This window comes from Coregonus clupeaformis, unplaced genomic scaffold (genome assembly GCF_020615455.1).
Source record: "Coregonus clupeaformis isolate EN_2021a unplaced genomic scaffold, ASM2061545v1 scaf1247, whole genome shotgun sequence".
NCBI classification, from domain to species: Eukaryota; Metazoa; Chordata; class Actinopteri; order Salmoniformes; family Salmonidae; genus Coregonus; species Coregonus clupeaformis.
The window spans coordinates 40,466-163,647 of record NW_025534701.1 but is presented as its reverse complement, the minus strand read 5'-3'; the positions used below and the strand labels follow the sequence as shown (position 1 = coordinate 163,647).

Genomic DNA, 123,182 nt, shown 5'->3' with positions numbered 1-123,182 from the left:
GGAAAAAAAGTATTTAGTCAGCCACCAATTGTGCAAGTTCTCCCACTTAAAAAGATGAGAGGGGCCTGTAATTTTCATCATAGGTACACGTCAACTATGACAGACAAAATGAGAAAAGAAAATCCAGAAAATCACATTGTAGGATTTTTAATGAATTTATTTGCAAATTATGGTGGAAAATAAGTATTTGGTCAATAACAAAAGTTTCTCAATACTTTGTTATATACCCTTTGTTGGCAATGACACAGGTCAAACGTTTTCTGTAAGTCTTCACAAGGTTTTCACACACTGTTGCTGGTATTTTGGCCCATTCCTCCATGTGTTATGATTTAACTGGATAGAACCCAAATGCAGACAAGTACACCAAGCCAGAGAAGTTTTAACAGGTTTATTATAATGTTCAATAGTCCAGGTTTCCAATAAATGGGGAAGAGCAAGTCCAGGTTACAGGGAGGGTACAGATCCAGGTCAGGGCAGGTGTGGTACCGTAATGTCCTAGTGTCCGTGGTGAGTCCAAAGGAGAGGCCCGATAGTGGAGAGCAGGATGGTGGTGGCAGGAGTGAAGCGGAGGCAGGAGTCAGGTTCCAAATATCTGTGGCACAGGAGAAAAGTAAATAAACAGTCCAAAAACACAAGAGCGAAAACAGACAGGTTGAGTCGGCAGCGAGACTAACATGGTTGTCTTGACTATGATCTGACGACGAGTGGAAAGTTTGACCGGGTCTTAAAGGCTGAGGTGATTATGGTGAATGAGCTGCAGCTGGAACCCTGACTCCCGCACACCAGACTTCACTCCTGCAATCAAGGACAGACAGAGGGAGGGGGAGAGCAGAGAGAGAGCTACCTAGCAGCAGTAGGCCTAACAGTACCCCCCCTCTACGGACGCCACCTGGCGGCCGACAGGGTTTATCAGGATGTAACCTGAAACTCACGAACCAGAGCAGGATCCACAATGAAGCTCCTGGGCACCCAGAACGTTCCTCAGGACCATAACCCTCCCAATCCACCAGGTACTGGAAACCACGACCCGCGGCGAACATCCAGAAGTCGCCGGACAGTGTAGACCGGACCCCCACCCACGATCTTGGGCGGAGGAGGGACGAGAGGGCGGGCACAAAGGGCTAACCGACACAGGCTTAATCTGGGAAACATGAAAGGTGGAATGAACCCGTAGGGAGGCAGGAAGCTGTAGCTTAACCGCGCAGGGGTTAACAATAGACAGTATCTTGAACGGTCCCTATAAAACGAGGCGCCATCTTCTTCGACTCCACCTTCAATGGAAGGTCCCGTGACTTCAGCCATACCTCTCTGACCAGGAGAGTAACCGGGAGCCTGGGACCGGTGACGGTTGGCTTGCCTCTGCATGTACGCCGAAGCTCGGGACAGAGCTACCCTGGCCTTCCTCCAGACCTTGCAGCAGCGGCGCATGTGGGACTGCACCGAGGGTACCGCAAGTTCCCTCTCTTGGGAAGGGAACAGAGGAGGTTGATAACCCAGAGCACACAGAAAAGGAGACAAACCAGAGGAAGCGTTAGTCAAGGTGTTATGAGCATATTCCACCCAGGGGAGCATGGAGCTCCATGACCCAGGGTTAGACCCAGTGACACAGCGAAGTGCGGTCTCCATCTCCTGGTTCGCTCTCTCGGCTTGCCCGTTGGTCTGGGGGTGATATCCAGAGGACAGGCTGGATGTAATGCCCAAAGCTTTACAGAAAGCTTTCCACACCTGGGAGACAAACTGGGGACCCTGTCAGAGACAATATCCGTGGGTAGACCATGAGAGCGGAACACATGTTCAACCAAAATATCAGCCGTCTCTCTGGCAGTGGGCAGTTTAGGTAGGGCCAAAAATGAGCGAACTTAGAAAAACGATCAATCACCGTAAGAATGACAGTCTTACCAGATGAGGGGGGAAGTCCAGTGACAAAATCCATAGCGATATGCGACCAGGGCCGGCTGGGTATAGGTAGAGGTCGTAGATGACCAGCGCTGGCCTGGGTGGAGTTTTTACTTCGTGCACATACCGTACAAGCAGCAATGAAGGCTCGAGTGTCCGCCTCCATCGTGGCCCACCAGAACTTCCGTCGCACAAAGTCAAGGGTCCGCGAAACTCCAGGGTGACAGGTAAGGGGAGACGAGTGAGCCCACTGAAGTACCTGGGAGCGAGCAGACTCAGGGACAAACATCCGGTTAGGAGGACCCCTCCCAGGGTCAGCTTGATGATGTTGAGCCTGTCTAACAATCCCCTCGATGTCACATGTGATGACTGCAATACTGCAGGTAGGAGGCAAAATGGGTTCAGGGTTACTACCAGTATCAACAGCCGAATGAACACGAGACAGGGCGTCAGGCTTGACGTTGCGTGACCCAGGACGGTAAGACAGAGAAAAATTGAATCTCCCAAAAATAGTGCCCACCTGGCTTGACGGGGGGTTGAGCTGCTTCGCTGACTGGAGGTAAGCCAGATTCTTATGATCCGTCCAAACGATGAAGGGTTGTTCCGCCCCCTCCAACCAATGTCGCCACTCCTCGAGAGCCAGCTTAACGGCGAGCAGTTCACGATTTCCAACATCATAATTCCTCTCTGCCTGAGAAAGTTTCCTTGAGAGAAAAGCACAGGGATGCAGTTTGTTATCTTCAGGAGAACGTTGTGACAACACTGCACCTACCCCCAGTGTCGGATGCATCCACCTCCACGACAAACTGGCGGTCGGGGTCCGGCTGCATCAGAATGGGAGCCGAGGCGAGCGATGTTTCAGTTCTTCGAACGCTGATTCGGCCCCTTCATTCCAAGCGAACGGTCGTGAGATGGAGGTGAGAGCGGTGAGTGGCGCCGCAATGTGGCTGTAGTCCTTGATGAACCTCCTATAGAAGTTCGCAAACCCCAGGAATCGTTGAAGTTGTTTGCGGGTAGAGGGAGCTGGCCAGTCCGTGACAGCAGAGATCTTAGCTGGGTCCATCCTGCAGCTCCCCTGAGCTATGATGTAACCCAAAAAGAGGTCTCAGACACATGAAATTCACATTTCTCCATCTTCACAAACAGTTTGTTCTCCAACAACCTTTGCAACACCTGGCGCACATGCAGTTCATGTTCCTGGGAGGACTCTGAGAAAATCAAGATATCATCCAGATAGACAAAAACAAACCGATTCAACATGTCCCGAAGGACATCATTGACTAGTGCCTGAAAAACAGCAGGGGCATTAGACAACCCAAAAGGCATAACCCGATACTCAAAATGTCCCAAGGGTGTGTTGAAGGCAGTCTTCCATTCATCACCCTTACGAATGCGCACCAGGTGATACGCATTTCGTAGATCCAGTTTCGTAAAGATGGTAGCACCATGAAGGAGGGGAAAAAGCAGAATTAATCAAAGGCAGAGAATACTTGTTCTTAATGGTGATGTTGTTAAGTCCACGGTAATCAATACAGGGTCTGAGGGTCTTATCCTTCTTAGCAACAAAAAAGAATCCCGCTCCTACAGGTGACGAGGAAGGACGATAATACCTGCCGCCAAGGAGTCCCGAATGTAGTTCTCCATAGCCTCCGTCTCCGGCCGGGAGAGATTGTACAGGCGACTGCTGGGGGAGCGGGGCTCCTGGCTGGAGGTCAATGGCGCAGTCGTAAGGCCGGTGAGGAGGAAGAGAAGTAGCTCTGTGTTTGCAGAAAACGGATGCCAGGTCATGATACACGTCAGGAACAGCAGAAAGATCCATGGACTCCAGTGGAGGTTGAGGCACAGTACTGGCAGGAGTCTGAGCAGAACACAAACAATTCACATGACAAAATGTGCTCCATGAAACAATGCTACCTGTCACCCAATCAATGTGTGGATTGTGTTTTATGAGCCAGGGGATACCAAGGACCAGGGGAGTCTGTGGGCAGTCGATAATATGGAATTGAATGTTCTCCTGATGATTTCCCGACACTCTAAGACAAACAGGAACAGTCTGATGGGTAATGCGGGTCAACAATTGTCCATTTAGACCCTTAGCCTGCAGCGGACAGTCCATAGGAACAGTCTCCAAATCCATTTGTTGAGCCCACTCTCTATCCAAAAAGCTTTGCCGGCACCAGAGTCAATCAGCGCACTAACAGAGAAATTCTGGGACTGCCACTGGAGGGATGCCTGGAGCAGAATGCGGGGAGAAGAGGAAGAATCAGCTGCTCGGCTCACCAAAACTTCTCCCATAAATGATGAGCCGGCCCTTTTCCCGGACGAACTGGGCGGAAGGAACGAAATGACCAGCCTCTCCACAATACAGGCAGACCCGAGCCTGAATACGACGTGCACGCTCCTCTGAGGACAACCGTGCACGACCCACCTCCATGGCTTCGGGTTCAGTGCTCCTCGTGCGACTCGGGAAGACACGGCTCTCTCCGTAGGGACGATGCAGGGAGGAGTTTGTTGATGACAGACAGGTTGCTTGGAACTAACACTCCTCTCCCGGCGGCGCTCCCGAATCCGATTATCCAACCTGATAGTGAGTGAAATAAGATTATCCAGCGTAAGGCGATTCATCATATGACACCAATTCATCTTTTAAAGTCTCAGACAAAGCATTGATGAACACTCCTTGTAATGCCTCGTCATTCCAACCACTCACTGCTGCTAAAGTCCGAAACTCCACTGCCATCTCCGCCCACCACTACGAGCCCCCCTGCCGAAGAGAAAACAACCGTTTCGCAGCCTCCTTGCCTCGTACGGGTGGTCAAAAACCCTTCCTATCTCCGTGGTGAAGGCCACGTAAGCGTTGCAAATGTCCGACTGACTCTCCCAGACCGCGGATCCCCAGGCACGAGCGGAACCGCTAGTAGAGTTGATAAGGTAGGCAATACGGGCTCTTTCTGAGGCGTAGGTGAGGGGGCTGTTGTTCAAACACTAACGAGCATTGAGTCAAAAAATCGCCACAGGTTCCCATGTTCCCGTCATAGCGCTCTGGAGCAGGAACAAAAGGCTCTCTGATCTGGGCTGAAGGGGTAGTAAGAGCAGACACTTGATTGGTGAGTAATTGAACCTGATTAAGCAGCACCTGACTGTCCTCAGCAATCGTCTTAAACAGGGTATCATGTTGGCCAAGTAAAATGCCCTGATTGGCTATGGCAGTCCAAATTTGAGTGCACTCTGGGGTGGTATCCGAGCTACTGTCTGCTGGGTTCATGTTGGTCAGATCATACTGTTATGATTTAACTGGATAGAACCCAAATGCAGACAAGTACACCAAGCCAGAGAAGTTTTAACAGGTTTATTATAATGTTCAATAGTCCAGGTTTCCAATAAATGGGGAAGAGCAAGTCCAGGTTACAGGGAGGGTACAGATCCAGGTCAGGGCAGGTGTGGTACCGTAATGTCCTAGTGTCCGTGGTGAGTCCAAAGGAGAGGCCCGATAGTGGAGAGCAGGATGGTGGTGGCAGGAGGAAGCGGAGGCAGGAGTCAGGTTCCAAATATCTGTGGCACAGGAGAAAAAGTAAATAAACAGTCCAAAAAAACACAAGAGCGAAAACAGACAGGTTGAGTCGGCAGCGAGACTAACATGGTTGTCTTGACTATGATCTGACGATGAGTGGAAAGTTTGACCGGGTCTTAAAGGCTGAGGTGATTATGGTGAATGAGCTGCAGCTGGAACCCTGACTCCCGCACACCAGACTTCACTCCTGCAATCAAGGACAGACAGAGGGAGGGGGAGAGCAGAGAGAGAGCTACCTAGCAGCAGTAGGCCTAACATCATGCAGATCTCCTCTAGAGCAGTGATGTTTTTGGGGCTGTAGCTGGGCAACACGGACTTTCAACTCCCTCCAAAGATTTTCTATGGGGTTGAGATCTGGAGACTGGCTAGGCCACTCCAGGACCTTGAAATGCTTCTTACGAAGCCACTCCTTCGTTGCCCGGGGCAGTGTGTTTGGGATCATTGTCATGCTGAAAGACCCAGCCACGTTTCATCTTCAATGCCCTTGCTGATGGAAGGAGGTTTTCACTCAAAATCTCACGATACATGGCCCCATTCATTCTTTCCTTTACACGGATCAGTCGTCCTGGTCCCTTTGCGAGAAAAACAGCCCCAAAGCATGATGTTTCCACCCCATGCTTCACAGTAGGTATGGTGTTCTTTGGATGCAACTCAGCATTCTTTGTCCTCCAAACACGACGAGTTGAGTTTTTACCAAAAAGTTCTATTTTGGTTTCATCTGACCATATGACATTCTCCCAATCCTCTTCTGGATCATCCAAATGCACTCTAGCAAACTTCAGATGGGCCTGGACATGTACTGGCTTAAGCAGGGGGACAAGTCTTGCACTGCAGAATTTGAGTCCCTGGCGGCGTAGTGTGTTACTGATGGTAGGCTTTGTTACTTTGGTCCCAGCTCTCTGCAGGTCATTCACTAGTGTGGTTCTGGGATTTTTGCTCACCGTTCTTGTGATCATTTTGACCACACGGGGTGAGATCTTGCGTGGAGCCCCAGATCGAGGGAGATTATCAGTGGTCTTGTATGTCTTCCATTTCCTAATAATTGCTCCCACAGTTGATTTCTTCAAACCAAGCTGCTTACCTATTGCAGATTCAGTCTTCCCAGCCTGGTGCAGGTCTACAATTTTGTTTCTGGTGTCCTTTGACAGCTCTTTGGTCTTGGCCATAGTGGAGTTTGGAGTGTGACTGTTTGAGGTTGTGGACAGGTGTCTTTTATACTGATAACAAGTTCAAACAGGTGCCATTAATACAGGTAACGAGTGGAGGACAGAGGAGCCTCTTAAAGAAGAAGTTACAGGTCTGTGAGAGCCAGAAATCTTGCTTGTTTGTAGGTGACCAAATACTTATTTTCCACCATAATTTGCAAATAAATTCATAAAAATCCTACAATGTGATTTTCTGGATTTTTTTTCTCAATTTGTCTGTCATAGTTGACGTGTACGTATGATGAAAATTACAGGCCTCTCTCATCTTTTTAAGTGGGAGAACTTGCACAATTGGTGTCTGACTAAATACTTTTTTTCCCCACTGTATCTATGATGACAACACTGAGATGAGTAATGTCAGTGTATTGTTACATGAAAGAAGCAATTACAACAACAAAACAGTATAACATAACTATGTCAAACAAAATTGTAGACCTGCACCAGGCTGGGAAGACTGAATCTGCAATCGGTATGCAGCTTGGTTTGAAGAAATCAACTGTGGGAGCAATTATTAGGAAATGGAAGACATACAAGACCACTGATAATCTCCCTCGATCTGGGTCTCCACGCAAGATCTCACCCCGTGGGGTCAAAATGATCACAAGAACAATGAGCAAAAATCCCAGAACCACACGGGGGGACCTAGTGAATGACCTGCAGAGAGCTGGGACCAAAGTAACAAAGCCTACCATCAGTAACACACTACGCGCCAGGACTCAAATCCTGCAGTGCCAGACGTGTCCCCTGCTTTAAGCCAGTACATGTCCAGGCCCGTCTGAAGTTTGCAGAGTGCATTTGGATGATCCAGAAGAGGATTGGGAGAATGTCATATGGTCAGATGAAACCAAAATAGAACTTTATGGTAAAAACTCAACTCGTCGTGTTTGGAGGACAAAAGAATGCTGAGTTGCATCCAAAGAACACCATACCTACTGTGAAGCATGGGGGTGGAAACATCATGCTTTGGGGGCTGTTTTTCTGCAAAGGGACCAGGACGACTGATCCGTGTAAAGGAAAGAATGAATGGGGCCATGTATCGTGAGATTTTAAGTGAAAACCTCCTTCCATCAGCAAGGGCATTGAAGATGAAACGTGGCTGGGTCTTTCAGCATGACAATGATCCCAAACACACCGCCCGGCAACGAAGGAGTGGCTTCGTAAGAAGCATTTCAAGGTCCTGGAGTGGCCTAGCCAGTCTCCAGATCTCAACCCCATAGAAAATCTTTGGAGGGAGTTGAAAGTCCGTGTTGCTCAGCGACAGCCCCAAAACATCACTGCTCTAGAGGAGATCTGCATGGAGGAATGGGCCAAAATACCAGCAACAGTGTGTGAAAACCTTGTGAAGACTTACAGAAAACGTTTGACCTGTGTCATTGCCAACAAAGGGTATATAACAAAGTATTGAGAAACTTTTGTTATTGACCAAATACTTATTTTCCACCATAATTTGCAAATAAATTCATTAAAATACTACAATGTGATTTTCTGGAAAAAAAAATCTCATTTTGTCTGTCATAGTTGACGTGTACCATGATGAAAATTACAGGCCTCTCTCATCTTTTTAAGTGGGAGAACTTGCACAATTGGTGGCTGACTAAATACTTTTTCCCCCACTGTACATGTGGTGTTGATGCAGAATGATTTGGATGGATTGGAATGGAATGACTTGGAGAAGGCATAAGAAGGCATAAGCTTGTTTTATAAAAGACATTGTAGTCATTTAGGTTGTATATTCCAAATACCAAAGTCTGTGGTTGTTTCATATTATTTAATGATAAAAAGTACGTATTCTAAAAGTACATTTTGAGGACGTCATGGATCATTCTATATGTTGTTTAACATCACCTTCTAGTGGCTCAATTGGGACACAACGTCTTCAACAAGTGCAGTAAAGTTGAAATGCACAATAATGCGTGATATCAGATAACTTCCAGGTCTAACTCAATGGTGTATTGTAGTAGTTCATGGTGAAATGTAAGAATATGCAATTATGGATAAAACTTTAATGTTCAGTAATAAACCATTTGTAAGGCATTTACAGTTTGCTCACCATTTATTAATCATTACTGACAGATTTGTTAAATGTTAGTCAGCTGGGTATTTTCACATTTATAAATAACTACTAAATGCTTTAATGATTCATAGTGTCAGATTGCTGCCAGGTCAGGGGTCATGCCAGAGCAGCTTTCAGATGCTGTTGAGTCTGAATGAATATAGAAATTGGGTACCACTTTATAATAACACCTTGTAATAAAGAATATTTAATGGATTGAGAAATAGTTTATTAATTTATTCATAATTACTCCCACATTTGTGTTACTAAGCTAGTTGTTCACACATTTATAAATAACTTTTATAGTATGTAATAATATCACTCGTAAGATGTTTAATAAATGTCCTTGTAAACCATTTACCAATCATTGGTAAAGTTGCGTTGAAGTCCCTAAAGCGAGGTCTATTCATCCTTAATAAACGTTGAGTGACCAGTGTAATTTCTCACAAAAAGATGGACATGCCATTGGTAGACATTCCAGCATTACCTGATGCTCCTTAAGGTCTCAAAATGACCTAGAACATATCAATGGTTAAACAATAAGCACACAACACAGAGGATGTTAAAGGAAATATATGAACATTTTATTCCAAAACAGTCACACTGTTGAAGTAGTGTGCTGAAAGAAGTAACATGTTCTGTCTGAAAATGCTAACATTTGTGTTTGTTGGCAGTGACTACTTAAACCAAAGGGTGGATTGTAGTCACTCATTAGAGCAGTTCATAGACTGCTTGCAGGGTAAGGGAACCAATATCTAAATACATCATTTAACTGAACATTATGTTTAAAGGGTTACTCCCTTTAATACACTACAAGTGAAGTTGTCCAAATTCTTATGACTTCTTCAAATGGGGGGACTAGATACATAAGGTGTTCTAATTTATGTATGAAAATAACCTCAAATAAAAGGTGGCATTCTATAATGTCGCCTCATATTAAACTTTTGATGTCAAATCCAAAAATGATTTATACATGGTACAGGCTCTAAAGAAGTTAACTCAGCCATCTACACAGCCGTCGGCAACGCAGCCAAGGAGTACAAAACTAAACTTAATAATGGGAAACATAGTAATAGCTATACATAGAACAGATCTACCACTTCTTAGACCTGCTTTCAATGAGAATGACAGCTCTATAACTCATATTTCTATGTGAATTTGGACAGGTCACCCAAAAGTTACATATTGAAGCTTTAAATAGTAAATATTTTCTTCATAATGTATCATTAAACACACATTTATATATAGTAAGCTTGTTATTCACACATTTATAAACAACTTTTGTAGTGTTCATACCCAGTATGTTGAGGTTGAAGTGTTCTGCGGCGTCTCTTGCGCTGTTGTGTTTAATAATTAATGTATATAGTAATTATTTATAAATGTGAAAATACCTAGCTTACTAACATTTAACAAATGTGGGAGTAATGATTAATACATGGTGAGCAAACTGTAAATGCCTTACAAATGGTTTATTACTGAACACTATAAAGTGTTACCCATGATTGCATATTCTTGCATTTTACCCTCAACTACTTACACAATACACCATTGACATAGACTTGGACGTTATCTTGTATCATGCATTATTGTACATTTCAACTCTACCACACTTGATGAAGGCGTTGTGTCCCAATTGAGCCACTAGAGGGAGATGTTAAACAACATATAGAATGAATCTTGACGTCCTCGGAATGTACTATTAGAATACTTACTTTCTATCATTAAATAACATGGAACAACCACAGACTTTGGTATTTGGAATATACAACCCTAAATGACTACAATGTCTTTTATAAAACAAGTTTATGCCTTCATATGCCCTTCTCCAAGTCATCCCATTCCAATCCATCCAAATCATTCTGCAACAACACCACATGTATCTATGATGACAACACTGAGATGAATAATGTCAGTGTATTGTTACATGAACAAACAATTACAACAAATGTATTACAAAACATATCAAACCTATGTGTGTCATATTTAGGAATAAAAACATAGGAACTATGAACATCGTAACTTCAGAGTTAAAATATGTTTAGCTGTCACTTTGAACCATGGATAAAATAAAGCATAAATTATTGGATTAATTAAGGAATTAAAAAGTGGCAGAAAGCTGATGATAAATGATGATAAATGGTCAATGAAAATAAAAAATATATACAAATAAAATGGAATCCAACAACTTAGAAAGCTGAAAACAACAATAGCTAGAGTTTTTGCTGCTTTTCTCTCTGACTTATTTGCCTGTACAGTTTTAACACCAGACACACTGGCAGCCTCTTTTGAAAATACCTTTTTGGCCTGTGATCTGGCCACCACAAATATTTTACAATAAAGTGTTATAATAATAGAGCACGGGACAACCATTGTAATTACAAAGTCAAGGATAAAACTCCCACATAAATACTTCAACAAATAAACATTCATTCAAACACCTACTGGGTACCTGTACATTTACAAATATTTTGACAATAGCAGCATCGTATATGATGCAACAACACCAGTTAATAGATATACAATACATAATTCTTGTTATTGTTATTTTAGAGTGGTACATTAAGGGATCACACACAGCAACATAACGGTCAATATATATCAAGACCAAATTGCCCAGAGATAAAGAAGCACATAAACAACTGATATAGAAATAAAACCCACAGAAATATTCCCCAAAATCCCAGCATGGTTCCATTAATGCTACAGTCGTTACTGGTATCACAATCAGTCCCACCAGGAGATCTGCCACAGCCAGAGAGAGGATGAGCAGGTTGGTTGGAGTGTGGAGCTGCTTGAAGTGAGAGATGGAGATGATCACCAGTATGTTCAAAAATACTGTAACTGCTGAAAACAATGAGGAAGAAGATGTACAGTGTTATGTAGATAGATGTCGATAGCAAAGCCTTTCTGCAAGAAGAGTTTCTGTCTTGAAAACAGTATTGAACATCTTCCTGTGTCTCCATTTGTAATAAAGGATCAAAATGCTGAGGTCCTGCTCCTGCTTGGTCCTGTGTGTGACCCTGTCAGGTCAGCCTTCTGACAAACTCTGAGCTCTGCCTCTCTATTTATCCCTGAATGACTGACAGACACTCCCCTCCCCTTAGACTCTCTGCACACACACACACACACACACACACACACACACACACACACACACACACACACACACACACACACACACACACACACACACACACACACACACACACACACACACACACACACACACACACACACAAGCCCACAAATGAACAAAAGGTTGGATAAACAAATTATTTGTCAAAACATTATGTAATGTATTACAAGTTTGTATGTTGCTATGGCCACCTAGCCTGTCCTTCACTCTTACTGATAGTTAGAGATGAGAGAAAAAGGTATGTTTTATCAACTGAGGATTTAAATGGGGAAAATATAGTATGGGTGATGATTTGGTCACCCAAAGGCTATTTTACATGGGAAACAGGAGAACTGTTCAAGACTAACTGTTTTGATTGATGTCAGTGCTCAGATTGGACCATAATCCACAACCTCAGGAGACATAGCCTCGGAAGCCGAGACTCCAAACAGAGGTTGCGTTTCTGATAAATGTTCTGACTTGCAACAAGCTAGCTATCATAAGACACAAAACTAACGGTGAGTGTAAGCAGCCAGCCAGCCCTCCCCTCCAAACCCCATCCTTAAACTCCTCCATCCTTCCAGTCGAGAGAACGAAACAAGATTTGGAAGGAAGGCCTTGAGAAACTACAGGACAGATCACAGCATATGTCATTTGGACAGTGCATAAGACAATTGATAGTCAGGCAGTTAATGAGATGGCATATCTTTAAGGTGGATGCACTAATGGCATTCCATAGGAACATTACATAGACTTGTAAAAATGTCCATCTAAACTGAATTATGAAGTAATTATTCAGGTTGATGGAGACAGTCACATTGTGGGGACACATAATATTTGGCAGACATCACCCTACAGTATTCTGACCCAGTCATCCCCTTGATGTTTTTCAGCCAGCCTGCTACCTTGAGAGTAATGCCCCATGTAACCTCTCACCATTACCAATAATAGGGGAGGTTAGCAGTTTTGGGGAGGTATGATCTTTGACCCTCTGTAACTTTCTCACTCATCACCCTGAGGACCAACCTGTATAGTCTACCACACCCTCTCTCATTAGCACCACCAGCTGAAGAGAGTTTTCTCTCTAATTGTGTTCCCGTGCACCCCTGTGTGAACTTGTCCATTACCTTTGTGTGATTATTCTGATGAAGGCCATTGAAGGCTGAAACGTTTACCTCTTAACCTTGCTTAAATAAAACAAATCATTTTTAATGGCGAGGAAGTGTTGTGCCTTTTCCTTTGCAATGATGATTACATTTTTTGCACCTCGACTCACGTTGGTTGAGCACCCTCCTCTTCTTCGATACAGTCATTATTTCTCAGCTTCATCAAGGTTGTCAATCATTTGATTAGATTTTTATTTTAATAAATCTAGTTAGACACTGTTCTGTCAGATTCCAGAGGGTCCTGTTTGCGCTACGATACCATATACTTTATTGTCCATTTACAAGGAAACTCATTTGGAGACATCAGCATAGAAATACACAAACACAACCCAATATATTACACGACGTACGGAAAACTGGAACGTTTGTACACAAGTCACACATTAACATATTCACATATTGGAAACATGCAGGGCTCTGTCATAATGACACTTATATCACTCTACCAATGAAAGGTGTCAACCACACACTCAAATACATCTACTACATTTATATATATATATATATATATATATATTTTTTGTACTTTATTTCTACAGGGTGGGTCACCATTGAGACCAGGGTCTCATTTGCAAGGAAGCCCTGTGAACATGAACATACAATAAATACAACAATATTAATCAAAACAAACACAATTCTCAAAAACTGGCAGCAGGTAGCCTAGCGGTTAAAATGTTGGGCCAATAATCGAAAGGTTGCTGGTTCGAGTCCACGAGCCAACTATGTGAAAAATCTGTTAACGTGCCCTGGAGCAAGGCACTTAACCCTAATTGTTCTTGTAAGTCGCTCTGGATAAGAGCGTCTGTTAAATGACAGACCAAAAATATGATTTCACCTCTGCATGATTGCTAAAGAGCATATTACATCAGCAAAACTCAACCTGTTACTGGGACTATATTGTCTCTACTGTGTAAGTGAACAACTCTTCAATGATATTAGTTCGACTTGTTTAAGTTTCTCACATCGAGGGTCCTGTTATTAGTTGTAGTAATCAAGGTCAATTTACCAACAGGGGTACCCCATTGATTTTGTTAGGCACTCTAACTCAGATATCATATTCAAAACTGCAAACATTTCTCTTCACCCTAAGACAAAACTAGTAGAATTGCAGGAAATTAGCTGTAAAACTGCAAAGAAATATTCTCAGCCCCATGGCAAAATGAGTAGAATTGCAGGAAACTTGCTTTAAAAACTGCAACATTTTCTTTACTTCCCATGGCAAAATGTGTAGAATTGCAAGAATTTACAGTGCATTCGGAAAGTATTCAGACCCCCTTGACTTTTTTCACATTTAGTTACGTTACAGCCTTATTTTAAAATTGATTAAATTGTTTTCCCCCCCTCATCAATCTACACACAATACCCCATAATGACAAAGCAAAAACAGGATTTTATAAAAAAAATTTAAATTTATGAAAATATAGAAATAGAAATATCACATTTCCATCAGTATTCAGACTCTTTACTCAGTACTTTGTTGAAGCTCCTTTGGCAGCGATTACAGCCTCGAGTCTTCTTGGGTATGACGCTACAAGCTTGGCACACCTGTATTTGGGGAGTTTCTCCCATTCTTCTCTGCAGATCCTCTCAAGCTCTGTCAGGTTGGATAGGGAGAATCGCTGCACAGCTATTTTCAAGTCTCTCCAGAGATGTTAGATCGGGTTCAAGTCTGGGGTCTGGCTGGGCCACTCAAGGACATTCAGAGACTTGTCCCAAAGCCACTCCTGCGTTGTCTTGGCTGTGTGCTTAGGTTCGTTATCCTGTTGGTAGGTGAATATTCGCCCCAGTCTGAGGTCCTGAGCGCTCTGGAGCAGGTTTTCATCAAGGATCGCTCTGTACTTTGCTCCGTTCATCTTTCCCTTGATCCTGACAGCTGAGTTCCAGAAATAAGACAGGGCAGCTATTCTGAAGTTGCCCATACCTGCATTTCCAGCTGTCTCTTCAGATGTAGAAGAGATACTGTAGTATGTGATCAGCTGAAGTGTGTATATGCACACTAAAAACAAATGGTTCTACATGGTGCCAGATAAGGGTTCTTTCTCTTGTAACCATAGCGGATCCCTTTATGGTGCAATATGGAAGCATTTTTGAAGGTTCTACCCTTTTTCTTTTTCTTTTCTTTTATTTCACCTTTATTTAATCAGGTAAGCCAGTTGAGAACAAGTTCTCATTTACAACTGCGACCTGGCCAAGATAAAGCAAAGCAGTGCGATAAAAACAACAACAACACAGAGTTACATATGGAATAAACAAAACGTACAGTCAATAACACAATAGAAAATCTATATACAGTGTGTGCAAATGTAGTAAGTTATGGAGGTAAGGCAATAAATAGGCCATAGTGCAAAATAATTACAATTTAGTATTAAAACTGGAGTGATAGATGTGCATAAGATGATGTGTAAATAGAGATACTGGGGTGCAAATGAGCAAAAAGAAATAACAATGTAAATAACAATATGGGGATGAGGTAGTTGGGCGGGCTAATTACAGATGGTCTGTGTACAGGTGCAGTGATTGGTAAGCTGCTCTGACAACTGATGCTTAAAGTTAGTGAGGGAGATAAGAGTCTCCAGCTTCAGAGATTATTGCAGTTCGTTCCAGTCATTGGCAGCAGAGAACTGGAAGGAATGGCGGCCAAAGGAGGTGTTGGCTTTGGGGATGACCAGTGAGATATACCTGCTGGAACGCATACTACGGGTGGGTGTTGCTATGGTGACCAATGATCTAAGATAAGGCGGGGATTTGCCTAGAAGTGATTTATAGATGACCTGGAGCCAGTGGGTTTGGTGACGAATATGTAGTGAACCCTGTTCTCAACCAGCTGGTAGGGCATGTTTTGACAATAGATTTAGAAGTGGATATGAAAAAAGCCATCACTTGAACCTGATTGGTCAACTCCCCCAGCCCTCCTGCATCAATTAACATAATATGTATGATTTTGGGTTGCTGCAGATCAGTGTTGTGGCACTCTAACTTTGCCCATTCAGAGGGCTGTAAGAAAACTCAAAATCAGTCACCAAAGTTGTTGTACAAAAGTCCGGAATTCAATTAGTGAGGGATTAATATAGCACCATTCCTGTCAGTAGAGACCTTGAATAGTAGGAATATGTAAATACAAAAGTTTCAATGTAAAAAGGTTCAAAAGCAAGAATTTCGTAAAAATGTGCTTAACCAGGCGGTTGATACAGTGCATTGGGAAATTATTCAGACCCGTTGACTTTTTCCACATTTTCTTAGGTTACAGCCTTATTCTCAAATGGATTAAATAAATGTTTTTCCTGATCAGTCTACAAACAATACCCCATAATGACAAAGCGAAAACAGTTTTTTGCAAATTTTGGCAGATAAAAAAAACAAGAACCTTATTTAGATAAGTATTCAGACACTTTGCTATGAGACTCGAAATTGAGCTCAGGTGCATCCTGTCTCCATTGATCATCCTTGAGATGTTTCTACAACTTGATTGGAGTCCACCTGTGGTAAATTCAATTGATTGGACATGATTTGGAAAGGTCCCCAAGAACACAGTGGAACCACCAAGACTCTTCCACGAGCTGGCCGCCCGGCCAAACTCAGCAATCGGGGAGAAGGGACCTTGGTCAGGAAGGTGATGGTCACTCTGACAGAGCACCAGAATTCCTCTGTGGAGATGGAAGAACCTTCCAGAAGGACAACCATCTCTTCAGCACTCCACCAATCAGGCCTTTATGGTAGAGTGGCCAGACGGAAGCCACTCCTCAGTAAAAGGCACATGACAGCCCGCTTGGAGTTTGCCAAAAGGCACCTAAAGGACTCTCAGACCATGAGAAACAAGATTCTCTGGTCTGATGAAACCAAGATTGAACTCTTTGGCCTGAATGCGAAGCGTCACGTCTGGAGGAAACCTGGCACCATCCCTACGGTGAAACATGGTGGTGGCAGCATCATGCTGTGGGGATGTTTTTCAGTGGCAGGCACTAGGAGACTATTCAGGATTGAGGGAAAGATGAACAGAGCAAAGTACAGAGAGATCCTTGATGAAAATCTGCTCCAGAGCTCTCAGGACCTCAGACTGGGGTGAAGGTTCACCATCCAACAGGACAACGACTCTAAGCACACAGCCAAGACAACGCAGGAGTGGCTTCGGGACAAGTCTCTGAGTAGCCCAGGCAGAGCCCGGACTTGAACCTGATCGAACATCTCTTGAGAGACCTGATCCAACCTGACAGCGCTTGAGAGGATCTGCATAGAAGAATAGGAGAAACTTCCCAAATACAGGTGTGCCAAGCTTGTAGCGTCACACCCAAGAAGACTTGAGGCTGTAATCGCTGCCAAATGTGCTTTAACAAAGTACTGAGTAAAGAGTCTGAATATTTTTACATTTACATTTACATCATTTAGCAGACGCTCTTATCCAGAGCGACTTACAGTTAGTGAGTGCATACATTTTTCATACTGGCCCCCTGTGGGAGTCGAACCCACAACCCTGGCGTTGCAAGCGCCATGCTCTACCAACTGAGCTACAGGAGGCCTATGTAAATATATTTTTTCCTGGTTTAAAAAAAAATACATTTGCTAACATTTCTAAAAACCTGTTTTTGCTTTGTCATTATGGGGCATTGTGTGTAGATTGATGAGGATATTGTTTTATTTAAACCAAAAGGCTGTAACGTAACAAAATGTGAAAAAGTCAATGGGTCTGAATATTTTCAGAATGCACTCAGTAAAAAGTATGGTGGATTAAGAATAGGGTACATCTATTTTTTATAAAATAATACTTCTTTTGGTGAAAACTATGATTTCATTGTTGACAAGACACTACATTAGGCAACATACATTGGTTTAACAACATTTCATGACCCATGTGATTAATTAATCAATATTCAGACTTAAGGTCGCCTATAAAATAATGCCTATAATAGTAATAAAAACTGCACTTTGTCATATATTATCTCAAAATGTAGTTTGAACATGTATGAAACATTGTGGAAGGACCTGGACTAATTGAAATTTAAGAAAACCAACACCACCTGAATACGCATTCATTTAATACATACATATGCAATTAACGTCATTTATTAAAATGTGACATCAGTCCTCATTTAACAATGCTTACCTGCATACAGTATAAAAGCCATTGAAGCAGACCTAAAGTAATTTTTGTAATATTGTTGAGATGAGTAGAAATGCTATGCATATTGCCATTCTAATATGGTATCGCTGGTATGACCCTCTTGACTTCTCAACTGCCAGGTAGAGTAAACAGCAAGTTAAAGAAAAACACTATTGGACATTCATGTTTGAGTTGTTAGTAACAGGAATTAAGATGAAATAATTGTTTCTACATGTTTTTCTAGAAGAGACAGTTAAAGAGATAAAGAACCATGATCGTAAGGTTCTAATTGAAACCTTTATGGTGCTTTAAAGATCCCTTTCCTAAGTTTCTATAAAGGTTCTGGGAACTAGTGACAGGTTGCCACTTATCAAACCCATCAAATATTTTGCATAGACGGAGCTCCAAACAGAGGTTGTGTTTCTGAAAAGTTTTCAGCAATAAGCTAGCTATCATTAGATACAAAACTAACGGTGAGTGTTAGATGCCAGCCCTGCGATTCAAATGCTAAATATCATACTGAAGTTCTTTAGACTTCCAATACTCAAGACAATGAATTTAGATTTGGAAGGAAGGTCTTGAGAAACTACAGGACAGATCACAGTATATGTCATTTGGCCAGTGCATAAGAAAATTGACAGTCAGGCAGTTGATAAGATGGCAAATCTTTATGGTGGATGCACTAATGGCATTCCATAGGAACATTACATAGACTTGTAAAAATGTCCATCTGAACTGAATTATGAAACAATTATTCAAGTTGAGGGAGACAGTTACATCATTGGGAAACATATTTGCCAGACATGACCCTGCAGTATTCTGACCCAATCATATTTTTTGTCTGGTTTGTTGTGCTCTCAGATTCCAGAGGGACCTGTTAGCACTAACATGCAAGGCTCTGTAATAACGACACATACATCACTCTACCAATTAAAGGTGTCAAACAACACACACACACACACACACACACACACACACACACACACACACACAGTCAGTCAGTCACACACAAACACACACACACACACACACACACACACACACACACACACACACACACACACACACACACACACACACACACACACACACACACACACACACACACACACACACACACACACACACACACACAAACACACACACACACACACACACACACACACACACACACACACACACACACACACACAGTCAGTCAGTCACACAAACACACACACACACACACACACACACACAGTCAGTCACACAAACACACACACACACACACACACACACACGATTCTCAAAAAGCATATTGCATCAGCAAAACTCAACCTGTGCTTTGTGACTGATGTCACTGGGACTATATTGTCTCTACTGGGTAAGTGAACAACTCTTTAATGATGTTAGTTTGACTTGTTTAAAGTTTCTCACATCAGAGGGTCCTGTTATCACCTGTATGCAAGGCTCTGGAATAATGAAATGGCATTAATCAAGACACTCATGAAGAGGTAGGTTTTCAGACTACACCTCCCCCTAACCTCACTCAAGTCTCAATGCTACACCCCTCTCTTTAGTGTTTTTGACAAATAACAAACAATTCTACAAATACCATTTTTTATATGGACTCTCTGAGTGGAACATCCTGATTTCATGGTGCATGATCCAGGATTAATACATCTAAACAACAATCCAGGATCAACACTGTTATATGACAATCCAGGATCAACACATACATAATATGATCTAGGATCAACACAGATATAATATGATCCAGTGTTAACACAACTAAATAATGAACAAGGATCAGCACAGATATAATATGATCCAGGATCAATATAGACACATCTTACATGCTAAATGCTTCTTTCACAAATGAAGCACTGATTTCACGACTTGAATCTGGCATCTGATAAGGCCTTCCCAAGCTGTGAACTCAAAGTAGCCATTAATTAGCTTTTTGAGATGTTACAACCTTCATAGTGTAACCCTAACTGGTAGCACTTGATAATAACACATTGTAATAAAGCATTTATAATTGGTTAGTAAATCATTTATGTATCACTTATTAATCATTGCTCCCACATTTGTGACTTGTTTCAGGAAACTAGGCGTATGTCGCAAGTCACTACTTCACAGGAGATTTTTTATCGAAATGCGTTTTTTGGCAGAAACGCCTTTGGGAACATGTGAACTTTCATGTGCCATAATAACAAATGTGTATGCCATCTGTAAATACGAATTAAATTGTTAAATTACGAGCCTAGTTTGTTTAGCCACGGAAAAAGACAGGAACTTCCCGCTAGCCATGATTGGCAGAGATAATGGATGGGCTGGACATGCTGAGAGATTGGTCTGCCATGTAGCATGCTTCTGTCTATAACATGAGCTGCTCAGTATGAGTAGGTAATCCTTTCGACAGCGGCTTTTTTAACAGATATCATGAAGAACTGCAAAAGTGTTGCTAATGCTCTCCACTTTCTGGAGGACGATCATGACATGCTGACTCTCTCTGACTCTGAAAATGAATCAGACGTTGAGGAAATCCCTGATTTAGGTCAAAACATTTTCATTGAACCAGACATTGTAGAGTCTTCTGAAACGACGATCAAGATTGTTGTTGTCAAGTAAGAAGTTGACCAAGTTTAGAAATCAGTGGAATTCCTGGTGGAAGCAGAGTTTGATATCTAAGGAGATGGAGAAAATTCTGGCGTTTGATTGCATAAATGCAGAGGGAGTCGAAAAGAGAACACTCAGAAGGCTGTTGTATAAAACACCTGTCTCTGGATTACATCTTCAAACTAAGGGCAACCATGGCATCCGTGACAGAGAGGGAGAAGGGTTCATCCATGTATGCGGGTAAGAGAGTCTAGCTAGTTACATTTTCAGTTATTATACATTTCTAATTTTGTCAGAAAGTCATTTCCATTGCAAGTTAAAGCATACTGTTAGCTAGCTAGCTAATGTTAGCTGGCTGGCTCACTAGCTAACGTTACATGTATGATCTGTGTAGTAATATTGTTTGTATCTCAGAAAGCCAATTGCATTGCTAGTTGGTTAGCTTTAGCTTCCTGCAGAGTCATGCATGGTGGCTAGCTATGACAATCAGTTTGTATTGCTAGTAGTATGGGTTGGGATTATTGCCGCATTCAAAACAACTGGGAACTCGGAACTATGAAATTGCCGACTTCAGTGTGTTCAAGAAAACTGGGAACTCATAAAACAACGAGTTCCAACAGGGAAAAATCGATTTGAACGGTCATCCAACTTGTAATTTCAACTCGGGAACTCGGGCCTATTTCTAGAGCCCCAACTTTCCGACCTGAAGATCACTGACGTCATGATTTGACCTCAGTATTTTCCAAGTTCTCAGTTGTCTTGAAAGCACCATTAGGTTCATTGTTTAGCTAGCTAACTAGCTACATGTCTAAACAAAAGATTCCACTTCGCCAGATGATTACATGACCCTTTAAGGTAGCCAGGTGTGTCTGGGGGTGATTATGGTCATCTATTGTATTTCATGAACATGACCCATCCACTTACAGTGGCTTGCGAAAGTATTCACCCCCCTTGGCATTTTTCCCATTTTGTTGCCTTACAACATGGAATTTAAATGGATTTTTTGGGGGTTTGTATCATTTGATTTACACAACATGCCTACCACTTTGAAGATGCAAAATATTTTGTCTTGTGAAACAAACAAGAAATAAGACAAAAAAACAGAAAACTTGAGGTAGCATAACTATTCACCCCCCCAAAGTCAATACTTTGTAGAGCCATGTTTTGCAGCAATTACAGCTGCAAGGGATGTAGAGCATGGCGTTTGCAACGCCAGGGTTGTGGGTTCGATTCCCACGGGGGGGTATGAAAAATAAAAAAATTATGTATGCACTCACTAACTGTAAGTCGCTCTGGATAAGAGCGTCTGCTAAATGACTAAAATGTAAATGTAAAATGTAAGTCTCTTGGGGTATGTCTCTATAAGATTGGCACGTCTAGCCACTGGGATTTTTGCCCATTCTTCAAGGCAAAACTGCTCCAGCTCCTTCAAGTTGGTTGGGTTCCGCTGGTGCACAGCAATCTTAAAGTCATACCACACATTCTCAATTGGATTGAGGTCTGGGCTTTGACTAGGCCATTCCAAGACATTTAAATGTTTCCCCTTAAACCACTCACCTAGCAGTATGCTTAGGGTCATTGTCAAATCAAATCAAATGTTATCTGTCACATACATGTGTTTAGCAGATGTTATAGCGGGTGTAGCGAAATGCTTGTGCTTCTAGCTCCGACAGTGCATTAATATCTAACATTTTCACAACATATACCCAATACACACAAAACTAGTAAGGAATGGAATTTAAGAATATATACATATATGGACAACCAATGACAGAGCGGCATGGACTAAGATACAGTATAATATTATAGAATAGAATGCAGTATATACATATGAGATGAGTAGTGCAAGATATGTAAACATTATTAAAGTGACTAGTGTTCCATTTCTTAAAGTGGCCAGTGATTTCAATAGGCAGCAGCCGCCTCTAATGTGCTAGTGATGGCTATGAGAGTCTGATGGCCTTGAGATAGAAGCTGTTTTTCATTCTCTCGGTCCCAGCTTTGATGCACCTGTACTGACCTCGCCTTCTGGATGATAGCGGGGTGAACAGGCAGTGGATAGGGTGGTTGAGGTCCTTGATGATCTTTTTGGCCTTCCTGTGACATCGTGTGTTGTATGTGTCTTGGAGGGCGGGTAGTTTACCCCAGCTAATGCGTTCGGCAGACCGCACCACCCTCTGGAGAGCCCTGCGGTTGTGGGCGGTGCAGTTGCCGTACCAGGCGGTGATACAGCCCGACAGGATGCTCTCAATTGTGCATCTGTAAAAGTTTGTGAGGGTTTTAGGTGTTAAGCCGAATTTCTTCAGCCTCCTGAGGTTGAAGAGGCTCTGTTGCGCCTTCTTCACCACACTGTCTGCGTGGGTGCACCATTTCAGTTTGTCTGTGATGTGTACGCCAAGGAACTTGAAGCTTTTCACCTTCTCCACTGCAGTCCCTTTAATGTGGATAGGGTGGGTGCACCCTCTGCTGTTTCCTGAAGTCCACGATCATCTCCTTTGTTTTGTTGACGTTGAGTGAGAGGTTATTTTCCTGGAACTACAATCCCAGAGCCCTCACCTCCTCCCTGTAGGCGGTCTCATCATTGTTGGTAATCAAGCCTACTACTGTTGTGTCGTCAGCAAACTTGATGATTGAGTTGGAGGCGTGCTTGGCCACGCAGTCATGGGTGAACAGGGAGTACAGGAGGGGGCTGAGCACGCACCCTTGTGGGGCCCCAGTGTTGAGGATCAGCGAAGTGGAGATGTTGTTTCCTACCTTCACCACCTGGGGGCGGCCCGTCAGGAAGTCCAGGAATCAGTTGCACAGGGCGGGGTTCAGACCCAGGGCCTCGAGCTTAATGATGAGCTTGGGGGGGTACTATGTTGTTGCATGCTGAGCTATAATCAATGAACAGCATTCTTACATAGGTATTCCTCTTGTCCAGATGGGATAGGGCAGTGTGCAGTGTGATGGCGATTGCATCGTCTGTGGATCTATTTGGGCGGTAAGCAAATTGAAGTGGGTCTAGGGTGACAGGTAAGGTAGAGGTGATATGATACTTGACTAGTCTCTCAAAGCACTTCATGATGACAGAGGTGAGTGCTACAGGGCGAGTCATTTAGTTCAGTTACCTTTGCTTTCTTGGGTACAGGAACAATGGTGGCCACCTTGAAGAATGTGGGAACAGCACACTGGGAAAGGGAGAGATTGAATATGCATGCTCTGAGGACACGGCTAGGGATGCCGTCTGGGCCGGCAGCCTTGCGGGGGGTTAACATGCTTAAATGTCTTAATCACGTCGGTCATGGAGAAGGAGAGGCCACAGTCCTTGGTAGTGGGCCTCGTCAGTGGCACTGTGTTATCCTCAAAGCGGCGAAGAAGGTGTTTCGCTTGTCTGGAAGCGAGACGTCGGTGTCGGCTGGTTTTCCTTTTGTAGTCCGTGATTGTCTGTAGACCCTGCCACATATGTCTCGTGTCTGAGCCGTTGAATTGCGACTCCACTTTGTCTCTATACTGATGTTTTGCCAGTTTAATTGCCTTGCAGAGTGAGTAGCTACACTGTTTGTATTCTGCCATATTCCCAGTCATCTTGCCATGGTTGAATGCGGTGGTTCGCGCTTTTAGATTTGTGCGAATGCTGCCGTCTATCCACGGTTTCTGGTTACGGTAGGTTTTAATAGTCACAGTGGGCACAACATCACCTATTCACTTCCTGATAAACTCAGTCACTGTTTCAGTGTATTCGTCTCAATTATTTTCGGAAGCTACCCGGAACATATCCCAGTCCGCGTGATCAAAACAATCCAGCTCGAAGGTGAACCTCCGTCCCAGTCTCAAATCTCTGGAAGGCTGAAATAGGTTTCCCTCAAGAATTTCCCTGTATTTAGCACCATCCATCATTCCTTCAATTCTGACCAGTTTCCCCGTCCCTGCCGATGAAAAACATCCCCACAGCATGATGCGGCCACCACCATGCTTCACTGTGGGGATGGTGTTCTCAGGGTGATGAGAGGTGTTGGGTTTGCACCAGACATAGCGTTTTCCTTGATGGCCAAAAAGCCCAATTTTAGTCTCATCTGACCAGAGTACCATCTTCCATATGTTTGGGGAGTCTCCCACATGCCCTTTGGCAAACACCAAACGTGTTAGCTTTTTTTTTATTAAAGCAATGGCTTTTTTTATGGCCATTCTTCCGTAAAGCCCAGCTCTGTGGAGTGTACAGCTTAAAGTGGTCTTATGGACAGATACTCCCATCTCCGCTGCGGAGCTTTGCAGCTCCTTCAGGGTTATCTTTGGTCCTTTGTTGCCTCTCTGATTAATGCCCTCCTTGCCTGGTCCGTGAGTTTTGGTGGGGCCCTCTCTTGGCAGGTTTGTTGTGCTGCCATATTCTTTCAATTTTTAAATAATGCTCCGTGGGATGTTTAAAGTTTCGGATATTTTTTTATAACCCAACCCTGATCTGTACTTCTCAACAACTTTGTCCCTGACCTGTTTGGAGAGCTCCTTGGTCTTCATGGTGCCGCTTGCTTGGTGGTGCCCCTTGCTTAGTGGTGTTGCAGACTCTGGGGCCTTTCAGAACAGGTGTATATATACTGAGATCATGTGACAGATCATGTGACACTTAGATTGCACACAGGTGGACTTTATTTAACTAATTATTTGACTTCTGAAGGTAATTGGTTGCACCAGAACTTATTTAGGGGCTTCATAGAAAAGGGGGTGAATACATATGCACACACCACTTTTTCTTTATTGATTTTCTTGCAAAAAATTTAAGAAGTTATTTTTTTCATTTGACTTCACCAATTTGGACTGTTTTGTGTATGTCCATTACATGAAATCCAAATAAAAATCAATTTAAATTACAGATTGTAATTCAACAAAATAGGAAAAACACAAAGGGGGATGAATACTTTTGCAAGGCACTTTACATTTTCAAGTACATAACTATAGAGAACATACAAAAATGATATGGTAATTAAAAATGTAAGTTTACACACTCCCAAGAATGTCATACATGATGGATCATTAGCTTATACACTAACTTTCACACATCTAGATGGCCGGGTGGGGTGGGTGTGGAGCCAGAGACAGCAGGGGTTCAAACTGATTTTATCAAACAAAAATATACTACATTTTATCTCTGGGACCCTTAGGATTACAAATCAGAGCAAGATTACTGAATGTATGTACATTATTTACCTTCAGAGGTGAATGTATCAAAGCAGTTGCCATGATAAGTTTTTGTTGTTGTTGTGCACTCTCCTCAAACAATAGCATGGTACTCTTTCACTGTAATAGCTACTGTAAATTGGAGAGTTTTGTTAGATTAACAAGACTTTAAGCTTTCTGCACATATAAAACATGTCTATGTCCTGGAAAGTTTGCTGTTACTTACAACAGTCATACTAATCACATTAGCGCACGTTAGCTCAACCGTCCCGTATACGGGACATCGATCCTGTAGAGGTTAACATCTTCTCTTTTGGCTAATGCTGTTGGTTTATTGTGCTTGGCATCACTGATTGTGCAACGAGTGGCATGTGAGACATTTCCAGACCATGCCTTAGTATAGAGCTTCACAAAGCCCTTGGCATTCTTTATCAACTCATCATCATCAGCCATTATTGCCAGACATTCCAACATTTCTGCCTCGTCTTTTAGGGAACTGCCTAACTTCACAACAAGTGTAGGAAATCCATAGGTATTTCCACTTTCGTTGAACTTGCCAGTTTCTTTGACAGCTTCAATAACTTCATAAAAATTGTCTGGCTTGATGGATTCTGCTACAGTGATGAGTGACATTGACTTTCTCAAGGTGACCAACAACCACCCCAAGTTCCCAGATTTCTTGTGAAATATATTGGTGCTGTGTCTTATCGTATCCAAGCCTCTTGAATGAGAACTTTGCATACTCCAAGATCTCATTGTGATGAACATCTTGACAAGTCCTTCAGGTGTATCTTTTGGGAGATGAGCCACATCAGCCAAAGCTCATTGCCTCCAAAATGGCTCCTGACCTGATGGACCATCTGATTTAGTGATACATCTTTTCATATGCCTCCATAGCTCCAAGCAGACAACCATGCTTTTGCAATGAGGGAAATATTAATATTTTCCTGTTTCCCCTTTCTTTGATAGTCTTTTCACCTTTAGGGCCCATGTTCCACCGTTGAGAACTTTATTGTTGTGAAGAAAGTTTCCTCTATTCCGAAGTTGTTCAGCTTTCTTGTCTTCGACCCTGGAGGGGTCTATTTCTATTTCTGAGTTGTCTTTTTCATGCTTTTTGAAATGCCTTGTGATTTTTTGCTGTGGCTTGTCGCAAACAAAACAGAAGTTGTGCTTGTTTTCTTTCGACAGTGAAGATTCTGTATTTAGGTAGGCTGGGATTGCGACGGTTCACAGTCTACTTGAATTGTAGACTATTTTGTTTGTATTGTGTCTTCTTGACCTTTATCTGATTCCTGAACTTCATCAGAAATTCAAAATTCAGATCTTTAAAAAATCACATTTTCTGAGTCTTCAATATCATTAGTGTAGTCTAGCACGTACTCCTCATCAGATGTACAGGTTTCTTCTCCACTGGATTCCTGGTATTAATGGCAAGACAATTGAAGCCATATATTAGCAGAAACATAGAACTAATGGAATTGTATAGCCACAATGTTGCTTTTGTTGGTATTTTACAAGTGGCCCAACATTTCTAGATGGAAACTTACACTTGAATCCACCCTCTGTATATCCATTGTTTTGGAGAAACAAGACTTATGCCAAACAGTGGAACAATCCGTAAGAAAACACAAAATGATTAGTGCTGTATGATCCTTTCAAAACTCAAGACTTCGAAGCATTAGAAGGCTCTTAGTAATCCTTCTTCCCCCACCCCCCATAAAAAAAAATAAAAAATAAGAAAATAAGGTCATCGTCCCACTGGCTATCATAAGTTGAATGCACCAATTTGTAAGTCGCTCTGGATAAGAGCATCTGCTAAATGATGTAAATGTAAATGTAAATGTTGGAAATCTAATATCCCCCTAGCTGATCATTGTCTGCAGCCGGCTCTGATCGTATTGTAGGTCTAATGAAACATGCAGGGAGATTGAGCTCATCCGTGGTGGTCGGCGAGCCCTCAACCTTCTGGCCCGTAGTCCTGAGTGGGATCGACTGTGCCACAAAAGCATGCCGAAGTGGCAAAGTCGATACCCACGTTTTTAAACACAGTTACTATTTATGGTCATAAGCATTATTTAGAGTTAATTCTATGAGGGGAAGGGTGTTACTTTCTTTTTACAGTACAAGGGGAGGGTCATGTGAAAATATTCCCAGAATATTTTGAATTGTCCCTAATTACTTAGAGTGCTTTTGAGATCATTGATCGATACAACTCAACTGAACTGGAAATCACATTTCGTAGTCACCTTTTTTTTTTATCAGAGAAAACAAGAGAACACCAGAAATTGAATAAATACATCAGGGGTGATTGGGTCAGAATACAGTGTGGTTGTTCTGATGTCTGACAAATAGTATTTGTCCCCATGATGTAACTGAGACAAAGTCTCCCTCAATTTGAAGAAGTATGGTTCATAATTCAGTTCAGATGGACATTTTTACAAGTCTACGGGATGTTCCTATGGAATGCCAGGCTAGGTGGCCATAGCAACATACAATCCTGTCATACATTACATCATGCTTTCACAAATGATTTGTTTATCACACCGTTTGTTCATTTCTGTGCTCACTTGTGTGTGTGTGTGTGTGTGTGTGTGTGTGTGTGTGTGTGTGTGTGCAGAGAGACGCTGGGGAGGGGAGTGTCTGTCAGTCATTCAGGGATAAATAGAGAGGCAGAGCTCAGAGTTTGTCTGAAGGCTGACCTGACAGGGTCACACACAGGACCAAGCAGGAGCAGGACCTCAGCATTTTGACCTTTTATTACAAAAGGAGGAACAGGAAGATGTTCAATACTGTTTTCAAGACAGAAACTCTTCTTGCAGAAAGGCTTTGCTATCTACAACTATCTACATAACACTGTACATCTTCTTCTCATTGATTTCAGCAGTTACAGTATTTTTGAACATACTGGTGATCATCTCCATCTCTCACTTCAAGCAGCTCCACACTCCAACCAACCTGCTCATCCTCTCTCTGGCTGTGGCAGATCTCCTGGTGGGACTGATTGTGATACCAGTAACGACTGTAGCAATAATTGAACCATGCTGGGATTTTGGGGAATATTTCTGTGTGTTTCAATTCTACATTGCTTATTTATGTACTTCTTTATCTATGGGCAATTTGGTCTTGATATCTGTTGACCGTTATGTTGCTGTGTGTGATCCCTTATTGTACCACTCTAAAATAACAATAACAAGAATAATGTGTTGTATATCCATTACCTGGTATTGTTGTATCATATACGATGCTGCTATTGTAAAAGACTTTGTAAATGTACAGGTACCCAGTAGGTGTTTGAAAGAATGTTTTACTGTAGAAGGGTCAGTCTTGGGTAATATAATTGACCTTGTATTTACAATGGTTGTCCCATGCTCTATTATTATAACACTTTATTTGAAAATATTTGTGGTGGCCAGATCACAGGCCAGAAAGGTATTTTCAAAAGAGGCTGCCAGTGTGTCTGGTGTTAAAACTGTACAGGCAAATAAGTCAGAGAAAAAAGCAGCAAAAACTCTAGCTATTGTTGTTTTCAACTATCTCATTTGTTGGATTCCATTTTTGTTGATAAATCTTTTTTTTTGTATGTGTGACAATTTATCATTGATCATCGGCTTTCTGCCACTTGCTAATTCCTTAATTAATCCAATAATTTATGCTTTCTTTTTTCCATGGTTCAAAGTAACAGCTAAACATATTTTTACTCTGAAGTTAAGACGTTCATAGTTCCTACGTTTTTATTCCTAAATATGACACACATAGGTTTGATGTGTTTTGTAATACAATTGTTGTACTTGCTTCTTTCATGTAACAATACACTGACATTATTCATCTCAGTGTTGTCATCATAGATACATGTGGTGTTGATACAGAATGATTTGGATGGATTGGAATGGAATGACTTGGAGAAGGCATAAGAAGGCATAAGCTTGTTTTATAAAATACATTGTAGTCATTTTGGTTTGTATATTCCAAATACCAACGTCTGTGGTTGTTCCATGTTATTTAATGATAAATAGTATGTCAGTATTCATTTTTAGGATGTAATAAATGATTATGCAGGAACAAGTTCTTAATATTGAATTGCACCCCCTTTCGCTCTCAGAACAGCCTCAATTCGTCAGGGCATGAACACTACAAGGTGTCGAAAGCGTTCCACAGGGATGCTGGCCCATGTTGACTCCAATTCTTCCCACAGTCGTGTCAAGTTGGCTGGATGTCCTGTGGGTTGTGGACCATTCTTGATACACACGGGAAACTGTTGAGCGTGAAAAACCCAGCACCACTCAAACCAATTCCCCTGGCACCAACTACCATACCCCTTTCAAAGGCATCTTGTCTTGCCCATTCACCCTTTGAATGGCACACATACACAATCCATGTCTCAATTGTCTCAAGGCTTAAAAATCCTTCTTTAACCTGTCTCCTCACCTTCATCTACACTGATTGAAATTGATTTAACAGGTGACATCAATAAGGGATTATAAATTTCACCTTGATTCACCTTGTCAGTCTAAGTAATGTTGTGTACACTCAGTGTATATGTTGTTTAACATCCCCCTCTAGTGGCTCAAATAAGACACAACGCCTTAAACAAGTGCAGTAAATATGAAATATACAATACTGCAGATATCAGATAACGTCCAAGTCTAACTCAATGGTGTATTGTAGTAAGTAGTTGATGGTCAAATGTATGAATATGCAATTATGTGTAACACTTTATAATAATGTTAAGTAATAAACCATTTGTAAGGCATTTACAGTTTGCTCACCATTTACTAATTATTACGCCCACATTTGTTAAATGTTAATAAGCTGTAGGTATTCTCACATTTTTAAATAACTACTACAGCATATGCATTAATTATTCAACACAACAGCGAAGGAGACTGCAGCAGACACTTTAACCTCAATATATTGGTTACTTTTGAGAACTTTTTCTTAACTCTATTTTCTGAAAACTGCATTGTTGGTTAAGGGCTTGTAAGTAAGCAGTTCATGGTAAGGATGGGGTAACCCCTGTTGTATTCGGCGATGTGACAAATCAAAATTTATTTTATTTGATATGAACACTACCAGTACTCTCCCTACCACTACTCTCACAACATCACTGCTGCCAGGTCAGGGGTCACGCCAGAGCAGCTCCCTCTGACGCTGTAGAGTCTGAATGAATATAGAGATCGGGTAACACTTTATAATAACACCTAGTAGTAAAGTATTTATAATGGATTAGTAAATAGTTCATTCATCATTCATTTATCATTACTCCCACATTTGTTTTATCAAGCTAGTTATTCAAACATTTAGAAACAACTTTTTATAGTATGTAATAATGATTTATAAGATCATTCATAAGATGTTTAATAAATGTCCTTATAAACCATTTACAAATCATTAGTAAAGTATTTTTGCAGTTCCTAATCTAAAGTGAAGACTATTCATACTTTCTTAATACTTTATAAATGTTTTGAGTGACCAGTGTAATTTCTCACAAAAAGATGGACATGCCATTGGTAGACATTCCAGCAGTACCTGATGCTCCTTAAGGTCTCAAAATGATCTAGAACATATCAATGGTTAAACAATAAGCACACAACACAGAGGATGTTAAAGGAAATATATGAACATTTTATTCCAAAACAGTCACACTGTTGTAGTAGTGTGCTGAAAGAAGTAACATGTTTTTTCTGAAAATGCTAACATTTGTGTTTGTTGGCAGTGACTACCAAAACCAAAGGGTGGAATGTAGTCACTCATTAGAGCAGTTCATAGACTCTTACAGGGTAAGGGAACCAATATCTAAATATATAATTTAACTGAACATTATGTTTAAAAGGTTACTAGTTTTAATACACTACAAGTGAAGTTGTCCACATACTTATGACTTCTTCAAATGGGGGGACTAGATACATAAGGTGTTTTCGTTTTTAAATGGTAAAACAGATATGTATGAATATACCCTCAAAATAAAGGTGACATTCTATATTGTCGCCTCATGTGAAACATTTGATCTCAAATCCAAAATACTGGAGTAAAGTGACAAATTTAAAAACCGTTTTACTGCAGAGCTTTACACCCACTGGGCACACCCTGGTTGAATGAACTTTTTTCAATGAAATTACGTTGAACCAACGTGGAGTAGACATTGAATTGACGTCTGTGCCCAGTGGGCAGAGATTGCTTTCAGTATGTGCAGTGGCCATAGGAAGGCAGTATAATTCACAATCTGAAACAGAGGGATAACTTGACTCATTCTACATGAAATAGAATTATGTCTGTTCAATAAAGTCAAATTCTATCTTCACTTTCTGTGTTCGGTGAAAAGTGTGCCGGTATCAAACTGAGAAGAGACCATCTGTCTGAATAATACCAAAGCCTTTTCATCATAGGAAACTCCCAGAATTCATGGTTTTTATTATCAATGATCAAACTTTACTTAAATGTACTCCACCAACCAGCCACTTTCTTCAAGTTAATGTTAATCCCCTTTTCACACCTCCCAAAGTATTTCATTTGCAGCCACATTCATCCAGCACCATGTCCTGGTAGTGACGTAGGACTATGTTGTTGTTGTTGTCGTAGTAGAGCATGGAGACAGGTGACAGGTGGATGGAAACGCAGCAGGGCTGGGGCATGCTGCGGGGGTCCAGGGAGCACACCAGTGTCAGCAGGATGGCGTGGTTGGTGCCGTTCAGGCTCTCGCTCAGTGGGAACGGGCACTCTCCGTGGCAGTAGTTGGCCAGGTAGCCCTGCGGAGCGATGATCCAGTCCTGCCAGCCCACATCCTTGAAGTCGATGTAGAGACGGCGGGGCTTACACACGTTTCTGTGCGTCACCGGGAGGTAGACAGCGCTCCTTTTGCGCCGAGAGTGGCACTGCAGAGGGTTCAGGGATACAGCCACCAGTGAGGCCTGGAACTCTGGGAGGGTTACAGTCGGCCTGAAGGGGACAGCCTTCCCCCGGATGGTGGGACATGAAGGTGTCCGTGGTCAGGGTGTGGACTGGATGTGGCTGCAGCTCCAGCACCAGTCCGTAGTTATGACCCGGTTTACGCCAGTTCTCTGCCAGTACTGTGAGGTCCAGGGTGAGGTATCCGGGCTCTGGTTCCAGCTGCACCAACTCGGACAGCACCAGCCTGCATTTGGCCTCGTGGCTTTCTGCCCTCAGTGTGTCCCTTGTACAGGGACACGCTGCGGGCCTGTGGGACCAGGGGGAACCTTGGCGTGCGGAACACGTCCCACTAGAACTTTATTTCCAGCTGCGCCAGAGAGCACTCACCACAGGCTACAATACAGATGTTTCTCCACACAGCCCTAGAAGATGCTGCCCCAGTCTGACACCAGCAAACCTGCAGGGGACAGACAAAACAAGACATATTAGGTTTACACTCCTGAAGTAGGACCTAGATTTCAATTGAGAGTATTTGGATTGTCACAGTCAATATAGGCCTTTATCTACAATAAACAAACCAAATGCTCTCTGACTTTGTCCCCCTCGTTTCTTTTTCATTTATTTAAATTCTGGCCCAAAAACAACAGGAGTGAATGAACTCCAGATGCAATTATTTTCAAAAACCAAATGGAATCTCTTAAATGTCATACATGTTCAAAAATGGATTGTGTATGTCTATGTAGCTCAATAATGACTTGATCTCAAATTGTAATTCGGAAAACATAAAAATAAAATAAAAAAAGATATTCCTCTGTCATCCACTGATCTTAAAGGGGCAATCTGCAGTTCAAACGTCAACAAAGCGGCCATCCCGACAACTTTTTAGGTAAACAGCTTAGGGACGGGACTGGGGAAATGTAACCACTCTCAAATTCATAGAAGGGTCTATAGATGCAAGGACTGACCTTCCATGAAATCAAAAGGATAGTTTTAAGGGACCAACTCAAGATGTTATTTTAAAAAATGCAACTCCCTCCCCAGCGTATTTAATTTTTTTACATGACCCTCGACTAGTACTTGAAAACAGTTACAATACCCTCCCCCTTCATTGAATTAACTTAAAATCATGATTATGACCACAGTAGACAAAGTAGGGCAACTCATTACTACGATCAGGGGGTGAAATAAAATCACCTTTAAAATATCATCATCATCGTATTTGCAGGTCCTGGAAAAAACTTGTTTTATAAACTGATTTCATGCAATTTTTGTAATTTTACATGACTGAAGACACAATATATATATTTTTTTATACCAACGTTTTTCTGAGCTAATAGTCGGTGGGCCAGAACATTACAGTTGAAGTCGGAAGTTTACATACACCTTAAACTCAGTTTTTCACAATTCCTGATATTTAATCCTACTACAAATTCCCTGTCTTAGGTCAGTTAGGATCACCACTTTATTTTAAGTGAAATGTCAGAATAATAATAGAGAGAATGATTTATTTCAGCTTTTATTTCTTTCATCACATTCCCAGTGGGTCAGAAGTTTACATACACTCAATTAGTATTTGGTAGCATTGCCTTTAAATTGTTTAACTTGGGTCAAACATTTATGGTAGCCTTCCACAAGCTTCCCAAAATAAGTTGGGTGAATTTTGGCCCATTCCTCCTGACAGAGCTGGTGTAACTGAGTCAGGTTTGTAGGCCTCCTTGCTCGCACACACTTTTTCAGTTCTGCCCCACAAATGTTCTACAGGATTGAGGTCAGGCCATTTTGCCACAACTTTGGAAGTATGCTTGGGGTCATTGTCCATTTGGAAGACCCATTTGCTATTGACCTTTAACTTCCTGACTGATGTCTTGAGATGTTGCTTTAATATATCCACATAATTTTCCTTTCTCATGATGCAATCTATTTTGTGAAGTGTACCAGTCCCTCCTGCAGCAAAGCACCCCCACAGCATGATGCTGCCACCCACGTGCTTCACGGTTGAGATGGTGTTCTCGGCTTGCAATCGTTCCCCTTTTTCCTCCAAACATAACGATGGTCATTATGGCCAAACAGTTCTATTTTTGTTTCATCAGACCAGAGGATATTTCTCCAAAAAGTACGATCTTTGTCCCCATGTGCAGTTGCAAACCGTAGTCTGGCTTTTTTATGGCGGTTTTGGAGCAGTGGCTTCTTCCTTGCTGAGCGGCCTTTCAGGTTATGTCAATATAGGACTTGTTTTACTGTGGATATAGATACTTTTGTACCTGTTTCCTCCAGCATCTTCACAAGGTCAGAAGTTCTGGGATTGATTTGCACTTTTCGCACCAAAGTACGTTCATCTCTAGGAGACAGAACGCGTCTCCTTCCCGAGCGGTATGACGGCTGCGTGGTCCCATGGTGTTTATACTTGCGTACTATTGTTTGTACAGATGAATGTGGTACCTTCAGGCATTTGGAAATTGCTCCCAAGGATGAATCAGACTTGTGGAGGTCTACAATATTTTTTTCTGAGGTCTTGACTGATTTCTTTTGATTTTAACATGATGTCAAGCAAAGAGGCACTGAGTTTGAAGGTAGGCCTTGAAATACATCCACAGGTACACCTCCAATTACATTTTAACATTTTAGTCATTTAGCAGATGCGCTTATCCAGAGCGACTTACAGTTAGTGAATGCATATGTTTTTTTTGGGTTTTTTTCATACTGGCCCCCCGTGGGAAACGAACCCACATCCCTGCCGGCCAAACCCTCCCCTACCTTGGACGACGCTGGACCAATTGTGCGCCGCCCATGGGTCTCCCGGTCGTGGCCGGCTGCGACAGAGCCTGGACTCGAACCAGGATCTCTAGTGGCACAGCTAGCACTGCGATGCAGTGCCTGAGACCACTGCACCACTCGGGAGTCAATTGACTCAAATTATGTCAATTAGCCTATCAGAAGCTTCTAAAGCCATGACATTATTTTCTGGATTTCCCCAAGCTGTTTAAAGGCACAGTCAACTTAGTGTATGTAAACTTCTGACCCACTGGAATTGTGATACAGTGAATTATAAGTGAAATAATCTGTCTGTAAACAATTGTTGGAACATTGTGTCATGCACAAAGTAGATGTCCTAACCAACTTGCCAAAACTATAGTTTGTTAACAAGAAATTTGTGGAGTGGTTGAAAAACGATGTTTAATGACTCTAACATAAGTGTATGTAAACTTCCAACTTCAACTGTATATAATAGCAGCCCAATTCATAAACCTATACTATTTTAAAGACCATTTGTAACACATCTGGTTAGTACATAATCAATTCAATGACAATAACAAAATAATTTAGATAAAATCATGTCTCTAGTAAATGAGCTTTGTAGCCTATGTCGTCTGTGCGTTGATTAGGTAAAAACAGGTAGCCTACTTTTTATTAGATCAAAACAATCAGCTTTCTTGCAAGATAAAATGTTGCTCTCAAAAAGTCCCAAAAGAATGGAAGATTTAGAAAATAGAAGTTTCAAGGAAGAATGGACAGAGACATGCGTTCATTTACCAGACGCTCTTATCCAGAGCGACTTACAGTTAGTGAATACATATCTTTTTTTTTATACTTGCCCCCCGTGGGAATCAAACCCACAACCCTGGCGTTGCAAACGCCATGCTCTATCAACTGAGCTACATCCCTGCCGGCCATTCCCTCCCCTACCTTGGACGACGCTGGGCCAATTGTGCGCCGCCCATGAGTCTCCCGGACGCGGCCAGCTGCGACAGAGCCTGGATTCGAACCAGGAACTCTAGTGGCACAGTTAGCACTGCGATGCAGTGCCTTAGACCACTGCGCCACTCAGGAGCTCATTCACCTTACCACATTACCTTTCCACCACAGACCGAGGCCCTAAACATAACTATTTAAGCTTTAACTGCTGGCTACTCTTCTGTGGCTTAAACCAACAAGAGAAGGTAACAAGTGTGTCCCTAAAAGCTGCCTGGGTTTAAACATCTTCTCTTTTACAGAAAGTGAATAGCTCAATTGATAGTGACAGAGTTACAGATTGTAGACCTATTAGATTACTTGCCAAGCAAAGTAATATGATCAGCCTCTGAATGTCATAGAGACGAACCAAAGATATCTCCATATGCATCGGAGTCACGTCTTTCTTGTGCATTTTGCAGCTAATTTCTAGCATAAAGCATTGCGGAGGCAAGCGTTGTTATAGATTTATATCATCAGAATCCGTTTTAGTTTCTTCAAAATCTTAAGCTAACAAGAGGTATGCTTTTTGACATTTTCTTTATCAAAACGTAGGCTATGGCATACCCTCACATAGACCTACCCCCCTCATTAGAACCCTGGTTTTAACTTAACACACCAAGCCCTTCATGGACACAGAGGTATTTAAGGAGTGGAGACACTATTAGAGGAATTTACCGACAAATCTATTGATAGCAGTGGCAATTTTAGCATGTCAATCTTGGTGGAGTAAAAAAAACAAAAATGTGGGGGATGCATGCCAGCAAAGCAACAACACAACACTAAACAATACATTAATTGCACTATAACGGTGACAAACGGTGCCCACAAACTGTTAGGGCCTACATAAAGCTGTCCCAACAGCTTACCACTGTTACACCTGGCTATCAGCTGAGCCTTGTCTGGCAGCGAAACAGTTCATTCAGCCTCATTTACTGCCTTTAAAAAAAACATAGCTGATATGGCTGACTTGCTTAAACAAATGTGGTTTCTACTGACAATTGAGATGTACAAACCATGGCATAAGGGAACGACAAGAGAATAAGAGGCAATCTGTAATTTCGAATAAGACATTAATGAGCGAGCTAGGACGGAAGGAGTCAATTTAACTATTTGTTCAGCACTTTTGAAATGTACAGCGACTTAATTCAGAACATGGGCCGTTCTTACAGTGTTCTCCCTGTACACCAAGTCAGAACCGTAGGATAAATAAAGGGGGCATATAAGCAGACAATGAAAGCTCTTACAATATTCGATTATTACATTTCTCTAAAACAGGTTATAGGCTACATGTGCACCACCAATTCAGAACAGTAGGCGAAATTATGAAGGGAAAATAAACACAATTATTAGGGTGAGGCACATGGGCTACTAACAGCTTACTACACAACATACACTTAGTATTACTTTCTTAGGTACAGTATACATATCTCCCTGGCATATTACATAATTTATGCAGCAGCATACAATTCATTTTTGGACTCACCTTGTTGTGCTGTGCTCACTTGAACAGGAAGGTGGCGCGGCGGTCTTTCGTGGGCAAATTTTGTCATCAAACTTTGTCATTAAAGTCTGGCATTCTTTGGATTTATGGTGCTTTCAAGACAACTGGGAACTTGGAAGAAAACAAGGTCGAATCATGATGACGTCAGTGATCTTCAGGTCGTAGCTCTAGAAAGAGGCCCGAGTTCCCAACTTACAATTCCGAGTTGGATGACCGTTCAAAACGTATTTTCCCAGTAAGAGCTAATTTTTTCCCCGAGTTCCCAGTTGTCTTGAACTTACTGAAGTAAGATTTCCCAGTTCCGAGTTAACAGTTGTTTTGAGCGCGGAGGAAATCATGCTGGATTGACAGCATGGCTAATGTTGAATGTTAATCATTTTAAGCATGGAAAGGAGACCCTTAAACCCAGACTTGGGACCACACACCCACTCCAATGAATATCAGGCTAGTGATTGCTTTGTAATGCTTGCAGTGAGCCACTGATTCCTTCCAAACCACTCATTGTTGATTTTGCGATTTCCAACTTGTTGTGTAATGTTTATTTGGACAATGGCCGATGACCACCGATACGTTTTATCTATAATTTCTCTTCATATGACAAGGATTAAAAAGGATTTGCCAGTAGATTGTCGACTTGATTCATGATGATGACTGCTAGCTATAACGTGATTTGACGTCATTCTATCTGTGGCCAATGACCTTGAGCCTTCTTGAATGGGCACTTCTAATGTAACTCTATGTCGGCCGCCAAGGGGCTTCAATTTTTTTTGCTCTACCCTTAGATTTGGCGGTGACGTAGTGTCCCCATGAGTGACGGAACACTGAGCCAATCACGGCACAACTAGAGAACATTACCAACCCCTACGCTCCGTATTTTCCGCTCTGCTGCCCCACAACCACAGAAAGCACTGAGCTAGGCTGAAACACTTGCATTTTGGAGCTGCCTTACTCAAGAAAGCAAAAAAGAGACCATGTTTGTATGCAGCTTTTTTAACTCAAAATATGTTTTATTTATTTGAAAATTGTTTGCAAGGTGATATGTGACACGTATTAATGCCAAAATAACAGGCAAAACAGGCAAAACAGGCAACCCAAAAATATTGGGCTCAAAACAGGTGGGGTTCTGCCCCACCTGCCCTGAATGACGGGTCGCCACTGACTGATAGTGTATAATTTAGTCTGTCAAACAGGTAGGCATACCTCTTATTTCTTAAATAGGAAGAAATAGGCTCCAATACAAAGCCTTCTTCTTGTTAGTTAATTCAAATTAAAATGAAGACTGTTGAAATTAATTACTCAAATTACCTTAATTACAACACTATGTGCTGTCCACCTCCCGATTGATTTTGCCGCTTCACGTTTCAGCACCACAAAGCTGTCATGGAAGTTACATGAATCTGGCTTATTGTGAAGTCAATAACTCTGATAAAAATAAAAATAAATACTCATCATGGGCAACAAAATATGTAGTTTCGTAGCCTTTGGGGAGGCAAACGTCAAAGGTGCGAGTATGATGAAAATGAGCCCGGAGCAGACGGCAGCAACCCATGTGGGTACTGTGGCGTAGGCTAGTGTATAAGGAGAGTAGCCTACCAAAACCCCTTGATAGGGGAGACGCATGCAAGCAGACGGGGAAAGTTGTCTTGGATGGAATAAATTATTACATTTACGTCATTTAGCAGACGCTCTTATCCAGAGCGACTTACAGTTAGTGAATACATATATTTTTTATACTGGCCCCCGTGGAATCGAACCCACAACCCTGCCGTTGCAAACGCCATGCTCTATCAACTGAGCTACATCCCCTGCCGGCCATTCCCTCCCCTACCCTGGAAGACGCTGGGCCAATTGTGCGCTGCCCATGAGTCTCCTGGTCACGGCCGGCTGCGACAGAGCCTGGATTCGAACCAGGATCTAGTGGCACAGTTAGCACTGCGATGCAGTGCCTTAGACCACTGCGCCACTCATGAGATTAAACCAGGGAACAAACGTACCACCCTCCCCTGTGCCCACTAAATATCCACACAACCCTCCCCCAAGCAAAAATAAATACACCCCCCCTCCCGCCAGTAATTTTTGAACTGTCCTTAATTGTGCTGTCAATTGAATGTGTAATAGACACAATTTGTATCTGAAACATTTGTCAAGTAGGAAAGTATGGTGCAGTGCATTCAAACACCAAAAAAATGCTGTCATTTTAATTAGATAATTATCACCTTTATACATGATACTGAAATTATCTCGTATTAAAACCTCTTAAATGTTAATTTCTCGTTTTAGGGGACTTCTCATTTTATTGTAATAGTTTTATCAAGGCAAATCAAGGTAATTTGCTTATAAATTAAGTTATGTAAGGCCAAATTGCTTCACGACAGTTCTGACTGAAATCCCTGCATCCCATCTTCAAATCAGTTGCCCTCGAATGACTATGGGGTATTGGGTTACATATATACAGCCATTGGAGGCTTGAGAGTCATTCGCTGATCAGACTGTCCGTCAATTTGTGACGGAACTATACATTACAGCCAAACAAGCTGATTTACGATGCAAAGCTAAGAGTCTACTGCAGCAATAGGAAGTAGTCCAATTGTTCTATGTCAAACACACATCGATTTACATAGAATTTAATAAAATAGAATAAATCGAACACAATTTGAAGATATGATACAGAAACACGTTGTTTTCATCACTGAGTGACAAACTTTATATTATAATTAAATGAAAGCTGAGATCATGACGAAACAGTAGAGTAATCAACTCTTGTGGTAAATTCACAGGGTGATAGAGACAGCAATGAATGAGAGCAGTGCCCCAGGAAATGAGTCGGATTTACACTGACCACTCATATAAAAGATGATTACAGTATTTAAGGCAGATGAAGTCTCATAGCACATCAGTTCTATAGTTGATTGTGACTATATGTAGATTATCCCAAAAAAACGTTCAAACCCTATTCCCCCATTTTTCAGCAATAGGTTGTTCATGGCATATGAAATTTGAAAATGAAATCTACAATGCACTATTTGTCATACTATTTCCTATAGCAGTACATACTATTATTTACTATACTAGTTCAAAAAGTCCATACAAATCATAGATATCATTTCGTTTAAAGCAACAAATCTGAGCTTTCTAACAGTATAAGGCATTACTAGTGTAAGGGATCGGGGGTTGGCTGGGTCTAGGCAGAGTCTGACACTTCCCCGATCTACAGAGAGGGGGAGTCATCAGACTCGATCTGGTTCACCTGAGTTCTGAGCACACCTGTCAGTAATTAGTGTAGGATATAAGGTGTGCTCAGAAGTTCAGTCGGTGCGAGGTATTGTTCCATTGTGACTTGCTAAGCGTTTTGTTCCGAGAGAGAGAGAGAGAGAGAGAGAGAGAGAGAGAGAGAGAGAGAGAGAGAGAGAGAGAGAGAGAGAGAGAGAGAGAGAGAGAGAGAGAGAGAGAGAGAGAGAGAGAGAGAGAGAGAGAGAGAGAGAGAGAGAGAGAGAGAGAGAGAGAGAGAGAGAGAGAGAGAGAGAGAGAGAGAGAGAGAGAGAGAGAGTTTGTTGTTTTTGATTACCCGTGTATCCGACCTGTGCCTTGTTGTTTGACTCCCCGAATTGCTTAATCCTCTGCTTGTCTACCCCAGTGATTACCGTCTTCTGATCCTGTGTCTGTGACCTCGACTACGACTAAGCCCGCTCCCTTGGTACCTCTGCCTGTCTCTGCCTGGCCCGGTTTTGACCACAACCCGCCCGACCACGATTAAGCTATTCCCTTGTCTGTACTCTAATAAAGCATCGCTATTCTGCGATTGGATCTTACCACTCTGTCCGAGTATTCATTACAGAATACCTCGCCCCTACCATGGATCCAGCGGAATTACAGAGGCGATGGGAGATACAGGAGAAACGGATGGATGAACTCCTGCAACTACTCAACGCTGGTGCGGCTGAGGCACCACCCCCAAGCACAGTCAGTCCTCGCATGCACCTCCGATTTCTCTACCGACAAGGTACGACGGGGAACCTGGCAAATGTCAGGGTTTCTACTCCCAGACGTCCCCTGTATATGTCGTATAATCGTATCTATGTTTCGATGACCGTAGCAGGGTGGATTTCATGATTTCTCTGCTAACGGGAAGAGCCCTGGATTGGGCTACTGCGCTTTGGGCAGCTGAGGTCCCCGAGTTGAATGCGGAAGTTCAGTTCAAAAGACTGTTCCAAGAGGTGTTCGACCACCCAGTATCTGGGCGTAGTGTGGGAGACCAACTATGCGAACTTCAGCAGGGCCGTCGCACAGTAGCCGACTACGCTTTGGAGTTCCGTACTATAGCAGCCGGTAGCGGATGGAGCGAGACTGCTTTGCTCACCGTTTTTCCGAAGAGGGCTGCGCAAAGACGTACAGACTGAGTTGGCTTGTCGAGGAGATATCACTGTGCTACATGAGTTTATCAAAATAGCCATCTCTATTGATAATCTGATAGTGCAACATAAGGTATCCACAGTCCGGGAGCCCTCGGTCACTGGTCCTACGCAATCGACAGAGCGGAGGAGAGAATCTGAGGAGGAACCTATGCAACTGGGACGGTCACCCCTACAAGATTCGGGTGAGACAACAACGTCGGCAAGACGGACTATGCCTGTATTGTGGTCAGTCGGGTCATTTCGTTCGTCAATGTCCGGGTACGCCCAAACCGTAACCCAGGATATCGCCTCGGAACTGCCAAACCGTGAGTGAGACTCAAGTGTTCAACATTACATCTAAACAAATGTATGTGCCAGTTACCTTATCGGTCGGAGAGAAAGTGCGCAGGTTGGAGGGTCTTATTGATTCCCGGAGCGGCTGCCAGTTTTCTGGATATGGGTCTCGCTGAGGAATTGGGAGTTCAACTTATCCCAATTCAACCTCCCCTGCGAGTCAACGCGCTAGACGGTGAGCCCATGGGCACTGGGTTCATTACGCACCGTACTGAGGTAATCAAGTTACAAGTGGGCTCCATACACCATGAGGACATCATTTTGTTCGACATCTCCGCTCCACGGGAGCCGCTAGTTCTCGGCCACCCTGGCTCGTCACCCATGATCCGGTCATCTCCTGGAAATCTGGCGATATCACCGCTTGGAGTGAGGTATGTAGGGCAGAGTGCCTCAAGTTACCTTGCAAAATGTCTACTGTGGAGGATGCGCAGGGTGCGGTGTCTACTGTTGTTCCAACAGAATACCAGGATTACGCGCAGGTGTTCTCCAAGGAGAGGGCTACCGTATTACCACCTCATCGGGCCTGGGACTGTGCGATTGATCTGCTATCCGGGCTACACCTCCTCGTGGAAGAATCTACCCGTTGTCACAGCCGGAACGAGAATCGATGAGCAAGTATATTGATGAGGCATTACAGCAAGGGGCCATTCGCCCATCTACGTCTCCCGCCGCATCCAGTTTTTTTCTTCGTGAAGAAAAAGGATGGCGGACTGCGCCCTTGTATAGACTATCGAGGTTTGAACGATATTACCATAGAAAATCGTTACCTCTTCCCTTGATCCCAGCAGCCCTCGAGCAGGTGGGGCAGGCCTCTATCTACAGTAAACTGGACCTCAGGAGTGCGTACAATCTGGTGCGCATTAGAGAAGGGGATGAATGGAAGACCGCCTTCATCACACATCGAGGACACTATGAATACTGTGTCATGCCCTTTGGACTTACCAACGCGCCCTCAGTATTCCAGGCGTTCATGAATGACATTTTCAGGGACATGATTGATCGCTTTGTGATAGTGTACATTGATGACATCCTAATCTATTCTAACTCTCTGAGTGAACATGTGTCCCATGTACGACAGGTTCTGGATCGGCTCCTACACCACTCTCTGTTCGTGAAGGCAGAAAAGAGTGAATTCCATGTCACCACGATTTCCTTCCTTGGGGCCATACTCACTCCCGACGGGGTTAAACTGGATGAATCCAAGGTACAAGCGGTACAAGATTGGCCTCAACCCCAGACAGTGAAAGAGCTCCAGAGATTCTTGGGGTTTGCCAATTACTATAGACGGTTCGTGCGTAATTTCAGCACCACCGCCGCTCCTCTGTCGGCGATGACCAGCTACAAGGGTCGCGGTCTGAACTGGACGGAGGGGGCAGTGCGTGCGTGCGTTTGAAACGTTGAAGCAACGCTTTACCACCGCTCCTATTTGATGTCAGCCGGACCCTACCTTGCCGTTTATCGTGGAAGTGGACGCCTCGGAGGTTGGAGTGGGAGCCGTGTTATCCCAACGCCAAGGTGAGCCGCCTAAATCACGACCCTGTGCTTTCTTTTCAAGGAAACTGAATTCGGCCGAGCAGAACTACGACGTGGGTAATCATGAACTACTGCCGGTGAAGTTAGCACTGGAGGAGTGGAGACATTGGTTGGAGGGAGCAGAGCATCCGTTCCAAGTGCTCACAGACCACCGCAACCTGGAGTATCTTCACAGTGCTAAACTCCCGACAGGCAAGGTGGTCTTTATTCTTTAACCGGTTCCGATTCACTGTCTCTTATATCCCCGGGTCCAAGAATGGTAAGGCGGACGCGCTTTCCCGACGGTTCGAGCGCGCGGAATGATCCGTGGAACCAGAACCTATCTTCCCCAGGAGTTGCCGTGCTGGTCCTGTGAGGTGGGCTATCGATGACACTATTCAGGAGAGCCTACAATCGGAACCAGCCCCTCCAGAAACCCCGGAGTCAAAGGTGTTTGTACCAGCTCCGCTTCGACCTCAACTGATGGAATGGTGCCACACGTCGCTGGGATCTGGTCATCCCGAATCACTCGAACTGCACGACTCATCAGCCGGAAAATACTGGTGGGATTCCCTCACAGATGACGTCAGAGACTATGTCTTATCCTGTCCAGTATGTGCTCAGTCCAAGGTACCTCGGCACTACCGGAGGGTAAGCTGATGCCATTGCCAACTCCTCAACGAACCCTGGTCGCACATTGCTATGGACTTTGTTACCGACCTACCAGAATCAGAGGGCCATACTGTAATTCTCGTGGTCATCGATCGTTTCTCCAAGATGTGCCGGGTTAGTACCCATGACCCGTTTGCCTAACGCCACTCAGATGGCTGAGACTATGTTTACCCAGGTGTTCCGCAGTTTGGTGTCCCGGAGGATATTGTTTCCGACCGGGGACCCCAGTTTGTATCCCGGGTATGGAAGGCCTTCTGCAGAACGCTTGGGCATCTCGGTTAGCCTAACCTCCGGATATCATCCCCAGGCCAATGGGCAGACAGAACGGCTCAACCAGGAAATTGGGAAATATCTACGGCAACAATGTTCGCGGCAGCCGCAAGAGTGGGCCGATTCCTTCCTTGGGTAGAGTATGCTCAGAACTCACTCATTCACACCTCCCTACGCTTAACGCCCTTCCAGTGTGTTCTAGGGTATCAAACACCCCTGTTCCCGTGGGATACCGCATCAGGGACGGTACCGGCTGTGGACGAGTGGTTCCGTCGGAGTGCGCAGGTCTGGGAGACGGCCCATCAACATCTCAGTCAAGCCTCACAACAGCAAAAGACCTACGCCGACCGACGCCGGAGACCTACTCCCACTTATCAACCCGGGCAATGAGTGTGGCTGTCTACCCGAGACCTGCGGTTCCGACGGAGCTGCAAGAACCCCCAACCCAGGTACATCGGTCCTTTCAAGGTACAGAGACGTATTAACCCTGTCACCTACCGTCTGTTACTCCCTCGACACTACAGGATAAACCCCCTCACGTTCCACGCTCTCCCTATTGAAACCTGTCCACTATAGCCCGATGTACCCCCAATCGCTCAACAACCTACTACACCACCTTTGGAGGATGAACAGGACACCACCTATACAGTCCACGAGATACTGGAGTCAAGACGGAGACGAGGGGCATCGAATATCTCGTGGACTGGGAGGGATATGGACCTGAGGAACGGTCCTGGGTCCCTGCTAAGGACATACTGGATCCCGCTCTCAAGGCCACTTTCCACGCTGAACACCCAGATCATCCAGGACCCCGACCCAGAGGAAGACCACCCGGTAGAGGTGAAGGCCGTCAGGAGCCGGCCCTGGGGAGGGGGATACTGTAAGGGATCGGGGGTTGGCTGAGTCTAGGCAGAGTCTGACACTTCCCCGATCTACAGAGAGGGGGAGTCATCAGACTCGATCTGGTTCACCTGAGTTCTGAGCACACCTGTCAGTAATTAGTGTAGGATATAAGGTGTGCTCCAGAAGTTCAGTCGGTGCGAGGTATTGTTCCATTGTGACTTGCAAGCGTTTTTTCCAGAGAGAGAGAGAGTTTGTTGTTTTGATTACCCGTGTATCCGACCTGTGCCTTGTTGTTTGACTCCCCGAATTGCTTAATCCTCTGCTTGTCTACCCCAGTGATTACCGTCTTCTGATCCTGTGTCTGTGACCTCGACTACGACTAAGCTCGCTCCCTTGGTACCTCTGCCTGTCTCTGCCTGGCCCGGTTTTGACCACAGCCCGCCCGACCACGATTAAGCTATTCCCTTGTCTGTACTCTAATAAAGCATCGCTATTCTGCGATTGGATCTTACCACTCTGTCCGAGTATTCATTACAACTAGGTACTGTTTATGGCCTTCTCATGAAGATATGTTTTATACGGCCATCCACTTAACATTAACATTCAAACATCTTGTTAATATATTATTTATAATATGCTCTAGATCAGGGTTTCCCAAACTCGGTCCTGGGTGCACGTTTTGGTTTTTGCCCAGGAGTGATTACGGATATATTCAAACTCTCCCTATCCCAGTCTGTTGTCCACCATTGTTCCTGTACCCAAGAAAGCGAAGGTAACTGAACTAAATTATTATCATCAAGGGCCTCAGCCACCTGAGGTACGGACTGTTTACCCCGCTACCATCTAGAAGGCGGACACAGTACAGGTGCGTCAAAGCTGGGACAGAGAGACTGAAAAACAGCTTCTATCTCCAGGTCATCAGACTGTTAAATAGTCACTAGCCGGCCTCTGCCCAGTACACTGCCCTAAACTTAAATCACTGTTACTAGCCCACAACCACCCGGTACTCTACCCTGCACCTTAGAGACTGCTGTCCTATGTACGTAGTGGGGGAAAACTCATTCTGATTGGCTGTGCCTGGCTTCCCAGTAGGTAGGCCTATGCCCTTCAAGGACCACACATGGCTGCATCCCTGCCCAGTCATGTGAAATCTATAGATTAGGGCCGAATTCATTTATTTCAATTGACTGATTTCCTTTTATGAACTGTAACTCAGTAAAATCTTGGAAATTGTTGCATGTTGCGTTTATATTTGTGTTCAGTATATGTATATGACCAGTGGAGGCTGCTGAGGGGAGGACGGCTCATAACAATGGCTGGAATGGAGTCAATGGAATGGCATCAACCACAAGGATACCAAATGTTTGGTGTGTTTGATACCATTCCACTGACTCCATTCCAGCCATTATTATGAGCCGTCCTCCCCTCAGCAGCCTCCACTGTATATGACGGTATATATAGACATAATGGACAGTATATGAATACAAAAGGTGTGTACAGCAGTATTTGTATATGACGAGCCTTGACTAGAATATAGTATGTACATATGAAGTGGGTAAAACAGTATGTAAATGTTATTAAAGTGACAAGTGTTCAATGACTACGTACATAGGACAGCAGTCTCTAAGGTGCAGGGTAGAGTTCTGGGTGGTTTGAATATATCCGTAATCACTCCTGGGCAAAAACCAAAACGTGCACCCAGGATCGAGTTTGGGAAACCCTGATCTAGAGCATATTATAAATCATATATTAACAAGATGTTTGAATGTTAATGTTAAGTGGATGGCGTATAAAACATATCTTCATGAGAAAGCCATAAACAGTCCCTAGTAATGCCTTATACTGTTAGAAAGCTCAGATTTGTTGCTTTAAAAAAAATGGTATCTATGATTTGTATGGACTTTTTGAACTAGTATAGTAAATAATAGTATGTACTGCTATAGGAAATAGTATGACAAATAGTACATTGTAGATTTCATTTTCAAATTTCATATGCCATGAACAACCTATTGCTGAAAAATGGGGGAATAGGGTTTGAACGTTTTTTTGGGATAATCTACATATAGTCACAATCAACTATAGAACTGATGTGCTATGAGACTTCAGCTGCCTTAAATACTGTAATCATCTTTTATATGAGTGGTCAGTGTAAATCCGACTCATTTCCTGGGGCACTGCTCTCATTCATTCCTGTCTCTATCACCCTGTGAATTTACCACAAGAGTTGATTACTCTACTGTTTCGTCATGATCTCAGCTTTCATTTAATTATAATATAAAGTTTGTCACTCAGTGATGAAAACAAGGTGTTTCTGTATCATATCTTCAAATTGTGTTCGTTTTATTTTATTTTATTAAATTCTATGTAAATCGATGTGTGTTTGACATAGAACAATTGGACTACTTCCTATCGCTGCAGTAGACTCTTAGCTTTGCATCGTAAATCAGCTTGTTTGGCTGTAATGTATAGTTCCGTCACAAATTGACGGACAGTCTGATCAGCGAATTACTCTCAAGCCTCCAATGGCTGTATATATGTAACCCAATACCCCATAGTCATTCGAGGGCAACTGATTTGAAGATGGGATGCAGGGATTTCAGTCAGAACTGTCGTGAAGCAATTTGGCCTTACATAACTTAATTTATAAGCAAATTACCTTGATTTGCCTTGATAAAACTATTACAATAAAATGAGAAGTCCCCTAAAACGAGAAATTAACATTTAAGAGGTTTTAATACGAGATAATTTCAGTATCACGTATAAAGGTGATAATTATCTAATTAAAATGACTGCATTTTTTGGGTGTTTGTATGCACTGCACCATACTTTCCTACTTGACAAATGTTTCAGATACAAATTGTGTCTATTACACATTCAATTGACAGCACAATTAAGGACAGTTCAAAAATTACTGGCGGGAGGGGGGGTGTATTTATTTATTTTTGCTTGGGGGAGGGTTGTGTGGATATTTAGTGGGCACAGGGGAGGGTGGTACGTTTGTTCCCTGGTTTAATCTCATGAGTGGCGCAGTGGTCTAAGGCACTGCATCGCAGTGCTAACTGTGCCACTAGATCCTGGTTCGAATCCAGGCTCTGTCGCAGCCGGCCGTGACCAGGAGACTCATGGGCAGCGCACAATTGGCCCAGCGTCTTCCAGGGTAGGGGAGGGAATGGCCGGCAGGGATGTAGCTCAGTTGATAGAGCATGGCGTTTGCAACGGCAGGGTTGTGGGTTCGATTCCCACGGGGGGCCAGTATAAAAAAATATGTATTCACTAACTGTAAGTCGCTCTGGATAAGAGCGTCTGCTAAATGACGTAAATGTAATAATTTATTCCATCCAAGACAACTTTCCCCGTCTGCTTGCATGCGTCTCCCCTATCAAGGGGTTTTGGTAGGCTACTCTCCTTATACACTAGCCTACGCCACAGTACCCACATGGGTTGCCACTGTCTGCTCCGGGCTCATTTTCATCATACTCGCACCTTTGACGTTTGCCTCCCCAAAGGCTACGAAACTACATATTTTGTTGCCCATGATGAGTCTTTTTTTAATTTTTTATCAGAGTTATTGACTTCACAATAAGCCAGATTCATGTAACTTCCATGACAGCTTTGTGGTGCTGAAACGTGAAGCGGCTAAATCAATCGGGAGGTGGACAGCACATAGTGTTGTAATTAACATAATTTGAGTAATTAATTTCAACAGTCTTCATTATAATTTGAATTAACTAACAAGAAGAAGGCTTTGTGTTGGAGCCTATTTCTTCATATTCAAGAAATAAGAGGTGGGCCTACCTGTTTGACAGACTAAATTATACACTATCAATTAGTGGCGACCCGTCATTCAGGGCAGGTGGGGCAGAACCCCACCCGTTTTGAGCCCCATGTTTTTGGGTTGCCTGTTTTGCCTGTTTTGCATATTATTTTGGCATTAATACGTGTCACATATCACCTTGCAAACAATGTACAAAAAAATTAAACATCTTTGAGTTAAAAAAGCTGCATACAAACATGGTCTCTTTTTTGCTTTCTTGAGTAAGGCAGCTCCAAAATGCAGGTGTTTCAGCCTAGCTCAGTGCTTTCTGTGGTTGTGGGGCAGCAGAGCGGAAAATACAGAGCGTAGGGGTTGGTAATGTTCTCTAGTTGTGCCGTGATTGGCTCAGTGTTCCGTCACTCATGGGGACACTACGTCACCGCCAAATCTAAGGGTAGAACAAAAAAAATTGAAGCCCCTTGGGGGCCGACAGAGTTACATTAGAAGTGCCCATTCAAGAAGGCTCAAGGTCATTGGCCACAGATATAATGACGTCAAATCACGTTATAGCTAGCAGTCATCATCATGAATCAAGTCGACAATCTACTGGCAAATCCTTTTTAATCCTTGTCATATGAAGAGAAATTATAGATAAAACGTATCGGTGGTCATCGGCCATTGTCCAAATAAACATTACACAACAAGTTGGAAATCGCAAAATCAACAATGAGTGGTTTGGAAGGAATCAGTGGCTCACTGCAAGCATTACAAAGCAATCACTAGCCTGATATTCATTGGAGTGGGTGTGTGGTCCCAAGTCTGGGTTTAAGGGTCTCCTTTCCAAGCTTAAAATGATTAAAATTCAACATTAGCCATGCTGTCAATCCAGCATGATTTCTGCCGCGCTCAAAACAACTGTTAACTCGGAACTGGGAAATCTGACTTCAGTAAGTTCAAGACAACTGGGAACTCGGGGAAAAAATGAGCTATTACTGGGAAAATACGTTTTGAACGGTCATCCAACTCGGAATTGTAAGTTGGGAACTCGGGCCTCTTTCTAAAGCTACGACCTGAAGATCACTGACGTCATCATGATTCGACCTTGTTTTTTTCCAAGTTCCCAGTTGTCTTGAAAGCACCATAAATCCAAAGAATGCCAGACTTTAATGACAAAGTTTGATGACAAAATTTGCCCACGAAAGACCGCCGCGCCACCTTCCTGTTCAAGTGAGCACAGCACAACAAGGTGAGTCCAAAAATGAATTGTATGCTGCTGCATAAATTATGTAATATGCCAGGGAGATATGTATACTGTACCTAAGAAAGTAATACTAAGTGTATGTTGTGTAGTAAGCTGTTAGTAGCCCATGTGCCTCACCCTAATAATTGTTTTTATTTTCCCCTCTTAATTTCGCCTACTGTTCTGAATTGGTGGTGCACATGTAGCCTATAACCTGTTTTAGATAAATGTAATAATCGAATATTGTAAGAGCTTTCATTGTCTGCTTATATGCCCCCTTTATTTATCCTACGGTTCTGACTTGGTGTACAGGGAGAACACTGTAAGAACGGCCCATGTTCTGAATTATGTCGCTGTACATTTCAAAAGTGCTGAACAAATAGTTAAATTGACTCCTTCCGTCCTAGCTCGCTCATTAATGTCTTATTCGAAATTACAGATTGCCTCTATCCTCTTGTCGTTCCCCTTATGCCATGGTTTGTACATCTCAATTGTCAGTAGAAACCACATTTGTTTAAGCAAGTCAGCCATATCAGCTATGTTTTTTTAAAGGCAGTAAATGAGGCTGAATGAACTGTTTCGCTGCCAGACGGGGCTCAGCTGATAGCCAGGTGTAACAGTGGTAAGCTGTTGGGACAGCTTTATGTAGGCCCTAACAGTTTGTGGGCACCGTTTGTCACCGTTATAGTGCAATTAATGTATTGTTTAGTGTTGTGTTGTTGCTTTGCTGGCATGCATCCCCCACATTTTTGTTTTTTTTACTCCACCAAGATTGACATGCTAAAATTGCCACTGCTATCAATAGATTTGTCGGTAAATTCCTCTAATAGTGTCTCCACTCCTTAAATACCTCTGTGTCCATGAAGGGCTTGGTGTGTTAAGTTAAAACCAGGGTTCTAATGAGGGGGTAGGTCTATGTGAGGGTATGCCATAGCCTACGTTTTGATAAAGAAAATGTCAAAAAGCATACCTCTTGTTAGCTTAAGATTTTGAAGAAACTAAAACGGATTCTGATTATATAAATCTATAACAACGCTTGCCTCCGCAATGCTTTATGCTAGAAATTAGCTGCAAAATGCACAAGAAAGACGTGACTCCGATGCATATGGAGATATCTTTGGTTTGTCTCTATGACATTCAGAGGCTGATCATATTACTTTGCTTGGCAAGTAATCTAATAGGCCTACAATCTGTAACTCTGTCACTATCAATTGAGCTATTCACTTTCTGTAAAAGAGAAGATGTTTAAACCCAGGCAGCTTTTAGGGACACACTTGTTACCTTCTCTTGTTGGTTTAAGCCACAGAAGAGTAGCCAGCAGTTAAAGCTTAAATAGTTATGTTTAGGGCCTTGGTCTGTGGTGGAAAGGTAATGTGGTAAGATGAACGCATGTCTCTGTCCATTCTTCCTTGAAACTTCTATTTTCTAAATCTTCCATTCTTTTGGGACTTTTTGAGAGCAACATTTTCTCTTGCAAGAAAGCTGATTGTTTTGATCTAATAAAAAGTAGGCTACCTGTTTTTACCTAATCAACGCACAGACGACATTGGCTACAAAGCTCATTTACTAGAGACATGATTTTATCTAAATTATTTTGTTATTGTCATTGAATTTATTATGTACTAACCAGATGTGTTACAAATGGTCTTTAAAATAGTATAGGTTTATGAATTGGGCTGCTATTATATACAGTTGAAGTTGGAAGTTTACATAAACTTATGTTAGAGTCATTCAACATCGTTTTTCAACCACTCCACAAATTTCTTGTTAACAAACTATAGTTTTGGCAAGTTGGTTAGGACATCTACTTTGTGCATGACACAATGTTCCAACAATTGTTTACAGACAGATTATTTCACTTATAATTCACTGTATCACAATTCCAGTGGGTCAGAAGTTTACATACACTAAGTTGACTGTGCCTTTAAACAGCTTGGAAAATTCCAGAAAATAATGTCATGGCTTTAGAAGCTTCTGATAGGCTAATTGACATAATTTGAGTCAATTGACTCCCGAGTGGCGCAGTGGTCTCAGGCACTGCATCGCAGTGCTAGCTGTGCCACTAGAGATCCTGGTTCGAGTCCAGGCTCTGTCGCAGCCGGCCACGACCGGGAGACCCATGGGCAGCGCACAATTGGTCCAGCGTCGTCCAAGGTAGGGGAGGGTTTGGCCGGCAGGGATGTGGGTTCGTTTCCCACGGGGGGCCAGTATGAAAAAAAAAAAAAAAAACTTATGCATTCACTAAGTCGCTCTGGATAAGCGCATCTGCTAAATGACTAAAATGTTAAAATGTAATTGGAGGTGTACCTGTGGATGTATTTCAAGGCCTACCTTCAAACTCAGTGCCTCTTTGCTTGACATCATGGTAAAATCAAAAGAAATCAGTCAAGACCTCAGAAAAAAATATTGTAGACCTCCACAAGTCTGATTCATCCTTGGGAGCAATTTCCAAATGCCTGAATGTACCACATTCATCTGTACAAACAATAGTACGCAAGTATAAACACCATGGGACCACGCAGCCGTCAAACCGCTCGGGAAGGAGACGCGTTCTGTCTCCTAGAGATGAACGTACTTTGGTGAGAAAAGTGCAAATCAATCCCAGAACTTCTGACCTTGTGAAGATGCTGGAGGAAACAGGTACAAAAGTATCTATATCCACAGTAAAACAAGTCCTATATTGACATAACCTGAAAGGCCGCTCAGCAAGGAAGAAGCCACTGCTCCAAATCCGCCATAAAAAAGACAGACTACGGTTTGCAACTGCACATGGGGACAAAGATCGTACTTTTTGGAGAAATATCCTCTGGTCTGATGAAACAAAAATAGAAATGTTTGGCCATAATGACCATCGTTATGTTTGGAGGAAAAAGGGGAACGATTGCAAGCCGAGAACACCATCTCAACTGTGAAGCACGGGGGTGGCAGCATCATGCTGTGGGGGTGCTTTGCTGCAGGAGGGACTGGTACACTTCACAAAATAGATGGCATCATGAGAAAGGAAAATTATGTGGATATATTAAAGCAACATCTCAAGACATCAGTCAGGAAGTTAAAGCTCAATAGCAAATGGATCTTCCAAATGGACAATGACCCCAAGCATACTTCCAAAGTTGTGGCAAAATGGCTTAAGGACAACAAAGTCAAGGTATTGGAGTGGCCATCACAAAGACCTGACCTCAATCCTATAGAACATTTGTGGGGCAGAACTGAAAAAGTGTGTGCGAGCAAGGAGGCCTACAAACCTGACTCAGTTACACCAGCTCTGTCAGGAGGAATGGGCCAAAATTCACCCAACTTATTGTGGGAAGCTTGTGGAAGGCTACCCGAAACGTTTGACCCAAGTTAAACAATTTAAAGGCAATGCTACCAAATACTAATTGAGTGTATGTAAACTTCTGACCCACTGGGAATGTGATGAAAGAAATAAAAGCTGAAATAAATCATTCTCTCTACTATTATTCTGACATTTCACTTAAAATAAAGTGGTGATCCTAACTGACCTAAGACAGGGAATTTTTTGTAGGATTAAATATCAGGAATTGTGAAAAACTGAGTTTAAGGTATATGTAAACTTCCGACTTCAACTGTAATGTTCTGGCCCACCGACTATTAGCTCAGAAAAACGGTGGTATAAAAAAATATATATATTGTGTCTTCAGTCATGTAAAATTACAAAAATTGCATGAAATCAGTTTATAAAACAAGTTTTTTCCAGGACCTGCAAATACGATGATGATGATATTTTAAAGGTGATTTTATTTCACCCCCTGATCGTAGTAATGAGTTGCCCTACTTTGTCTACTGTGGTCATAATCATGATTTTAAGTTAATTCAATGAAGGGGGAGGGTATTGTAACTGTTTTCAAGTACTAGTCGAGGGTCATGTAAAAAAATAAAATACGCCGGGGAGGGAGTTGCATTTTTTAAAATAACATCTTGAGTTGGTCCCTTAAAACTATCCTTTTGATTTCATGGAAGGTCAGTCCTTGCATCTATAGACCCTTCTATGAATTTGAGAGTGGTTACATTTCCCCAGTCCCGTCCCTAAGCTGTTTACCTAAAAAGTTGTCGGGATGGCCGCTTTGTTGACGTTTGAACTGCAGATTGCCCCTTTAAGATCAGTGGATGACAGAGGAATATATATATATTTTTTATTTTTATATTTTCCGAATTACAATTTGAGATCAAGTCATTATTGAGCTACATAGGCATACACAATCCATTTTTGAACATGTATGAAATTTAAGAGATTCCATTTGGTTTTTGAAAATAATTGCATCTGGAGTTCATTCACTCCTGTTGTTTTTGGGCCAGAATTTAAATAAATGAAAAAGAAACGAGGGGGACAAAGTCAGAGAGCATTTGGTTTGTTTATTGTAGATAAAGGCCTATATTGACTGTGACAATCCAAATACTCTCAATTGAAATCTAGGTCCTACTTCAGGAGTGTAAACCTAATATGTCTTGTTTTGTCTGTCCCCTGCAGGTTTGCTGGTGTCAGGCTGGGGCAGCATCTTCTAGGGCTGTGTGGAGAAACATCTGTATTGTAGCCTGTGGAGTAGTGCTCTCTGGCGCAGCTGGAAATAAAGTTCTAGTGGGACGTGTTCCGCACGCCAAGGTTCCCCCTGGTCCCACAGGCCCGCAGCGTGTCCCTGAACAAGGGACACACTGAGGGCAGAAAGCCACGAGGCCAAATGCAGGCTAGTGCTGTCCGAGTTGGTGCAGCTGGAACCAGAGCCTGGATACCTCACCCTGGACCTCACAGTACTGGCAGAGAACTGGCGTAAACCGGGTCATAACTACGGACTGGAGCTGGAGCTGCAGCCACATCCAGTCCACACCCTGACCACGGACACCTTCATGTCCCACCATCCGGGGGAAGGTTGTCCCCTTCAGGCCGACTGTAACCCTCCCAGAGTTCCAGGCCTCACTGGTGGCTGTATCCCTGAACCCTCTGCAGTGCCACTCTCGGCGGAAAAGGAGTGCTGTCTACCTCCCGGTGAGGCACAGAAACGTGTGTAAGCCCCGCCGCCTCTACATCGACTTCAAGGATGTGGGCTGGCAGGACTGGATCATCGCTCCGCAGGGCTACCTGGCCAACTACTGCCACGGAGAGTGCCCGTTCCCACTGAGCGAGAGCCTGAACGGCACCAACCACGCCATCCTGCTGACACTGGTGTGCTCCCTGGACCCCCGCAGCACGCCCCAGCCCTGCTGCGTTTCCATCCACCTGTCACCTGTCTCCATGCTCTGCTACGACAACAACAACAACATAGTCCTACGTCACTACCAGGACATGGTGGTGGATGAATGTGGCTGCAGATGAAATACTTTGGGAGGTGTGAAAAGGGGATTAACATTAACTTGAAGAAAGTGGCTGGTTGGTGGAGTACATTTAAGTAAAGTTTGATCATTGATAATAAAAAACATGAATTCTGGGAGTTTCCTATGATGAAAAGGCTTTGGTATTATTCAGACAGATGGTCTCTTCTCAGTTTGATACGGCACACTTTTCACCGAACACAGAAAGTGAAGATAGAAATGGACTTTATTGAACAGACATACTTCTATTTCATGTAGAATGAGTCAAGTTATCCCTCTGTTTCATATTGTGAATTATACTGCCTTCCTATGGCCACTGCACATACTGAAAGCAATATCTGCCCACTGGGCACAGACGTCAATTCAATGTCTACTCCACGTTGGTTCAACGTAATTTCATTGAAAAAAAGTTGATTCAACCAGTGTGTGCCCAGTGGGTGTAAAACTCTGCAGTAAAACGTTTTTTAAATTTGGCTCTTTACTCCAGTATTTTGGATTTGAGATCAAATGTTTCACATGAGGCGACAATATAGAATGTCACCTTTATTTTGAGGGTATATTCATACATATCTGTTTTACCATTTAAAAAACAAAAACACCTTATGTATCTATTGAAGAAGTCATAAGTATTTGGACAACTTCACTTGTAGTGTATTAAAACTAGTAACCTTTTAAACATAATGTTCAGTTAAATTATGTATTTAGATATTGGTTCCCTTACCCTGCAAGCAGTCTATGAACTGCTCTAATGAGTGACTACGATCCACCCTTTGGTTTTGGTAGTCACTGCCAACAAACACGAATGTTAGCATTTTCAGAGAAAATACGTTGCTTCCTTTAGCACACTACTACAACAGTGTGACTGTTTTGGAATAAAATGTTCATATATTTCCTTTAACATCCTCTGTGTTGTGTGCTTATTGTTTAACCATTGATATGTTCTAGGTCATTTTGAGACCTTAAGGAGCATCAGGTACTGCTGGAATGTCTACCAATGGCATGTCCATCTTTTTGTGAGAAATTACACTGGTCACTCAAAACATTTATAAAGTATTAAGAAAGTATGAATAGTCTTCACTTTAGATTAGGAACTGCAAAAATACTTTACTAATGATTTGTAAATGGTTTATAAGGACATTTATTAAACATCTTATGAATGATCTTATAAATCATTATTACATACTATAAAAGTTGTTTCTAAATGTTTGAATAACTAGCTTGATAAAACAAATGTGGGAGTAATGATAAATGAATGATGAATAAACTATTTACTAATCCATTATAAATACTTTACTACTAGGTGTTATTATAAAGTGTTACCCGATCTCTATATTCATTCAGACTCTACAGCGTCAGAGGGAGCTGCTCTGGCGTGACCCCTGACCTGGCAGCAGTGATGTTGTGAGAGTAGTGGTAGGGAGAGTACTGGTAGTGTTCATATCAAATAAAATAAAATAATAATAATATGCCATTTAGCAGACGCTTTTATCCAAAGCGACTTACAGTCATGCGTGCATACATTTTTACGGGATCGAACCCACTACCTTGGCGATCGAACCCACTATCTTGGCGTTACAAGCGCCGTGCTCTACCAGCTGAGCTACAGAGGACCACAAATAAAATTGCATTTGTCACATTCGCCAAATACAACAGGTGTAGGCCTTACCGTGAAATGCTTACTTACAAGCCCTTAACCAACAATGCAGTTTTCAGAAAATAGAGTTAAGAAAATATTTACTAAATTAACTTAAGTAAAAAAAAAAAAAAAAGAGTTACAAAAAAGTAACCAATATGTTGAGGTTAAAGTGTCTGCTGCAGTCTCCTTCGCTGTTGTGTTGAAAAATGTATGCATATGCTGTAGGCCTAGTAGTTATTTAAAAATGTGAGAATACCTACAGCTTATTAACATTTATCAAATGTGGGCGTAATTATTAATAATAACCTCCCGACTGGCGCAGTGGTCTAGAGATCCTGGTTCGAATCCAGGCTCTGTCGTAGCCGGCCGCGACCGGGAGACCCATGGGGCGGCGCACAATTGGCCCAGCGTCATCCAGGGTAGGGGAGGGAATGGCCGGCAGGGATGTAGCTCAGTTGGTAGAGCATGGCGTTAGCAACGCCAGGGTTGTGGGTCGATTCCCACGTCGCTCTGGATAAGAGCGACTGCTAAATGACTAAAATGTAAATGGTGAGCAAACTGTAAATGCCTTACAAATGGTTTACTACTAAAGAGTATTATAAAGTGTAACGCATATTCTTACATTTGACCATCAACTACTTACTACAATACACCATTGAGTTAGACTTGGACGTTATCTGATATCATGCAGTATTGTATATTTCATATTTACTGCGCTTGTTGAAGGTGTTGTGTCTTATTTGAGCCACTAGAGGGGGATGTTAAACAACATATACACTGAGTGTACACAACATTACTTAGACTGACCAGGTGAATCAAGGTGAAATTTATAATCCCTTATTGATGTCACCTGTTAAATCCACTTCAATCAGTGTAGATGAAGGTGAGGAGACAGGTTAAATAAGGATTTTTGAGACAATTGAGACATAGATTGTGTATGTGTGCAATTCAAAGGGTGAATGGGTAAGACAAAGTATTTAAGTGCCTTTGAAAGGGGTATGGTAGTTGGTGCCAGGGGAATTGGTTTGAGTGTGTCAAGAACTGCAACGGTGCTGGGTTTTTCACGCTCAACAGTTTCCCGTGTGTATCAAGAATGGTCCACAACCCACAGGACATCCAGCCAACTTGACACAACTGTGGGAAGAATTGGAGTCAATATAGTCCAGCATCCCTGTGGAACGCTTTCGACACCTTGTAGAGTCCATGCCCCGACGAATTGAGGCTGTTCTGATGGCGAAAGGGGGTGCAATTCAATATTAAGAACTTGTTCCTAATGTTTTGTACACTCAGTGCATAATGATATATTACATCCTCAAAATGAATACTTACATACTATTTATCATTAAAAAACATGGAACAACCACAGACGTTGGTATTTGGAATATACAAACCAAAATGACTACAATGTATTTTATAAAACAAGCTTATGCCTTCTTATTCCTTCTCCAAGTCATTCCATTCCAATCCATCCAAATCATTCTGCATCAACACCACATGTATCTATGATGACAACACTGAGATGAATAATGTCAGTGTATTGTTACATGAAAGAAGCAATTACAACAAATGTATTACAAAACTATCAAACCTATGAGTGTCATATTTAGGAATAAAAACATAGGAACTATGAACATCTTAACTTCAGAGTTAAAATATGTTTCGCTGTTACTTTGAACCATGGATAAAAGAAAGCATAAATTATTGGATTAATTAAGGAATTAACAAGTGGCAGAAAGCCGGTGATCAATAATAAATTGTCACACACACACAAAAAAAGCTGTATCAACAAAAAATATCATTCTTACTGATAGTTAGACATCAGAGAAAAGGTACATTTTCTCAACTGAGCATTTTAATGGAGGAAAAATAGTATGGTTGATGTTTTGGTCACTCAAAGGCTATTTTACATGGGAAACAGGATAACTGTGTAAGACTAACTGTTTTGGGTGATGTCAGTGCTCAGATTGGACCATAATCCACAACCTCAGGAGACATGACAGCACACCACATGTCAGCTAGTCCATGTGGAGGAAAGCTGACAGTAAGGAAGTTGATGAGAGGGTATAACTTCATGGTGTACCCGCTTATAGCACATGCAATCAAAATGAATTGTGCCATTCCATAGGAACATCCCGTAGACTTGTAAAAATGTCCATCTGAACTGAATTATGAACCATACTTCTTATAGTTGAGGGAGACTTTGTCTAAGTTACATTATGGGGACAAATACTATTTGTCAGACATCAGAACAACCACACTGTATTCTGACCCAATCACCCCTTGATGTTTTATTTTCAATATCTTGTGGGTTTTCTGATTTTTCTCTGATAAAAGTGACTATGAAATGTGATTTCCAGTTCAGTTCAGTTGTATCGATCAATGATCTCAAAAGCACTTTAAGTAATTAGGGACAATTCAACATGTACTGGGAATATTTTCACATGACCCTCCCCTTGTACTATAAAAAAAAAAGTACACACCCTCCCCCCTCATAGAATTACCTCTAAATAATGGTTATGACTATAAATAATAACTGTGTTTAAAAACGTGGGTATCGACTTTGCCACTTCGGCATGCTTTTGTGGCACAGTCGATGCCACGCAGGGCTACGGGCCATGAGAAACAAGATTCTCTGGTCTGATGAAACCAAGATTGAACTCTTTGGCCTGAATGCGAAGCATCACGTCTGGAGGAAACCTGGCACCATCCCTATGGTGAAACATGGTGGTGGCAGCATCATGCTGTGGGGATGTTGTTCAGTGGCAGGCACTAGGAGACTATTCAGAATCGAGGGAAAGATGAACGGAGCAAAGTACAGAGAGATGAAAACCTGCTCCAGAGCTCTCAGGACCTAAGACTGGGGGCGAAGGTTCACCTTCCAACAGGACAACGACCTAAGCACACAGCCAACGACAATGCAGGAGTGGCTTCTGGACAAGTCTCTGAGTAGCCCTGTCAGAGCCCGGACTTGAAACTGATCGAACATCTCTGGAGAGACCTGAAAATAGCTGTGCAGGCGACGCTCCCCATCCAACCTGACAGCGCTTGAGAGGATCTGCAGAGAAGAATGGGAGAAACTTCCAATATACAGGTGTGCCAAGCTTGTAGCGTCATATCCAATAAGACTCAAGGCTGTAATCGCTGCCAAATGTGCTTTAACAAAGTACTGAGTAAAGCGTCTGAATACTTATGTAAATATGATATTTCTGGGGAATTTTTATACATTTGCTTACATTTCTAAAAACCTGTTTTTGCTTTGTCATTACGGGGTATTGTGTGTAGATTGATGAGGAAATTGTTTTATTTAAACCATTTTAGAGTAAGGCTGTAACGTAACAAAATGTGGAAAAGTCAAGGGGTCTGAATATTTTCAGAATGCACTCAGTAAAAAGTATGGTGGAATAAGAATAAGGTATATCTATTTTGTATAAAAATATACTTATTTTGGTGAAAACTGTAAGGGATCGGGGGTTGGCAGGATCTAGACAGAGTCTGACACTTCCCCGATCTACAGAGAGGGGGAGTCATCAGACTCGATCTGGTTCACCTGAGTTCTGAGCACACCTGTCAGTAATTAGTGTAGGATTTAAGGTGTGCTCAGAAGCTCAGTCAGCGCGAGTATTGTTCCATTGTGACTTGCTAAGCGTTTTGTTCCGAGAGAGAGTTTGTTGTTTTTGATTACCCGTGTATCCGACCTGTGCCTTGTTGTTTGACTCCCCGAATTGCTTAATCCTCTGCTTGTCTACCCAGTGATTACGTCCTCTGATCCTGTGCCTGTGCCCTCGACTACGACTAAGCCCGCTCCATTTGTACCTCTGCCTGTCTATGCCTGGCCCGGTTTTGACCACAGCCCGCCCGACCACGATTAAGCTATTCCCTTGTCTGTACTCTAATAAAGCATCGCTATTCTGCGATTGGATCTTACCACTCTGTCCGAGTATTCATTACAGAATACCTCGCCAATACCATGGATCCAGCGGAATTACAGAGGCGATGGGAGATACAGGAGAAACGGATGGATGAACTCCTACAGCTACTCAACGCTGGTGCGGCTGAAGGCACCACCCCGAGCACGGTCAGTCCTCGTCATGCACCTCCCGATTTCTCTACCTACAAGGGAGGACGGGAACCTGGCAAATGTCAGGCGTTTCTACTCCAGACGTCCCCTGTATATGTCGTGCAATCGTGACTATGTTTTTCCGATGACCGTAGCAGGGTGGATTTCATGATTTCTCTGCTAACGGGAAGAGCACTGGATTGGGCTACTGCGCTTTGGGCAGCTGAGGTCCCCGAGTTGAATGCGGAAGTTCAGTTCAAGAGTCTGTTTCAAGAGGTGTTCGACCACCCAGTATCTGGGCGTAGTGTGGGAGACCAACTATGCGAACTTCAGCAGGGCCGTCGCACAGTAGCCGACTACGCTTTAGAGTTCCGTACTATAGCAGCCGGTAGAGGATGGAGCGAGACTGCTTTGCTCACAGTTTTCCGAAGAGGGCTGCGCAAAGACGTACAGACTGAGTTGGCTTGTCGAGGAGATATCACTGCGCTACATGAGTTTATCAAAATAGCCATCTCTATTGATAATCTTATAGTGCAACACAAGGGCATCCACAGTCCGGGGAGCCCTCGATCACTGGTCCTATGCAATCGACAGAGCGGAGGAGAGAATCTGAGGAGGAACCTATGCACCTGGGACGGTCACCTCTACAAGGTTCGGTGAGACAACAACGTCAGCAAGACGGACTATGCCTGTATTGTGGTCAGTCGGGTCATTTCCGTTTCGTCAGTGTCCGGTACGACCTAACCGTACACCAGGATATCACCTCGGAACTGCCAAACCGGTGAGTGAGAATCAAGTTTTGAACATTACATCGAAACAAATGTATGTGCCAGTTACCTTATCTGTCGGAGAGAAAGTGCGCAGGTTGGAAGGACTTATTGATTCCGGAGCGGCTGCCAGCTTTCTGGATATGGGTCTTGCTGAGGAGAAATTATTTTTTTTCGTCATCTCCGCTCCACGGGAGCCACTAGTTCTCGGCCACCCCTGGCTTGTCCTCCATGATCCGGTCATCTCCTGGAAATCTGGCGATATCACAGCTTGGAGTGAGGTATGTAGGGCAGAGTGCCTCAATTTACCGTGCAAAATGTCTACTGTGGAGGATGCGCAGGGTGCGGTGTCTACTGTGGTCCCTACAGAATACCAGGATTACGCGCAGGTGTTCTCAAAGGAGAGGGCTACCGTGTTACCACCTCATCGGGCCTGGGACTGCGGGATTGATCTGCTATCCGGAGCTACACCTCCTCGTGGAAGAATCTACCCATTGTCACAGCCGGAACGAGAAGCGATGAGCCAGTATATTGATGAGGCGCTACAGCAAGGGGCCATTCGCCCATCGACATCTCCCGCCGCATCCAGTTTTTTCTTTGTGAAGAAAAAGGATGGCGGACTGCGTCCTTGTATAGACTATCGAGGGTTGAACGATAATACCATCAAAAATCGTTACCCTCTTCCGTTGATTCCAGCAGCCCTTGAACAGGTGGGACAGGCCTCCATGTACAGTAAACTGGACCTCAGGAGTGCGTACAATCTGGTGCGTATTAGAGAGGGGGATGAATGGAAGACCGCCTTCATCACACATCGAGGACACTACGAATATTGTGTCATGCCCTATGGACTTACCAACGCGCCCTCAGTATTCCAGGCGTTCATGAATGACATTTTCAGGGACATGATTGATCGATTTGTTATAGTGTACATTGATGACATCCTAATATATTCTAAATCTCTGAGTGAACATGTGTCCCATGTACGACAGGTTCTGGATCGGCTCCTACAACATTCTCTGTTCGTGAAGGCAGAACAGAGTGAATTCCATGTCACTACGATTTCCTTCCTTGGGGCCATACTCACTCCCGACGGGGTTAAACTTGATGAATCCAAGGTGCAAGCGGTACAAGACTGGCCTCAACCCCAGACGGTGAAGGAGCTCCAGAGGTTCTTAGGGTTTGCCAATTACTATAGACGGTTCGTGCGTAATTTCAGCACAACCGCAGCGCCCCTGTCGGCGATGACCAGCTACAAGGGTCGCGGTCTGAACTGGACGGAGGGGGCAGTGCGTGCGTGCGTTTGAGACGTTGAAACAACGCTTTACCACCGCTCCTATTCTATGTCAGCCGGACCCTACCTTACCGTTTATAGTGGAAGTGGACGCTTCGGAGGTTGGAGTTGGCGCCGTGTTATCCCAACGCCAAGGTGAGCCGCCTAAATCACGACCCTGTGCTTTCTTCTCAAGGAAACTGAATTCTACCGAGCAGAACTATGACGTGGGTAATCGGGAATTACTGGCGGTGAAGTTAGCACTGGAGGAGTGGAGACATTGGTTGGAGGGAGCAGAGCATCCGTTCCAAGTGCTCACGGACCACCGCAACCTGGAGTATCTTCACAGTGCCAAACGACTGAACTCCCGACAGGCAAGGTGGTCTTTATTCTTCAGCCGTTTCCGATTCACTGTCTCTTATATCCCCGGGTCCAAGAATGGTAAGGCGGACGCGCTTCCCGACGGTTCGGGCGCACGGAAAGACCCGTGGAGCCAGAACCTATTCTCCCCATGAGTTACCGTGCTGGTCCGGTGAGGTGGGCTATTGATGACACGATTCAGGATAGCTTACAAGCGGAAAAAGCCCCTCCAGAAACCCCGGGGTCTAAGGTGTTTGTGCCAGCTCCTCTTCGACCTCAACTGATGGAATGGTGCCACACGTCGCTGGGATCTGGTCATCCCGAATCACTCAAACTACACGACTCATCAGCCGAAAATACTGGTGGGATTCCCTCACAGATGACGTCAGAGACTATGTCTTATCCTGTCCAGTATGTGCTCAGTCCAAGGTACCTCGTGCACTACCGGAGGGTAAGCTGATGCCATTGCCAACTCCTCAACGACCATGGTCACACATTGCTATGGACTTTGTTACCGACCTACCAGAATCAGAGGGCCATACTGTAATTCTCGTGGTCATTGATCGTTTCTCCAAGATGTGCCGGTTATTACCCATGACCCGTTTGCCTAACGCCACTCAGATGGCTGAGACTATGTTTACCCAGGTTTTCCGGCAGTTTGGTGTCCCGGAGGATATTGTTTCCGACCGGGGACCCCAGTTTGTATCCCGGGTATGGAAGGCCTTCTGCGAATGCTTGAGCATCTCGGTTAGCCTAACCTCCGGATATCATCCCCAGGCCAATGGGCAGACAGAACGGCTCAACCAGGAAATTGGGAAATATCTACGGCAACAATGTTCGCGGCAGCCGCAAGAGTGGAGTCGATTCCTTCCTTGGGTAGAGTATGCTCAGAACTCACTCATTCACACCTCCCTACGCTTAACGCCCTTCCAGTGTGTTCTAGGGTATCAACCCCCCTGTTCCCGTGGGATACCGCATCAGGGATGGTACCGGCGGTGGACGAGTGGTTCCGTCGGAGTGCGCAGGTCTGGGAGATGGCCCATCAACATCTCAGTCAAGCCTCACAACAGCAAAAGACCTACGCCGACCGGCGCTGGAGACCTACTCCCACTTATCAACCCGGGCAACGAGTGTGGCTGTCTACCCGAGACCTGCGGTTCCGACGGAGCTGCAAGAAGCTCCAACCCAGGTACATTGGTCCTTTCAAAGTTCAGAGACGTATTAACCCTGTCACCTACCGTCTGTTACTCCCTCGACACTACAGGATAAACCCTACGTTCCACGTCTCCCTGTTGAAACCTGTCCATTATAGCCCGATGTATCCACCAATCGCTCAACAACCTACTACACCACCTTTGGAGGATGAACAGGACACCACCTATACAGTCCACGAGATACTGGAGTCAAGACGGAGACGAGGGGGCATCGAATATCTCGTGGACTGGGAGGGATATGGACCTGAGGAACGGTCCTGGGTTCCGGCTAAGGACATACTGGATCCCGCTCTCAAGGCCACTTTCCACGCTGAGCACCCAGATCATCCAGGACCCCGACCCAGAGGAAGACCACCCGGTAGAGGTAGAAGGCCGTCAGGAGCCGGCCCTGGGGAGGGGGATACTGTAAGGGATCGGGGGTTGGCAGGATCTAGACAGAGTCTGACACTTCCCCGATCTACAGAGAGGGGGGAGTCATCAGACTCGATCTGGTTCACCTGAGTTCTGAGCACACCTGTCAGTAATTAGTGTAGGATTTAAAGTGTGCTCAGAAGCTCAGTCGGCGCGAGGTATTGTTCCATTGTGACTTGCTAAGTGTTTTGTTCCGAGAGAGAGAGAGTTTGTTGTTTTTGATTACCCGTGTATCCGACCTGTGCCTTGTTGTTTGACTCCCCAAATTGCTTAATCCTCTGCTTGTCTACCCAGTGATTACGTCCTCTGATCCTGTGCCTGTGCCCTCGACTACGACTAAGCCCGCTCCATTTGTACCTCTGCCTGTCTATGCCTGGCCCGGTTTTGACCACAGCCCGCCCCGACCACGATTAAGCTATTCCCTTGTCTGTACTCTAATAAAGCATCGCTATTCTGCGATTGGATCTTACCACTCTGTCCGAGTATTCATTACAAAAACTATGATTTCATTGTTGACAAGACACTACATTTGTGATGAGTGTGATAGAAGGAAGCAGGCGCAGGAGGGTAATCACCAGTCATCAGTTTATTCCGTCGTACACAAATAGCGCTGGATAGCGACAAGCGAAACAGGCACAGGGGAAAATCTACCCCGGCAATAGTAAGGTACGAGTAGCTCCACCAAGCTACACTACTCTCACAAATAAACAATCACCCACACAGACAAGGGGGCAGAGGGAACACTTATACACGGACTAATGAGGGGATAAGAACCAGGTGTGTGTGATTGACAAGACAAGACAAATGGAATGATGAATAATGGAGCGGCAGTGGCTAGTAAGCCAGTGATGACGAACGCCGAAGCCTGCCCGAACAAGGAGGGGAGGCAGCCTCGGCGGAAGTCGTGACAGTACCCTCCCCTTGACGCGCAGCTCCGGCAGCGCGCCGACCCCGGCCTCGGGGACGGACAGGAGGACGCGGAGCAGGGCGAGCCGGATGGCGACGGTGGAAATCCCGCAACAGGGAGGGATCGAGGATATCCCTCACTGGGACCCAGCACCGTTCCTCCGGACCATACCCCTCCCACTCCACAAGGTACTGAAGGCCCCCCACCCGACGCCTCAAATCCAGGATGGAACGGACAGAAACCGACGGGGCCCCCTCGATGTCCAGAGGAGGTGGAGGAACCTCCCGCACCTCAGACTCCTGGAGCGGAACAACCACCACCGGCCTGAGGAGAGACACATGAAACGAGGGGTTAATACGGTAATCAGGGGGAAGTAATAACCTATAAGTGACGTCGTTGATTCTCCTCAGGACTTTGAAAGGCCCCACAAACCGCGGGCTCAGCTTCCGGCAGGGCAGGTGGAGGGGCAGATTCCGGGTCGAGAGCCAGACCCGATCCCCCGGTACGAAGACCGGGGCCTCACTGCGGTGACGGTCAGCGTTGGCCTTCTGACGACGTACGGCACGCTGGAGGTGAACGTGGGCAGCGTCCCATCTCTCCTCCGCGCGCCGAAACAAGTCATCCACCTCAGGAGCCTCGGTCTGGCTCTGGTGCCACGGTGCCAGAACCGGTTGGTAACCTAAAACACATTGGAATGGTGTTAGGTTAGTAGAGGAGTGGCGGAGAGAGTTCTGGACATATTCTGCCCTAGGCAAGAACACCGACCACTCCCTCGGCCGGTCCTGGCAGTAGGACCGCAGGAACCTACCCACATCCTGATTTACCCGTTCCACCTGCCCTCAGGGTGGAACCCAGAGGTCAGGCTGACCGAGACCCCCAGACGTTCCATGATGCCTTCCAAACCTTGGACATGAACTGGGGACCTCGGTCGGACACTATATCCTCTGGCACCCCTAGAGGAGACGTACACCCTCATGTCCTTAGCCAAGGTAAGCCACCAGTACTTTCCGATCAGACAGCGCACTGATACCTGTGTGACCAGAGGAGGGTGACTTGTGTGCCCAGAAGATCAGACGATCACGGATAAGAGCAGGCACGTACCGCATTCCAGCTGGACACTGAGGTGGAGATGGATCTGTGCATAATGCCTGCTCTATATCCGCGTCCATCGCCCATACTACCGGCGCCACAATGCAGGAGGCCAGGAGTATGGAAGTGTTGTCTCTGGGCCTCTCCTCTGGGCCTCTCCGGCTGTCATACAGCCAGGACAGTACGTCTGCCTTCACGTTCTTCGTACCCGGAATGTATGACAGTGTAAAATCAAACCGGTTGAAGAATAGGGTCCACCTGGCCTGGCGAGGATTCAGCCTCCTCGCTGCCCGGATGTACTCCAGGTTACGGTGGTCCGTCCAGACGAGGAAAGGGTGTTTCGCATCTTCAAGCCAATACCTCCACATGGTCAAAGCTCGGACAACAGCCAACAGCTCCCGATCACCAACATCGTAGTTCTGCTCCGCCGGGCTGAGCTTCTTAGAGAAGAAGGCACAGGGGCGGAGCTTGGGTGGCGTGCCTGAGCGTTGATATTGGACAGCGCCTATCCCTACCTCGGACACATCCACCTCTACGAATGGTAGTGATGGATCGGGGTGGGCCAGTACCGAGGCTGAGGTAAACAGACCCCGCAGTTTGCTGAAGGCCAGGTCAGCCTCAGCAGACCAGCGGAGCCGGGACGGCCCACCCTTCAACAGGGATGTAATGGGAGCTGCGACCTTGCCAAAGCCCCGGATAAACCTCCGATAGTAGTTGGCGAAGCCAAGGAAGCGCTGCACAACCTTAACCGTAGTTGGAGTCAGCCAATTACGCACAGCTGAAATGCCATCTCCCTCCATCTCCACACCTGAGGTGGTAATGCGGTATCCGAGGAAGGAGACGGACTGCTGGAAAAACATACACTTCTCTGCCTTGGCATAAAGGTCATTTTCCAACAGTCGGGCCAGCACTTTGTGAAGCAGGGACACATGCTTGGCACGCGTAGCAGAATACACCAGGATGTCATCGATGTAGAACACCACACCGCGACCAAGCATGTCCCGAAACACCTCGTTCACAAAGGACTGGAAGACAGATGGAGCATTCATCAAACCGTAGGGCATCACCAGGTATTCATAATGCTGTCTTCCACTCATCCCCCTCCCAAACACGCACCAGGTTGTATGCAAGATGGCGTAGGAGTGCGGTCGTGTTTTCTGTCGTGTCCTCGTGTAAATAGCCAGTTTTTTAGTTATTTGTCTATTTTGTATATATTTCTCAATTTGACTTTTCTACTTTTCATTCTTTAACTAAATATACTTTCCTGCAACCCGCCTCACCTAACGTGGAAAGGATTATATTATTTATTTATAACTTTTATCAAGAACCTTAAACTGAAACTAGTCTAGCTGCAACTGAATGGCTGTGGTAGACCGAATGGCCAGAGCATATCGGATATTCTGCCAGAATCACTGGACCTCTAACACCGGATCATCGCAACTAGCTAGCTGCAACCGAATGGCTGTTGTAGCCAGCTAGCTAGCTACTGTCACGATCGTCTTGACGAGAAGTAGACCAATACGCAGCGTGTTGAGCGAACATGATTGACTTTATTACCGTCAGTGATAATAAGCACACTAAACAAAAACAATAAACGACTCGTGAAGTCCACGGTGACAAAGACCGACAAGGAACAAAAACCCACAAACACAAAGTGAAACACAGACAGTTAAATATGGCTCCCAATCAGAGACAACCAGCACACAGCTGACACTCGTTGCCTCTGATTGGGAGTCACTCAGTCAAACATAGAAAATGACGAACTAGAAACACCCAACATAGAAACAGAACACATAGAATGAACACACCTGGCTCAACATATAGAGTCCCAGAGCCAGGGTGTGACAGTACCCCTCTAAAGGCGCGGACTGCGACCGCGCCTAAATCTGAGCCAAAACAGGGGAGGGCTGGGTGGGCATTCCTCCTCGGCGGCGGCTCCGGCTCGGGCTTGCCCACCACCCTCCAACAAACCCCCATAGCGCCCCTGGTCCGGTCTGGCCCCGCTGGCTGGAGCTGGACTGGACGTAGCAGGAGCGGTAGGCTTCAGCTCCTTAGTGGAGCAGTTGAGCGGTACCTGAATTGGCACCGATGACCCAGGCACGGGTTGTGCCGGACTGACGACTCGCACCCCTGGCTTGGTGCGAGTGGCAGGAACGGGCCGGGCCGGGCTGGCGACGCGCACCGTAGACTTGGTGCGAGTGGCAGGAACAGGCCGGACCGGGCTGGCTACGCGCACCGTAGGCTTGGTGCGTGGAGCAGGGACAGGCCGGGCCGGGCTGGCGACGCACCCGTAGGCTTGGTGCGTGGAGCAGGGACAGGCCGGGCTGGGCTGGCGACCGCACACCGTAGGCTCGGTGCGTGGAGCAGGAACAGGCCGGACCGGGCTGGCGACGCACACCGTAGGCTTGGTGCGTGGAGCAGGGACAGGCCGGGCCGGGCTGGCGACGCACCCGTAGGCTTGGTGCGTGGAGCAGGGACAGGCCGGGCTGGGCTGGCGGCCACACCGTAGGCTTGGTGCGTGGAGCAGCAACTGGCCGGACTGGGCTGGCGACGCACACCGTAGGCTTGGTGCGTGGAGCAGGGACAGGCCGGGCTGGGCTGGCGACGCACACCGTAGGCTTGGTGCGTGGAGCAGGGACAGGCCGGGCCGGGCTGGCGACGCACACCGTAGGCTTGGTGCGTGGAGCAGGGACAGGCCGGGCTGGGCTGGCGACGCACACCGTAGGCTTGGTGCGTGGAGCAGCAACTGGCCGGACTGGGCTGGCGACGCACACCGTAGGGCTTGGTGCGTGGAGCAGGAACAGGCCGGGCTGGGCTGGCGACGCACACCGTAGGCTTGGTGCGTGGAGCAGGACAGGCCGGACTGGGCTGGCGACGCACACCGTAGGCTTGGTGCGTGGAGCAGCAACTGGCCGGACTGGGCTGGCGACGCACACCGTAGGCTTGGTGCGTGGAGCAGCAACTGGCCGGACTGGGCTGGCGACGCACACCGTAGGCTTGGTGCGTGGAGCAGGAACGGGTTGGACCAGGCTGACGACTCGCACCGTAGGCTTGGTGTGAGGGGCAGGAACATGCCGGGTCTGGGCTGGCGGCGTGCACCTTACACTTAGTGCGGGAAACAGGAACGGGCCGGACCGGACTGGTGACGCACACCACTTGCTTGGTGTGAGGAGCGGGACTGGGTTTCGTCATAACCCCCCGCTCCCTCAGCTGCCTACCGAGTTCCTCTCGCCGTGCCTCCTTTCTCACCCTTTCCCTTATCGCCTCCAAATGCTCCATCCTCTGCAACACTACCTCCTGCTCCCTCGTCTGCGTCCCTGCCGTGTGCCCCCCCTAAAATTTTTTGGGGGTTGCCTCTCGCCTGTCCGGACGTTGACCCTGCTGACGCCGCTGCTCCTCTCTCCGTCGCCTCTCCACCGTCTCACTCCATGGCCGGGCGATCCATCCCGGCCAGGATTTCCCTCCCAGGTCCAGGACCCCTGCCCGTCCAAGATCTGCTCCCACGTCCAGGCTGCCTGCTCCTGGACACGCTGCTTGGTCTTGGTATGGTGGGTTTTTCTGTCACGATCGTCTTGGCGAAGTAGACCAATACGCAGCGTGTTGAGCGAACATGATTGACTTTATTACCATCAGTGATAATAAGCACACTAAACAAAAACAATAAACGACTCGTGAAGTCCACGGTGACAAAGACCGACAAGGAACAAAAACCCACAAACACAAAGTGAAACACAGACAGTTAAATATGGCTCCCAATCAGAGACAACCAGCACACAGCTGAAACTCGTTGCCTCTGATTGGGAGTCACTCAGTCAAACATAGAAAATGACGAACTAGAAACACCCAACATAGAAACAGAACACATAGAATGAACACACCCTGGCTCAACATATAGAGTCCCAGAGCCAGGGTGTGACAGTTACTTAATATTAGCCACTGTTAGCATCTACACCATTGTCCGTGGCCTGCACTACCCACCAGCCAGCTCTAGTTCTAGCCTGGACAATTTGTCGGCCAGTCTGCACAGCCTGCAATCGACCCAGAGCATATCGGATTTTCTGCCGGAATCACTGGACCTCTAACACCGGATCATCGCAACTAGCTAGCTGCAACCGAATGGCTGTTGTAGCCAGCTAGCTAGCTACTTGCTATTAGCCGCCGTTAGTGGTCTAAACCATTGTCCGTGGCCTGCACTACCCACCAGCCAGCTCTAGCTCTAGCCTGGACAATTTGTCGGCCAGTCTGCACAGCGTGCAATCGACCCAGAGCATATCGGATCATCGCAACTAGCTAGAGGCAACCGAATGGCTGTTGTCGTTGGCTAATTACCGCTGCCCCTTAGCAAGCACCAGTTAGCCTTGAGCTAGCCTCGAGCCAGGCCCATCTCCTGGCTATCTACCTCTCTGTCAACCGGACAGGACCTCCTAGTGTTGACACGGAGCCCCGCCGATCCAACACGACTGGTCTGCCCACGAAATCGTCTGATGTGGTTTCAACAGGCTTCCCGTTACGACGTCGACCACGAAGAGCCAACTGCTAGCCCCGGCCCGCTAGCACACGCAAGCCGTGCCTCTTGCTCGCCAGTGCTGTAGCAGCCCCCGAACTACCTCCGAACTCTCCTATTGCTGTTCACTGGACCTTCTGATAACTCAGCTATACAGCTGATGCCTGCTGGACTGTTACTTTATACAGTACCGCATTCTGTTTATGTTTAGCCTCAGCCCAAACTTTATCACCATTACCAGCTGTTGTCTTAGCTCTCTCGAATAACACCTGTGATTGATTTATGCCTCTCTCCCATGTCAATATGCCTTGCTTATTGCTGTTTTGGTTATTTCTTATTGTACTATTTCACTGTAGAGCCCCCAGTCCAGCTCAACCTGCCTTAGATAGCTCCTTTGTCCCATCACAATACACGCGGAGACCAATCAACGGTGCCTCCAGTGATGCTATCTCTTTCATCGTTACCCAACGCTTAGGTTTACCTCCACTGTACTCATATCCTTCCATATCCTTGTCTGTACATAATGCCCTGAATCTATTCTACAACGCCCGGAAATTTGCCCCTTTTATTCTCTGTACCCAACGCACTAGTTTTTAATGCCTTTAGCCGTATCCTTATTCTACTCCTCCTTTGTTCCTCTGGTGATGTAGAGGTTAACCCAGGCCCTGTAGCCCCCAGTATCACTCCTACTCCCCAGGCGTTATCATTTTTGAATTCTGTAACCGTAAAAGCCTTGGTTTCTTGCACGTTAACATCAGAAGCCTCCTATCCGTCTAGATAGAACTGCCAAAGGGGTGGGGTTGCAATCTACTGTAGAGATAGCCTGCAGAGTTCTATCATACTATCCAGGTCTGTGCCCAAACAATTTGAGCTTCTACTTCTAAAAATCGACCTTTCCAGAAATAAGTCTCTCACTGTTGCCGCTTGCTACAGACCCCCCTCAGCCCCGAGCTGTGCCCTGGACACCATATGTGAACTGATTGCCCCCCATCTATCGTCAGAGTTTGTACTGCTTGGTGACCTAAACTGGGATATGCTTAACACCCCGGCCAACCTACAATATAAACTAGATGCCCTCAATCTCACACAAATTATCAAGGAACCTACCAGGTACAACACTTAATCTGTAAACATGGGCAACCTCATAGATATCATCCTGACAAATTTATCCTCTACATACACCTCCGCTGTCTTCAACCAGGATCTCAGCGATAACTGCCTTATTGCCTGCATCCGTAATGGGTCCGCGGTCAAACGACCACCCCTCATCACTGTCAAACGTTCCCTAAAACACTTTAACGAGCAGGCCTTTCTAATTGACCTGGCCTGGGGATCCTGGATGGATATTGACCTCATTCCGTCAGTAGTGGATGCCTGGTTGTTCATTAAAAGTGCTTTCCTCTCAATCTTAAAAAAGAATGCCCCATTCAAAAAATTCAGAACTAAGAACATATAGCCCCTGGTTTTCCTCAGACTTGACAGCCCTTGACCAGCACAAAAACATCCTGTGGCATACTGCATTAGCATCGAACAGCCCCCGCAATATGCACGTTTTTAGGGAAGTCAGGAACCAATATACACAATCAGATAGGAAAGCAAAGGCTAGCTTTTTCAAACAGAAATGTGCATCCTGTAGCACTAACTCCAAAAAGTTTTGGGACACTGTAAAGTCCATAGAGAATAAGAGCACCTCCTCCCAACAGCCCACTGCACTGAGGCTAGGAAACACTGTCACCATCAAGAATTTCAACAAGCATTTTGCTACGGCTGGCCATGCTTTCCACCTGGCTACCACTACCCCGGCCACCAGCTCTGCACCCTCTGCTGCAACCACCGCACTCTTATTGGCAGACTAAATAGCCTTGGTTTCTCAAATGACTGCCTTGCCTGGTTCACCAACTACTTCTCAGATAGAGTTCAATGTGTCAAATCGGAGGGCCTCTTGTCTGAACCTCTGGCAGTCTCTATGAGTTGCCACAGGGTTCAATTCTCGGGCCGACTCTATTCTCTGTGTATGTCAATGATGTCGCTATTGCTGCTGGTGACGCTCGGATCCACCTCTATGCGGACGACACCATTTTGTATACATCTGGCCCTTCATTGGACACGGTGTTAACAAACCTCCAAACGAGCTTCAACGCCATACAACACTTCTTCCGTAGCCTCCAACTGCTCTTAAACACTAGTAAAACTAAATGCATGCTCTTCAACCGAACGCTGCTTGCACCCGCCCACCCGACTAGAATCACTACTCTCGGCGGGTCCGACCTAGAGTATGTAGACAACTACAAATACCTAGGTGTCTGGTTAGACTGTAAACTCTCCTTCCAGACTCACATTAAGCATCTCCAATAAAAAGTTAGATCTAGAATCGGCTTCCTATTTCGCAACAAAGCATCCTTCACTCATGCTGCCAAACATGCCCTCGTAAAACGGACTATCCTACCGATCCTTGACTTCGGCGATGTCATTTACAAAATAGCTTCCAACACTCAACTCAGCAAATTGGATGTAGTCTATCACAGTGCCATCCGTTTTGTCACCAAAGCCCCATATACTACTCAACATTGTGACCTGTACGCTCTTGTTGGCTGGCCCTCACTACATTTGCTAGGCAAATCCCTGCCTTATCTTAGCTCACTGGTAACCATAGCAACACCCACCCGTAGTCTGCGCTCCAGCAGGTATATCTCACTGGTCATCCCCAAAGCAAACCTCTCCTTTGGCCGCCATTCCTTCCAGTTCTCTGCTGCCAATGACTGGAAGGAACTGCAAAAATCTCTGAAGCTGGAGACTCTTATCTCCCTCACTAATTTTAAGCATCAGTTGTCAGAGCAGCTTACCGATCACTGCACCTGTACACAGCCATTCTGAAATTAGCACACCCAACTACCTCATCCCCATATTGTTATTTATTTTGCTAATTTGCACCCCAGTATCCCTATTTGCACATCATCTTTTGCACATCTATCATTAAAGTGTTAATACGAAATTGTAACTATTTTGCACTATGGCCTATTTATTGCCTTACCTCCATAATTTACTACATTCACACATATATATTTATGTTGTATTTTTGACTTTATATTTTGTTTACCCCATATGTAACTCTATGTTGTTTTTATCGCACTGCTTTGCTTTATCTTGGCCAGGTCGCAGTTGTAAATGAGAACTTGTTCTCAACTGGCTTACCTGATTAAATAAAGATGAAAAAAATAATAATATATATATATATATACTCCTGAGATAATTTGGTGATAATTTGGTGATGAAGCGTGCCCCATGCATTGACTCAATCACTAAAGGAATGAGGGGGAGAGGATAACTAAATCTTATATTCTCCTTGTTCAGTGATCGATAATCAATGCACGGGCGCAGACCGTCGTCTTTCTTCTTCACAATGAAGAAACTCGAGGAGGCGGGTGAAGTGGAGGGATGTATATACCCCTGGCCCAGGTACTCGGTGACGTATGTTTCCATAGCCTCCGTTTCAGCCTGCGACAGGGGGTACACATGACTCCTGGGAGGTACAGCGTCTACCCGAAGGTTTATCGCGCAATCCCCCGCCGATGAGGTGGTAATTTTGTCGCCTGTGTCTTAGAAAACGCATGCGCTTGATAATGGTATTCGGGGGGAATGCACACGTTGGAGGTACCGTCTGGACTTTCCACCGTGGTTGCACCAACGGAAACACCTAGACATCTACCCTGACACTCTCGCGACCACCCCGTGAGAACCCTCTGCGGCCATGAGAAGGTGGGGTTGTGGAGTGCTAGCCAAGGGATACCTAATACCACAGGGAAAGTAGGAGACTCAATAATCGAATAAGTAACCTGCTCAATATGAGTCTCCTGAGTGATCATGATGACTGGTACAGTGACTTCCTTTATAAACCCGGACCCTAATGGTCGACTATCAAGTGCTCTGATGGGAAGTGGAATGGATAGGGGAACCAATGAAATGCCTTGACAGCGTGAGAATGCCCTGTCCATAAAGTTCCCAGCTGCGCCTGAATCGACTAGCGCCTTACACTGGAGAACTACCATGCGATCGGGAAAGTGGTTAGGTAGGGTACAGTGCGCAGCAGAGAGCTCTGAACGAGTGTGGGTGCTCGATACCTGGGGTGATGCGAGAGTGCCCTGCCTGCCGCCTCCAGGCCCAAAAGAGTGTTGACTACGACGTGTGGTGTACTGTCCCTTCGTGCCACCAGAGTTGCGCTGTCATCCTCCGCTCTGTCGGACGGCGGCTCTACCCAGCTCCATCAGCTCGGGATCCGAGTCATCCGGGGTGGAAAGGGCAGACCCCTACCAGGGCGTCCTCTGGCTGCCAGCAGGTTGTCCAAACGGATGGTCATGTCCACCAGTTTCGTGAAAGACGACATGGTGTCCCGGCAGGCTAGCTCCCGTCGGACGTCCTCCCGCAGATGGCACCGGAAATGGTTGATCACGGCCCGCTCGTTCCAACCGGACCCCGCTGCCAGAGTCCAAAACTCCAACACGAAGTCCTGCGCGGTCTTCGTCCCCTGCCTCAGGTGGACCAGCCGCTCGCCCGCCTCTCGACCCTCGGGCGGGTGATCGAAGACCGCCCAAAAGAGGCGAGCGAACTCCCCGTAGTCCTCCAACGACTCCTCCTTCGTTCCAAACTGTGTTGGCCCACTCCAGGGCTTTCCCCGGCAGGAAACGAGGGCGGACACCTTCTCCCGCTCCGATGGCGTCGGCCTTATGCTGGATAAAGCTCCAGTTGGGGGAGGATTCCTTCGCAGAGCGCCGCCGTCCAGTCGAACGCCCGTGGTCGGGATATCTGGATCCCTCCGGGTGCTGGGGTGTAGGTGGCTGGATCCGGTTGGCCAGCTGGTCTCGACAGATCGGGTTCTCTCCTCTCCAGGCGTTGGACGACCTGAAGAACCCGATCCATCGCTTCCCCCAAGCTGGCCACCATCGTGGAATGCTCCTGGACCTTTGCCACAACTCCAGGCATGCGCTCCTCTCCCGCTGACTCCATAACGGGTGGGTGATTCTGTGATGAGTGTGATAGAAGGAGGGTAATCACCGAATGCAGAGTTTATTCCGTCGTACACAAATAGCGCTTTATAGCGACAAGCGAAACAGGCACAGGGGAAAATCTACCCTGGCAGTACAAGGTAACGGTAGCCCCAACAATAACAGGCACAGGGGAAAATCTATCCTGGCAATACAAGGTAGCGGTGGCTCCAACAATAACAGGCACAGGGGGAAATATCTACCCGGCAATAATAAGGTACGAGTAGCTCCACCGAGCTACACTACTCCTCACAAATAAACAATCACCCACAAAGACAAGGGGGCAGAGGGAACACTTATACACGGAATAATGAGGGAATAAGAACCAGGTATGTGTGATTGACAAGACAAGACAAATTGAATGATGAATAATGGAGCGGCAGTGGCTAGTAATCCAGTGACGATGAACGCATGAAGCCTGCCCGATCAAGGAGGGGAGGCAGCCTCGGCGGAAGTCGTGACAACATTAGGCAACATACATTGGTTTAACAATATTTCATGACCCATGGAATTAATTAATCCATATTCAGATTTAAGGTCGCCTATAAAATAATGCCTCTAATAGTAATAAAAACTGCACTTAGTCATATATTATCTCAAAATGTAGTCTGAACATGTGGGAAACATTGTGGAAGGACCTGGATTAATTGAACTTTAAGAAAACCACCACCACCTGAAAACACATTCACTTGTGCCTGGTAGAGTAAACAGCAAGTTAAAGAAAAAAACTATTGGAAATTCCTGTTTGAGTTGTTAGTAATAGGACTTTAAGATTAAATAATTGTTTCTACATGTTTTTCTAGAAGAGACAGTTAAAGAGATAATTGAAACCTTCATGGTGCTTTAAAGAACCCTTTCCTAAGTTTCTATAAAGGTTCTGGGAACTAGTGACAGGTTGCCACTTATCAAACCAATCAAATATTTTGCATAGATGGAGCTTCAAACAGAGGTTGTGTTTCTGGAAAATGTTCAGCAGTAAGCTAGCTATCATAAGATACAAAACTAACGGTGAGTGTTAGATGCCAGCCCTGCGATTCAAATGCAAAATCTCATACTGAACTTCTTTAGACTTCCAATACTCACGACAATGAAATTAGATTTGGAAGGAAGGCCTTGCGAAACTACAGGACAGATGACGGCATATGTCATTTGGCCAGTGCATAAGAAAATTGACAGTCAGGCAGTTGATAAGATGGCATATCTTTATGGTGGATGCACTAATGGCATTCCATAGGAACATTACATAGACTTGTAAAAATGTCCATCTGAACTGAATTATGAAACAATTCTTCAAGTTGAGGGAGACAGTTACATCATTGAGACACATATTTGCCAGACATCAACCTGCAGTATTCTGACCCAATCATATTTTTTGTCTGGTTTGTTGTTCTCTCAGATTCCAGAGGGACCTGTTAGCACTAACATGCAAGGCTCTGTAATAACGACACATACATCACTCTACCAATTAAAGGTGTCAAACAACACACACACACACACACACACACACTGTCAGTCAGTCACACACACACACACACACACACACACACACACATGATTCACAAAAAGCATATTGCATCAGCAAAACTCAACCTGTGCTTTGTGACTGATGTCACTGGGACTATAGTGTCTCTACTGTGTAAGTGAACAACTCTTTAATGATGTTAGTTTGACTTGTTTAAAGTTTCTCATAATAACAAATGTGTATGCCATCTGTAAATACAAATTAAATTGTTAAATTACGAGCCTAGTTTGTTTAGCCACGGAAAAAGACAGGAACTTCCCGCTAGCCATGATTGGCAGAGATAAAGGATGGGCTGGACATGCTGAGAGATTGGTCTGCCATGTAGCATGCTTCTGTCTATAACATGAGCTGCTCAGTATGTATATAATAATATATAATATGCCATTTAGCAGACGCTTTTATCCAAAGCGACTTACAGTCATGTGTGCATACATTTTTACGTATGGTGGTCCGGGGATCGAACCCACTACCCTGGCGTTACAAGCGCCATGCTCTACCAATTGAGCTACAGAGGTCCATGTGTAGGGCCATGTGTATGTGTAGGTAATCCTTTCGACAGCTGCTTTTTTAACAGATATCATGAAGAACTGCAAAAGTGTTGCTAATGCTCTCCACTTTCTGGAGGACGATCATGCCATGCAGACTCTCTCTGACTCTGAAAATGAATCAGACGTTGAGGAAATCCCTGATTTAGGTCAAAACATTTTCATTGAACCAGACATTGTAGAATCTTCTGAAATGGAGATCAACAGTGTTGTTGTCAAGGAAGAAGTTGACCAAGTTTTGAAATCAGTGGAATTCCCGGTGGTAGCAGAGTTTGATATCTAAGGAGATGGAGAAAATTCTGGCGTTTGATTGCATAAATGCAGAGGGAGTAGAAAAGAGAACACACAGAAGGCTGTTGTATAAAACACCTGACTCCGGATTACATCTTCAAACTAAGGGCAACCATGGCATCCGTGACAGAGAGGGAGAAGGGTTCATCCATGTATACGGGTAAGAGAGTCTAGCTAGTTACATTTTCAGATATTATACGTTTCTAATTTTGTCAGAAAGTCATTTCCATTGCAAGTTAAAGCGTACTGTTAGCTAGCTAGCTAATGTTAGCTGGCTGGCTCACTAGCTAACGTTACATGTATGATCTGTGTAGTAATATTGTTTGTATCTCAGAAAGCCAATTGCATTACTAGTTATAGCCTAATGTTAGCTAGCTAGCTAACATCGAACCTAGTTGGTTAGCTTTAGCTACCTGCAGAGTCATGCATGGTGGCTATCTATGACAATCAGTTTGTATTGCTAGTATTATGGGTTGGGATTATTGCCACATTTAAAACAACTGGGATCTCGGAACTTGGAACTCTGAAATCTCTGACTTCAGTGTGTTCAAGACAACTGGGAACTTCGTAAAAAAAGCGAGTTCCGACAGGAAATATTGCTTTGAATGGTCATCCAACTCGTAATTACAACTCGGGAACTCTGGCCTATTTCTAGAGCCCCGACTTTCCGACCTGAAGATCACTGATGTCATGATTTGACCTCAGTATTTTCCAAGTTCCCAGTTTTCGTTAAAGCACCATTAGGTTCATTGTTTAGCTAGCTAACTAGCTACATGTCTAAACAAAAGATTCCACTTTGCCAGATGATTACATGACCCATCAAGTTAGCCAGGTGTGTCTGGGGGTGATTACGGTCATCTATTGTATTTCATGAACATGACCCATCCACTTAGCTGGGGGGTGGTTATATCATTTATTTCGCATAACCCATCAATTTAGACAAGTGTGTCTAGGTAAGAATCATCTAATAATTATATAATATTTATACAATATTTATCTGGACACTTTCTATTTTTGATTTTGCTACTATGCAAATATGCAAGTAACTATTTCACTGTACCGTTGACACCTTCTGTATCATGTACATGTGACAAATAAACGTTGATTTTATTTGAGAGACGGTAATGTGAAGATCAATGTGACCTACACCAAAGTCAGATTAGGATATAGGCCAAGGACTAGATAAAGTGTATTTTGCTACTACTTTCACCACTTTTAGTCTTGAAATCTTTGGTTGCTTACTACCCTACCTTACTCTGTTTAGCATGGCCTCACGGAACCCTTAAAGAGATGGGTAGGGCTTAATTAAGAGGGTGTGAAAGATGATGGGTGTAGACAAAGAAGAGCTCTCCAGTAGGTGTACCAAAACATTCAAGGGCCATTTTCTCAAAAGTGGGGTTAAAAGTTTATCAACTTTCAAAGCAGAATTACTTTCCCCATTGTTCCTCAACTGCAGTGCATGACATCCCATTTTTTTAACTCTCTACTTTTATCCAATGTAAAAAACACTATTTCAAATTTTACTACATAGGACCGAACCAGGCGGATCGGTCACATTTGTAAATGTTAGTAAGCTAGCTAGTTATTCAAACATTTATAAACCACTTTTATAGTATATAATAATTATTCATCTGCATTGCTTACAGTTTGGGGTTTTAGGCTGTGTTTCTGTATAGCACTTTGTGACATCTGCTGATGTAAAAAGGGCTTTATAAATACATTTGATTGATTGATTAATTCATAAGATCATAAGATGTTTAATACATTTCCTTGTAATCCATTTACTAATCATTTGTAAAGTAGTTTTGCAGACCCTAATCTAAAGTGAGGACTATTCATACTTTCTTAATACTTAAATATAAATGTTTTGAGTGACCAGTGTAATTTCGCACAAAAAGATGGACATGCTATTGGTAGACATTCCAGCAGTACCTGATGCTCCTTAAGGTCTCAAAATGACGTAGAACATATTCATAGTTAAACAACAAGCACACAACACAGGAAATATACTGAACGTTTTATTCCAAAACAGTCACACTGTTGTAGTAGTGTGATGTGTAACTTCAGACTCTCTATACTGAGTAAAGTAATGTTTTTAGTCCGAAAATGCTAATATTAACGTTTCTTGGCATTACTTTTCTACCAAAACCTAAAGTGTGGATTGCTGTCACTCGTTGGAGCAGTCCATAGACTGCTTACGAAATAAGGAAACAATTAACTGAATAGATCATTTTGCTTTACTATCCCATTACGTTTCAAGAGTTACTACCTTTAAAAACCCCTAGAGTCGAATGACGCTTTAAGAAGACAATTTAAGTTACATAACAAAAAAATCCCCATCAAACCTTCAGTTTAAGCTAGAGATATCTGTTCAATCCACCACTTCCGCCAGTGTCACACTTCCGCATCTACGGTGAAAGGTTGCAGAGCTAAAGCGAGTTTGTCAGACCATGAGACATCCCGAAAACTGGTCTTCTCACGGAAACGTCTATAGCGTTCGAACCATTTGGGCTACAAACTAATGTGACCCCACAAGACGGCGGTTCATAAGAACAAGGTCAAGCAGCAGACATTGGGGAGAACAAAGCTACAGACCGGCAGAGGGCGAAAACGACTCTCTACTGACCGGGATGACCGCCAACTCATTCGAATGTCACTCAACAACTGTAGGATGACATCAAGTGACCTACAAAAAGAATGGCAAATGGCAGCTGGTGTGAAGTGCACAGCGAGGACAGTTCAAAACAGGCTCCTAGGGGCAGGGCTGAAGTCGTGCAAAGCTAGAAAAAAGCCCTTCATCAATGAGAAGCAAAGAAGAGCCAGGTAGAGGTTTGCAAAAGACCATTAGGATTGGACCGTAGAAAGGTCATCTTCTCTGATGAGTCCAACACCTGGTCGTCTAATGGTTAGACGGAGACCTGGAGAGCCCTACAAGCCACAGTGTCTCGCACCCACTGTGAAATCTGGTGGAGGATCGGTGATGATCTGGGGGTGCTTCAGCAATGCTGGAATCGGGCAGATTTGTTTTTGTGAAGGATGCATGAATCAACATTTACATTTTAGTCATTTACCAGACGCTCTTATCCAGTGCGACTTACAGTTAGTGAGGGCATACATTATTATTTTATTTTTAAAATAGTTTTTTTTGTTTTTTCATACCCCTCGTAGAATCGAACCCACAACCCTGGCGTTGCAACGCCATGCTCTATAAACTGAGCTACATCCCTGCCGGCCATTCCCTCCCCTACCCTAGGCCCCCAGCTGGGCCAATTGTCCACCCCATGGGGTCTCCCGGTCGTGGCCAGTTACGACATAGCCTGGATTCGAACCAGGATCTCTAGTGGCACAGCTACCACTGCGATGCAGTGCCTCAGACCACTGGGCCACTCGGGAGGCAGCCACGTACAAAGGTTGTCCTAGAAGAAAACTTGCTTCCTTTTTGCTCTGACATTGTTCCCCCAACTCTGAGGATTGGTTTTTCCAGCAGGACAATGCGCCATGCCACACATCCAGGTCAATCAAGGTGTGGATGGAGGACCACCAGATCAAGACCCTGTCATGGCCAGTCCAATCTCCAGACCTGAACCCCATTGAAAACTTCTGTAATGTGATCAAGAGGAAGATGGATGGTCACAAGCCATCAAACAAAGCCGAGCTGCTTGATTTTTTGAGTTTGAGTTGAGTTTGAGTTTGAGTTTATTTTTACAGGGACAGTGCACATTAATCAACGTTTCAGTAAAAGTGCCGGTTTTAGCCAGCCGGCCGATTTTTCAACCGCAGTCCCTGGGCAGGTTATTAAAAACAATTACAATATAGACAGTAACAACATAGAACAATACATAGCATACAGACAGAGCAACATAGAACAAAAAGCAGCAAGACAAAATTCATAAAAGCAACAAAGTGTTTCCACACCTCACAAGTTACAGACAACAGACATGAAAGCGGCAACACGCAGCTAGGGACCATGTTCACAAATCTGATTGACCTTTAGCCATGTCTTCAAGCATTTTGTGAAAGTGTGATATGTGGTGCAGTTGTGTGTGTCTGATGGCAGTGTATTCCAGACATGGGAAGCTCTCACAGAAAAAAGCGGATTTACTAAAGGTGCTTTTCCTTAGGGAACTACACAGTCACCTCTCATGGCAGACCTTGTGGATCTGCTGCCATATGTTGGGTTTTCTGTTTAACAAAAATACTGAGTGGAGGGGGAGCCAAGCCATTTAGGATCTTGAATACAAGACATGCATCGGTGTTGCACAAGATTTTCCCAACTCAGGAGCTCATGCTTTCTAAGGATGTGACAGTGATGATGGCTATTGGGCTTCCTATCAAGCACTTTGAGGCCTGTTTGTAGACAGACTGAATAGGTCTTACTGTTGTACAGCAAGCTTGGGCCAAACTAGTCAAGCAGTATGTTAAGTGGGGAGTATCATAGATTTGAAGTACAGTTTTGCTACCTCTGTAGTCAAACAATTTCGTATAAATCGGAAATTAGCTAGGTTGAATTTGGTTATTTGAATTACCTTTTTCACATGCTTTTTTAAAAAGAGAGGTTGGAATCAAGTATGATGCCAAGGTACTTAAAATCAGATACCCCCTGGAGCTTCTCCCCTGACACATGACTTCTGGCTCAGTAGCATCTGTTGCCCTCTTTGTGAAGAACAATGCAAACAGTTTTTTTTTGCGCTAGGAGTGGCATTAAGTCACCCAACATCAATGTGAAAGACTGGTGGAGAGCATGCCAAGACGCATGAAAGCTGTGATTGAAAATCAGGGTTATTCCACCAAATATTGATTTTGGGTGGCGCAGTGGTCTAAGGCACTGCATCGCAGTGCTAACTGTGCCACTAGAGATCCTGGTTCGAATCCAGTCTCTGTCACAGCCGGCCGCGACCGGGAGACTCATGGGTGACAATGTGGCCCAGCGTAGGGGAGGGAATGGCCGGCAGGGGATGTAGCTCGGGTTGATAGAGCTGGCGTTTGCAACGCTCAGGGTTGTGGGTTCGATTCCCACGGGGGGCCTGTATAAAAAAATATGTATTCACTAACTGTAAGTCGCTCTGGATAAGAGCGTCTGCTAAATGACTAAAATGTAATGTAAATGTAATTTCTCAACTCTTCCTTAGTTAAACCATTAGTATTGTGTTGTTTAAAAATGAACATTAACTTATTTTCTTTGCATTATTCGAGGTCTGACAAGCCTGCATCTTTTTTGTTATTTTGACCAGTTGTCATTTTCTGCAAATAAATGCTCTAAATGACAATATTTTTATTTTGAATTTGGGAGAAATGTTGTCAGTAGTTTATAGAATAAAACAAAAATGTTAATTTCACCTAAACACATACCTATAAATAGTCAAACCAGAGAAACGTATATTTTTGCAGTGGTCTCTTAATTTTTTCAGCGCTGTATATACAGTACCAGTCAACAGATTGGACACACCTACTCATTAATACAGGACACACTTCAAAACCTTGTTTCTTTATCTTTAAAAAATTGTCAGATTATAACCCTCCCTGCCCCCTTACCCACTGTCACCCCGAACGTCTTAGACTCCAGAGAATACCTTTTAAGGCAGAGTAAAAAGTGCGGCACAGCGAAGCAAAGTGTGAAAATAGTCTATAGGTTATATATGTCAACCTGAATCACATTTCAGTAGTAATGAAGGAATAGAAATCCACAGGAGAAAAACTGGTTGGTTCGTCAGATGGTGTGTAGGCTACATCTCCCTGTTTTAGGTTGACAAAATTAGCAAAATATTTACATTACTGTAAGAAAATCGAATTAGCATAATTTAAAAAATCCCCATAAAAATATGTCTGTTTGCGAGAGATATCTGTTTTTCTTGCATGGGCTGCATCCCAATCCACCACATCCGCCATATCGGCATCTGCCAAAAATCGGTCTGTAGCATCCGAGCGGTCTCATGAACACAAACATGTCAGTGATTTTGCTCTACGACCCCCACAAGCGTCACAGGACTCATCTGAAGTCGGTACCGCCGATCTGCCAACTTCTGTCTGTAATGTCCGAACAGTTTGGGCTACACACTAATATGACCCCTCTGTGGAAAGGTGAGTATGTTTTGCTCTAGGACGCCCTACAAGCCTCTCAAGCCACACCTGAAGGTAGCCCCATTACCAGCTTTTAAAACATTTAAGAAGTACATATGGAAGTAGTTTAGTGCCCCCAAAAGGGGTGAAATATGTGTAAAAGAAATTCAATCGTACTTATATCTCTCAGATATAGGAAAGCCTTCAAAACAAACTTACTTCAGATTAATTTTTTACTATGTGTTTTACCATGTATTAATCTGTTATTCAATGCGTTTCTATGGGCTAATAGCAGTAAGACCAAATTCAATGTTTTTATAAATGTTTTGATACCTAAAGGGGTCTAAAATTCTAAATCAAAGATAAATTATCCTTGGTATGACTATCTTAAAACAATTCCATGTGGAGTGGAGAAGTTGAGCCTCATGCTTCAACGCTCTTAGTTGTTGCAGATATTGACCCACTATGCTGTTTACTTTCTGCATCTACGTCAAATTGCTGAGTCTACCTTTAAGGAGCAGCAGGTACTGCTGGAATGTCTACCAATGGAATGTCCGTCTTTTGTGAGAAATTACACTGGTCACTCAAAACATTTATAAAGTAGCAAGAAAGTATGAATACCCTCCTTTAGATTTACTAAAAATATTTTACTAATGATTTGTATTGTTTATAATACCAATATTAAAATTCTATTAAAGATACTCCCATTTCCCGGTTGCAAATATTCTGATAGTTCCCATCATTTCAATTTATGTACAAAACAGTAAGTTAAGTGTAGAAATCATTGTACCATCTAAACCACTGTCAAACACATTTTCCATATCAAAAATATTGTATTTTCCGGATGTTTGAAGCTGGTTTACCAAACCAAAATTAAAAACTCAAAAACTAACTTCGAGCAGCAAGCATAAATATGCACATAAACAAATCTAATCTTCTTCCTGCTTTCAATAGATCAGCTCTATTACTCATATTTCTATGTAATTTGGGCCATCACCCAAAAAGTTACATATTGAAGCTTTAAATATTTTTCTTCATCATTTTATCATTACACACACATTTGTTTAGTTGCGTTATTCACTTTATAAACACTTTTGTAGTGTTCATGTGTTGGGTTGGTTTCTATCTTTCCTTTGTTTTTATCATTATGCATATAGTGTTATATATCAATTAAAAATACCTAGCTTACTAACATTTAACAAATGTGGGGTAATGATTAATATGGTACAAACTATAAATCCTTAAAATTGTTATTACTGAACAATATAAAGTGTTAACTTCATGATTGCATATTCTTGCATTTTTACCCTCAACCTACTTACACAATAGACCATTGGGATAGACTAGGACGTTACTCTGATATCATGCATTATTGTACATTTCAACTCTACCACATTGATGAAGGCATTGTGTCCCAATTGAGCCACTAGAGGGTGATTTAAACAACATATAGAATGAATCTTGACGTCCTCGGAATGTACTATTGGAATACTTACTTTTAATCATTAAATAACATGAACAACCACACTTTGGTATTTGGACTTTAAAACCTAAATGACTACAATGTCTTTCATAAAACAAGCTTATGCCTTCTTATGCCTTCTCCAAGTCATCCCATTCCAATCCATCCAAATCATTATGCATCAACACCACATGTATCTATGATACAACACTAGATGAATAATGTCAGTGTATTGTTACATGAAAAAGCAATTACAACAAATATATTACAAAACATATCAAACCTATTTTCATATTTAGGAATAAAAACATAGAACTATAACGTCTTAACTTCAGGTTAAAATAATTTAGCTGTTACTTTGAACCATGGATAAAAGAAAGCATAAATTATTGGATTAATTAAGGATTAGCGTGGCAGACAGCTGATGATAAATGATACAAATTGGTCAATTAAAAATAAAAGTATACAAAAATAAAATGAATCCACAATTAGATATGAAAACATAGCTAGAGTTTTTGCTGCTTTTCTCTCTACTTTTTGCCTGTACAGTTTTAACACCAACACACTGGCAGCCTCTTTTGAAAATACCTTTCTGGCCTGTGATCCAACAAATATTTTCAAATAAAATATTATATAATAACAGGACACATTTAATTACAAAGTCAATTCTATTACCCAAACTACCCTTCTAGAAATACATTCTTTCAAACACCTACTGGGTACCTGTAGATTTACAAAGATTTTGCAATCACATCGTATTGATACAACAACACCATAATGATATACAATACATAATTCTTGTTTTTTGTTATTTTAGAGTGGTACAATAGGGATCACACACACGCAACATAACGGTCAATAGATATCAAACCAAACTGCCCAAGATAAAAAAAACACAAACTAGTATTAGAAATAAAACCCACAAAATATTCCCCAAAATCCCAGCATGGTTCCATTATTGCTACAGTCGTTCTGGTATCCAATCAGTCCCACCAGAGATCTGCCACAGCCGGAGGATAGCAGGTTGGTTGGAGTGTGGAGCTGCTTGAAGTGAGAGATGGAGATGATCACCATTGTTCAAAAATACTGTACTGCTGAAATCAATAAATGTACAGTGTTATGTAGATATGTCGATAGCGAAGACTTTCTGCGAAGGTTTCTGTCTTGAAAACAGTATTCAACATCTTCCTGTGTCTCATTTTAATAAGGGTCCAAATGCTGAGTCCTCTCCTTTATCCTGTTGTGCCCTGTCGTCAGCCTTCCTGACAAATCAGTCTCCTCTCTATTTATCCCTAATCCTACACACCTCCCTCCCCAGCGTCTCTCTGCACACACACACACACACCACCCCCACACACCAACACACACACACACACCCCAGTGTCATTGAACAAGCGGTGTGATAAACAAATCATTTGTAGCATGATGTAATGTAAAACAAGATTGTATGTTCTTGCCACCTACCTGTCCTTCATTCTTCAGTTAACATCAGAAAAATTATATTTTCTCAGCTGGGCTTTAATGGAAAAATATTATGGTTGATGTTTTGGTCACTCAAAGGCTAGTTTACATGGGAAACAGTTTACTGTTGGGCCTCTCTCTAGGTAGCTCTCTCTCTGCTCTCCCCCTCCCCCTCTGTCTGTCTTGATTGCAGGGTAAGTCTGGTGTGCGGGAGTCAGGGTTCGCACCTGCAGCTCATTCTCCATAATCACCTCCCTTTAACCCGGTCAACTTTCCTCATCTCAGATCATAGTCAAACAACCATATCTTTGGAACCTGACTCTCCTCCTTCTCCTGCCACCACCATCCTCTCTCCACTATCGGCCTCTCCTTTGGACTCACCACGACACTACATTCCTACCACCCCTGCCCTACCTGAATCTGTTCCCTCCCCTGAACCTACTTGCTCTTCCCCATTTATTGGAAACCTGGACTATTAACATTATAATACCTGTTAAAACTTCTCTGGCTTGGTGTACTTGTCTGCATTTGGGTTCTATCCAGTTAAATCCTAACAGTATGATCTACCAACATAACCCAGCAGACAGTAGCTCGGATACCACCCCAGAGTCTCATTTACTCATAGCCAATCAGGGCATTCTACTTGGCCAACATGATACCCTGTTTAAGGCGATTGCTGGGGACAGTCAGGTGCTGCTTAATCGGTTCAATTACTCACCAATCAAGTGTCTCCCTTACTCCTTCCCCAATCAGAGGCCTTTTGTTCCTGCTCCCCTATGGCGGGAACATGGGAACCTGTGGCGATTTTTTGACTCAATGCTCGTTAGTGTTTGAACAACAGCCCCTCCCCTCGCCTCAGAAAGAGCCGTGTGCCTCTTATCACTCTACTGCGGTTCCTTCGTGCCTGGGATCCCGTCTGGGAGAGTCGTCGCATTCACTTCGTGGCCTTCACCCCGGAGATGAGGAGGGTTTTTCGACCACCCCGTCCGGGCGGGAGGCTGCGCAGGCGGTTGTTTTCTCTTCGGCAGGGGCTCGTAGTGTAGGCGGAGATGGCAGTGGAGTTTCGGACTTTAGCAGCAGTGAGTGGTTGGACTGACGAGGCATTACAAGGAGTGTTCATCAATGCTTTGTCTGAGACTTTAAAAGATGAATTGGTGTCATTATAATCCCTCCGCTGGATAATCTTATTTCCTCACTATCAGGTTGATAATCATTGGGCCCGCCGGGAGAGGAGTTTAGTTCCAACAACCTGTCTGTCATCAACAAACTCCTCCTGCATCGTCCCTACGGAGAGCCGTGTCTTCCCGAGTGATCCGAGGGGCACTGAACCCGAAGCCATGGAGGTGGGTCGTGTTGTTGTCCTCGGAGGAGGCGTCACTCTTTCCTCGGGTCTCCTGTATTGTGGAGAACTGTCTTTTTCCTTCCTGCCCAGTTCGTCCGGGAACGCTCATCTTTATGGGTTTTGGTGAGCCGAGCGCGTTCTTCCTCTTCTCCCGCATTCTGCTCCAGGCATCCCTTAGTCCTATTTCTCTGTTAGTGCGCTGATTACTCTGGTGCCCGGCGGCTTTTTGGATAGGTGGCTCAACAAATGATTTAACTGTTCCTATACTGTCCCTGCAGGCTAAGGGTCTAAATGACATTGTTACCCCGTTACCCATCAGACTGTTCCTGTTTGTCTTAGAGTGTCGGGAAATCATCGGAAACATTCATTCCTTTATCGACTTCCCACAGACTCCCCTGGTCCTTGGTATCCCCTGGCTCATAAAACACAATCCACACTTGATTGGGTGACAGTAGCATTGTTTCATGAGCACATTTTGTCATGTGAATTGTTTGTGTTCTGCTCAACTCCTGCCAGTACTGTGCCTCAACCTCCCCTGGAGTCCATATCTTTCTGCTGTTCCTGACTGTATCCTACCTCATCCGTTTTCTGCAAACACAGAGCTACTTCTCTTCCTCCTCCCGGCCTTCCACTGCGCCATTACCTCCAGCCGAGCCCCGCTCCCCAGAGTCGCCTGTACAATCTCTCCCGGCCGGAGGCGGAGGCTATGAGAATACATTCGGGACTCCTTGGCGCCAGGTATTGTCTCCTTCCTCGTCACCTGTAGGAGCGGGATTCTTTTTGTTGCTAAGAAGATAAACCCTCAGACCCTGTATTGATTACCGTGGACTTAACAACATCACCATTAAGAACAAGTATTCTCTGCCTTTGATTATTCTGCTTTTCCCCTCCTTCATGGTGCTACCATCTTTCAAACTGATCTCAAATCTATCACCTGTCCATTCGTAGGGTGATGAATGGAAACTGCCTTCAACACACCCTTGACATTTTGAGTATGGGTTATGCCTTTTGGGTTTCTAATCCCCTGCTGTTTTTCGGCACTAGTCAATGATGTCTTCGGACATGTTGAATGGTTTGTTTTTGTCTATCTGATATATCTTATTTTCTCAATCCTCCCAAACACTAACTGCATGTGCGCCAGGTGTTGCAAAGGTTGTTGGAGAACAAACTGTTTGTGAAATGGAGAAATGTGAATTTCATGTGTCTGAGCCTCTTTTGGTTACATCATAGCTCAGGGGAGCTGCGGATGACCCACTAAGATCTCTGCTTCCGACTGCCATCCCTCTCCCCACACTTCCCGATTCCTGGGGTTTCCAACTTCTTGGAGGTTCTCAGCTCCGCGTTGCGCACTCACCCTCTCACCTCCATCTCCACCTTCTTGGAATGAGCCCGAATCGCGTTCGAAAACTGAAACTCGCTTCCCTCGGCTCCCATTCTGATGCAGCACCCCCCAGTTTGTCGTGGAGGTGGATCATCCACACTGGGGTAGGTCGTGTTGTCTACAACGTTCTCCTGAAGATAACAAACTCATCCCTGTGCTTTTCTCTCAAAAAACTTTCTCAGGCAGAGAGGAATTATGATGTTGGAAATCGTGAACTGCTCCCTTAGCTGGCTCTCGAGGAGTGGCACATTGGTTGGAGGCGGAACAACCCTTCGTCGTTTGGGCGGATCATAAAATCTGCTTACCTCCAGTCAGCGAAGCAGCTCAACCCCATCAGCCAGGTGGGCACTATTTTTGGAGATTCAATTTTTCTCTGTCTTACCGTCCTGGGTCCTGTCAACCTGGCCCTGTCTCGTGTTCATTCGGCTGTTGATACTGTAGTACCTGAACCCATTTTGCCTCCTACCTGCATATTCAGTCATCACATGTGACATCGAGGGGATTGTTGGAGCAGGCTCAACATCATCAAGCTGACCCTGGGAGGGTCCTCCTACCGGATGTTTGTCCCTGAGTCTGCTTCCTCCCAGTACTTCAGTGGGCTCACTCTCTCCCCTTACTGTCACCTTTTCGACCCTTGACTTTTGCGCGGAAGTTCTGGTGGGCCACATGGGGCACACTCGCCTTCATTCTGCTTATGCGTATGTGCATAAACTCCACCCAGGCCACGCTGGTCATCTCACCTCTACCTATACCCAGCCAGCCCTGGTCGCATATCCTATGATTTTGTCCCTGACTTCCCCCCCTCATCTTAAACTTCATTCTTACTGATTATTTTTTCTATTCCTCATTTTTTTGGCCCTACCTAAACTGCCCCACTGCCAGAGAGCGGCTGATATTTTGGTTGAACATGTGTTCCGCTCTCATGGTCTACCCACGGATATTGTCTCTGACAGGGTCCCCCAGTTTGTCTCCCAGGTGTGGAAAGCTTTCTGTAAAGCTTTGGGCATTACATCCAGCCTGTCCTCTGGATATCACCCCCCAGACCAACGCCAAGCGAGAGCGCCAGGAGATGGAGACCGCGCTTGCTGTGTCCTGGGTCTAACCCTGGGTCATGGAGCTCCATGCTCCCCTGGGTGGAATATGCTCATAATCTCCTTGACTACCTTCCTCTGGTTTGTCTCCTTTTCTGTGTGCTCTGGTTATCACCTCCCCTGTTCCCTTCCCAGAGGCTGGGTCCCTCTCTCCCACATGCGCCGCTGCTGCGGGGTCTGGAGGAAGGCCAGGAGTAGCTCTATCCCGAGTTGGCGTACTGCAGAGCCAACCACCTCACCGGTCCCATCCGGTTACTCTCCTGGTCAAGAGGTATGGCTGAAGTCTCGGGACCTTCCTTGAAGGTGGAGTCAAGAGTGGCGCTCTTTTATAGGACCGTTCAAATACTGTCTATTGTTCCTCGCGGTTAAGCTACAGCTTCCTGCCTCCCTACGGGTTCATTCCACCTTTCATGTTTCCCAGATTAAGCCTGTGTCGGTTAGCCCTTTGTGCCCCCCTCTCGTCCCTCCTCCGCCCAAATGTGGTGGGTCGTCTCCACTGTCCTCTACTTCTGATGTTCGCCGCCGGGGTAGTTGTTTCCAGTACTGTGGATTGGGAGGGTTTGTCCTGAGGACGTTCCTGGGTGCCCAGGAGCTTCATTGTATCCTGCTCTGTTCGTGAGTTTCATGTTACATCCTGATACTGTCGCCCCGTGGCGTCCGTAGAGGGGGTACTGTTAGGCCTACTGCTGCTAGGTAGCTCTCTCTCTGCTCTCCCCCTCCCCTCTGTCTGTCCTTGGTTGCGGAGTGAGTCTGGTGTCCGGGAGTCAGGTTTCCCAGCTGCAGCTCATTCACCATAATCACCTCAGCCTTTAAGACCCGGTCAAACTTTCCACTCATCGTCAGATCATAGTCAAGACAACCATATATTTGGACCTGACTCCTGCCTCCCTTCCTCTGCCACCACCATCCTGCTCTCCTCTACTCGGGCCTCTCCTTTGACTCACCACGACACTAGGACATTACGGTACCACACCTGCCTACCTGATCTTACCCTCCCTGTAACCTACTTCTCTTCCATTTTTAAACCTGACTATTAACATTATAATAAACCTGTTAAAACTTCTCTGCTTGGTGTACTTGTCTGCATTTGGGTTCTATCCAGTTAAATCATAACAATAACTGTGTAAACTACGTGTTTTGGTTATTCAGTTCTCAGTTTGACCATATCCACAACCTCAGGAGACATGACACACACCACATGTCAGCTGTCAGTGTGGAGGAAAGCTGACAGTAAGGAGGTTGATGAGGGGTATAACTTTATGGTGTACCCGCTTATACATCAATCAAAATGATTTTCCATTCCATAAAATCTATTTAAAAATGTCCATCTAATAATTTGAACATATTTCTTATGTTGGGGCTTTGTCTCAGTTACATCAAACAACCACACTGTATTCTGACCCAATCACCCCTGATGTATTTATTCAATTTCTGTGTTTTCTTGTTTAATCTGAAAAAAAAAAAAAAAGTACTACGAAATTATTTCCAGTTCAGTTGAGTTTATTGATCATGATCTCAAAAGCACTTTAAGTTATTAGGGACAGTTCAAAATGTACTGGGAATATTTTCACATGACCTCCCTTGTACTGTAAAAGAAATACACCCTCCCCCTCATATAATTAACTCAAAATAATCTTATGACTATAATTTGTGTTTAAAAACGTGGTTCACTTTCCACTCGGCATGTTTTGGCACATCGATGCCCCGGTCCGGGCCAGAGGTTGAGGGCTCGTCGAGCACCACGGATCTCAATCTCCTGATTTTCATTAACCTACAATCCGATCAGACCGGCTGCAGACAATGATCAGCTAGGAGGATATCAGATTTCCAACATTTCCATTTACATTTACATCATTTAGTAGTCGCTCTTCTCCAGCGACTTACAAATGTGCATTCAACTTACTATAGCCAGTGGACAATCACCTTCTTTTGTTGTTTTTTGTTTTTTTATGGGGGGTGGGGAAGAAGGATTACTGCCTTCTATGCTTTGAAGTCTTGAGTTTTGAAAGATCATACAGCACTAATCATTTTTGTGTTTTCTTACGGATTGTTCCACTGTTTGGCATAAGTCTTGTTTCTCCCAAACACGGATATACAGAGGTGGATTCAAGTGTAAGTTTCCATCTAGAAATGTTGGGCCACTTGTAAACAACAAATGCAACATTGTGGCTATACAATTCCATTGGTTCTATGTTTCTGCTAATATATGGCTTCAATTGTCTTGCCACTAATACAGGAATCCAGCAGAGGAGAAACCTGTACATCTGATGGGGTTGTCTAACTATACTAATGATATTAACTCTGAAAATTATTTTTTAAAATCTAATTTTGAATTTCTGGTGAGTTCGGGAATCAGATGAAGGTCAAGAAGACACAATACAAACAAAATGTCTACAATTCAAGTAGACTGTGAACCGTCGCAATCCCAGGCCTACCTAAATACGAGTCTTCACTGTCGAAAAAAACAACACAACTTACATTTAGCGCGCTCTTATCCAGAGCACTTACGAGCATTAGGGTTAAGTCTTGCTTAAGGGCACATCACAGATTCTTCACCTAGTCGCTCAGGGATTAGAACCATACCTTTTTTCCTGGCACAACCTCTTACCCACTAAGCTACCTGCCGCCCCAACAAAGCAATTGGGACTTAAGCTGTTACAGTGAATGCATGGAAGGATTGGTTTGGAGTGAAAAAAACACAGATTTGTTAAAAACAAATTATGAAAATAAAGAGTAAAGCGAGTGGTTTGTAATATGGCAGATCATATTAAGGGGGTGGACTTGAAGAAGGTTGAAAGGGGAAGTCCTTGGGCTGTCTGTGTGGGCTAGATCACCGGTCCATCATGCTGAGGATCATCTCAGGGGTGAGTCTCCGTTGACTCTACTACGGCAGCGCCACCTGCCTCTACCTCCTCTGACTGCTCAACCACCACCTCTCTGGCAGCCTGCTCAGCCTCTGGCTCATTCTTCACTATGATGTTCTCTATGCACCTGTATTCTCATCTCCACCTCATCCTCCAACTTCTGTTTTGTTTTGCGACAACCACAGCAAATACAGGCATTTCAAAAAAGCATGAAAAAGACAGCTCAGAAATAGAAATAACCTCTTCGAAACAAGACAGCTTGAACAACTTGGAATAGAGGATTTCTTCACAACAATAAAGTTCTCATCGGTGGAACATGGGCCCTAAAGGTGAAAATATATTAAAAAAGAGAAACGATTTAATATTTCCCTCTTAAAACTGTTGTCTGCTTGAGCTATGGAGGCATATAAGATTATCACCAAATCATGTCCATCGTCAGGCATTTTGGAGCCAGAGCTTTGGCCATGGCTGATGTGGCTCATCTCCCAAAATACACCTGAAGACTTGTCAAGATTTTCATCACAATAACTTGATATCAAAGTTCTCATTCAAGAGGCTTGGATACGATAAGACCACACCAATATATTTCACAACAAATCTGGAACTTGGGTGGTTTTTCACCTTGAAAATCAATATCCTCATCACTGTCAGAATCCATCAACCACATTTTTATGAGTTATTGAAGCTGTCAAAGAAACTGTAAGTTCAACGAGAGTGAAAATACCTATGGATTTCCTACACTTGTTGTGAAGTTAGGCAGTTCCCTAAAGACGAGGCAGAAATGTTGGGATGTCTGGCAATAATGGCTGATGATATGAGTTATAAATCCAGGCTTTGTGAAGCTCTATACTAAGGCATGGTCTGAAGTTCTCACATGCTGCACTTGCACAATCAGTGATGCCAAGCACAATAACCAACAGCATTAGCCAAAGAGAAGAAGTTAACCTCTCGGGATCATTCCCTATACAGAGCCTTCTATGCGCTAATGTGATTATTATACTTTTAGTAACCAAACTTTCCAGGACATAGACATTTTTTATATGTACAAAATTAAAGTCTTGTTAATCTAACCAAACTCTCCAATTTACAGTAGCTATTACAGTGAAAAGTACCTGCTATTGTTTGAGGAGAGTGCACAACAACAACAAAAACGTATCATACAGCTGCTTTGATACATTCACCTCTGAATGTATTATGTACATCATTCTAATCTTGCTCTATTTGTAATCCTAGTCCCAGAGATAAAATGTATATATATTTATTTGATAAAATCAGTTTAACTCCTGCTGTCTCTGGCTCCACACCCCCCCCACCCGGCCATTAATGTGTGAAAGTTAGTTATAAGCTAATGATCCATCATGTATACATTCTTGGGAGTGTGTAAACTTACATTTAATTACCATATCATTTTTGTATGTTTCTATTTATTCTTGAAAATGTAAGTCCTTGCAAAATATTCATCCCCCTTGTGTTTTTCCTATTTTTTGAATTACAATCTGTAATTTAAATTATTTTTTATTTTTATGTAATGACATACACAAAACATCCAAATTGGTGAAGTCAATGAAAAAATAACTTCTAATTTTTTGCAAAAAATCAATAAAGAAAAAGTGGTGTGTGCATATGTATTCACCCCCTTTTCTATAACCCCTAAATAAGTTCTGGTGCAACCAATTCCTTCCGAAGTCACATAATTAGTTAAATAAAGTCCACCTGTGTGCAATCTAGTGTCACATGATCTGTCACATATCTCTTTTCACCTGTTCTGAAAGGCCCCAAGTCTGCAGCACCACTAACGGGGGCACCACCAACATAGCGGCACCATGAAGACCAAGAGCTCTCCAAACAGGTCAGGGACAGTTGTTGAGAAGTACATCGGGTTGTTATAAAAAAATATCCAAACTTTGAACATCCCCGGGCATTATTTACAAATTGAAAGAATATGGCACACAACAAACCTGCCAGAGAGGGCCTGCCCACCAAAACTCACGGACCAGGCAAGGAGGGCATTAATCAGAGAGCCAACAAAGGGACCAAAGATAACCCTGAAGAGCTCAAAGCTCCACAGCAGAGATGAGTATCTGTCCATAAACCACTTTAAGCTGTACACTCCCAGAGCTGGGGCTTTACGGAAAAATGGCCATAAAAAAAGCCATTGCTTTAATAATAAAAGCAAACACGTTTGGTGTTTGCCAAAAGGATTCGGAACTCCCCAAACATATGGAAGATGTACTCTGGTCAGATGACTAAAATTGGGCTTTTTGCCATCAAGGAACCGCGCTATGTCTGGCGCAAACCCAACACCTCTCATCACCCTCACACCATCCCCACAGTAACTGGTGGTGCCGCATCATGCTGTGGGGATTTTTTTCATGTCGGCAGGGACGGGAACTGGTCAAATTGAAGGAATGATGGATGGTGCTAAATGCAGGGAAATTCTTGAGGAAACCTACTTTCAGCCTTCCAGAGATTTGAGACTGGGATGGAGGTTCACCTTGAGCAGGATTTTTTATCACGCGAACTGGGATATGTTCCGGTAGCTTCCGAAAATAATTTGGCGAATCACTGAACAGTACTTTTATCGAAGTAATGGTGATGTTGTCCCCTGTGACTATTAAAACCTACCGTAACCAAAACGTGATGGCGGCGGCATTCCGCAAATCTAAAAGCGCGAACCACCGCATTCAACCATGGCAAGATGACTGGGTATATGGCGGAATACAAACAGTGTAGCTACTCACTCCGTAGAGGCAATTAAACTGGCAAAACATCAGTATAGAGACAAAGTGGAGTCCAATTCAGCTCCAGATACAACATTGTGGCAGGGTCTACAACAATCCACTACAAAAACACCCCTCTCTTCCAGACAAGCAAACACCTTCTCCGCCCACTTTGAGTATAACACGTCCCTGGCGAGGCCCACTACAAGACTGTGGCCTCTCCTTCTCCATGGCCGGGTGATTAACATTTAAGCATGTTACCCCCTGAGGCTGCCCGGCCCAGACCATCCCTAGCCCGTCCTCAGACATGCATATTCAATCTCTCCCTTTCCCAGTGTGCTGTTCCCACATTCTTCAAGATGCCACCATTGTTCCTGTACCCAAAAAGCAAATAACTAACTAATATCTCCCTGTACACTCACCTCTGTCATCATGAAGTGCTTTGAGACTAGTCAATATCATATCACCTCTCCTTACCTTCCCTACCACTTCAATTTGCTTACCTCCCAAATAATCCCACATGCAATCGCCATCACACTGCACACTCCTATCCCATCTGACAAAGAATACTATGTAAAATCTTTCTATTCTCACATTCAACAACATATACCCTCCAAGCTCATCATTAAGCTCGGGCCCTGGTCTACCCCGCCCTGTGCAACTGATTCCTGACTTCCTGGCGGGCCGCCCCAGGTGGTGGGTAGACACATCTCCCTTCGCTGATCCTCAACACTGGGGCCCCACAGGTGCGTGCTCACCCCCTCTCTACTCCCTGTTCACCCTGATCGTGCCAAGCACCCTCCAACTCAATCATCAAGTTTGCTGACACACAACTATAGGCTTGATTACCAACAATGGCACCGCCTACAGGGAGGGGTGGGGCTCTGGGAGTGTAGTTCCCAAAATACCTCTCACTCCCTCAACAAAACAAAGGGAGATGATCGTGACTTCAAAACAGCAGAGGTTCACCCACCCTATCCACATTAAAGGGACCGCAGTGGGAGGTGGGAGCTTCTTCCTTGCGTCACATCACACAAACTGAAATGTGCCCCACGACAGTGTTAAAAGGCGCAACAGAGCCTCTTCAGCCTCAGGGGGCTGAAAAATTCACTTAACACCTAAAACCTCACAAACTTTTACATCCATTGAGAGCATCCTGTCGGGCTGTATCACCCTGAGTACGGCAACTGCACCTTCCCACACCCTCTCCGGTGTGCGTCTCCCTTTAACTCCCCCTCCAAACACATACCACCCATTCACAGGAATCCAAAAAGATCATCAAACCTCAACCACCCTAGCCACTGCCTGTTCACCCCACTATCATCCAGAAGGCGGGGTCAGTACAGGTGCATCAAAGCTGGGACCGAGAGAATAAAAAGCTTCTATCTCAAACATCAGACTGTTAAATAGCCATCCTACACATTACTCTGCTGCCTCTTGAAATCACTGCCACTTTAAGAAATACACTTCACTTTAATAATGTTTACATATCTTCCACTACTCATCTCATATGTATATCTCATTCTATTCTTATATTCTCTTATCTTAGTCCATGCCCTCTGTCATTGGTTTCCATATATGTATATATTCTTAAATTCCATTCCTTACTAGTTTTGTGTGTATTAGGTATATGTTGTGAAATTGTTAGATATTAATGCACTGTCGGATAGAAGCACAAGCATTTCGCTACACCCGCTATAACATCTCCTAAACACATGTATGTGACAGATAACATTTGATTTGATTTGACAATACCCTAACCATACTGCTAACAACCCGTGAGTGGTTTAAGGGAAACATTTAAATGTCTTGGAATGGCCTATCAAAGCCCAACCTCAATCCAATTGAAATGTTGTATACTTTAGATTGCTGTGCAACCCAACAATTGAAGAGCTAGCAGTTTTGCCTTGAAGAATGGGCAAAAATCCCAGTGGCTAGATGTCCAATCTTATAGAACATACCCCAAGGACTTACATTTTACATTTACTTTTAGTCATTTAGCAACGCTCTTATCCGAGCTAGTGAGTGCATACATCATTTTTTTATTTTCATACCCCCGTGGGAAATCAGACCCACAACCCTGGCGTTACCAAGCATCATGCTCTACATCCCTTGCAGCTGTAATTGCTGCAAAAATCGAAACTCTACAAAGTATTGACTTTGGGGTGGTGAATAGTTATGCTACCTCAAGTTTTCTGTTTTTTCTTACTTTCTTGTTTGTTTCACAAACAAAATATTTTGCATCTTCAAAGTGGTAGGCATGTTGTGTAAATCCAAATGATACAACCCCCAAAAAATACATTTTAATTCCATGTTGTAAGGCAATGAAATGGGAAAAATGCCAGGGGGGTGAATTCTTTCGTAAGCCACTGTAGAGTGGATGGGTCATGTTCATAAATACAATAGATTACCATTCACCCCACACACCTGCTCCTTAGGGTCATTAATCATCTGGAAATGAATCTTTTGTTTAGACATGTAGCTAGTTAGCTACTAAACAATGAACCTAATGGTGCTTTCAAGACAACTGAAATTGAAAATACTGAGGTCAAATCATGCTCCATGATCTTCAGGTCGGGAAAGTTGGGGGGGCTCTAGAAATAGGCCCGAGTTCCGAGTTGAAATTACAAGTTGTACTTCAAATCCATTTTTTCCCTGTTGAACTCGTTGTTTTATGAGTTCCCAGTTTTCTTGAACACACTGAAGTCGCCGATTTCATAGTTCCGAGTTCCCGTTGTTTTGAATCCGTCAATAATCCCAACCCATACTACTCAATACACTATTTCATACTGCCACCATCATCTTGCAGGAACTAAAGCTAACCAATACAATGCAATTGGCTTTCTGATACAACATATTACTACAGATCATACATGTAGCGTTAGCTAGTGAGCCAGCCAGCTAACATTAGCTAGCTTAGCTAACAGTATGCTTTAACTTGCAATGAAATACTTTCTGACAAAATTAAAACGTATAATAACTAATTCTCTACTCTCTTACCCGCATACATATAACCCTTCTCCCTCTCTGTCACATCCATGGTTGCCTTGGTTTAGATGTAATCCAACAGTGTTTTATACAACAGCTTCTGAGTGTTCTCTTTACGACTCCCTTCGCATTTATGCAATCAACCCAGAATTTTCTCCATCTCCTTAATATCAACTCTGCTTCCACGGGAATTCCACTATTTCTAATTTCAACTTCTTACTTGACAACAACATCTTATCGTTTCAGAAGACTCTACAATGTCTGGTTCAATGAAATGTTTTTACCTAAATCGGATTTCTCCTCTGATTCATTTCCGGTCGAAGGGTCAGCATGGCTGATCTCCTCCAGAAAGTGCATTAGCAACACTTTTGCAGTTCTTCATGATATCTCTTAAAAAAGCCGCTATCGAAAGTTCCTACTCATCCGGCAGCTCATGTTCATAGACAGAATCATGCTCCATGTCAACCAATCTCTCACATGTCCAGCCCATCCTTTATCTCTGCCAATCATGGCTGCGGGAAGTTCCTGTCTTTTTCCGTTGGCTAAACAAACTAGGCTCGTAATTTAACAATTTAATTTGTATTTACGATGCATCTTTGTTATTATGTCACATGAAGGGATTCATATGTTCCCAAAGGCATTTCTGCCATAACGTATTTCATAAAATATCTCCTGTGAAGTAGTGACTTGCGACATACGCCTAGTTTCCTGAAACAAGTCACAAATGTGGGAGCAATGATTAATAAGTGATACATAAACGATTTACTAACCAATTTAAATCTTTATTACGGGTGTTATTATCTCTACCAGTTTTCACTTTTTACATCTCAAAAAGCTAATTAATGGCTACTTTGAGTTCACAGTTAGGCCTTATCGATCCTATTCAATCGTAAATCAGTCTTCATTTGTGAAAAAGCATTTATCATTAAATGTCTATATTGATCCTATCATATTATATCTGTGCTGATCCTTGATCATTATTTGTTGTGTTAACATTTGGATCATATTATATCTGTGCTGATCCTATTATTATCTGTGTTGATCCTAGATCATATTATGTATGTGCTGATCCTGATTTCTTAGTGTTATTTTTTTTAGCTTATTAATCCTGATCATTCCCCATAAATCAGATTTCCACTCAGAGAGGCCATATAAAAACTGTATTTTAAAATTATTTGTTGTTTGTCAAAAACACTAAAGGTTTAACTTGAGTGAGGTTGGTGATTAGTCTACCTACCTCTTCATGAAGTGCTATCTATTTTCCATTTCATTATACAGAGCCTTGCATATAGGTGATACAGGACTCTATATACTTTAAACATTCAAACTAACATCATTCAATTTTCACTTACTAGAGACAATTATTCCCAGTACATCTCCAAACTAGGTTAGTTTTGCTGATGCATATGCTTTTTAAATCATTTTTGTGTGTGTTGTGTGTGTGTGTGTGTGTGTGTGTGTGTGTGTGTGTGTGTGTGTGTGTTTTTGTGTACTACTACTGTGTGTGTGTGTGTGTGTGTGTGTTTTTATGTGAATGACTGACTGTGTGTGTGTGTAGTGTGTGTGTGTGTGTGTGTTGTTTGACACTTTTTGGTAGGTGATTTTTCGTTATTACGAGCCTTGCGTTATTTCTAACAGGTCCCTCTGAATCTGCACAACAAACCAGACAAAAATATGATTATCAAATACTGCAAATATCTTTCCCAATGATGTAACTGTCTCCCTCAACTTGAATAATTGTTTCATAGTTCAGTTCAGATACATTTTTACAAGTCTATGTAATGTTCCTATGAATCCATTGTCATCCATAAATTTCCATCTTATCAACTGCCTACTGTCAATTTTCTTATGTCTTACTTCTGTAATCTGTCCTGTAGTTTCTCAAGGCCTTCCTTCCAAATCTAATGTCATTGTCTTGAGTATTGGAAGTCTAAAAACTTCAGTATGAGATTTAGCATTTAATCGCAGGGCTGGCATCTACCTCACCGTTAGTTTTGTATCTAATGATGCTAGCTTATTGCTGAATATTTTCAGAAACACAACCTCTGTTTGAGCTCCATCTATGCAAAATATTTGATGGATTTGATAAGTGCAACCTGTCACTAGTTCCCAAAACCTTTATAGACTTGGAAAGGGTTCTTTAAATCCATGTTTCATTCTTTATTTTTTTTCTCTTTAACTGTCTCTTCTATTCCCCCTTCAGGACTCTATATGTTGAGCCGGGTGTGTGCATTCTATGTTTCGTTTTCTATGATTTGTTATTCTAGTTGTTCTGTTTCTATGTTTGCCTGTATGACTCCCAATCAGAGGCAGCGAGTGTCAGCTGTCGGCTGGTTGTCTCTGATTGCCATATTTAATCTGTATGTTTTCCTTTGGGTGTTGTGGGTTTTTGTTCCGTTTCGGTATGTTTAACCCGTTGACTTCACGTTGTTTTTGTTTTGTTCGTTACTTTAATTAAAAATAAAGTCATGTTTGTATCTCCACCTTCGCCTTGGTCGCTTCCTGTAACGGCGATCGTGACAAAAAACCCAAACAAGCAGCGTGTCCAGGAGCAGGCCAGACTGGACATGGGAGAAGCGCCAGGAAAGATAGGGCTGCATGCCCAGGTGGGCAAAGTGTGGTCCTGGGAACTGCTCGGGGGGCAAGGGACCTTTAGATCAAGGCCCTGGCGAGAGAGCAGCCCCGCGTCACAGTGCCATCGTCGACGTCAGAGGGCACCCCACCATTTTTTAGGGGGCTGCACCCGGCATGGGCGACTGGGCAGCAGGAGGCTGCCACAGGGTTTTGATTTGCCCCGGTTCGGGGGCAGATTCCTGATCTTCGTGCTCAGGCATGGCAGCATGGAGACGGGGGCAGGTTCCGGTATGCGGGCGCTACTTCCGAGTGTCCATATCTGTACGTTCTGTGCGAGCACTCATTGTGTGCAGGTGGAGTATGCAGCCAGGGCCCGGAGTGTGCCGACTCAACGCTCGTGGTCTCAATGCTCTCCCGCGTTCCCGGATTTCCTGCTCCAGTTCCGTGCTGTTATCCATCGTACACCCCTATACTCCTGTGCGGATGCCACACACAGTGCTGTGAGTAGGCATTCAGCCAGGCGGGGTGGTGGCACGCTCTTCCCTCCAGGTCTCCTATCCGTCTCCACACCCCCCCTTCCCTCCACGCACCAAAGCCTACGTGTGGTCTGCCAGCCTGCCCGGCCTGTTCCTGCTCCACGCGCCAAGCCTACGGGGTGCGTCGCCAGCCCACCGCCTGTTCCTGCTCCACGCACCTGGTGTCTCCCACCGCCCTCTGTTCCTGCCCACTCCCACCAACCAGGTTCGAGTCCCAGCCTTCAGCCTCTTCTTGCCACTGCGCACCAAGCCAGGGGTGCGGAGTTCAGTGTTCCCTTCTCTACTCGCACCAAGCCGGGGTGAGGTCACCTGGTCCACCGTTCCTCTACTCACCGGTGTTCATGGTTCGCGTTCCTGCTCTCGCACCAATCGGATTCGTCGCCTTCTTCCTGCTACTCACCAAGCCAGGGGTGCGAGTGCGGTCAACCCTGGTTCCCCGTTCCTGCTACTCGCACCAAGCCCGGTGGAGTCGTCAACCTGGTATCCTCACTCTCCAGCAGCGGAGCGTAAGCAATCCGCTCCGTCAGTGACCAGTCCAGATCCAGCCAGCGGGGTCACCCGACCAGGGCGCTACGGGGGTATTATGGAGGGTGGTGGTCAGGCCGCCCCTCCCGAGGAGGAATGCCCACCCACCCTCCCCTGTTTGGGGTGTTTAGCACTCTATCCTCCTTTGGGGGAGTTTCACACCTGTCGCTCTTATGTTAGCCAGGGTGTGTGCATTCTATGTGTTCGTTTTCTATGTTGTATTCTTTGTTCTGTTTCTATGTTTTCCTGTATACTCCCAATCAGAGGCAGCGTTCTTCCTGTTGTCTCTGATTATATTTATCTGTATGTTTTCCTTTGGGTGTTGTGGGTTTTTGTTCCGTTTGTATGTTTACGTTGATTATCTGTTTTGTTTTGTTCGTTACTTTAATTAAAATAAAGTCATGTTTGTATCTCACCTGCGCCTTTCCCTTCTTCGATCGTACATTCAAAAAACATTAAAACAATTATTTCATCTTAGATTCCTATTACTAACAACTCAAATAGGAATTTCATGTTTTTTCTTTAACTTGCTGTTTATTCTACCAGGCAGTTGAGAATCAAGGGTCCTCTCCCATCCATTATAATTTGCATAGCATTTTTACTCATCTCAACAATATTACAAAAAAATTACTTTAGGTCTGCTTCAATGCCTTTTATACTGTATGCAGGTAAGCATTGTTAAATGAGACTATTCACATTTTAATAAATGGTTAATTGCATATTATTAAATGAATCCTATTCAGGTGGTGTTGGTTTTCTTAAATTTCAATTAGTCCAGGTCCTTCCACAATGTTTCATACATGTTCAAACTACATTTTGAATTTAAGTTTTTTATTACTATTATACATTATTTTATATAGCGACCTTAGGGTCTGAATATTGATTAATTAATCCATGGGTCATGAAATTTTGTTAAACCAATGTATGTTGCCTAATGTAGTGTCTTGTCAACAATGAAATCATAGTTTTCACCAAAAATATTATTTTATGAAAAATAATGTACCCTATTCTTATTCCCTAACTTTTCTGAGTGCATTCTAAAATATTCAACCCATTACTTTTTCACATTTTTTCACGTTCCACCTTTTGGTTTAAATAAAACATATCCTCATCAATCTACACACAATCCCCATAATACAAACACAGTTTTTAGAAATGTTACAAATGTTTTTTTTAACCAAAAAATCTATTTACATAGGCCTCCTGTAGCTCAGTTGGTAGAGCATGGTACCTCCAGGTTGTGGTTCGAGCTCCCCGCGGGAGCCCATATAAAAATGTATGCACTCACTAACTGTATTCGTCTAAGCGTCTCCTAAATACTAAAATTAAATTAAAATATTCACCCTTTACTCAGTACTTTGTTAAAAAGCACATTTGGCACGATTACAGCCTCAGAGTCTTCTTGGGTGTGACCGCTACAAGCTTGCACACTGTATTTGGTTTCTCCCTTCTTCTGCAGATCCTCTCCCCTTCTTGATGGTCGCCTGCACAGCTATTTTCAGGAGTCTCTCAAGGATTTCGATCAGGTTCAAGTCGGGCTCTGCCTGGGCTACTACAGAAGACTTGTCCCAAAGCCACTCCTCTTGTCTTGGCTGTGTGCTTGGATTCGTTGTCCTGTTGGATGGTGAACCTTCACCCAGAGTCTGAGGTCTGCTCTGGAGCAATTTTCATCAAGGATCTCTCTGTACTTTGCTCTGTTCATCTTTCCCTCAATCCTGAAAATCTCCTAGTCCTCCACTAAACATCCCCCCAGCATGATGCTGCCACCACCATTTTTCACGTAGGGATGGTGCCAGGTTTCTCTCAGGCGTGGCGCTTCGCGTTCAGGCCAAAGAAGTTCAATCTTGGTTTCATCAGACCAGAAATCTTGTTTCTCATGGTCTTCCTTAGAGTGCCTTTTGTCAAACTCCACGGCTGTCATGTGCATTTTACTGAGGTGGCTTCTCTGCCACTCTACCATAAGAGCCTGATTGGTGGAGTGCTCAGAATGGTTTCCTTCTGGAAGGTTCTTCCATCTCCACAAGGAATTCTGGTGCTCTTCAGAGTGACCATCACCTTCCTGACCAAGGGTCCTTCTCCCCGATTGCTGAGTTTGGCCGGGCGGCCAGCTCTTCGGGAAGAGTCTTGGTGGTTCCACTGTGTTCTTGGGGACCTTTCCAAATCATGTCCAATCATTAATACACCACAGGTGGACTCCAATCAGGTTTAAAACATCTCAAGGATGATCATGAAACCGCATGCACTGAGCTCATTTCGAGTCTCATACAAAGTGTCTGAATCTTATCTAAATAAAGGTTCTTGTTTTTTATCTTCCAAAATTTGCAAAATACTGTTTCGCTTTGTCATTATGGGGTATTGTTTGTAGACTGATAGGAAAACATGTATTTAATCCATTTATATTAACCTTTCGGGGTCTGAATAATTTCCCAATGCACTGTATCAACCCCTGTTAAGCACATTTTTACTGAAATTCTTGCTTTTAACCTTTTTACATTATTTTTATTTACTATTCCCTTATTCGTCTCTTACAATGGTCTATATTAATCCCTCACTAATTGAATTCCTACTTTTGTACAACAACTTTGGTGACTGATTTTAGTTTTTCTTACACCCTCTAATGGGCAAGTTAGAGTCCCTCAACACTACTGCAGCAACCCAAAATCACTACAAATTATGTTAATTGATGCAGAGGGCTGGGTTACCAATCAGGTTCAAGTGATGTTTTTTCATATCCACTTCTAAATCTATTTCAAAACTTCCCTCCTTTTTCACATATTCGTCTCACCCACTGCTCATCATCTATAATCACTTCTAGATAAATCCCCCTTATCTTAGCTCATTTCACGCCAACAACCGTTATGCGCTCCAGCAGGTATATCTCACTGTCATCATTTTCCGAGGGCATGTTTGGCAGCATGAGTGAAGGGGGCTTTGTTGCGAAATAGGGAATCGATGTCTTGGAATGTCTTGGAAATCTAGTCAAAGCCCAGACCTCAATCCAGTTAGAATCTGTGTATACTTAATATTGCTTACACCAGCAACCCATCCAGCAACTAACGTTTTGCCTTGAAGGATACAAAAATCCCAGTGTCTAATGTCCCAGCATTAAAACATACCCCAAACTTGCAGCTGTAATTGCTCAAAAGGTGGATTCTACAAAGTATTGACTTTGGGGGGTTATAGTTATGCCGCACTCAGGTTTTCTGTTTTATTGTCTTATTTCTTGTTTGTTTGACAATAAAATATATTTTTCATCATCAAAGTGGTAGGCATGTTGTGTAAATCCAAATGATACAAACCCACAAAAAATCCATTTTAATTCAGGTTGTGAGGCACAAAATATGAAAAATGCCAAGGGGGTAATCTTTTTCAAGCCACTGTTTGTAGCAAAATTTAAATAGTGTTTATTTACATTGATAAAGTAGAGAGCTAAAAATTTGATGTCATGCACTGCAGATTGAGGAACAATGGGAAAATAATTCTGCTTTGAAAGTTATACTTTTAACCACTTTTCAGAAAATGGCCCTTGAATGTTTTGGTACCCCTACTGGAGGGCTCTTCTTTGTCTACACCCAGCATCTTTCACACCCTCTTAATTAAACCCTACCCATCTCTTTAGGATTCACGTGCCATGTGGCTAAACAGTGGGTGAAAGTATTATCAAAAATTCACATTATCTAGTCCTTGGCCTATATCCTAATCTACTTTATTAGTCACATTAATCTCTCAAATAAAATAAACATTTATTTGTCACATGTACCCCTGATACAGAAGGTGTAAACGGTAATGCAGTTGAAATGGTTACTTGCATATTTGCATAGTAGCAATTTATACAAAAAAAAAGTGTCCATATTGTATAAATATTATATAATTATTAATGATTCTTACCTAACCCTTTCATGTAAAAAATCTATAACCACCCCCCACATTAGGTAAGTGGATGTCATGTTATCTTACATTACCATGTTCATGAAATACATAAATACCTAATCACCCCCAACACCCCTGCTAACTTGAGTGGTCATTAATCATCTGGCAAAGTGGAATATTTTGTTTAGACATGTAATCTCGTTACTACTAAACAATGAACCTAATGGTGCTTTCAAAAAAACTGGGAACTTGAAAAATACTGAGGTCAAATCATGACCTCAGTGATCTTCAGATCGAAAGTCGGGGCTCTAGAAATAGGCCAAGTTCCCGAGGATTGTAATTACTAGTTGATACCATTCAAAGAATATTTCCCTGTCAATTCGTTTTTTCTGACGATTCCCAGTTTGTCTTAAACACACTGAAGTCTGAATTTCAGAGTTCCAAGTTCGAGTTCCCAGTTGTTTTGAATGTGGCAATAATCCCAACCCATAATACTAGCAATACATTGTCATAGATAGCCACCATGCACTTGACTCTGCAGGTAGCTAAAGCTAACCAACAAGGTTCGATGTTGGCTATCAGGGTAGCTAACATTAGGCCATAACTAGTAATGTAATTGGCATTCTGAGATACAAACAACTATTTTCTACACAGATCTTGCTTTGAATATTGAGGTTTCAAAGGGCCTCTCTATAACTGTGATTGGCTGTTATATAACCCCCTCTGCTCTTGGTGATGCATTTTCTTCTTTGACACTTTCATATGTCTAAACTTCTTTACAGTGAAATGATCTTGATTGGTGATCTCAACTGGTGTTGGTTAAAGCCGGTGTCTGATGATTTAAAAATGTTTTGTAATTCTATGAATCTTACCCAGTTGATTAATTCACCCACTCGCCCAAATCTTAAATGCCTGATAAATCTACCTGATTGATTTGATATTGACAAATGTTCCACATAAATATTCTGCGGTTGGTGTTTTTGTAATGATTTAAGTGACCATTGTGCTGTTGTTGCTGTTAAGAAATACTAAGGTTCCAAAGACAAATCCACGTTTTGTTCGTAAGAGAAATTTGAAGTGTTTCAATGAGCAGGCTTTCTTTCATGATTTGTTTTATTTTGACTGGAGCAAGATTGAGCTTATCCCTGATGTGGAAACTGCCTGGATATTCTTTCATGATGGTTTTTTCCAAATAGTAAACAAACATGCACCATTCCGCAGGGTTCAGGGTTAAAGGGGCGGGATAATCCATGGTTTTCTTCTGAGCTGTCTTGTATTATTCACGACCGTAATCTAGCCTGGGCAAAGCAAGGAAATCTTGTTCTGATGCTGATTGGCTTATTTTTAGGCAGTTAAGAAACAAGTGTTCCTTTTCTTCTCAGGAAGGCCAAGTCTGAATATTTTATGTCTGTTACCACTGATAACCTGAATGACCCTAGAAAGTTTTGGAATGCTATTAAGTCTATGTCTGGTAGCAGTAATGTTAATGAATTACCGTCATGTGTTTTGAAGGACTCTGTTGCTATATATGACAAAACTGAAATGCTGAATTGTTTCAATGAGCACTTTGTATCATCTGGTAGGGCTGTTTGATTCAGTGTCCTCTGTCTCTGTACAACCCTGTGTGGATGAACCAGTGTCCTCTGTCTCTGTACAACCCTGTGTGGATGAACCAGTGAGAGCTGGTCAAACTTTTGGTTTTCTGCCATTCTCAGTGCAGGTGGTACATAAAGCCCTGAAATCCTTAGATCAAAGAAAGCCTGCAGGTCCTGATCTTTTGGATCCCTGCTTTTTAAATCTGGCAGCTGATTTCATAGCTGAACCACTTACATATCTGTTCAATCTAACCCTGGAATGTAATGAAATTCCAAAGATCTGCAAATCAGCATTTGTCCTACCACTTTTAAAGGGGGAGATCCAACTCTTTTAAATAATTATAGGCCAATCTCAAAGCTGTCACCCCTGGTGAAAATACTTGAAACCCCTTTGTAAGTGAACAGCTAAAAGAGTTTTTATTTACTAACTCTATTTTATCAATGTATCAATCGGGCTTCAGGAAGAAGCATAGCACAATTACAGCAGCCATGAAGGTTTTAAATGATATCACTGAAGCCCTTGACAAAAAACAGCACTGTGTCTCACTTTTTATTGATCTCTCTAAGGCTTTTGATACAGTTGATCATGCTATACTAAGGCAGAGATTGTTGAGTGTAGGTCTTTCGGAGCATGCAGTTGCATGGTTTGCTAACTATCTGTCTGATAGAACTCAGTGCACTCAATTTGATGGGCTTATGTCTGTTAAATTGTCTGTCCTGAATGGTGTGCCCCAGGGCTCTGTACTTGGTCCTCTCTTATTCACTATTTATATTAATGATTTAGACAAAAATTTCCAAAATGCACAACTTCATTTTTTATGCTGATGATACTGTTATTTACTGTTGTACCTCATCTCTTACAAAAGCTTTCCAGAACTTGCAAACTGCTTTTTATACTGTTCAACATACCTTGTGTCAATTGAAGCTTATCCTCAATACTGACAAAACTAAACTAATGGTGTTTTCTAATGCAAGAAATAGACCTCTGAACCTTTCACCTGTTACTACCTGTCAGGGCAAGGAGATTGAGGTTGTAACCTCATATAAACATCTTGGAATTCTAATTGATGACGGCCTCTCTTTTTAAATTGCATATTCAACAACTTACAAAAAAATTGAAGCTGAAATTGGGATTTTATTTTAGGAATAAAGGCCTGTTTTTTCTTTTGAAGCCAGAAGGAGGCTAGTATCAGCTACATTTATGCCTTTACTAGACTATGGGGATATTTTATATATGAATGCTTCCGCTCAGTGTTTGAGATCAATTGACACTCTTTATCATGGTACTTTGAGATTTATTTTAAACTGCAAAACCCTTACGCACCACTGTACTTTGTATACCAGGGTTGGCTGGCCTTCTCTAGTCACTCGTAGGCTCAGTCACTGGTATACTTTTATTTACAAAGCCATTTTGGGTTTTACTACCTTTTTATTTGGGCATTTTTATTGTTCAGAAATGTGGTGGGTACTCTCTTCGTTCACTGGACTTTATCCTGCTAACTGTTCCAAATGTCCGAACTGAATTTGGTAAAGAGGTCTTTTATGTACTCTGCGCCATCGTCTTGGAACACCTTACAAAATAATTTTAAACTGAAGAACTTGTCCCGATTGGTGTTTTTAAATCTCTGATGAAGGATTTTGAGGCTGATTCCCTGACCTGTCAATGTCTTTAATTTGCTGTTTTTGATATTGTTATACTCTTGTGAATTCATGAATGGTTTTTACTAGATTACTTGTAGTTTTTCATGTTGTCTGTCTGTAATTTTTTGTAATGACTTGGTGCTGCCTATCTTGGCCAGGACGCTCTTGAAAAAGAGATTTTAAATCTCAATGAGCCCTTCCTGGTTAAATAAAGGTTAAATAAAAATAAAATAAAAAAATACATGTAACTTTAGCTAGTGAGCCAGCCAGTTAACATTAGATAGCTAGCTAACAGCATGCTTTAACTTGCAATGGAAACGACTTTCTGACAAAATTAGAAACGTATAATATCTGAAAATGTAGCTAGCTAGACTCTCTTACCCTTATACATGGATGAACCCTTCTCCCTCTCTGTCACGGATGCCATGGTTGCCCTTAGTTTGAAGATGTAATCCGGAGACAGGTGTTTTATACAACAGCCTTCTGTGTGTTCTCTTTTCTACTCCCTCTGCATTTATGCAATCAAACACCAGAATTTTCTCCATCTCCTTAGATATTAAACTCTGCTTCCACCGGGAATTCCACTGATTTCAAAACTCAGTCAACTTCTTCCTTGACAACAACGCTGTTGATCGCCGTTTCAGAAGATTCTACAATGTCTGGTTCAATGAAAATGTTTTGACCTAAATCAGGGATTTCCTCAACGTCTGATTCATTTTCCGAGTCAGAGAGAGTCAGCATGGCATGATCGTCCTCCAGAAAGTGGAGAGCATTAGCAACACTTTTGCAGTTCTTCATGATATCTGTTAAAAAAGCAGCTGTCGAAAGGATTACCTACACATACACATGGTCCTACACATGGACCTCTGTAGCTCAATTGGTAGACCATGGCGCTTGTAACGCCAGGGTAGTGGGTTCGATCCCCGGGACCACCCATACGTAAAAATGTATGCACACATGACTGTAAGTCGCTTTGGATAAAAGCGTCTGCTAAATGGCATATTATCTATTATTATATACATACTGAGCAGCTCATGTTATAGACAGAAGCATGCTACATGGCAGACCAATCTCTCAGCATGTCCAGCCCATCCTTTATCTCTGTCAATCATGGCTAGCGGGAAGTTCCTGTCTTTTTCCGTGGCTAAACAAACTAGGCTCGTAATTTAACAATTTAATTTGTATTTACAGATGGCATACACATTTGTTATTATGGCACATGAAAGTTCATATGTTCCCAAAGGCATTTCTGCCAAAAAACGCATTTCGATAAAATATCTCCTGTGAAGTAGTGACTTGCGACATACGCCTAGTTTCCTGAAACAAGTCACAAATGTGGGAGCAATGATTAATAAGTGATACATAAACGATTTACTAACCAATTATATAAATGCTTTATTACAAGGTGTTATTATCAAGTGCTACCAGTTAGGGTTACACTATGAAGGTTGTAACATCTCAAAAAGTTAATTAATGGCTACTTTGAGTTCACAGCTTGGGAAGGCCTTATCAGATGCCAGATTCAAGTCGTGAAATCAGTGCTTCATTTGTGAAAGAAGCATTTTGCATGTAAGACGTGTCTATATTGATACTGGATCATATTATATCTGTGCTGATCCTTGATCATTATTTAGTTGTGTTAACATTGGATCATATTATATCTGTGCTGATCCTGGATCGTCATATATCTGTGTTGATCCTAGATCATATTATGTATGTGTTGATCCTGGATTGTCATATAACAGTGTTGATCCTGGATTGTTGTTTAGCTGTATTAATCCTGGATCATGCCCCATGAAATCAGGATGTTCCACTCAGAGAGGCCATATCAAAAACTGTATTTGTAAAATTATTTGTTATTTGTCAAAAACACTAAAGAGAGGGGTGTAGCATTGAGACTTGAGTGAGGTTAGGGGTAGGTGTAGTCTAAAAACCTACCTCTTCATGAGTGTCTTGATTAATTCCATTTCATTATACCAGAGCCTTGCATATAGGTGATAACAGGACCCTCTGATGTGAGAATTTTTAAACAAGTCAAACTAACATCGTTCAAGAGTTGTTCACTTACACGGTAGTGACAATATAGTCCCAGTGACATCAGTCACAAAGCACAGGTTGAGTTTTGCTGATGCAATATGCTTTTTGAGAATCATGTGTGTGTGTGTGTGTGTGTGTGTGTGTGTGTGTGTGTGTGTGTGTGTGTGTGTGTGTGTGTGTGTGTGTGTGTTTTGTGTGACTGACTGACTGTGTGTGTGTGTGTGTGTGTGTGTGTGTGTGTGTGTGTGTGTGTGTGTGTGTGTGTGTTGTTTGACACCTTTAATTGGTAGAGTGATGTATGTGTCGTTATTACAGAGCCTTGCATGTTAGTGCTAACAGGTCTCTCTGGAATCTGAGAGCACAACAAACCAGACAAAAAATATGATTGGGTCAGAATACTGCAAATATGTTTCCCAATGATGTAACTGTCTCCCTCAACTTGAATAATTGTTTCATAATTCAGTTCAGATGGACATTTTTACAAGTCTATGTAATGTTCCTATGGAATGCCATTAGTGCATCCACCATAAAGATTTGCCATCTTATCAACTGCCTGACTGTCAATTTTCTTATGCACTGGCCAAATGACATATACTGTGATCTGTCCTGTAGTTTCTCAAGGCCTTCCTTCCAAATCTAATGTCATTGTCTTGAGTATTGGAAGTCTAAAGAACTTCAGTATGAGATTTAGCATTTGAATCGCAGGGCTGGCATCTAACGCTCACCGTTAGTTTTGTATCTAATGATAGCTAGCTTATTGCTGAATATTTTTCAGAAACACAACCTCTGTTTGGAGCTCCATCTATGCAAAATATTTGATGGGTTTGATAAGTGGCAACCTGTCACTAGTTCCCAGAACCTTTATAGAAACTTAGGAAAGGGTTCTTTAAAGCACCATAAAGGTTTCAATTAGAACCTTACGATCATGGTTCTTTTCTCTTTAACTGTCTCTTCTAGAAAAACATGTAAAAACAATTATTTCATCTTAGATTCCTATTAATAACAACTCAAATAGGAATTTCCAATAGCGTTTTTCTTTAACTTGCTGTTTATTCTACCAGGCAGTTGAGAAGTCAAGAGGGTCCTATCAGCGATACCATATTAGAATGGCAATTTGCATAGCATTTTTACTCATCTCAACAATATTACAAAAATTACTTTAGGTCTGCTTCAATGGCTTTTATACTGTATGCAGGTAAGCATTGTTAAATGAGGACTGATGTCACATTTTAATAAATGACGTTAATTGCATATGTATGTATTAAATGAATGCGTATTCAGGTGGTGTTGGTTTTCTTAAATTTCAATTAGTCCAGGTCCTTCCACAATGTTTCATACATGTTCAAACTACATTTTGAGATAATATGACAAAGTGCAGTTTTTATTACTATTATAGGCATTATTTTATAGGCGACCTTAAGTCTGAATATTGATTAATTAATCCCATGGGTCATGAAATGTTGTTAAACCAATGTATGTTGCCTAATGTAGTGTCTTGTCAACAATGAAATCATAGTTTTCACCAAAAGAAGTATTATTTTATGAAAAATAGATGTACCCTATTCTTATTCCACCGTAACTTTTACTGAGTGCATTCTGAAAATATTCAGACCCATTGACTTTTTCACATTTTGTTACGTTACAGCCTTTTGGTTTAAATAAAACAATATCCTCATCAATCTACACACAATACCCCATAATGACAAAGCAAAAACAGGTTTTTAGAAATGTTAGCAAATGTATAAAAAAAGGAAAAAATCTATTTACATAGGCCTCCTGTAGCTCAGTTGGTAGAGCATAGCGCTTGCAACGCCAGGGTTGTGGGTTCGACTCCCACGGGGGGGCAGTATGAAAAATGTATGCACTCACTAACTGTAAGTCGCTCTGGATAAGAGCGTCTGCTAAATGACTGAAATGTAAATGTAAAAATATTCAGACCCTTTACTCAGTACTTTGTTAAAGCACATTTGGCAGCGATTAAAGCCTCAAGTCTTCTTGGGTGTGACGCTACAAGCTTGGCACACCTGTATTTGGGAAGTTTCTCCCATTCTTCTCTGCAGATCCTCTCAAGCGCTGTCAGGTTGGATGGGGAGCGTCGCTGCACAGCTATTTTCAGGTCTCTCAAGAGATGTTCGATCAGGTTCAAGTCCGGGCTCTGCCTGGGCTACTCAGAGACTTGTCCCAAAGCCACTCCTGCGTTGTCTTGGCTGTGTGCTTAGGGTCGTTGTCCTGTTGGATGGTGAACCTTCACCCAAGTCTGAGGTCCTGAGAGCTCTGGAGCAGATTTTCATCAAGGATCTCTCTGTACTTTGCTCTGTTCATCTTTCCCTCAATCCTGAATAGTCTCCTAGTGCCTGCCACTGAAAAACATCCCCACAGCATGATGCTGCCACCACCATGTTTCACCGTAGGGATGGTGCTAGGTTTCCTCCAGACGTGACGCTTCACATTCAGGCCAAAGAGTTCAATCTTGGTTTCATCAGACCAGAGAATCTTGTTTCTCATGGTCTGAGAGTCCTTTAGGTGCCTTTTGGCAAACTCCAAGCGGGCTGTCATGTGCATTTTACTGAGGAGTGGCTTCCGTCTGGCCACTCTACCATAAAGGCCTGATTGGTGGAGTGCTGCAGAGATGGTTGTCCTTCTGGAAGGTTCTTCCATCTCCACAGAGGAATTCTGGTGCTCTGTCAGAGTGACCATCACCTTCCTGACCAAGGTCCTTCTCCCCCGATTGCTGAGTTTGGCCGGGCGGCCAGCTCTCGGAAGAGTCTTGGTGGTTCCACTGTGTTCTTGGGGACCTTTCCAAATCATGTCCAATCAATTGAATACACCACAGGTGGACTCCAATCAAGTTGTAGAAACATCTCAAGGATGATCAATGGAAACAGCATGCACCTGAGCTCAATTTCGAGTCTCATAGCAAAGTGTCTGAATACTTATCTAAATAAGGTTCTTGTTTTTTTTATCTGCCAAAAATTTGCAAAAAACTGTTTTCGCTTTGTCATTATGGGGTATTGTTTGTAGACTGATGAGGAAAAACATTTATTTAATCCATTTGAGAATAAGGCTGTAACGTACCAAAATTTTGAAAAAGTCAACGGGTCTGAATAATTTCCCAATGCACTGTATCAACCGCCTGGTTAAGCACAATTTTACGAAATTTTTGCTTTTGAACCTTTTTACATTGAAACTTTTGTATTTACATATTCCTACTATTCAAGGTCTCTACTGACAGGAATGGTGCTATATTAATCCCTCACTAATTGAATTCCTGACTTTTGTACAACAACTTTGGTGACTGATTTTGAGTTTTCTTACAGCCCTCTGAATGGGCAAAGTTAGAGTGCCACAACACTGAACTGCAGCAACCCAAAATCATACAAATTATGTTAATTGATGCAGGAGGGCTGGGGGAGTTGACCAATCAGGTTCAAGTGATGGTTTTTTTCATATCCACTTCTAAATCTATTATCAAAACATGCCCTACAAGCTGGTTGAGAACAGGGTTCACTACATATTCGTCGCCAAACCCACATGCTCCAGCTCATCTATAAATCACTTCTAGGCAAATCCCCGCCTTATCTTAGATCATTGGTCACCATAGCAACACCCACCCGTAGTATGCGTTCCAGCAGGTATATCTCACTGGTCATCCCCAAAGCAAACACCTCCTTTGGTCGCCATTCCTTCCAGTTCTCTGCTGCAAATGACTGGAACGAACTGCAATAATCTCTGAAGCTGGAGACACATATCTCCCTCACTAACTTTAAGCATCAGTTGTCAGAGCAGCTTACCAATCACTGCACCTGTCCACAGCCCATCTGTAATTAGCCCACCCAACTACCTCATCCCCATATTGATATTTACATTGTTATTTCTTTTTGATCATTTGCACCCCAATATCTCTATTTGCACATCATCTTATGCACATCTATCACTCCAGTGTCAATACTAAATTGTAATTATTTTGCACTATGGCCTATTTATTGCCTTACCTCCATAACTTACTACATTTGCACACAATGTATATAGATTTTCTATTGTGTTATTGACTGAATGTTTTGTTTATTCCATATGTAACTCTGTGTTGTTGTTGTTTTTATCGCACTGTTTTGCTTTATCTTGGCCAGGTCGCAGTTGTAAATGAGAACTTGTTATCAACTGGCTTACCTGATTAAATAAAGGTGAAATAAAAGAAAAGAAAAAGAAAAAGGGTAGAACCTTCAAAAATGGTTCCATATAGCACCAAAAAGGGATCCGCTATGGTTACAAGACAAAGAACCCTTATCTGGCACCATGTAGAACCATTTGTTTTTAGTGTGCATATACACACTTCAGCTGATCACATACTACAGTATCTCTTCTACATCTGAAGAGACAGCTGGAAATGCAGGTATGGACAACTTCAGAATAGCTTCCCTGTCTGATTTCTGGAACTCAGCTGTCAGGATCAAGGGAAAGATGAACGGAGCAAAGTACAGAGCGATCCTTGATGAAAACCTGCTCCAGAGCGCTCAGGACCTCAGACTGGGGCGAATATTCACCTACCAACAGGATAACGAACCTAAGCACACAGCCAAGACAACGCAGGAGTGGCTTTGGGACAAGTCTCTGAATGTCCTTGAGTGGCCCAGCCAGACCCCAGACTTGAACCCGATCTAACATCTCTGGAGAGACTTGAAAATAGCTGTGCAGCGATTCTCCCTATCCAACCTGACAGAGCTTGAGAGGATCTGCAGAGAAGAATGGGAGAAACTCCCCAAATACAGGTGTGCCAAGCTTGTAGCGTCATACCCAAGAAGACTCGAGGCTGTAATCGCTGCCAAAGGAGCTTCAACAAAGCACTGAGTAAAGAGTCTGAATACTTATGGAAATGTGATATTTCTATTTCTATATTTTCATAAATTTAAAAAAAATCATAAAATCCTGTTTTTGCTTTGTCATTATGGGGTATTGTGTGTAGATTGATGAGGGGGAAAAAACAATTTAATCAATTTTAAAATAAGGCTGTAACGTCACAAAATGTGAAAAAAGTCAAGGGGTCTGAATACTTTCCGAATGCACTGTAAATTCTTGCAATTCTACACATTTTGCCATGGGAAGTAAAGAAAATGTTGCAGTTTTAAAGCAAGTTTCCTGCAATTCTACTCATTTTGCCATGGAGCTGAGAATATTTTTGTGCAGTTGTACAGCTAATTTCCTGCAATTTTACTAATTTTGTCTTAGGGTGAAGAGAAATGTTTGCAGTTTTGAATATGATATCTGAGTTAGAGTGCATAACAAAATCAACGGGGTACCCCTGTTGGTAATTTGACCATGATTACTACAAGTAATAACAGGACCCTCGATGTGAGAAACTTAAACAAGTCAAACTAATATCATTGAAGAGTTGTTCACTTACACGGTAGAGACAATATAGTCCCAGTAACAGGTTGAGTTTTGCTGATGTAATATTCTCTTTAGGAATCATGCAGAGGTGGAATCATATTTTTTGGGTCTGTCATTTAACAGACGCTCTTATCCAGAGCGACTTACAAGAACAATTAGGGTTAAGTGCCTTGGGCACGTTAACAGATTTTTCACCAAGTTGGCTCGTGGACTCGAACCAGCAAACTTTCGATTATTGGCCCAACATTTTAACCGCTAGGCTACCTGCCGCCAGTTTTTGAGAATTGTGTTTGTTTTGATTAATATTGTTGTATTTATTGTATGTTCATGTTCACAGGGCTTCCTTGCAAATGAGACCCTGGTCTCAATGGTGACCCACCCTGTAGAAATAAATGTACAACAAAAAAAACATCTAAATGTAGTAGATGTATTTGAGTGTGTGGTTGACACCTCTCATTGGTAGAGTGATATAAGTGTCATTATGACAGAGCCTTGCATGTTTCCAATATGTGAATATGTTAATGTATGACTTGTGTACTAACGTTCCAGTTTTCCGTACGTCATGTAATATATTGGGTTGTGTTTGTGTATTTCTGTGCTGACGTCTCTAAATGAATTTCCATGTAAATGGACAATAAAGTATATGGTATCGTAGCGCAAACAGGACCCTCTGGAATCTGAGAGAACAGCATCTAACTAGATTTATTAAAATAAAAATATAATCAAATGATTGACAACCTTGATGAAGCTGAGAAATAATGACTGTATTGAAAGAAGAGGAGGGTGCTCAACCAACGTGAGTCGAGGTGCAAAAAATGTAATCATCATTGCAAAGGAAAAGGCACAACACTTCCTCGCCATTAAACATTTTTTGTTTTATTTAGGCAAGGTTAAGAGATAAACGTTTCAGCCTTCAATGGCCTTCATCAGAACAATCACACAAAGGGAATGGACAAGTTCACACAGGGTACGGGGAACACAATTAGACAGAGAGAAAACTATCTTCAGCTGGTGCTAATGAGAGAGGGTGTGGTAGACTGTACAGGTTGGTCCTCAGGGTGATGAGTGAGAAAGTTACAGAGGGTCAAAGATCATACCTCCCCAAAACTGCTAACCTCCCCTATTATTGGTAATGGTGAGAAGTTACATGGGGCATTACTCTCAAGGTAGCAGGCTGGCTGAAAAACATCAAGGGGGGTGACTGGGTCAGAATACTGTAGGGTGATGTCTGCCAAATATTATGTGTCCCCTACAATGTTACTGTCTCCATCAACCTGAATAATTACTTCATAATTCAGTTTAGATGGACATTTTTACAAGTCTATGTAATGTTCCTATGGAATGCCGTTAGTGCATCCACCTTAAAGATATGCCATCTCATCAACTGCCTGACTATCAATTTTCTTATGCACTGTCCAAATGACATATGCTGTGATCTGTCCTGTAGTTTCTCAAGGCCTTCCTTCCAAATCTTGTTTCGTTCTCTCGACTGGAAGGATGGAGGAGTTTAAGGATGGGGTTTGAAGGGGAGGGCTGGCTGGCTGCTTACACTCACCGTTAGTTTTGTGTCTTATGATAGCTAGCTTGTTGCAAGTCAGAACATTTATCAGAAACACAACCTCTGTTTGGAGTCTCGGCTTCCGAGGCTATGTCTCCTGAGGTTGTGGATTATGGTCCAATCTGAGCACTGACATCAATCAAAACAGTTAGTCTTGAACAGTTATCCTATTTCCCATATAAAATAGCCTTTGGGTGACCAAATCATCACCCATTCTATATTTTCCCCATTTAAATCCTCAGTTGATAAAACATACCTTTTTCTCTCATCTCTAACTATCAGTAAGAGTGAAGGACAGGCTAGGTGGCCATAGCAACATACAAACTTGTAATACATTACATCATGTTTTGACAAATCATTTGTTTATCCAACCATTTGTTCATTTGTGGGCTTGTGTGTGTGTGTGTGTGTGTGTGTGTGTGTGTGTGTGTGTGTGTGTGTGTGTGTGTGTGTGTGTGTGTGTGTGTGTGTGTGTGTGTGTGTGTGTGTGTGTGTGTGTGTGTGTGTGTGTGTGTGTGTGTGTGTGTGTGTGTGTGTGCAGAGAGACGCTGGGGAGGGGAGTGTGTGTCAGTCATTCAGGGATAAATAGAGAGGCAGAGCTCAGAGTTTGTCAGAAGGCTGACCTGACAGGGTCACACACAGGACCAAGCAGGAGCAGGACCTCAGCATTTGGACCCTTTATTACAAATGGAGACACAGGAAGATGTTCAATACTGTTTTCAAGACAGAAACTCTTCTTGCAGAAATGCTTTGCTATCGACATCTATCTACATAACACTGTACATCTTCTTCTCATTGATTTCAGCAGTTACAGTATTTTTGAACATGCTGGTGATCATCTCCATCTCTCACTTCAAGCAGCTCCACACTCCAACCAACCTGCTCATCCTCTCTCTCTGGCTGTGGCAGATTTCCTGGTGGGACTGATTGTGATACCATTAACGATGGTAGCATTAATGGAACCATGCTGGGATTTTTGGGGAATATTTCTGTGGGTTTTATTTCTATATCAGTTGTTTGTGTTCTTCTTTATCTGTGGGCAGTTTGGTCTTGATATCTATTGACCGTTATGTTGCTGTGTGTGATCCCTTATTGTACCACTCTAAAATAACAATAACAAGAATGATGTGTTGTATATCATTTACCTGGTGTTTTTTGTATCATATACGATGCTGCTATTGCAAAAATATTTGTAAATGTACAGGTACCCAGTAGGTGTTTGAAAGAATGTTTTACTATAGAAGGGTCAGTCTTGGGTAATATAATTGACTTTGTAATTACAATGTTTGTCCCGTGCTCTATTATTATAACACTTTATTTGAAAATATTTGTGGTGGCCATATCACAGGCCAGAAAGGTATTTTCAAAAGAGGCTGCCAGTGTGTCTGGTGTTAAAACTGTACAGGCAAATAAGTCAGAGAGAAAAGCAGCAAAAACTCTAGCTATTGTTGTTTTCACCTATCTAAGTTGTTGGATTCCATTTTATTTTTATGTACTTTTATTTTTAATTGACCAATTTGTATCATTTATCATCAGCTGTCTGCCACTTGTTAATTCCTTAATTAATCCAATAATTTATGCTTTCTTTTATCCATGGTTCAAAGTAACAGCTAAACTTATTTTAACTCTGAAGTTAAGACGTTCATAGTTCCTATGTTTTTATTCCTAAATATGACACACATAGGTTTGATATGTTTTGTAATACATTTGTTGTAATTGCTTCTTTCATGTAACAATACACTGACATTATTCATCTCAGTGTTGTCATCATAGATACATGTGGTGGTGATACACAATGATTTGAATGGATTGCAGTCATTTAGGGTTGTACATTTCAAAAATAGTCATGGATCATTCTATGTGTTGTTTAACATCTCCCTCTAGTTGCTCAATTGTGACACAATGCCTTCATCAAGTGTGGTATAGTTGGAAATGTACAATAATGCATGACATCAGATAACGTCCAAGTCTATCTCAATGGTGTATTGTGTAAGTAGTTGAGGGTAAAATGCAAGAATATGCAATCATGGGTAACACTTTATAGTGTTCCTTAATAAACCATTTGTAAGTAATTTACAGTTTGCTCAACATTTATTAATCATTACTCCCACATTTGTTAAATGTTAGTAAGCTAGGTATTTTCACGTTTAT

The 123,182-nt window shown here is 43.3% G+C and overlaps 2 protein-coding genes and 2 pseudogenes across 2 annotated transcripts; 2 read left to right on the top strand and 2 right to left on the bottom strand.

The window, feature by feature from the left end:
* Positions 1-10,889: 10,889 nt before the first annotated feature.
* LOC123486515 (trace amine-associated receptor 13c-like) lies at positions 10,890-13,153 on the bottom strand (the record flags this gene model as incomplete). The annotated part of the gene is made up of 3 exons (XM_045217835.1): positions 13,117-13,153; positions 11,383-11,569; positions 10,890-11,120 (listed from the first exon to the last, which is right to left on the bottom strand). Coding segments are annotated over exons 1-3 (455 nt in total), but the record flags the coding sequence as incomplete, so codon positions are not given.
* A 6,433-nt stretch (positions 13,154-19,586) lies between these two features.
* LOC121554896 (trace amine-associated receptor 13c-like) lies at positions 19,587-29,573 on the top strand. Its single transcript, XM_041868612.2, has 2 exons — positions 19,587-19,594; positions 28,673-29,573. Exons 1-2 carry the CDS (start codon positions 19,587-19,589, stop codon positions 29,571-29,573), a joined length of 909 nt encoding a protein of 302 aa, XP_041724546.2.
* Positions 29,574-32,356: 2,783 nt separating this feature from the next.
* On the bottom strand, positions 32,357-33,710 carry LOC121554897 (annotated as a pseudogene).
* Positions 33,711-54,981: 21,271 nt separating this feature from the next.
* LOC121554898 lies at positions 54,982-56,336 on the top strand (annotated as a pseudogene).
* Positions 56,337-123,182: the final 66,846 nt, after the last annotated feature.